Raw genomic sequence first — 118,114 nt, forward strand, 5'->3', positions numbered from 1 at the left:
AGAACATTATTCGGATGCTTGTGTTGTTTGGGTGGTCCGACATCTTGTTGTGGGGTGGAATTGGTCTTGCACAGAGGGTCGGCCTTGTGGTCTTCTAGAACATCGGTCCAAGGAGAGGCAATGGTGTCACAGCAGCTCGGCACATTGATCAAGTCTGGAGACCACAACCCATACTTCATTTGGCACGTCTCCGCAACCACGAGTTTCAGCATGATAACGCCCGTGCCCACACTGCGAGAGCAACAAGAGACTTCTTCCAGCAGAATGGCATCAGAACCATGCAGTGGCCTGCCCTCAGTCCCGATTTAAATCCCATTGAGCACCTTTGGGACAAGATTCAAAGACAGCTGAATGACGTCCGACCAAGGCCGACAACAGCAGCTGAACTGCGTCAGGCGTTCCGCAGCTAGAGTGTGGCTCAAGTGCCTATGGCCCTCAACAACCGCCTCATCCATTCCATGTATCGACGTTGCACATGGCGGACACACGACATACTGACTTGTGATGCCATTTTCAGACACTTTAATTTGATCAGTGACCTTGATAATCAGTTTTGCCAAGTTTCATCTTTTTAATATGTCTCAAAGTATGTTAACAGTGTTTGGACAAATTAGGTTTCTCATATATCTATCCATTGGGACGTTTCTTTTGCGCTTCAGTATATATTGTTCGTGTCATATAATGCGAACACACAACATGACTGTTGGTAGTCACCGTGACAACACATGTAAAAAAACGGAAATAGTGTTAGCAGTTAAAACATGTTCAATAACGTGTGTATCCATATGGCGAACACCTATGTACATGTCACATTATGCATATCTACGCCAAACTAAGGGATTACTAATTTGTTTGCGGGTTTTTAACGCTGCGCTCAGTAATATTCCAAAGACCTGGAAATAATCGAGTCTTGACCGGCCAATCCAGTGATTGATATGGGGAGCAACGACCCACTTCATCGTGACACACAATCAACCAAGTGACAAAATACTTGTCTTAATCATATCAATATAAACCAGTCTAGTAATTAAATATGAGAGTTGTCTGAATATTATTCTTATCCAAGAATCTTTAGAGTCCTTAATGAGTGCACCTGTGCTTTTAGTGATCCATGCCATGGCATAAGGTCTTACAAACTACAACAGTTTCCCTTTGATCGTAGCTGTTCACATTAAAATTTGTTATATAAGATATATTAATATTATATATATAATTGTGCACATTAGAGCCTTTATATAAATGGTTATTTTTACAATATTTCTATCGCAAATTAGTTCACATGAGCAATACATATGGAAGAGAATTTATGGATGTCAACTTCTTTATTATAAGGAACACAACGTATATGCTTACTCCTTCATTCACCTCATGAAGAAGAAAGTATATACTCCGATACGTTGTATTCCTCATAATAAAGAACTCGACATCCATAAATTCTCTACATTATGTGTATCACTTCTATATCAATTTCAAAGACTTGACGAGCGATACATTTCGTATCGATATAAGCAGTGTAGCAGCTACTTATGTTGTGTATTGTGTAATGAAACGAAAGTTCCAATGTCTGACTGTGTATATTTTTTATTATATTTTCCTAGCTTTTTTTACGTATCTGGTTCTTTTTAATAAAGTCTTGGTTACGTAGTCTCTTGCCAAGTTCAAACACCCCACGTGCATTGTGACCTACTTAGCATGTTGTGGTAGGGGTAGCCAGTAATAACCAAGTTATTATTTTGCACTGGATCAACACACTTTCTATATGTCAATACATTGTGTAATGCTCATTGTGTAGTGATACGTTTTGAGCTAATCAGTAACCATACACTGAACGTAGTCATCACATGCGCCACATAGATTTATATCCCTTACAGCTCACTGTAACATGTGTTTAGATCCCACAGACAAACCGAAACACGTTCCCTCTCCCATAATTTAACGAGCACAGAAGTGCTTGGATATTTTTTTTCAACAACAGCTGCAAAACCAGATAGTCATTTTTATATGTACAACAATGTATTTTGGTGGCAGGCAATTTCTTTTCTTTTCAACAGTCTGAAGCATATTCATGTCTTTTTCAAGATTTTCGGAAACAATATTTTTGTCAGTAATGTCCCAGGACCACCCCACGACGAGAATATCATATGGTCGGTACCTAGAGACACTTTTCAGTTGGTGATGCTTAGTTATGTCTGTAGCGATCATGACAATACACGCTTCATTTTCACAAAGGATCCTCAGATTCTCAATGTCATACCAGCAATAAGCAGCACTTGTAGTGTCTAAACAACACTGCTTCAGTTTGTATAGGAGTTTATAATTGTTAAAATAGTGATCATTGTCAATAAATCTGAATCTTTTCACAGTGTTTTATTCTTCTATTATACTCAGTCTGTTATTCTAACACTATAGATGTATGTTGAATGTGAGCCGACTAACATCAGAATCAGGTGGCCACGATGTGTGACTGACCTGTGTCGACAAATGGTTTGTCTGGTCCAGCCTAATACGTTTTCACTGCGGCGTGAAACATCTGCTCGGTTTAGCAAAACGTTGCCATGAGAATTAAGTCAAGAAGTATAAGTTCATGTCCACACATCACAACTATTGAGGTACAATGGGGCATGCTCTTTCAACGAAGATTTCAAAGAGTTGTTTGGTTAGGAATTACAACATTCAAGGTCTTTGTAAACCTTTCAAAAATGTGTATTGTAGACATGTACATTTGAATCACATTTCCAAATGTAACGCAACAGCGACAAACATGATGTCCGGTACAATGTGTTTGTGACGCGTGCCACCGGTGGGGCAGGGTTCGCGCACCTTTTCCTTAACATCTGGTATCATCACTCTTTGATGGCGATTCATAAACACAAACTCATGATACAATCCGCCTCGTTTTCATTAATTGACTTTTATGATAAGGGTGTGTCGCTCATACATCTTCTGCGTTGAGAATAGACAGGGACCCAGTTGAATTGGCACCAATTACGTCATTATCGAAGGGGGATAACTCAGGCCTGTTTAGCTCGGAAAGGCAGGCCTCATAACGGCATGACATTTTCACACTTACTGTGAGCTTCCTACTTTCACTGTGAGAAAAATGAGTGAATACTTTCAAACACTGATACCAACTTATTTTAAAATTGCGTTTTGTTTAAAATAACAAAGAAAGTGATTTTTGCGTGTACACTTCCCCTTTAACTGGAGGTTTGTACTGTATCCCGATCAATTCGAGGAAATTAAAAGGGAATGACTGAAGCACATTGCACATCATTATAATGCATTTTTTCTTAAGCTCAAACTGTCTTATCAGATAGTTCTACTGTATGTACAGTATTCCCATACTTACATGGCGTCTATGATTTGGAGTTACAATAAGACGATGCATCACGACGTTGTGACTTGAAACTTTGCAATGTATGTTACTTAATCCGATGTTTCAGTACACACTGTTTTGCGTGTTTGCGAGTTGAGAAGAATGGCAGGATATTAAGTGTAATATTGTTCCCATAACAGAGTAAATTGTATTGTATTGAACCTGTTACATATTAAGAATCGCACATAAGGGCATGTACAGCGACGTGTATATTAACATTTTGAATAATTAAGAATACAATTGGGCACTGGTGGCTTTAATACGTCATTGTTCTTGTTTGCATACATTGCCTACATACAGTATAAACACTGGCGGCCACAAGAAATTTTACCATAGATTTAAATCACTCTTGTTTAAAAACGACAAAAGAGAGATGCTTCAAGTAAAATGTATTGAAAAGATCAAAATCTGAACGAAATCAATATTTCAATGACAGCCAAAACTCTCCGGTGCACAGAATAAGTCAGTCGTCTGATGTCGTCAATTTGGATACGTCGTCATTCTTCTTGGGGGGTCTGGATCTGTTCTTGTCGTTTGGCTGGAGGATGTAGTCAGTGCTGAACACGACGATCCATGACATCCCATATGTGTTCTCTGGGGTACATTTCTGGGGAGCGTGCAGGCAACAGCAACAAGTTGACCTTGTTGGCTGCAACGATTCGGGCTGTGTGGGATCTGGCGTTGTCATGCTGATGAAGGACACCAGCTGACAGCTGTTTCAGGACGAAGACTGTCATCCATGCAACTCTGAGCTGTCAAATGTCCGTTAAGGAGGACCAGTGGTTCTTTCTCCTTCCCACAAATTCCTTCCCATGCCATAACAACCCCTCCACGGCACGACGCAATGTGCTGCCGTTCGCCTTCCATCATCTCTGAACAGACAGAACCGGATGTTTTGTTAGTTTGAGTGTTTCACATGCCTTCCGTATTATTTACATTTCCATAAATCACGTTTAGGTTCGGCTTCCCAAGAGGCACGTGTTTTCCACTTTGTTTGCCTTTTCTACCAAAACAACGTGCCGTGGACATATATCACTTTCAGCATAGAGTGTTTTGCACTGATTTAGTTTGAACATGTTTTTTTAATTTTTTGCAATCTCATTGTTAAAGTAGTAAAGTTTCTTTTGGCCGTCCGTTTGTGTCATTGATCGAATTGACACAAGAAGATGTGTCATACAAACATGCATGGTAAAATAAAAATCCTACCTACCTACCTCCATAAAATAACTGCAAGCCTGGTGTTACCACGATCACATTGTGAAATTGACAAGTCGAGTCTGTTTTTTTTGTGTGTAGGCGACAATCAACTCAATGTTTAATCAATATTTTCGCGAATACTTTTGGTTTTCAGTCCCCTTAACTCTCTCCCCGCGAGTTTTACATTACAAGCATATCTTTTGAGAAACTAGCAGGAATTAAATTTGCCTTGTGCTGACAGCCATCTACCCTCCACTGCTCGTGTCGCTTCTGAGAGATACTTCGGTATCATACACACCACCACGCACATACTTCCACGAACGTTAACGTAAACGTTGGTCTGCAGACATTGATGCGGACATAAAATGTGAGACATTTGAGTACCATTCCATATTGCATGTCGTGGACTGAAATTAGGCGACGTAATTGATCTCGGTACCTTGGTTGATTGCGACTCACCATACCCTGTAGGCGTTTTTCATTACTCGATTATTTTACAAATCATCGTCATTCAGCTGGAATATTGACTGCGATGTTGAACAAGAAACAAACAATCTTATTAGACGATTAGAAGTGACAAACTGCAGGCAGATGTTTTTAAACTTGGAATGTGCTCCCCGAAAAATTCACCGTCATCTGAATATTTATAAATACATGTGTGTCTAAAAAATATGTTCAACTTAAAAATATCTAAAGTAAATATCAACATATAACTATCTAACTCACTATCTGTCTGCCTAAATATCTAACTCACTTGCTGTATAAAACTAACTCGCGAACTATCTAATACGATATGATTCATTTTCTTGTATTATAATCGTACAGGTCTTAGTTCAGTTCGATCGATATTTGTGGTGTATGCATTGGTGCAGAATTTGAACAGAATAGTCACATCTATTGTCACAATAAACGAAGACAAATGTTTGTATAAAACGGTGAACCCCAAAAGTAACACCAGTTGGAATATTCTCATCAACGGATAGAATCACCTCAACACTGTAATGCACAGGTGTAGTGTGTTTACTGTTTCAATGGCCCGCCTGCATGTGACGCCAGAAAACCTACCGAGGGCACAGGGGGACTTTTTCATTGTGACCTCTCGTGACTCTCAACTTGTTTGTATACAGTTTCTATACAGTTACAGACACGTCTTATTTAGCCTAGCGGTGGTATGTCTCGCTGTTGTTTATTGGCTGCTGACGCTTCTGTTGTATATTTCCAGCTTGGACGTAATAACTATAAAATACTTATGTGTGAACAATACATCACGGACTGTCCGTGCCTGAACGCGTTAAACAATCACTGTAGAATAGATTATCGGCACACAGTGAAACTTGAACTATCTATTGAACGGCCTGCACTAGGGCATGGTTTGCTTTGTCGCTGACTTCACACACTGTCCAAAGGTTAAGTGTATTGTGCGCTATATATTGTCTCAAATAATCTTTACACTGTGTACAGCATACTGGAATGTGTTTCGTGAAAACATATTGTATATTTGTGTTATTAATATATCACGTGTACTGTGGAAGGTGTTCATATTTAATAGTTTATATATTCCTGTTTACAGTGATGTTGCAATTACAATAGTACGCAAAGTACTTGGTACGCAAAGCTGACACTCCGGGATTTATGAAAATAGTAGATACCCACTGTCACTATCCACTAAAGGCGATCGGATGAACAGATACGTCACGTAAATGATTGCGTGTCACCGTGCGTCGTTACCCGTGCTGTCCAAATACTTGTAACAGCACTCCCTCACTTTAATCATGGTCTTCATGTAAGACAGCTGCTGAAATGTTGGTACCTTAACTGAGTTATGGCAATACGTAATATTGCCAGTTAACGATTGTATGGAATATTCGATATACTTTAATTGCATATGAATTGCGCAAAACCAAAACGTAGGGTGTTATCGTTCAATGTATCGCACGGGATCAGGTGGTCAGGCTTACAGACTTGGTTGATGTATGTCAGTGTATAAAATTGCGTAGACCAATGCACAGGATGTCAATACTTGTATTGTCTGGTCCAGACTCGATTATTTATGCTGGGAGATGTTGTAAACAACAACAACAACAACAAAACGAGCGAATTTATTCTATTTTACCCTCTATCATTTCTCTGATTTCTTTTATTCATTTTCTAATAAATTTAGTTCTTGTTTTACCATCACTGTGCCTGTGCTTGTGGGTTTGATCACCAAAGTGAAACACGTCTGAAGCCTACATCACTCCGGGTTTTCACATCAAGCTGACACGCCTTGATATAACTGAAATACTAAAAGCACTGAAGCAGTGTTTGTCCCAACTCAATCACAGTTTGTATTTTCCTTTAGGATACATTTCACATATATATAACGGAAGCTCAAGATCAAACGTACTCATACATATAACACACAAGCCAAAGCGACACAAAAATTAATTTAAAACTTTCAGCAATGTCAATGAAGTAAATTTCATTTTCTGTTTTCACTCGCAACAATATTAGTAGCCCGAGTCGCGGCAAATGGCAGTTTGCAGTCGTCATTGGCGACATTTGTGCAAATCTTAATAAACCCAGACACGCACATGTTTAACAGAGCTGAGGGTTCAAGAAACGTATTTGTTGTAGCCAGGCTATTGAAGATGAATTGACATAGAAGCATGTCCACGGGCGTGACTATACACAAAGCAGTATATCAATTGCTCACTTGGCGTTGAATAGTCAGTTTGAGGGCCATCACGTCAGAGCTTAGCGGCGTGAATACGAAGCGGCTTTTACAATATGAGTTGAGTGTCATTGCTGCGATATCAATCGCTGGCTTATACTTAATTTAAAGAAAGTAAAAGGGTGCTTCTGTTGGAGAGGTTGATCATCAACGGTCATGTTTGCCTTCCTTTCAAATGGGTTTTAGTCAAGACTTTGATACAGTTTCTCTCCATTTTCTCTCCGTGGGTACTGAATATTGAAGGGTTATTGTTCTTCATTGTGGTGTTCATAAGAAGGATACTCCAATGGAAATCTATCATATCGTTTGATGTTATCGTGAGTTTGACATACTCTCAACGGTAGAAAACACGTCAAGGAATATTTACGGCAGCGATGATTAATAATCAGGATTGAGGTAAATATGACAGACAACGGAAGCGTGGCTGTTATGTCGGACTCATGTAATGTCCAACGTCATATTGGAATGACACTAAAGTGCCCTCATTCTCCGATGTGTGCCTGTAGTCACTCCTAGACACAGGCCACCTTGTGTATCGAAGTGTCACTTACAATGTGGAAGCCGAGACAGAACCCGTGTCCCTTTGATACATCGCGCTTGCAGAGACTCGAGCGTCAGTTTCTGTCCCCAAGACTACGTCAACGAAAGCTGAACATTTCACGTCTCTTAGAGAAAGATGGCATGTCATCGGATGAAGGAGGGTGGGATGAAGAGTCGGATGCAGATGGAGTCAGCTGGGACATGCTGCAGCCGCCCGTCTTGGGGAGAATCATTAAGGTAAACTGTGAATAATCGATGCACCAGCAAGATAATTGATTCAGGTATTACAGAGTAGAGAAACTCAACCGTTCTTCAAAATACCTTGAACATGCTGAAATATGTTAACAAAATCAAATCAAATGACAATCAAATTAGAACATGTGCTGCTGTAATGAAGGTTATATCATAAGGAGCACTACGTTTCAGATTCACCCGAGTTCACTGGGTTACGATATCATATGATCCCAATGGATTGATATAAACCGGTTATGTTTATGAATATGTATGTATACACTGTTGTTGAAATAGTACTATAGTACTACTACGATTGAAGACTGGCGTTGTGTAGGACACACTTACTAACTAATTAACGTTACATACTTTATTTAGTAATGCTCATAGATGTATGTATTAGGTGAATGTTAATTTCTTAGGAGCATGGAGCGTCGAGGTACCCTAGTGGTTAATGCGTTAGTCTGTCAATTTCTGATGTCCCTGGCTGTTTCCTTGTTGGTTAAAAGCGGCGTAAAACCATACTCGTTCTTTAAAAGGAACTAAATATTATTAATTAATTCGTGAAATTGTAAACACGTTTACATCCACATTTTGTATCAGTATTGTGTATATGATATACTCATCCATTGGTTTGACATTACTTTGCAGAATTTATTTTTACTGCTTTAGAAACAGTTTGTGGTCGATATATATGCGTGCACGCATACAGTTAAAATACTGCATGTGTGTGGCGATTGCAACTGCAATTCGTTGAGCAAGGATGCGCTCTTTAGCCATCCCAGGGTCCACTGATATTGGGTTCTATGGCAGGTTCTTATATTAATTGTCGGTTTGTCATCGGTAACCATTAAGGGATTGGTGAACGTCTGGGAGTGCGAATGTTGGATTTCGTCGCAAATTACAGTGAACAACTTGAACAAAGCGCTTATAAACTCACCCACTCACTCACAAGCTGCCCATGGTGATCAGGTGGTCTGTATTCAGGAAGGTTGGTTGGTTGGTTTGTTGTTAAACGCCGCATTCAGCAATATTCCAGTTATATGACGGCGGTCTGTAAATGATCGAGTCCGGACCAGACAATCCAGTGATTAATATCATGAGCATCGATCAACGCAATTGGGATCGATGACATGCATAAACCAAGTCAGAGAGCCTGACCACCCGATAACGTTAGTCGCCTCTTACGACACGCATAGTCACCTTTTACGGCAAGCATGGGTTGCTGAAGGCCTATTCTTTCCCGGAATCTTCACGGGTCTATTCAGGAAGGTGGATTCTCTTTCATTTCAAAGGGGGACCGGACGTCGGCCGCTCTGAAGCTTGGTTTGTAAACCAAAACCGATAACCCCCGAGCCTACTCGGCTCTGCTCGCTTTATTCCGTTTCTGCTCCAGTGACCACATCGTCGTAGGCTTATCACGTGACCGGACATTTCCCTTGTTTGTAAACAAACGCACATACTCTGAAATAAGAACAGACGAGCCTATCGGTGCGCTTTACCTATTGTTTTGGATAATAATGTGGATGTACCACTACAAATGCAACAGTGAGGTTCATGGTAATACATCTTTACACATCAAAGTGGCCGTATCGCTAGCTCTCCGTGGGGCTTCGATGACAGGGGTTATAGCGAAAACGGCACCTCAGCAAAACGTCACCGGGCGAAAACGGCACCGATTGGCGAAAACGGCACCGATTGGCGAAAACGGCACCTCGACTCGAGCGAAAACGGCACCTTATTTTTTTGTTTTACCTTGGTCAAATAAATGATATTAAACTTACATTGTAACTTGCAAGCACCAATAATTGTGAGATGTTAAAACAAGTTTACATTAGAAATTAGCCTCTACTCCAACTATAATCCAACTTAGCTTATACGCAACTCAACTTATTGAGAAAACATAACATGCTTTGAAGAAAAATATTAGAAATTAAACTCACATCGTCTCTTACAAACACAACTAATTGTGAAATAACACAAATAAGAAATTAGCCCCCTACTCCAATTTACTCACCGACTCCGATTGGGAGGCGTAGTTAACTTATTGTGAAATCACTATACGCATTGAAGTTTTAAGTACCTTTACTCAATTTAAGCTGAAACTGTATTTAAGAGGCCAAACATGATGCTGTCAGACCACAATTATTTATATGGCATTTCGATGTGTAGCATGCGAGAAGAATGTCAGAAGAAATCAACATGCTGTATCATGTGATAACTGTGACAGTGGACCCAGTGGACCCTATATATTACTACAAAATCGTTCGTATCGTTATTAAAAATAGAGGTGCCGTTTTCGCCCGACACATGGTAGCCGTTTTCGCCAAATGCGGTGCCGTTTTCGCCAGAGAAATCGGTGACGTTTTGCTGAGGTGCCGTTTTAGCCTGCACCCGATGACAGGACGTGGAGGATAAATATTGAATACGCAAGTGGAAATAGTTCTTCGGGTTTTAGGATATTTTATCAATGAGAGTTAATTGAACATTTCTTGAATTTTTAGGATATTTTATCAATGAGAGTTAATTAAACATTTCTTGAATTTCTAAAGGTGTACACACGTCCAAAATGAAACAGATGAATGGACTGTGTAAAATATGACGATTTGACCGAGGTGCCCTGGGTAAGAGAGTGACTGGTTTCATACGACCAAGGCATACTTATATTGTAATCTAGGCTTGGATAAATACTGGTCTCTTATCTAACCAAGCTGGCCATTAGTATCTTGTAACTCATTCGTAAGAACACACTCACGGGTTTTCTCTTCAATTTGCCTGCATTTAAACAAAAAAGATTGAAGCCAGTTTACTCTGCCCATCGCTTACATTGTCGGCTTTGCAGTGCGGAGCACTATTTATTTTGGTTTGAGAATTGAATGGGGCATGTGACGTCACACTCGGAAATTATTTCATGCATGATTCAAAAACACACGGACCATAGAGTTCTGTCCCTTTAACGGTTTAATTTCAAACTAGTTCCAGCGGCTTTAACAGTGACCGACTGAGTTTTACACCAGGGCATGACGGCTAATTGTTGGTGAAACTGTATAACTATCATGGCTTATGAATGGGGCAGTCGTAATACAGTGAAGAGCGTTATACCAATCCTCACTCGTTATATTGTCAATATTGATACCAGTGGTTGTGTTATATTATCTACATAACATAGCGTAACTCGGTGCACGCATGCATCGAACCTTGACATTGTCAGTTGAAATATACTGAACCGCAAAAGAAACGTCACCATGGATAGATATATGAGAAACCCTATTTGTCCAAACACTGTAAACATACTTTGAGACATATTAAGAAGATGAAACTTGGTAAAACTGATCATCAAGGTTGAAATTAAAGTGTCATTTTGTTCTTAAAGTGAAACACAACACTAGTCAGCATCTCGTGTGTCCACCATGTGCATTGATGACTGCCATGTGCAACGTCGATACATGGAATGGATGAGGCGGTTGATGAAGGCCAAAGGCACTTGAGCCTACACTCTGAGGAACGCCTGACTCAGTTCAGCTGCAGTTGTCGGCTTTGGTCGGACGTCATTCAACCGTCTCGTCCCACAGGTGCTGAATGGGATTTAAATCGGGACTGTGGGCAGGCCACTGCATGGGTCTGATGCCTTTCTGCTGGAGGATGTCTCTTGTTACTCTCTCAGTGTGGGCATGGGCGTTATCATGCTGAAACTCGTGGTTGCGGCGACCCACTGAAGACGGTCCTACGCGATGATGTGGTATCAGAATGGGTCCTCGATGTGGCCTGTGACAGCGGAGGTGTCTGCTCGTCAATCGTCGACGCACGGTGTTCGCACTAATGTGTCGCTGGTGTGTCCCCATGGTCTATCGAACAGTTTCCGCAGCAGTAACAAAGCGATCTTGAAGATGCTGTTGCACAATCTGACGATGGTGACCTTTGGTCTTCCACTACGTGGTCGGTCATCTGTAGTGTTGGTGGTCTGGTACCGTTGCTGGAGCCTGTATATGGTCCTTACGTGGACTTGAAATGCATTTGCTACTTGCCGGGCGGTGTGTCCAGCTTGCAATCGTCTAAGGGCTTGGTGTCGCTGATTTCATGTCAACCTTGGCATGTGGTAGCAATTCAATAACGAATGAATGTTTTCCGATCTGGGTGGATTTTTATAGGGCAAGAAATGGGGAAACGTATTTTCATTTCAATTTGCACGGAACTCACGTGCATCGTCAAATTTCATTTTTCCGGACAAGGTAATGTTAAATTTTAGAAACTTTGACAAAAATTACCCAGATTTATAAATGACAACTTTTCATGCAATGTTACTTTGGTTGACGTTTCTTTTGCGATTCAGTATATGTCGGGTTATCGGAAGCTCAAGAGCTGCCAATATAAATCTTTCTTTTTTTCTCCTTGGAGTAAGTTGCATCGTCTCAGTGACATCTTAATGAAGTCCGATTGAACTAGGTGTCACTATAATACGACGAACATATTTTACATAGCCGTTGGTATTTGTCTGCATTTTTTCAGTCAGAGCACGATTGGAAGCATTGAACGTGGTGACAAGATAGCGTCTTGTGCTTGTGAGTCAACCGAGAAATACATATATGTGACAATGTTGTATCATTCCTGTTGCCAAATAAACTTAACTCATAAAGAACCATAATATCATTTGAAATGAATCTTTCTGCCACGGTATTTCGCCCATGTCCGTGAAAAACAGCTTCGTTGTATCCCAGTTTGTTAACGTGTCGTCTTTCGGCGTGGTGACCGTTGGCTATATACCTGTAAATAGCTAGTAGGTACTTAACGGACAGTTAATATTTAGAGCGTAATATGTGCGTGTATATGGTATATTTAACATGGCTACATCTATTTTTATTTCTGAGGTCTATGTGTATGAAATATATTCTATGCCAATTGAAAATAGTGTATTTGCTATGAGGAAAAAGGCTTCAATTGTGTGAATGATTCGATACTTAGGGCGTACTCCGATTCGTTTATGTGACTATTCAAGTTAGTCCAAATAAGATTAACTGATAAATGTAATCGTTCATGAATGATTGGTGAATGTTTGGGTCTGTAGTGTTAATAAGAGTACACTTCAGCTACTATTCAAAGCAAACGCCCTCGGTCGCGCATCAGTGCTCACTGTACGACATAAAGCTGTGCAGAGCTGATCAGTGAGTCAGTGAGTATGGTTTTACGCCGCTTTTAGCAATATTCCAGCACTATCACGGCGGGGGACACCAGAAATGGGCTTCACACATTCTACCCATGTCGGGAATCGAACCTGGATCTTCGGCGTGACGAGCGACCGCTTTAACCACTAGGCTACCCGACCGCCCCCAGAGCTGATCACGTCAGGGGCCGATAATCGTAGTCTCGACTCTCAAATAAATTAACCCTGATCAAGATTCTTGGATTGTCAGCAAAACGGTTTCCCAACATGATGAAGGCCACGTCAGGCATTCCTCCACCTATAAATCTTGAAACTGATTGAATTGCGTCTAAAAGCGGGTTAAACAAACCACACAGTTCAGATGATGTTATTAAAAATGTAAGTCCAGAACATTTCATGCATCATATTCATCTGTCTGGAAAAGTGGATGAGTAGATGAATATTTTCTTACACGAGATCGGAAATGCTTGCGGTTATTTCCGGCAAGACTATTCTGATTTGATTGATCACGATGAAATAGACGTGTAATTTTGTTTTATTGACCCCTATCAACGGGATGATTGCACTTTGAATGACGTATCCACGTGATTAACACTCTGTGCTTTACTCCCACCAAAACAAACACATTCAAAACAAACACATACACTAAAAAGTATGGAAAAGACTTGTCTCAAAACATAACTAGTGATAAATGGTCATATGATACCAACTGCGTCAAATACACACACGTTATGTGCATTTCAACGTTGTTGCCATATTGCATGATGCTGGGTTTCTAATACAAAGCGACACGCAACTCTCCGGGCCCTGGAAACTCTTGCCTGACTTTCAGCCATATCAAGCTTTGAAACCAATCCCTATTCACCTATTAAACAACCACTATAGGTTGGGTTATTGATTGACAAAGTCAAGAGAACTCTGGTTGCGTGAGAAGGGCGTGTGACACTCTCAGCTTCAAGCAGACAAACGAAGCGACAAAGCGGAATGTGTTTATCCATAGTTACTGCAGTACTTAGTGGATGTACAAGTACCGGTATCCATAGGGCCGACATCCACCTTGTTCTCTATTCATCTGGTTTACATTAATGCTATCCATTGGAATATTACGGGGGCACAGCTGGGCCAGTTGTTTAAGGATCTTAATTCGCTATGCATAGTTGCGTTCCTTGGGCACGTCAGAAACCTATGACCGCGGCTTCGAATACTGGTACGCCCCCGATTACGTTTCTAGGTTTGTCCGTGCCGTACGTATACCGTAAGAGGCGACTAACGGGATCGGGTGTCAGGCTCGCTGACTTGGTTGATGCATGTTATCGATCCTAATTGCGTTGATCGATGTTCATGATGTTAGTCACTGGATTGTCTGTTCCAGACTCGATTATTTACAGACCGCCGTCATATAGCTGGAATATTGCTGAGTGCGGCGTAAAACAGCAAATTAAACCAAACAACGTACGTATCCCCGTGCTTGTAGGTTTCACCAAAGTGGTAAATGTCTGGGACCTGCATCACTTCGGGCCTTTCTCACATATATAACTGGAGTACTGTTAAAAGCGGCGTTAAACTCAACTCTCACACTCACTCACTATTCGAGTATTATCAATACCTTTTGCATGTATCTGCATTATATCACGAATGACAGTATTGATGACGCATTGTTGGTTGAATACATTGTGCACCTCTGTTCAGCCCCCCCCCCCCCCCCCCCACCGATTCCGGGCAAGAAATCGTTATCCACGTTTGTTGCATTAGTTGAATGTTGTGGGGTGGATGGTCACAGTGAATGACGTGGGTTTTATGTCGGGAAATTCCAAAATAAGGGAAACATCAAACGACACAAATGTTGATTCCATATATGGATACTCCTCCCTGTCGATACTGATAATTTAAGATTTGACTATTATTCTGTTCATAATAACAACAATAATAATTATAACATAAATGTATACATGACCTTACCAGTGAAACGTAGCACGCACATGCACTGCAGTCATTTGATAGTCGCTGTGGTAAATATAGAATGGTGATGGATTGTGTGTCACGTTTGTATGTATACACGTTTGATGTTTCCTCAAACGTTTGACAAAAGTCAGATTGTAAAGTTAACATATAACGTAAACAAACAGATAATCATTGACGCGCTTAATCGTCGATAATGACAAAGACAGCACGAGGACAACGATACTAATTTGTAGTTCACATGTTTTGCTAAAACCCCCATTAAACAACGATTGACGTCAAGCCTAGTGCCAAGGAAGTATTGGAACGCTGTCATCTCACGATCCTCAAGTACCATTAACATTTAACCATCATGTTGCTGGTGTTAACTACGTTATACAGCATGTTCCATTCCCACTTCACTGGTATGAATAACGTATGACACGCAGGCATGAGTACGCAATCGTAAAAAGGGTAGATAACTGCCATAGAAAGGGGGACATAATGAGGAACAGGAAACGACTGTAGCAGCCGGATACTTTCCATTTGGGTTGTAACAGTCAGATCGATGATCGATTGCCTGATCTTTCAGATTATGATGGATCAAAATATTGATCCAAAATATGAAACTAGTTGCTAAAAGGAAGAAAGATGTGTGATATTTTTATTGAAGAGTTTTTGTCCTAGGAAAATTAATAACTGGGCACTTCCATAGAACCCATTCGTCAGAATTAAGACAGCAGATTTAGCAGTTATTGTGAGTCTGTGGTTTGAAGGCGCTAGTGGTGGGTGTTTTTGTTCCTAATCAGCCATGGCTGTGATTTATATAGGCTGATACAGAGAACAATGAAGTGTTATTGGCATCGGGCAGTGTTTGCTCTGGTCTCGTGACAGTTCGCTTGGATACCCTAATACCCTGTAAAGGGCCTGGTATTAATCACCTGTATTGCTAATATAGCCTATGATGGTAAGCGAGAAACAGCGGAACTCGTAAGCAGTGTGATTATTTCTCGCTGGTGTCACGCTGGCTTGGTTTCAGTGGGAAGAGGCGTATTCAACAACTCACGAAAGGAGTAGATGGTCTGGTTGTAAGGGATATGTACTCCCATACAATGTACACCAACTACAGATCGGTACAGAAGAGCGAGCACTATGGCAGACCAAGATGTGTTGAAGACTAACAATGAATTTATCACCAACCTGAAAACTTAGCACATCATTCGGAATTACATCGGACATCTGTTGTGTGGAGATGAAACAGGCCATAAAAAAACAGCATCTGAGCAAGTGTAATAATAGCGCCCAGACAGACAGTTCCATTTTCAACCAGTTAGGATGTCCCGCAATTCGAATCTGTTCACTGTATAATTCATGGACTCATTTCCAGGGACGAGACGAGGGGATGATTAACTAATTGGTAGTCCCGCTAGACGAAGCTGATGAATTTTACAAGACAGACATTAGGGTTGAATCATTATCCCAGTCAGGACCTTGGTACAATGCTGATGGGGGCATCACTGCGTGACAGTTGGCTCCCTGTCGCAGTCGGATACATCTGATATTGAACGTCTAATTGGACAATTGTCTTGGAGACTGGATGTGCATGTTTAAAGAGTTTGTTCCGGATCACACCGCTCGTGCAGGCCATAGGATACGATGATGAGGTTTAAACACCTGGTAATTATCTCACTGACTGCCAAGGACGGGATCCATGTGAACTGCAGCACTGGAAAACATTATCGTGGCTTGATGTTATGGATACCACCGTGGTGATAACTCGGGGAAGGACACGTTGAGCGAAACGTTGGTGTCACTAAGTAACTTGGTGTATGTTGCTGTGATAGAATCATAAATATAAATCAGTTATACTAACATGGAAGTGTTTAAAGTTCGCGGTACATTTACACCTCACCCCAAACTTGTGTCTTTCCATGCGATACCGGATCCCACGAAAAAGTGTAAAATACAACTATATGATACAAGTGGACATGTTAAATTCATCCCGGATTTTAAACGAAGAACTGGACAAAGACCGGCAACCACAGAATCTGACCTGTGGCCCCCAATGGCGTCACATAGGAAGAACGATAAGAAGACAAAGTATTTGTTGAAAGTGGCGAGACGAATTCAACTTGGAATGGACAATACGAACAGTACAACGACATCGGAAGATGCAGCTGCAGTGTCTAAGGATCCAAGTCAAACCACCAGCTCTTTCCTCGAGGTGCTTCAGAACAAACCGGCCGTCATTAAACGGAGACGCACAGTTCATGGTGTGTCAATAGAACAGAAAGCAAACATATTGGAAATAGAAATACCATCTGTAGGTAACCCGTCGACTTGCAGTCATACATCATGTGCGTCAAACCCAAGCGAACAGTCCCGGGACAAAGGAATAGGTCGCTGTCGATTGATCACTGTTACCTCAAGCCAACCATGTATCCAGAACGAACCCGGAGTCTTCGAAAATACCTCGGAAATATCCGATTCCGATTATGGTGGGTCGGTGGATCGATTAGACGTACAGAAACACAAGTCGAGTGATATGTTTCCAACAGTCGATGAAAATGTGTCAACATCGTGCGACAGTCTTCGCACTACCCTCGACGCATGCCAGGAAAGAGCAGCGCGAGTCACGTGGGACAAAATGACGGCACGATTTCGAAGTTTTCGAAGACTGAGGTATGGAAAGTCGTATCATAATTTGCTTCAGCAGAATGTCCGTACAACTAAATTGGAACAGGCGGACGCGGCAACCTCCAGGAAACAGAAAACATTACGACGAGTCCGTTCATACGGTGATGTCAATGAGAAATATGAATTTCGTACATTTCGAGTGAGTATTACAAAATGTCTTGTCGGACATCTTCCGATGTCGTTGTACTGTTCGTATCATACACTTCGTGTGCATATACAGAAGCAAAGATAATCTATGAATTCATAATTTTCACTACTGATATATTTAGTTGTGTCTTCGCATACGAGTGTCGTTAAAGATCACCAGTTATCACTAAAGAGACAAACAGTCACGAGGCTTATTTCATGGGTCTATTAATATTAGCTCCTAAATGGAAGATCATTAACAATAGTTTAACATTTATATTAACTTCACACCGTAAAAGTCGTGTTTATAGTTTGTAAGCCATGTGTGTAGTATATAACATAATTGACACACTGTCTGATGTCATCTCACTTATTATCTGCCACGGCAGATGATATTGCCCTGTGTTCGTTGACCGGTATCTAATCACCACAATGTGAAGAGAGACAGGAGTGACATGCAATGGCATCAACTTGATGAGCATCTCCAATGGTCAGCGTCCCGTGAAGATCCGGGATAGAAGAGGTCTTCAGCAACCCATGCTTGCCGTAAAAGGCGACGAACATAATCGGGTGGTCAGGCTCGCTGACTTGGTTGATGCATGTCATCGTATCTCATTTGTGTGGATCGATGAACATGGCATCAATCACTGGATGGTCTGGTCCAGACTCAATCATATACAGACCGCCGTCATATAGCTGAAATATTGTTGAGTGCGGCATTAAACAACAACAACAAAACCAAAGACAATGCTCAGCACTGACAGCGATGACGTCAATTGTTTGCGTAAGTGACGGCATATGTATATATAAAGACGTATTCCCATTATACTTCAGTTACATAGTCAGAATTACAATAGTGAGTCATTGGGAGGGAATGTGAGTGCAGTGTTATGGGACACTTATTTTTCCGTATTACCCGTATCCTCATCCGTATCCGTAAAAATCACCTTTGTTTGCAGAAAATACGCAGTGGCATTTACAATTTCCGTATCAGTCTTGGTGCATTTTGGATACGTGTCCCGCATCTGGTTTGTTTTCGACCCTAGACCGATATTTGCAGATACTGATGAACCTGCTAATGGAATTACCTCTGTTGTGACGTCACATAATGTTGTGAACCCAGTGGAATTCCCTTTTAACAAGTCTGCAACATGGGCTACGTTTGAATACGTGTGGAAATAACACCGGACAAGTGTAGACCTGAATACGAATACGTGTCCCAGATACGGACACGGGAGCGAAACAAAGCGGACAGGTATTATCCGGCGTTACTGTTTAACCAGGACGTATTTTGTTTTGGGGTGTACTGCTGTGGTGCGTCTGGCAACAAACAAACACTAACGGGTTGTGAGTGGCGGGTGCTACCGGTAGGGCAAGACGTGCTTACCCTTTTCGCGAATACCTTGTAACATCACTGGTTTCCAGTGATCAATTAATATGATTTTCACCATCTAATATACACTACTCAGACTGACCACTTTGGTATCCGTATGACACTCAAGGATTGCCCTTAGTGTGATGCTCGAACAAGCGTTCTGGACATTTGTTTGTTGGCGTAAAACGTCAAACGCTTACGTGACCGAAGGGAAATCGACTGAGGCAGCGCATGACATTATATATATGTTTGGAAATGTACCAACCGCTTACTAAGTTCAGTAGACTCTATCAAATTTACATTCTAAGCCGAACATCACCAGTGCTGCCCACGGACATGTGTACATCTTTACTGAGTCAGTCTCCATTATGTTTTTTTGTAAAATGTAAATAACGGTATCAAGTTTCCTTTAACAAGCAAACAATTAATATACAAACTAATACTTAATAACACACCAGGGACGGCGACAAAATATATGTCCAGATTTTTTTAATTATTTAAAGTTCATATCAGAAACATACTGCTTCCGGTTTAACATTTGTTTGTTGTTTAACGCCGCACTCAGCAATATTCCAACTATATGACGGCAGTCTGTAAGTAATCGAGTCTGAACCAGACAATTAAGTGATTGACAACATGAGCATCGATCCACGCAATTGGGATCGATGACATTTATCAACCAAGTCAGCGAGCCTGACCCCCCCCCCCCCCCCCCCCGATTGCTGAAGACCAGATCATGTTGTCAATGACATTATGTTATAATTCTTCAGTTCACCCTAAGTGGGAATACCCTGCAAACAAATTGTTGTCACAGGTAACTGAGGGGTTGAGATGGTCAGACACGGTGACTTAGAAGACTGCGTATCACCGTATGCCGACGATGCTCATAATATCAATCACTGGACTGTCTGATCAAGGTTATTTTAATTACTGGCTGCCGTCACAAAGTTGGAATTGTGCCAAATGCGGTGTTAAACAACAATCATTTAAACAACTATGTTAATGGCCAATGAGTTTCCCCATAGATCAGTCACAAGTTACTGTAACCTGGCCTCTTGTTTACATTTGTTATTTGTACTGACTATTGGAGGTTTGAACAAAAACGGGTCAGCAGCAAACGCAAGCCTTTTAATTCCCGTTCGAGACAAAATCACATGAATCTTTCATTACTCACATCTAGAAGTTAATCAATGCGTTTGGCACAGTGCGTGTAGGGAGGCATGGTCCTTAGCGAAATATAGGTGCGGCGTTTAACGCCAGCCATAAAGTACCTTCCCATCCTAAAATCACACATTCATAGATAACATCAGCTATATGTGAAGACGTAACAGCGCAAGTGTGACATTGTGTATTGCCTACATCAATATGCTAAAGAATTATAAAACTGATTGGAGTTCCTCTGTGTTTGGTATGATGCAATAGACTTTCGGAAGTTGTCTAGATATGCAAAGGTAGAATTGTGTATATTAGATGAAAGAAATGGCTACAATAGGATTCTTTGTACGGCAAGGAATGAGACTCGTGTTTATAAGAAGGAAGAGAGAGGAGGTATACCCTTATGAACCACCTTTTAAGAAACCCGCTGAGAAGGAAATCGAACATATCAAACTTAAGGAGGAACAGGAATTGAAGGCAAAACAGGTAGGCGATGTCTTTTGGGTATTCATTTAACTAGGTAGATGTGATAATTAAAATTGTGTCAAAATTGAGTGGTTCCATTTTATCAAAGTTGAAACATCCTAGCTTCATCGTTTTTGTTTTTTTGTTCGATAAAGGGAGGTGTTGATGCTAAAAGGTCAAGGCAACAAAAATTGTAGCATAAATACTCTATGTTCAAATTCTCAGGATTAGAACATTCATTGTTTAAAATACATCATACATGAATTCACATTCAGAGCGTCTGTATTTCTGTCTGCCATATATGAAAAAAACCTCATTCTTTGAACATGATTTTTTTCATTTTACCTCATGTCTGAAGGGTTTACCTGAAAGATATTTACACCCGAGAGTCGTAATATGTCTGGCTTTTGTTTAAAGCGGCGTTAAACAACAATTAAAAACAACATCCTCAAGCATTTAAGTCGTAACTCGTATTGACAATTAAATTAGGCGTGCTATTCTCAGCCTATGATTGTCTGCGTTGATGGAGTTAGCTGCTAATTGTTGTGCAACATAATCCGCTCAGTGGTTTACACGTTTCTGCCAATGATGCTGGAGTGCCTGGATCACACAGGTGTAGAAGTCTTCCCCCTGGTGGTGTAAACGTCGTCCACAGCAGAAAGGACGTCATCACCATTTGCATAATGCTTGCCAGCCAGTTCTTTCTTTCTTTTGGGAAGAGGTGGAATTCTGAATACGAAGGATGTTCAATGCATTCCAAGCCAAGTCATGCATTGCAGCCATGGCGACAGCATAATGTGGATAGGTGTATTGACCTGGTGGATGTACACACTTTTAGTCGCCAGTTGTTCAGGTTGTGATGTCCATCACTACTAGTACTGCTCACACTGTTGTAGTCAGCCCTCATGTGACTTGTAAATTTAGATTCACTGATGTGCATGTATGTATACAACGCGGTAAGCCTCTTTGTGTTATAACATTTATGGACAGTTTACATTGCGAAGGTAAATGAAACGGATTGAATGATTTGGTTGGTTGGTTTCTTGATTAACGCCACACTTAGGAATATTCTTGCTATATGACGGCGGTCTGTAAATAATTGAGTCTGGACCAGACAAACCAAGTCAGCGAGCCTGACCACCCGATCCCATTAGTCGACTCTTACGACAAGTATAGTCACCGTTTACGGCAAGCACGGGTTGCTGAAGACCTATTCTAACCCGGATCTTCATGGGTCAGATTGAATGATGTAGGTGGTGCAAATGTTTGAGATAGTGGAGATATGTCCGTCGCTTGCAACGACCATACAGAAACCAAGTGCCGTTATTTGTGGAGGATAACGTGTCGTATACATCACCACACAATAGGTCATGGGTTTCACCAAAGTAGTAACCGTGAAATGCCTCTATCACATTGGGTGATCCTCCTACAATAAACTGGCACCCCGTGATGAAACTGAAGTGTATTAACAAAGCGGTGAACAACATACTTCACACACAGCTTTATAGATATGTAAAAATATATTTACCTTGCCCCTTATCTAGTTTAAAAATTCCGGACTGAATCGGCTCCAAAGGCTGAATGCTTGTCTAATTAACATTCGTCACCACTCGCCCCTTTCCGTAACCTGCATTCGGCTTGTCCCGGAATAACACGAGTTGGTCACGAATGGTCTAATTAAAAGTCGACTAATATAAAATGGAATCGCTTGGCTGAATATGTGACAAGGAGGATTATGTGATATCGCTCCCCGACATGCTATCAACCACTGGTTCGACAAACCCAGATTTATTATTTTCACGCCGTCATGATATTGTTGGAATATTGCTGAATATCACCTAAAACAAGAATCTGATTCATTCGCACGCATAACTATCGTAGTACTTCATAATTTGCTCCTTGTACTTTATGTCATTAAATGTGATATGCAGCATTAATTGACAGCATCAGATGGTCAAAGCCAAATATTTTATCATAAAAAGTATATCAACCCACCCCTGAAAAAAACTGAATGTTTCATGAACTTACATGTAATAAGCTGATGCTTCATTGCACAGAAACGACCCCTTCTTCCCAGGTTCCTTAAGTCTGTGTCTTTGATAGTTTAAGGTTTTGAACTCCCTGTAATTGTCAGCATTACCCAACGAACTTCCAGGTGAAAATACCTGTAATTACCTGAGCTAATCACCTCACGGTCGATTATACAGGTGTGTCACCATATGTCGGTTAAACCTTTGCGGTAACGCACTCATGTAATTTCTACATGGGACAATAAGCACTATAGTGCTGCTGCACTGCCAGGCGACGTCACAAAGAAAAAGAGCATAGGTTCTTGCGTCTGTATATCATATGCAGTAAAGTATCTTTGTCATGGAGACATCGAGGCTAGTTCGCCTTATCTGTAGTGTGAGACAAGCGAAGTGTCCATTACGTCGATGACGATTTCACAGGGACCACACGTCTTAAACGATATATCGAATTAATGGTTGTCGAGTTAACGAGGTTATTGAGAATTGACAGCCAAGGCGAACCTGTTGGTGATCAGGTTTATGAATACATGAAAGGGAGTGGAATAAACGTTTTCACGGAAACGGATGAAATATGAAGGGGTTGCCGATAATGGATATATAATATTTATTAATGGTCACAAATGATTAATTACAGTGGTGATAACTGATAACTGATCAGCAAAATGTCTAACTACATAAGCATGTCAATAGCGGGATGGACGAGACTTAAAGGCCTGACGTTCTCTGTGACAAACTTATCGAATGTTTTCATCTTAAGTTCGCGTTCTAGCGATGTAATTACCATTAAATAGTTATGTGCGTCCATTAGAATACAGGGCTTTGGATAAACGTATTGGTCAAAAGCTTTCGCTCGTCCGGGTTCGATTCCCCACATAGGTATATTGAGTGAAGATGTTTATTTGTGTCCCTCGCCGCGATATTGCTGGGGTATTGCTAACAATGGCGTAAACGTATACTCACTCATGAACAGAATGAGCTTGTGTCCCGCTAGAGGACATTCAGTATTATAACGCGGCTACTGATAGTGCCAACATTATGACGTCATGGTGACGTATTGGCCGACACGCCGACGTGTATATTTGGATTGCAATGTGGTGATCTGACTAGCCAGTCGGACACCTAAGTTTATAACAGATAGAATGGTATACACGGTCACGCATCGCTACAAACAAAAAGTTTGTCACCTATTACATCATTATTTTTTCAGTGTGAAACAGTTTATACTTCTAAACATAAAGCTTTCTTTTGTAATGTACAGTACTGCATATAGTTGGGGACCCGTGAAGATCCGGGGCAGAATAGGTCTTCAGCAATCCATGCTTGGCGTAAAAGGCAACAATGCTTGTCGTTAAAGGCGACTAACGGGATCGGGTGGTCAGGCTCGCTGACTTGGTTGATGCATGTCATCAGTCCCAATTGCGTGGATCGATGCTCATGATGTCAATCACTGGATTCCCAGGTCCAGACTCGATTACTTACAGACCGCCGTCATATAACTGTAATATTGCTGAGTGCGGCGTTCAACAACAAACAAACAAACATATAATTGGTATGTTTGAATTATTTTGTTCTTTACTCCGTCATTAAACTATAAATTAATCTAAAACTGACGTCTCCATGACACTATATATATAATGTGCATGCATTGTTACTATATTTGATACAGCGGTTGATATTCAGGGATTGTCTAAACCTATGCGCTTTAAGATGAGATATGTGTATTCTACATGTACTTTCATTGATTTCAGCCACTGTACAAATTCAGACGAGCTGTTCGGAAGGTTATTATCATGATCAAGGCTACCGTGTCCAGCAGGTAAACATGCACACACACCTTTGTGTACCACTGAATATACATTGAGGGGCAAAAGAAAGTATACCGAGTTACCGATTTTTCTGTAAATGAAAATCGAAAGAACTTTTGTTAAATTATGTCTATTTACCCATCACTCATTCCTGTAACAGTTTGTAACAAGTAATCTTTTGCGTGGTATTTTTGTGTAAAACATATATTGGCTCAATAAAGATTAGGGTAAGAAATGAATTTGCAACCACTTGACCCCTAACATATTTGACTTGTAAATTTGTGTCGTAAAATCCTGTTGTATATTGTACGATCAATTTTAATTTTCAAAAGTGTTATCTCAAATTATATTTTAAAAAATAAAACCGTCTAGAGGTATTTTTTAAGTGCTGAATAACAAAGAGGTATAGTTCGTTGGCTCCTCCGGGTTTTTTTTCAGGAAAATACACATATATCACAAAATCGAAGCTAATATTAGTATTTGAGAAACACTTTCAACTGTTTTTAAATATAGTGAGTGAGTGAGTCAGTTTAATGTTGGAGGGTGGCCTAAAATGGATAAAATCATAGTGTGCCTTACTTTTAGTGATGGTATTTCCAACGTTCCTTAACATTAATTTCATCAAGGGATCACGGAAATCGAATTAAGGATGAACAGATCTTGAACTAACACGTCGCAATCTGCCATGATGTGTCCAACCCACCTGTGACCCGACTGTGACCTGTAAATCAGCCTAGCCACAAGGGAGTAGTTGCCTCCTGTCCCTGTAGAAGCACGGTACACAAACTAGACTGCTCACGGTGTCGGACAATTCATGTGCTCATCCCAGTATCATATGCTTTGATTTGTTTGTTTGTTTGTTGTTTAACGCCACATTCAGCAGCAATATTCCAGCTATATGACGGCGGTTTGTAAATAATTAAGTCTGGACCAGACAATCAAGTGATTGATAGCATGAGCATTGCTCGCTGACTTGGTTGATGGATGTCCAGACTCGATTATTTACAGACCGCCGTCATATAGTTGGAATATTGCTGAGTGCGGAGTTAAGCAACAAACAAACAAACAAATAAAACATGAGCACTGATCCACGCATTTGGGATACGACGACATGCATCAACCAAGTCAGCGAACGTGGCCACCCGACACCGTCAGCCGTCTCTTACGTTGCATGTTGTTGCTGAAGACCTACTCTAACCCGGATCTTCACGGGCCCCTCCATGCTTTGTAAATGCATGTAGGTCTTTGTTCCTGTTCTGCTCTGTTCTGTTTTGAACAGTCGTAAGGCCAGGGTCTCTGACATGGATGATTGCGTTTCATCTTTACCAAATGGCGAGAGTCGTTGTTGATGTCTTCTGTAACTGGCCCTGGTTGTCACACATGATCTTTTTACTTACGACGGTAGAAAAACATCGCCTAGCAATATTTACTCACATACGTAGACATACGCGCCCGGTTCAGTAAACACGTGACATGGCTATTTATAGCCCATTCATACAATGTACCTTCTTACTTATTCAATAATACTCAAAACGATTTGAGTTGTTCCTGTTGTTTTTGACGTTGTTCAAGTCAGTTAATGTGTTATATTTAAAAAAATATATATCCGCAAACACGACTACAAACCGTACCGGATAGGTACGCCATGTTTACGTACCTAGGGTTTGATACCAACATTTTCATCTGCCAGTCAGACACCGCAGCGGAGTGAACGTCAGGCCATGTCTTGGACGCAGGTACACGACGACGTTGGTACGTCAAGGCGAGCTTATGAAAGATTTGGACTCACATTTGACCCCAGCGTCTTTCGGGCCAATAGGGAGGTATGTACAGATGTCGGGGAAGGGAGACAACTGTGTTGCATTGTGTGAAGAACTCGTATATTTAACACATGACATATATTTGTAGTGTGTTGTAGACACTCTTTTATTTTGAACTGACTTCTTTACATATATTTTTTTTAAGAAACTGTCGTACAAGGGGAGGGAAATACATGATTTCCATTTTTATTAACTTTTAGTCTTGTTTAACTTTAATTAGGAAAAAGTATATTGAAAGCTGTGTCGTGGAACAACGTGACGTCGAAAACGATACATTGTGACGTCACTAAACCGTACATAAACAGCGATATCTGTAGTATGCCAACAGCTGTTGTCAGTAATACATATGTGCTTCGTCTGATTTATTAATTCACTTACGTTAAACACTATGGATAAATAGAGAATGTCACTCAAATGTCTTTTCATCTCATATATCATATATTGTCGATTATAGTTAAAAACTCCGAGGCTTGCAGGGTGATAATTTTTGAATTGCAGTTTACACGATATACGGCTTTTGAATTAGACGATAAGTCGGTCACATGACCGCAAAAGTGACGTTCATTAACGTACGAACGACACATTTTGACGTTCATGCGTTTTTCTCAAGACTGTATTATACGAGACTACTTCCACATTCCCAGGGAAATTCATGGGAATTCCCTGCACTAAAACATGCAGCAGTTTCTTTAATCTTGAATTTAGAGTTTTAACATACATTTGGATAAGTCAGAGATTTTGCCTGAATGCCCGTTCAAGAAAATCCTCGCTATGACCCATCCTAGTAAACCAACTGAAGAAATGCACATCCAAACTATGGACTAGATCCATGTCTAGACTAACAAGTAGCAGTCTACAGCGATCTATAAATTTACCTTGGCATCTATTTGACACATCTCTATGATCACCTATCAAGGAACGGCCAATTGATCAATGACGACTAACACCTGTAGTCGCCGCAGATTCATGAACAACTTCGGAAAACTCTCCCATCACGTTTATCGTGTCGGCAATATTTTTCGTCCCGTTTTTCTGTAAATGTATTACGACGCGCTGTCACTGTAACCGACTTACTGAGGCAGTTCTTACGAGACCTTTTTGATCAAATGATGATATTATTGGGATCCATTTGTTGTGACCACACAAGATGTGTCCCAGTAGAGAAAGTTGAGCAGGCAAACGCTCATGTAGCCACTCCTGTTGATGAACTACTTTATTCCATGTTACTGTAGGTTGTTGTTTGGCTGTCAGAGTAAACATGAAGTCACACGTACTAAATGAAAATGTTTAATACATCCCTTGAGCCTCGAGGTATACAATAATGATATTAAAGTTGTACGAACTTACTTCATTGGAGTATAAACCTGAATGAACGTAGGAGCTGGAACAGTTCAGCCCTCACTCTATAAAGGTTCATACTCCAATGAACTCACACAAAGTGAAAGTCAAGTCTTAATTGATATCAAACAACACTTGGGTGAGATTCAGGTTCAGTTTCTGAACAGTAACAATCGTGTTTTAAATGTTAAAGTACAACTTTCTAGCAGTAGAACAAGGAATAGTGATGTAATTTGATTGTGATCTCCTGGTAACCGACGACGTCACAATGATCTGCAAAGCATTGCGATGCAGTTTTATTGTAGTCACATCTCAAAGAAGGTATTGCTTGGTCTCAACCTGGCGATGTCTCCCAAAGAAGCCAGTTCTGGATGTCAATGACTTGTAATGACACGGTACATGTTGCTGTTATTGACTGTTCTCCCAGGCTCAGCTCAGTACCGAGGCCAAGGCGATCCTGTCCATTGACCCTGCGGACAGGACGGAAGAGCAGCTGCATCTCGCTCTAGCATCTCTCAAACAGGCTGTAGACGCGTTCGGGGAGTTTCCCATCAAGATGCAGCGGTCCCTTGTGAGGGTGGGCTGGTATGAACAGTAAGTATCCAGCCCCAGACATGCCATCAGATCATACTCAAAGGAAGGCCGATTGTGAACACTGTGTGTCATCGTACCCATATTGCCATGAAGAACAGACTGGAATAGTCAAGAATCGACTGGACTGACGCCGTGGTGTAGTTGGAATGTAATGAAATTGGGGATAAACAAAATTCCCTTTGCCATTCACTGTGTTACTAGCGTTGCTGGTCGCTTAACAGTGTCGTGGTACTTCAAGATAAACCATAAAAAATCAAACTTGATCATTGTTTTTTATTCACTGCAGGTAATATTGTATAATCTTCTTTAAACTCAATGTGTGTTGATCATGGTTATATTCACGAGTAAAGTACCTTCTCGCAAACCATTCGAGTTGCTGATAACAAGTCTTTGGCGTCATTAGAAATAACTATTGATAACATATCTGTAAAAGATCAACTTTTGAGCAACGAGTGGATTCCGGGTCAGAACTAGTTCCAGCAGCCTGTGTTTCTCGCCATTGGCGAAAAAATGGATTTATTGTGTTTATGTAAAGGCCGCCGTCATAAAGCTGCGATATTGCGGAGTGCGGCGTTAAAGAACAGACAATGTCAAACAATCTACACACTGTCAGTTATTTCGTATTTGAGATAGGCTGGTCGATCTTTATTTCAGTTTCGAACGAAAGAGAGTAATTATTCGACAAGGCCATGTGGCTGAGAACTTCTACTTCATCCTCTCTGGTGTCGGTAAGTGTGAACACACTTTAAAGCAGGTCCAGTTGAATAATACGTGATGTATCCTGTACAGTGTAACCCTGTTACTCCGGATCCAGCCACGGTGAACTCATCTGGATAAACAAATTTTCGGGTTAGCAATTCACATGTTCGTGGTAAGATCGCTGAAAAGACAACCAATGAACTTCGTGACGTGATCGACCGTAATGCGGAGATTCCGGAAAAACGGGGTCCGGAATAACGGTTTCACTGTACGTTTATGTACAGACGTCTTGTTCAATATAGCTGGAAGTGTTACTGTTTGCTCAGTGGCCCGATGAACCGTAATTCGCCGTCTGGGTCCCTCAACCGTGCAATAATCCTTTAGTCGTGGGTTCGACTACAACGCTTAAATTTTGAACACCAGACTCGTGCACGAGAAGGTTTACTGAAGTGCTAAATGTATGTTACCTTTGAACTCTCTCGCTACATCATGCTTATATAACTGACCCTTTTCAGTTATAAAATAATGAGTCAGACCCTTCTTCATCAACTCAACCGTTCCGTGCTTGCACACAGATAGTTGGTTGGTTGGTTTGTTGTTTTACGCCGCACTCAGCAAAATTCCAGTTGTATGACGGCGATCTGTATATAATCGGGTCTGGAACAGACAATCGAGTGATTGATATCATGAGCATCGATCCACGCAATTGGGATCGATGACTTGCTTCAACCAAGTCAGCGAGCCTGACCACCCGACCAGGTTAGTCGCCTCTTACGATAAGCATTATATAGTCGCGCGCACAGACAGCTTCTCCGGACCAATTACATGGACGTCGACATCTTTGTTTGTTTGCTGTTTAACGCCGCACTCAACAATATTCCAGCTATAGGAGGTCTGTAAATAATCGCGTCAAGGTCAGGCAACCCAGTGATTGGCATCATGAGCATCGAGCTATGAAATTGGAATATGAGGACATACGTCAAAATCTTCGCCTGTACGGATGTGTTGTCAATCGAAAATCCTTCTTTTAACAGTAGAATATCATTTATAGCTATAGCCACGATCGCGAAATAGTTCCTTTGGACAAAATATCAGTCAGTCAGGTATTCACAGGCCGTCGACATATAGCTGGAATATGGACGAGTACGGTGTTACGAAAGTTACAATTTACCGCAGTTTTTATTACAGATTACCGCAGTCTTACATTTAACCCCAGTGTTATTACATTTTACCGCAGTTAATTACAATTTACCGCGTTAAACATTACTTCGTAACATATGGCGTCAAACAACACGCACACCTCAAATACCTCAAAGTAGGCGATTATGTTTTGTTTTTCAGCGGTGGTGACTATATTGGAGACGAACAGACAGACACAGGAACAATATGGACACACAGCCGCCATGCTGAAGAAGGGGAACAGTTTCGGGGTAGGATACATGTTCACTCCTCACAGTGAACAACGCGGGTAGTCAGGTTCAGTGCAGGTCCCAGTACCCCACGATTGTCTGAGAGCCGAGTTAGAGTAGTGGGACGTTATGATCCATCTGACTGACTGTACATCATCATACCACCATGACATGAATCGTTGCTGCTCATGCTGTCAACCACATGTTTGCCTGAAGTTCGATTATTCACATGTCGCGGCAATATAGCTGGGATGTTCCTGACAGTGGCCTAAAACAACATGTATTCACTTAAACTCATCGAATGGTGCACCTCAGAACTGACGCTAACGTGCAACAAACACTATTTATCTATATCCTAAAGCCGTCCTGATTTTGAAACCGACAGTGTTTGATGTTGATTTGCAGCTAGCTTCTGCAATATATCTAGTAGTCCCACATCGTAACGAAACGACTATCGGTGGAGGGGTTTACACACCTTTCCTGAGAACAAAGGTAACCATAGCGACGAGTCAGAAGTCTCTTATAAATAATTAAAGACGCGCTGTAATCGTCGTTCAGGACGAACGTAGCTTTTAGGGATGGTAAGTATTTTTATAAATATCGTAAATTCACAAATTTAATATTAACCATGTGCAGTGTTTCTTGATATAAACAACAAAGAAGTGTAAGCATTTTCAGAAAGCCGTACAAGCATATTATGTTTATTTATTTGGCAGAGAAAACGTCAAATAAATATATAAAACACACAGTTGTCAAGTTAGCTTTCTCCATTCCTGTATTAGTGTAAGAAATGGAAAAGACTAAAATACATACAAAACATGAAATTGATTGCGGCGCACACCCGACCCACGGAAAGAAATGGGTGGTTCATAGTCTGCCATCGTACCCCGCCGGCGTCCTCTCCCTGGCAGGTGTGAAGCTCAGGCCTTTGTGTCGGCCACATACATAGAGGGGAAGCTAACATCTCGCGAATCCTATTGTCTTGAATACTCTTTCCTGCATTTTAAAAACTGTTTTGGTGACATTTTAAAATGTTAAAGATATTGTCAGTTTGGTGGTGAATTTTAGATATTTGTCCACACGTTTGTGTGATTAACAGTACACAGAGAATTCTGTGTTGTGTCTGAGAACGAAGAGAATTCAAACCGTGGAGAATGGTGTGTGGGCAAATGCCTTTTTGCCTGAAGGTATATAATTTACATGTTAGTGACGCCAATGGGCCATCGACCACTGGCTTTGCGTGTTTAGTAATACTTTAAAGATAGTACTGGTGGAATAATGTTGAGGCTGTCATTAATGAGAGAGTATAATTTTGTGTCGTATGTAGCAATATTCCATTTTCTGATCCAGAGCGTGGGTGGGTTGGCTTTGGGTAGAGGTGACGGGGTGTGTACCTCTTTTATGAAAGATACCGTCATACATTCGGAAGCTTCAAATATGATCGGGTATCCTAAACGTAACCGTATTATAGCATAATAGCTGAAGATTTTGCCCCAACATTGCACGACTACTAAACGGAAATTGCCAAATCACAGCACGCAACCCTTCCCACAATACCACGGCGGAGGAACTCATCATGGTTCAATCAATTATTATAATGCTGACATATGTTGAGTTGAAACAAGTAAAATCAATTCCCTTCATTACAATGTCGGTGTCATGTATGACACCCCCCTGTCGTACCCCTACAGGAGTTGGCCCTGATGCATGGGGCACGGCGCAGCGCGACTGTCACGTGCAAGAACGACGTGGAGCTCCTCGCAGTGGGGAGACAAGACTTCATCGACATCTTCATGAACGTGGAGAAAAACAAAGAACCAGACCACATCACATTCCTTCGTTCCATCGACACCTTGCGTGGATGGCCTTTGGAGGTTCTCCCCTACAACGACCCGAGGACCTGCATCTACACCTACTTCAGGTGAGACACCATTAGCAAGCATCACACAGGCCGATGTCCATTACTACCTCTTGGTATTTAGTGCTTTTGGTTGCATGTTTTACCGGTGTGTCAGTTAAAATATTATCGTACTTCCATAGTAACAATGTTACCACATTCACAAAATTTAGAATACGATAATATGTAGTCATGTTCATGTGCACTGAATTTCTTAGAATGTAACTTCCAAATGTGATTGTTTTAGGAGAATAAAATAATGTTTGCGCACATTGCACGAATATAATCAATAAGACCTGGGTCAGAGGCGTGACGGCGACCGTTTATACAACTAACCACCTCACAGCCAATTGAAGACCTGGATGCTTTGGTGTTTTGTCAGGACCGTTGCTGCTACAGACCCACGACCTCAACCGGACACTGTATCTTAGAAATCATAGTCCTTAGCTATCATGTGTCAATGGCGACAGAAAAACGCTGTTATCTAAGATCTAATTATGAAGTTCCCGGACAGAAAATCGTGCCCCTCAGACTAAGAGTGAGTGAGTGAGTTGGGTTTAACGCCGCTTTTAACAGTATTCCAGTTATATCGCGGCGTGTCAGCCTAATGTGGGAGGAAAGCCCGAAGTGATGCAGGTCTCAGACGTTTACCCTCTGACTAAGAGGACTGTTAAACCAGGAACATATGATGCCACCGAACGCCATCTTTAGCCTCGTAGACCAACGTTGTGGTTATAGTACATAATGCTGTAAGTCATCACGATCAACATCACTATTCACATCACGAGTTACAGCTTATCAGAGAGTGAGTGAGTGAGTTTGGTTTGACTCCACTCTCTGAGCAGTGAGTTAGCGTTATGTGGTAGGAAAGCCGGACTGATGCAGGCTGTCATACCCGTGGGAGTGATGCTGACAAACCTGGAAACATTATCAAAGCGAATCTGGTATTCGATCCCAAGACTGAATGTTTCTGTGGCGCCTAATGATCTTGGCACGCCAAACGGATGCAATTACGCACAGCTTAAAACATCTTATTTATTATGGACAATAGTGAGAGTCCTACATCCAATGTACTTTGTGCGCTTGTGTGGTATTAGGTCATGCAAAATATTGTCCTGATACTTTCGAAGAAATAATTTAAGTACCGACCCGTTGAACACCTGCCTGACGTTTCCGCGAAACGTCGATCATTAAGAATTTATTCTCATCTTAATTCTACGAAGCACATTGGTCTTATCGTTTCAGGACTTCAGACATGACGTTCTGGAAGTCAATCTGAAATGTGTGTGACGTTATTGTAAAGTCTTTGTCAGGCTGTAAATGTATTACGCCGTGGGAGATGCGAGGCGCATGTAAATGTCCCCCATCAGTACCACCCCAATATCATGTCCCTTAACCTACACAGCATTAATTCTTCGAATCCATGAAATCTAATTACTTCGCTCTTTTCGATCAGAATCAAGTTGTGTTTATGTCATCTGAACTATTTAAAGGTCTACATACAGTTCAGGTATTTGCGGCGATGAGTTGAGTTGCTGCCATGTTAAGACACGGGAATTATATCCAATGTATGTGTACATATGTGTTAGTACTTACTTCCTCGTGTCACAAACAACTGTCATGTAGAACAACAACACCAGTGTGTGTTCATTGTCTACAAGGTACAGGTTTTAGTATCCGCGCGGTGCAAGATAAGCGTGTTTCTCAAAATCCATTGAAGCACACGTATAATAATGATTTGATGCGCAATAGAATCGCCTTTATTGACCTGACATGTAATGACGTGAAAACTTATTGTTGTTCACGTTTCGATAGCACTGTTCTTGATAAGATTTTCGGCAGGGTAAAACATCATTCGTTTTCACAACACTTAATCATTAATTGTTGTTGATACATGTAACAATGAGATTATTTCATTTGTACCGCTTCCGTTGTTGTCTGGCGTTCGGCATTAACGGGCTAAAAAAAGGACTCGTCGGTTTGGAGTCAGTATATTTTGTCTGAGTGGGGTATTCATGTTAAACTGCGGCATGGTATGTCAATGGGCTGGCACTATAAATCGGCATCAGTCCGGACTTAAACAAGCAGCAACATACACATACACACACACACGTGCATGCATGTCGCTATATAAATGCAAAAATCTTGGACGCGATGGTAAACCCCAGTTCACCTCACCTTACCTATTTCATTCATGTTTGAAAAATACTGATTATATTTACCATCTCTCGTCTAAAGTTATGTGATAGAAGAATTCTAACATTCATTTTTATAAATTAGTTGGAACACATTCGAATATCTATAAATCCCAGTCCTAAATATAAAAAAACCGACTCTCAAGCCTTTCACGCTTCATTAAAGACATTCCCACAATACCCCCAACTTCCTCCCTGTTTGTAAGCAGTGCTAAAAGCGCCACACAGTATACACATCGTCTGAGATACGTGTTCTAACGATGAGGGACGGTCGGATAGCCTAGTGGTTAAAGCGTTCGCTCGTCATGCCGAAGACCCGGGTTCTATTCCCGACATGGGTACAATGTGTGGAGCCCTTTTCTGGTGTCCCCCGCCGTGATATATAGCTAGAATATTGCTAAAAGCGGCGTAAAACTCACTCGCTCACTCTTACGATGATGCAAATATTCTGACAGGCGAGGCGTCCTCCTGTGCAAGGAGAGCAACACAACCGACTGGATCTACGTCATCCTCACCGGATCCTGCCGCGTGCTCAAGTCTCTGTACGCAACCAAACCCACCTTCGAGAAGAACGACTACACCGACAAGAATAAGATCAACACAGATCACGCCAGTAAGTTCTGTTACTTCTTGTTCTACTATACAAGTCCACCTTCAAACGAGAGAACAGAATATGTTCACTCTGACGTGTGTGTCACAAAAAAATATTTTTCGGATCAACCCAATGATGGAGTACTTCCTCCATTGATTGAGACTGATATGTATGTCAAATATGTGTCAATGCTATGCGCTTCTTAATTTTTTACAACATTGCCTTTGTACAGGATATACTCTCCTGGATGAACAAGAATAATATTCCTTGTCATGGATACTCTTGTCATTTTCGAGTACTCATATGTTGGGATATGCTCTTCATGGTATTGTGAAGCGAATTTGTGCCAAGGATTAATTCTCTTCAGGGAGTACACGTGTGTTGTTGATACCAGCAATCCTATGTTATTATGCAGGGTTTGGGAGTGTGTCTCTTCCGCTGTCAGCCCGGGAGACGCCTGAAGAATGTGTGCCCCGCAGTCTCTTGAAGTCTCGCCACCGCCGGAGGAACGAAAAGAAGACGGGAAGACGACGACAGGCAGTCACATGCCTACCTGTAATCACAGCCCGAAGTCAGGAGGAACGTATGTTTCACGTACTGGGATTCTGTCAGTGTTTAGTGAACCAGTTCACCCAGGTTCAGCTGCTTAACAAGCGTCAGTATGAACCGCTGTCTGACTGCTCCATCACTGTCGTTCTTGAGCAGTGGTATCAATTATTTGCAAATATACACAGGAATGTTGAAAGTTCCAACTTTGGAGAAAATCTATTAAAAAATTGTATTCTGATTAAAACAGAATTAATTCTTATTTACTTCTCGATGACAGAACAGTGTCTAGGTGAAAGTCAGGGGGATATGTTAAAAAATGTCGATTATTGTTTTAGGGTATTAATACTTTCAAGTAAATTTCAGGTCCCCCTGTTGCCATGTTCATTAAAAGCCCCTAACATCAGTAAGGGGGCCAGTCGTCTAAGGCGCCGCGATTCGCTGTGGGGTGTTTCGTCCTTTGGGCACGCCAGAAACCCATGATTGTGGGATCGATTATGTTTCTAGGTTTGTCAGCACCATACCCGTGCTCGTGGGTTTCACCGAAGTGGTAAACGTATGAGACCTGCATCACTTCGGGCTTTCCTCCCACATTAAGCTGACACGCAGTGATATAACTGGATTAATGTTAAAAGCGGCGAAAACCCCACTAACTCACTCACTCACTCACTAACATCAGTAGATTGATGAGGATCTTATGCATGCACAAGTAATAATCCTATTAAGGGAAAGGACAAACAAATAGCACATGTATCGGTTATGTCATCTGTCGACAAGAGAAAGGTACTGCAGCGATATGTTTTCTTTCCAGTGGCACAGTCTGCGGAGGATCACGTCCGGGAGTTAGATGAGATGCTGGACCACGACAGCCTCATAGACCTGTTTAATGAGGTAAGAATACACTGCCGCATCAATGTCTAAACAATTAATTTGAATTATTTCCAATAAAGTATCAGTCTGAACCAGTTCTCCCAAACAGAAAGGTTATATTGTATGTGAGTAAGATAATCGATATGTCATATATCATACAATCATGGAAAAGCGATACTCACACTGTGCTACTTCATTGGGGAAGGTAAAGTTTAATGTCACGTACTTTCATTGGTCGACTGCCAAAGTGGGAAGTGTTGTATGTTTCGGGTTATCTGACTGGATAATATGGATGGTCAGGATCGTGGTCATTGCAAGATGTTGGGAGCCTTTGAGAATTACCAAGCCTTCCGGTTTTATATCACCAATGCAATAGACATAATTGTATTGTTGTGCACGGAACAGAGAACACTGAATGAACACTAAGTACACCATGTATTAGCTAAATGAGACGCAAACCATTTACATCGTCCTGTTTGTGAGCCAGGGGCACAAACGTGTATCTGGTATGTGGTCGGTGTAAGATTTTAGAATCAAATCTTTGTCTTGTTTACTGATCATTGGATTGTCATGAACAACTTGCGTTACTCAGTTGGTCGATGACGTTTTGACAGTATTTGCGTGTAACAAGTTGAAGCACATGTTCTTGAAAACCACAGCCAACCTAGGCTGGATCTCAAGACTCGCCCCGATTATAACCCTGAGTCATTAGACTGTAATCTATTTCAGATCCCACCGAGGAAGAAAACCTCAACCAACAGCGATTGCCAAGAAAAAGTGTTTGTCCAGATACAGAAACTGGGCCCTAAAGAGATTTACGTACGTGTATTGCAGAAATGTGTAAAAAAATCATATCAGAGCGATATTAGATGTATTGAAATTGTAGTTCAATAACACGTAGACATATTTTGATTTTAAGATTGTTTTTGCCGGCTGATTTGATGAGATAAGTTGTTGATCGTTATCCAATACGAAGTTACAAATGAAAATAATCAGAACGTAGTGGTTGGATGAGTTGAACGATGTCCTAACATATCGTTAAACGTATACACATTGTCAGACATGGACCGGTGGTGGGAAAGCTTGTTTAAACCGATTTTGTCATTTTTACTCAACGACAGGGCCTAGAGCAGGCAGTCTTCAGCATGATGGGGACCACCACCAACACAAGCCTCGTTTCCGATGGCGCCGAGTGTGTCCTTATAAACCGAAAGTTCTTCCTACATCACCTGTCTGAGAGCACGGCGAAAAGAATGCGGAGAATGGTGGGTACCCAAGACTTCCATTGCCCCTGAACTGCTGGTCAGGATTAAAGCTTTGTTATGATTTTCTCTCCTAAATTATACAATCATCAATAGTTCATTAAACGGTAAATTAACTGTGATCAATTTGTGAACGGCATATCTTACAGGCGTAAAACCACTCTCTGTGAAGATTTATAACACACTGCCGCTTTTCGGATTCAATACAATTAATATAAGAATAACGCAAATGAAAATTTTAGTTTCGAATTCTGCCTTGCAATTTTTGCTTGATTGGCACACGTTTTTGGCTCGCTTCCCCATTTGGCACATACACGAGTTGGAAATTGAACAGATATTATCCCTGCATTACCATTCCCGGCTCTCCTCCCACATCAAGCTAAAATGCCGACATAACTGACACACACAGTTCAAAGCGACGTTGATCATGCCCACTGTTTGTGTGGTATTAATTTATAAATTTAACTTATTAAGTTAGTAATATTAGTTTAATAAAGTCGTCATGTATGTTAGTATGTTCCTCGTGCCTTTAACAGAAGCAATGAGCTTTCAAATTAACATTGTTCCATTGAAGGAGGTGAAATAACTTTTACTGTCGAGTGTGGTCTAATGCTTCTTGGTAGAATATAATGATAATACATATAGAGGCAAATATATATCACTAGCACTGAAGCAAAGTTTAACACACATTGGCAAAGGCATAAGGCAAAGAAAAACAATAACATGACCTTTAATATCAGCAGAATCTATTTTCTACTCGACACAGTAGTACAAACAGTGAAATCACGATAACCCGAAAGATTATCAGCGCAATCGGACAGATTAACAAATGAATGGATTGACGAATCATGGTTTTGTCCGTCAGACGTCATCAACTGAAGGCTTACTGGAATAGTGTTCAAAGCGGCGTTAAACCTAGCTTATTCGCCCATGCACAATAGGCAGCGTTTCCAGAATAACGTGGTTTCAGTATCTGCATACATATATATGTCTTGAAAATTATTCTGTTCAGATTCAACCGATTCCATCTGATGACAGTTTACAGCAGAAGCTACAAAACAAGGCCAACTGGGAGGCGTATAAAGCCTTGACCGTCACGGACTACTTGGTGTACAGGAAACATCTCCAGGATTTCCTGAACTTGTAACGTCACCATGTCTGCTTGTCAACGTCGTATGTGTACTCGCCATGCCAGGGTAATGCCAGAACCTTGCATTGTTCTTGCCAGAAGCACCCAAGCCTTTCCAAATCTTCATCGTTCTTCGACATCGGACACATCATCTCAATGTCGCAACGACATTGAGATGCACTGTGTGCTGCCATTGACGCAGCAGTCTGTATCCAAACAGAAGTGGATCTTTAAACTTCGAGAGGAAGTGGTGGATGCCGTCACACAAAGTAAACTCTACTACTTAAGAGATGTCAGAAAACAAACTACTGTAATGAAGTTTCCTGACATGTGAAAGAATCGCCCTTTCTTTTGAGCAGAATATATTGCAGACCCTTGTGCGTCCAATTACTACTGTATTATATGTGAGGAACATGCGTCAGTTATTCGGCTAGAAATGGACTTTATATTACGTAAAATGTTTCTTAACAAAGTCTCTGATGCTTTCACGTTTGTATGGTTTATTTTGAAAAGTAGCGTCTCACAAGCATATACATATCAGATGTTCACGAGAACAGCATCCCTCTTATCTGTGTTCCTTACAAACACACTATTCCAGACTCGCACAATCTCACACTCCAAGGCCTCTCAGTGACAAACACATATCAGATGTTCACGAGGACGGCATCCCCCATATCTGTGTTCCTTACAAACACACTATTCCAGACTCGTATAATCTCACCCTCACAAGGCCTCTCAGTGACATACACATGTCAGATGTTCACGAGAACGGCATCCCTCTAATCTGTGTTCCTTACAAACACACTATTCCAGACTCGTATAATCTCACCCTCACAAGGCCTCTCAGTGACAAACACATATCAGATGTTCACGAGGACGGCATCCCCCATATCTGTGTTCCTTGCAAACACACTATTCCAGACTCGTATAATCTCACTCTCACAAGGCCTCTTGACAAACACATATCAGATGTTCACGAGAACGGCATCCCTCTAATCTGTGTTCCTTACAAACACACTATTCCAGACTCGTATAATCTCACCCTCACAAGGCCTCTTGACAAACACGTGGCATATTCACGAGAACATCACCACTAATCTGCGTTCCTTACAAACACCTTATTCCACCTTATTATCACACTCACAAGGTTTCTTAGAGGCATACTCAAATCAGATGTTGATAATATATTAATAAAGCCTTACCTCCAGAACCGCACAACAGTACGAGCTGTGCCGATTAAGTGGGTCCTGTTTTGTGAACTTGTCCAACTTGCTGTTGTTATACAAACATGTGATATGCAACTCTGTGTTACGCTGTATGTTGTGACAGTCAGGCATGATAATTTATACGTTGTTCCTTTTCCTGCAGATGGACATATGTCGCTTCATGTACTTCACCGTAATGTTTTCATCCTGCTTGAAGTTACCGTCCAGGTTTCTGTGGTTGTGTCTGTGTGGAGGTTATCAAATTTTTTATTCATTGCAAACTGAAAGGCCATAGGCCCATAGTTCAACGTATTTACAACGTATGCGTGTTTCTTCTAACTAACAATGCCTGCTGTATGTACAATGCAATATTTTGTAATAAAGTAATATTTGAGGTTGACATGAGTATGCAAAACAAAGTGATATTTGGATAAGATGTAAACTTCTTTGGAATATACTTGTTTCTTAATTGAAGATAGAATTTACACACAAGCATTTTCTACAACATTAAGGTTACAAGATGTACCAAAATTATTAGACTTTTTAAATATACCTTTATAGATCTTTATCACAATAACCTGCTCTGAACTGCGCAAGCGATACTCGAAGATTTTTTGTTGTAACAGATATTAGATATTCTTCCAGTATAAATTGTTGTTTAAAGAGAGAATAGGTATATGTAACATTTGCTATTTCTTAGTTTTTCTTTCCACATTTGCTGAAAACAATCTTTAGCTCTTTGAAGTAATAAGGACATAAACATCTTGACAAACTGAAAAGGGTGATTTTGATGTTTGTTGCCCAATTATTTTTATTGCGTGAGTGACTGGCATTGTGGTGGAGATAGAACAGCATGTTATGGGCTTTTACTGGGAATCGCGTGGATGGAAGAGTCGTTAGTTTTAATAAATAATTTATACAGCGCTTAAGCGAAAATATATTGATATCTGCCACATTCCCTAAGTACAATATCATTTGGGGTGGAGGATCGAACCCCAATTACACGTTTACACGCATAAAGATGAACTTTTTCTATACACTCATATTTTCTATGAGCCCATATTTCTGATCCATAAAGTAAATATGGCATCATCTTTGTATCAAAAATTTGGAAGTATAAATTACAGGGCAGATTATCATATTTTAACAAACTTTGTAGGATTGACATCAACACTTTCTTAGCTTTAACAGATGTAGATTCTAGATATTTATTCCAACCTAAAGTCCGAGCAAACAATATTCCAAGGTTAGTATAAGATGCAACTACTTCTATATGTGCATCTTTGTATATCAATTTCTCTAATTTTGATAATTTCCCACCGCTTTTAAAAACAAGAACTTTAGTTTTATTTAGATTGACGGACACTGACCACTTGTCACAATAATTTTCAAAATATTGATTTGACGTTGAAGATCAATACCGAATCAGAAAAAAGGACAACATCGTCAGCAAAAAGTAAAAGGAATATTTCTTTTAGATCCGGATATAACTGGATGCCATTTTTAGATTTTGATTAAATTTCAAGAACAAGCTCATTTATGAAGAAAGAGAGCAAGAATGGGCCTAATACACAACCCTGACGCACTCCCAAAGGGCAAGCAAACATACTTGTAAGGTTACAGCCATTGGTTCGTACAGAAGCTTTAACTGATTGGTAAATGGCTTCTAATCATTTTTCCATCTTTGATGCCCACCCATGTTTACCAAAGAAGTGCCAGAGTTTTTTTCTTTGAACGGAAATCAAATGCCTTAGCGAAATCAACAAAACAAGCATATAATTTACTTCCCCTTTTTGAGATATATATTTTGTAATTCAAGCTTGTAAATTGAAAACTTTGTCCATTGTGGAATATCCAGCTCTAAATCCTGCCTGTTCTTCCAAAATGTTTCCCGTTGCATCTGAGCAAAACGTTAATCTGCCATTAAGAATCATGATATATAATTTTCCAAAACAACTGAGTACAGACATTCCCCGATAGTTATCAACATTTTCCTTATCACCCTTTTTATGCAATGGAACAATGATTGCTTTTGACCATTCCGAAGGAAAAACACCTTTATCATGTAGAGAATTGAACAATACAAGACTTAGTAAATATGGAACAAGGATATTACCTGAACATTGAAACTTTTCACTGATTACATAATCTGTTCCAGCTGCTTTATAACATTTCAACTTACGAATATTCTCTTGTATTTCCTCACTGCTGATAGGGGCATTAAATATATCATTCGTGGCAAATTTAACCCAATTAGTACCAGTGAAAGTTATAGCACATGCATAATTCAGTTACATACAACTATATATATTGGCTTCCGAAGCAGAGTGAAAATATGAGTCACAGCCAACATCACTTTTGAGAGTTGTGTCCCTTAGCTATCAGGATCCGTAGATTAAAGGTTGCGTTTTTTCTCACGCTGACCAACTATAATCTGTGTTAATCTATCACATCTCAAACATGCGTTGAATTATCGATAAGTCGGTTATTTGCTTATAGAATTTGGTTTGTTCAATTATACAAAATGTAAGTAGTGATTATCTTTTCTTCCAAAAACAAAGTGAGTGAATCCGTGGATTTAATAATATGTCGCCGTGACCTTTCGTTTGAAAATGCAGGGATGTGTCATAAAATTATCAATGACTACCAGAAATCATCTCATTTTGTGATGGATGTGATTTATGTAAAATATCATATTAATTTGGTTGTCGCTAGTTTGTGTCTCACTTGTGCTGAATGTGCGAATGGTCATGCGCACTAATCAATGTGTGTACAATAATTGGTTCGAATAAATATTTTTTGTGTGTTTCTCTTCGAGTTCAGTGATTAAATCAGTAAATAATCCCACCTTTCAAATTGATGTTTTTTATTAGTTCACGATGAATGGGCATTATTTATCAAAGAAGTTATAAATATATTAATGACATGTTGATCGTGCCACTGCCGAATCATAAATATCTGTCATCTTCCCAGAAAGATTTTCACACACCAACAATCGACAACAACTAAAAGTGCGGGAGTTTTGTTATTTAGAACCATCATAGCGGCATGTGGGTGATTTGTACTATTCACAAAGCCCACGTCCATTAGATCAACTGATAACACGTTAACCATGTCGTTATGTGTACTCTTTCCGATTCACTAAGTCCCCAACACATGTCAAACGGAATAGGACAACATGTTAAGGAGATTTATTAAGAACTCTTCGTCTTGGTATTGGGGTTTATTTTACACCCGTATCGTAAGCAGCCCTCGACCGCTGTAATAACATTATCCCGACACGCCCTTGGGCTCAGCTTCGAATATGTTAATACTGCGAGATATGAGTTTTATTGACATGGTTTAATGGTTCCATTCAACACACAAACAATGAACTATACACACTTACTCTGTCTAGCTGTCTATCACCTCCAGTTGAAACACAAGCCGATTATTGCTAAATTCGTTCATGCTTCGATTGTTGGGAAGAAATGTTAGGACGGTGTGGTTTCTTGGGTTCCTACTGATTGTATTGGGATTACTTAGGTGGCATGTGTAGCTATGGACATTATGCTTACTGCATAGGTATTATTTATTGTTATATTGGCTCCCACACTGGAACACAGCTGTTGTGCACACTCGAGAGACGGGTCAAGGAATGTATATATAGGCAGTGCGTTTTGGAAATAAACGGTGAGTTTTAAATTCAATCAGTGTTACATATCAAGAAGTAATGTAATATTGACCAAGTTGTTCTATTTGGATTTTCATTGGATCATGATTAGAAAAAAATGCGGACATTTCCAAGATGAGATACTTGTACATCGACTGTAGACAAAGCCATCAGCGAGGGAATGAGGTTTCTTTGTAGCCAATATATCAGTAAGACGATATATCAACAAACAACGCGGATGTTTACAGTCGAAAGTGATTTCTCCAGGCGTATAAGGATTAAATAATAAACTATACAAAAAGAGAGTCCAAATATTTGTGATTGTCAGAACTCCTGGATGACACACACACACACACACACACACACACACACACACACACACACACACACACAACACAACACACACACACACAACACACACACACACAAAACACACAAACACGCACACACACGCACACACACACACCTAACTTATACAGATTGCTTATTGTACGGATGATGTACTGGTTATAAGGCAATACATTCATCTGTGCCACGCTAGTGTTCATGTTCATATTTCACATGATGCATTGATGAAGTCACATCGGTAGTAACCTGTAATGTAATTATCCTGTACTTCATGTCTTACATAAACCTTACATAGCTCCCGTGGTATTCTCCTTCGAATTATTAATGGCTTGTGTATTTTATGATATTACTGATTAATTTTGCAATTACCGATGTATATTTATATATCCTATTAGATTTATAGGTCATAATGAGGACATTTTAATATTTCTTTCATGAAATTGTGTGCTCAGCCTTCATTCCAAAACATGTATATCGAGTTATCAGGTTTTTTTTCGAGAAATACAGACATGGCGATCAAAAGTCTGTGGGGGAAAGTACAGCGTCTTAAACGACGTATCAAAGAAACGGAGTCCGCGTTAACGAGAATCCAACAATACTACTACTACTACTACTAATAATAATAATAAATGTACAAATACATGATAGAACAACGTACTTGGACAAAGTATAATGTATGTTTAAGTATGACCCCTTCCTTTGATTAAAACCTTTACCTTTATCGGAGTGCAAAGTAATCAACAAACAAACCCAGCCACACGACACCGCCTCGTAAATATGCAGCATGTCCCGCTCACTCAAGACACACTGTAGCTACCTCATCCTGCTCTATTACACAGCTCATAAAGAAACAACGAAAACACACGTGCAGCAAGTAAACCCCCTTCTACACACACAGGTGATCAAACGCATGGCTGTGTTGCCCAGGTGTGCCTCGAGTGGGTACACTTAGCTGACGTTCTGCTGACAGCGGTAGCCGACAGGGCTATAAACATGCCTACTAGTATCTGCCAGCTTTACTGGTAATCGATTCAAGTTAAAGTGGCATTGATTATGTTTTCATAGAGTATCAATACAAATAGTTTTTGATGGTTTTATATTTTCAGGTAATTTGTTATCTCGAGATCAGAATGATGGATTAGCTGAGGAATATTTGACTTTTTGGTCAAGATGATGGTCAGGTGGACATGTACATATACTTAATTAAGGCATGCCTGATGCTCTGTTGCAGTGAAGGTATACATTTCTATTTTAGTCGTAGGTGTTTGTTCTTTTTTAAAATGGCCGGTTCAAACAGAGATGTGTATCAATGATAGTGTAGCAAGAGTTATGCCCCTTGGATTCTCGCCACCGACTGTACCAGTCCAAGTCGAACAGACCTTTACATAGGTTTATATAAATACTACTGATTAACGGCCGTTTCTGTTAAATTTGTCCTTTGTACTGATAAAGGGTAAGCTGTGTAAAATTATGTGTTGTGGTTTAGCTTGAACTATTGTTACTGCATATATTGTCGATGGCGACAAGCCTAACATGTTTTCTTTTAAAGTAATGATGATCATCATGATAAACATGACCATCATCATCAACAACATCGCCATCTCCAAGTTTATTTTGTTTGCTCTGCCAACAATATGTGCAGTGAACCTCGGCATATATTGTCGCATGGGTCAATAATACGCCAGCGACAATATACGCCGTAACAACTGTTTACATGTCATTGACGCCCTAATTATTTTTGCGGCACTTTTTGCAATATTCCTGCAATATCACGGCGGGGCAAACCTAAATGGGCTTCACACATTGTACCCATGTGAAGAATCGAACCCTGGCCTTCAGCGTGACGAGCAAACGCTTTAACCACTCGGCTATACCACCGCCAAATTGACAACCTGAACACAAAAAGAGACGTATGAAATGAGTACACGTAAATAATCAAAGAAACATATTGTCTTTTGTCTGTAACATAAGCTTCACCTGCCTCGCAGGTGGAGTGTGTACTTAAAGTGATGCATCGGCATGTCGTTCATGTCGTGGTTAATATTTCACAACCTGTCGTCGACGACGGGTTAATTTGTACCCTCAGTCGGCCTGCCGGGGATCAGACAATGTGTGCACTATAGATAGGGATATACATTTCATCATGTCAATAGCATACTTGAAATAAGCACATGGTGTTCATGACAATACCTAAACCCAGCTGTTTATCCATTGTAGGTTTTCAATGCGTTGGTGTTTCTCAAAATACCCAATATATAATGTAATGCTGCATTACTAAACATCTGCATACCATGCATGCGATGAGCTCATCACCGTACAGCTATGTAATATACGTGAGCTGACTGACTGAGTATGGTTTTACGCCGCTTTTAGCAATATTCCAGCAATATCACGGCGGGGGACACCAGAAATGGGCTTCACACATTGTACCCATGTAGGGAATCGAACCCGGGTCTTCGGCGTGACGAGCGAACGCTTTAACCACTAGGCTACCCGACCGCCCCAATATACGTGAGGATGTGTTTATTGTAATAAAGTAATAATGCATATACTACTCTAAGGCTTTATTAAAAAAGCATTGCTTTGGACATAATTTCAAACCAGGAACTGTTTTTATTATCTTTAACGGCAGTTTTAGTCATGTTGATTGATGAGAAGACGAACACGAAGTTGGATACAGAACAAATTAACTGTGACAGTTGCAATTGCCAATCTTGTAAGATTTACGATATAAGTTTAAGGATACGGTGACACGGTGGTTTCTTTGTTAAATTTGATCCCGTCCTTTATCGACCGGTTTAAGCTGTTTCAAAATCATTCTTGGAAGAGTCCTTTACAGCGTAGGGGATAGATCGTAGAAACGTTTATATATGTATAAAGTCACGTTGTTTCGTTCTTATTAATACAAAGTACAATTGCCGTATATGAAGACACAGTAAACTAAAAACATAAGCCTACTTTGATATTGACTTAATTAAAGATTCGTGCAACTAAAATGTTAATATCGTTACCCGACGTACCCTATTTAGTACAATGGGTTGTCCTATATGTACAAGAAGAGACAACCTACCCGAGAGAGGTATTGATTTTCACCATTACTCGGGTATAAAAGGGTAGCTTACCCGAAATCCTCTTATCTCCCTTTTGTTATCAGAGTGATAAAAGGACATGGTTTGTCGGGTGTAGTTGTGTAAGCAGACTGACACTCCATAGCCTTGTCAGTGTCGCCGTAACGCCGTGTACAGACGCTCGCACATTACAACCCTACTTCAGTGTCTGGTTTTGGCGACACCTTGGTTGTACTTATACCATGCGTTGCATGCAGTGGACATTCAACATGGAGTTTTATACGAAATCAAGTGAGTACACTGAGTAGCTTCACTGAATGAATCTAAATTCATTTGTTATTATACACAATTTAACCTTGTCAGCCCAAACATCTAAACCTTGGTCTAGTGGTAGTGCGCCTGCCCGGAGAGAGGAAGGTCTGTTGTTCGATGCCCGGCCGCGTCATACCAGAAGGGGTTGTAAGAAGGCACTAGCTCTTATAACCCTGCCTGGCGCTCGGCATTCAGGAGATGAAACAAGGACTGGTTGGCTCGGAGTCATTGTACTGTGTCTGAGTGGGGTATGGTAGCCATTAAACTGGCTTAAGTCCGGATTAGCAGCCACACACACGCATGCGGGTCGTTTTATAAGTGCAATAATCTTGAATGCAACATTAAGCTCCGTGTCTTCTCACCTTACCGGACCCTGAATCTGGAAACGTCTTCTCTCCGACGATCTTGAGAGGAACGTGTTTACAAAGGGACATTGCTATGTACTCATGATTAATAGTCATTTGCTATTTCGGACGATTAACAGGAGAGGTACTGTTCGCTTTAACGGGAATTCGTTGTAAATGAAGTATTGGTTTTGTACGAGATAAACTGCCGGGCCAAAGAAAGTATACACTTGGAAATTGGACTTGGTGCAAAACGGTCCATGAATCCCGTTGAGATAGACGACATTAAAGGGAGACTAGAAGATATTGTTCAAATGTCTGAAACAGATATAAAGAAGATGTTGGACTAACGTGGACTTTTATTTTATTATATATAATATTACATGTACACCGAGTGAACATTTACCTCATTTGTTAACAATTTTAAAGTTTCAGTGGACTGGTTCAATGCTAGTCCGTGGACAAGTGTGTGATCTCTTTAGGCTAGTCTTAAAGTCTAAATATTAGAATGTTACTACATAACAAAATAGACCACAAATAATATCGTCACGATAATATCTCAAGTTGCGATCTGTTATCTTTCAAAAAAATTTTAACAAACGGCATGGGCGATACTCGTAATATGAGGACTAACGTCTCTCCAACTATACGCATGAGAACTTTTGAATAGTTACACAACATTCTACAGAGAGTGGAGGCCCAGAGGGACAGCCTGGCATGTCGGAGAGAGATATGTCACACTGACTGCATATCAACCATACCATCGCTCGGCCATAAAAGTGACAGTCTTGGTATAGGGTAGATTATCAGCCGATCTGAAATAGGCTTGTGTACCAAATTATTCATAGCCATCCCGCGAAGCTTGACGCGCCTGGCGTGCGTACAAGTGGATGAAAGCACCTGATGTGCCGTGTACGCCGATCTTGGCGCGACTGAGAGGTGTGAGGAGGGGATTACGTTAACCCACCGTCCGTTGTTCTGTATCATAGTTAGTTATTTATGATGCAGGTGTGCGGTGTTGAAAAAACTTAAAAAGTGAGGGTCGTTTCCATTTTCGAGTTGATGTTAAATCCTTCTTATCTTTCTCGAAAGAAGGGACGCCAAGTTAGTTTACGTTTCGGTTAAGATTAAAAGGGTTTTTTTGTTTAATGTTGACATGCATTATGGGCGTGTTAGGACAGGAGCAAAGTCCATGCACTTGTCTGAAAATATAATTTAAGAATCGAATGATCATGAAGCGGTGGTCAGGCGACTTGGCGGATTGTGGTGAGCGTATCCCAGGGACAAAACGTTGATCATGCTATCAACCCCTAGTTTCCCCTGGTCCATCTCGATAAAGTTGCCGTGATATAGCTGGACAATTGCTGACTGTAGTGAAAATGGACAAGCTAAATCGTCACAGAAAAGACAGTCATGTGTAATAATGATTTATTCCAGTAAAAAATAGAAAAATAAAAATGTTAAAAGGTTTTATCAACCAAAATCTATTTTCGCTGATCATGCCTTAAAAAGCGATTTGTTTTAAATTGTTCTGCTTCTCTGCAAAAAGATATTGGGTGACGTATTTATGTAGCAGTGGTAAGAAAATATATTGTTTCCCAGAACCACCCCACCTCTCCCTCCTAAAAGTATTATATGGTGAGACCCTGATCTGTGCCATGTGTACCTGACATACTGCCTCCGTGTAATTAGATTCATTATTAACAACTAGATCAACACAATTACAACTGACTTGACATTTCGGAGTGTTTTATGAATGGTCTTATTAAAACTTGCTGAGTCTGCTTTATGTCCCGAACATAATGCCTAGTTAATCAAGAATGCGTGTCTGATCCATGCATACAACTAAACAATGGTTCTCTCACGTCCGATGCCAAGCTGCTACATTCTGTATGGCCACGCAAGCTCGGCTGTAGACGATGTCGTAAAAGGTGGATACCTGCAGTATCCAATGTGAAGTACTTAATTTAACGAGGATATTCCTGTATGTTATACTCAGAAAGTCAATCGTTACTCGTGAATCGATATTCTTGAGCAAACCACACTGTCGATGCATTGTACTTTCAATCAGGGCTTCGGGTAGCCTTCTTCCGATTGATTTTAGCATGTGTATATATTTGTGTTTGATACATGTAGGCAATCCGGCACATTATGTTTATTTTAATTATCATATTGAATATATACTGAACAACAAAAGTTCCTGTGACATTGAATAAGATTTAATGCGAAGTTATGTTTCTTACCAAATCTAAAACAACTTCGGTTTGCAACAGATAAAAGACTCCTGTAAGTGTTCAAATGGTTTAATTTGCCATACTGACTTCAGAAAATGCGTGATTTCATAAATAACATGAACATGCAAAATGTCAATTTACAAATCAATAGCGTGTGTGTCCACCTGTCAATAGCGTGCTTGGAATGGAATGGACCAGGCGTCGCACAAAGTCCTGTGGGATATGTGTCCATATCTGCTGGAGCATGTTGCGAAGTTCCTGGAGTGTCTGTGGAACACGTGGTTGACGTCGAAGGCGGCGAGCCATCTAGATCTCATCCCACATGCGCTCGATTGGTGAGAGATCAGGGGAGCGAGCCGGCCGGGGGATGACATTCACGTTGTTTTGTTGAGGAGAATCCTGAACAAGTCGAGCAATATTAAGCCGGGCGTTGTCATGTTGAAAGGTAATGCCTGGGCCATGACGACGCAAAAACGGTAGAACAACAGGGCCGATGATCTCGTCGCGGTAGCGCTGTCCATTGAGATCTCTACCACTATCAAACGGGTCCCCTGTCTTGCTGTAATCCCACCCCATACTATAACGCTGCCGCCCCCGAGCCGATCTTCTTCAATGACACAATGATTGACGTAACGTTCACCTCGATGTCGGTACACTCGAATCCGTCCATCGCTGTGCCTGAGGTGAAAACGAGACTCGTCAGTGAATAGAACCTGTCCCCACTGCATGGCTGTCCAGCGTAGACGCTGTCTGCACCACTGTAGACGTGCTTGACGGTAGTTTCCTATCAAAATGGGACGTCTGGCGGGTCTTCTGGCGACAATCCATGCACATCTGAGGCGACGACGTACGGTTTGTGAAGATATTCGTCGAAGGCCAGGGATGCTTCTTGCAGCCGCTGTTGCTGGCTGGAATCGATTTGGTAGGTGTGTTGTTCGAATCCAGTTGTCTTGTCGATTATTGGGTACGCGTGGCCTGCCACTCCAAGGATGGTCTCTGACTACATTCGTCTATTGCCAACGTTGCCATAAACACCAAATGGTGTTTCTGTTGACGTTAAATTGTCTTGCAACATCACGTTGACTCGATCCTGCTTCAAGCATACCAATGGCTCGCTGACGTTCATTTTCAGACAGTAATGTTGAATAATTGCGTAATTTTGTTGTTTTTCTGAGTGATTGTTGTCAGCACGATGCTAAACTAATCCCGTTAACGCACATGTTCTTGGGTAGTGAAATGCATGGGGCTTGGATAAAAGTCAACTTTTGCATGGAATGCATGTTTTTCTGTAGCAGTTGCGTTTTAAGGACTTGATTCCATACATGTGTTGAAAACCAAACTTTACTTGTTTGCAAAATACACTAAGACATATCGGAAACCAAACCTGAATAAAATATCTTTAATTTTTTAGCCCAGTTAGTCTTTATATTCACACAATCTAATACTAATAAGTTATCTGGTTATAGACGTATTAATGTTTTTACACCAGTATTTAACAGCCCTTATTAAGTGAATATATACATAGGATATCGTCCACATTCACTTCTAACAACATGGTTTGAGGACGATGTTTTAACATAAGAAACGTTTACAAGCAAACACTGGTATTGTTTCGATTTCTTTCTGAATATCCAGTCCTATAATTCTTAACCTTAAAGTAAAATTGGACTTATTTCGGGATGAAAAATTTATAACATAGATGTGGGAGTGGCTTGATCATATACGAGGATTTGAATACCCCACGAAGTATCTTCTTCGCTTGTACAGCAGCATTACCAACACGGTGAGGCCATGATAAGGATCTTGCACACACAAAAACCCAAATAGAATGAAACAGTTTCAAGCCATACAAACACCATTGGATCATGTTTGGATAGTATACCACCATTTATAGAAACAGCAATCTTCGTTTTTTTCCTAAGTTCAAAGATAACTGGTGACGTTCACAGAACCATTTCAAAACGTTAATACGTTTTTGTAAACCACATACAGAATCTGCGAGAAGCGCTACGTTATCTGCAAATAACAATAAAAATAGCTGTAGAATATCAGGATGCTTTTGTATCCCATGTTCACAGTTTAATTCGATCTCTAAAGCTTACTCATAAATAAACATGGAAAATAATAGTGGACTTGACAACCAATGGACAATCAAAATCTTGTGACAGATTATTGTATTCACGTACTCGGCCCTTTACACACTCATAGATGGATATGAGAGCATTAAGCATTTTCGGCGAAACGCCTCTTTGTGTCTGTACAAACCATAGCTTGGACATATCAACAAGATCAAAAGTCTTTCTGAAATAAACGAATATTGCATGAAGCTTCCGTTAATTCTTAATAAATAAAGCTGAATAATGGCTTGGAGGAATGCCATGTTGTCAAACGTGCTATACCCTTGCCTAGAACAATAATTGTTTCATAAGAATCAGTCTAGAAAGTCAACCTGTTATTGAGTTTAGATGTATACAGTTTGCTAAATGTGCTGAGAAGAGAAATTCCTCTATAGTTGTTAGGGTATTTAGAATCACCTTTCTTTACAATGGTACAATAACTGCCATATTCCATCTCGAAAAACAGAGGTGTCAAACAATCTGTTAAACAACAGTTCAATATAAGGTAATAATACATCAATTGAGTGCTTGAAGAATTCAGGTAGTAAATTATCTTCGCCAGGAAGTTTTTAAATTATTGATAGCTATGCTAATTTCCGCCTTCGTAATTGGTGAGTCCAGAATACAAGTACTCATGGGAACATTTCATCTAAGGCAAAGTCACAGTCATAATCTAACTGCCCACATGATTCATCATCATTACGCTCGCCTTGAAATAATCGGTAAAATTAGAAAAGCATTCATCCATGGATACCGATGCTATGCGTACATTTCAAGATGGAACCCTTTAAAAGTACCCCAGAATTAGTTGGCATTATTGATATTCTTAAGCAATTTAACCTGTATTACTTTGTAGTATTGCCCCTTTTTATCCTATAGCAGATTGTTATATATATTCCTTCTCCCAATATAAGACTGTTATGAAAATCTTTTCTTCTTCTGAATATTTGTAACAATCGCTGGGTTTTTTGTTTTAAATATCGACATTCTTTATTAAACTAAGGCTGATCATGTTTTACACCCATGGTCTTTACCTTTCTCTTTGTAAAATCAGAAGCTTGACGAAATAATCTGAAAGCATTTCTTTTGCTTTATGTACATCTGACAACACTACACTAACACACTCATCTAAAATATCAGTTATTTCACCAGAGAAAATGGCTCGCACAATCGTTGTCCCATTTGAACCTGAAGCTGTCCTTAGCAAAGTGTGTAATATCTCGTGCAGCCTTGTTCTTGTTAGCTGAAACACGGGACTGGAATGAACATGTCATTGGCAGGTGTGTTGACTCTGGCCTAGTTTTTATATTGAAATCTGTACAAAATGTATTTTTTTACATATACATAGACGTGACACTATGATAAACTATACTTCTTCATCATTATTCAGAAACGATATATTGATGTAAGGTTTACCTTTGTACATTCAATACATTATTATTGATTTTAGTCACACTAAGAATGGGGGTTCGAATCCCGGATTGGAGTCAACCCAAAACAGTACTAGAAGTTGTATTTCACAAAGAAAGTGTAATACCAAAGATAACATTTGTAAAATTTGACCACTTTCATAAGAGCATTGTGTAGTCATAACTTTCGGCCATGGGAGCCGTGCAAATTTACACGTGTTATTAGCTGTGTATGCTGGCGATTAGGTGCCTCACTCAGAGACCGTGGGTTCAAATCCAGGATTTGACTTATCCTAAAAAAGTACTAGAATTTGTACTTTAATTGAGAAAGTATAACCCAAATAATATATTTGCTACTACTTTAATCAATAAGTGTGTTGATATAGAACACTCTGGTTTGTATTACTGAAAAAATACTCTGACGCACAGAAAATTAGGTATAAATGTATTTTGAATTATTGTGTTTTATAATTTATTTTAAAATTTATTGAAGGAACAAATGTATTCAGGTTATGACATAAGCTTGCTGACGTTATGAACTGTGTTTTAATAACATGAAACAAATGCAACCATCTGACAGAATAAATAAATAAATCTCATCACGGAAGTTTCATATATATCTGCAACGTATTTGCCAACGTGGCCATATTGGTCATGCATTTCTAAAGTGTTAACAACCCACAACATCGCTAGCGCTGTCACCTCCTCATCGGGCAGTAACACCTTGGCTACGAAAATTGCCTCATAACAAACTCCTAGACTGTTGTACGCACATCCAAAGATACAGTGTAAATTATTCACATCCAATCCACCAACACGGGTTAAGAAGTCACCTCTCGGCCGCACTACGGCGTCTGTAGACGTCTCCCATATTAATCAATGTCCCAGATACGGATCCTAAGCTACAAGTTCTCATCACAATACTGAATCATTGACGAAGATGTTCACCTGGACTTGTAGGATTAAATCACATGTTGTTTCAAACATGAAACTGACAGGGTGGCGGATTACAACGTGTCAAGACCATATCTTGTGTTGACATTACTGCCTGCTTGATTGCGATCGATTTCTAGTGACAGCAAACATCATTGGAATTGTAATTAATCACCTCTTCAATATGCCACCCCTAGCTCATTTCAACCAATTCCCCCTTAAGGATAGATGGAATAGAAGTGTAAGTAAACATTTTTTTATCATTTTCTTCTCTTTATTCATGTGATGTTGAAAGGTATTATAATTATACATACACATTTTATTGCATGTAAACATTCTACATATCGACAATTATACAAGATCGTGTATAACTGTGCTTTTGAAAAAGCACGCATGGATATGTTTTAGTATCGACAATATTTTCAAAAAATATGACATTTAATATCATCTATACAAAGCGTCATTATGAAGAGTCACCTACGTATGTAGAGTGTCAAACATGAAAATATACCAATAAGCGTCAATAGGTCTGATATGGTGACAGTGTGATTGACAGTTGAAGAACATGTTGTGTATGCCTATATCCCACTGATAGATATTTTTTTATGGAATTGGAAAACTTGATAACGACTATTAAATACAGTAAAAGATTGTAAAAAGCTACCCAAAACACACACCTGAACATAACCATTGGTTTGGCCAATGCACGTGCAATATATGACAAGTAAAAGTCAGTTTGGGTATTAATGATTCGTTCCAGATGTATTTTTAACTGCACTCTTGAAAGTTGAAAATGTGACGTTCTATCTCTTGTTATCTGCGTTGCCTTTCAGTAATGATATTGAATAGACAAATGAACCACTTGAATTGTTCCAGATAGTGCTAATCGGAACACGCACGCACGTACGCACGCACGCACGCACGCACGCACGCACACACACATGCACAAACACTCCAAACGCACACCCCATCCCCGCCTTCCTGCCTATGATTAAGGATTAAAGAACATTACCATATTCATTAGTCATATCTCGAATAATCCCTTGGAATACATCCGTTTCAAGACAATGTCGATAGCCAAATCTTTCTCTTTTATGTGGCATAACCAGTTATGTGTTTGCATTTACGAGTGTAAATTCTACTTATAGGATAATAATCATTATAAAGACTGTATTAGTTATAGTATGGGAAATTGGGCAGCCAACTTACCATACTGACCTAGTACTTAACGACGCACCATTGATGGGATGAAGTCATTCATGCTCATGGTTATTTTGTGCAATGCGACATCCGATATCCTTCTCCATATATATATGGATACATGTTAGAGACATCCAAAAACATATTTGTATTTTCTATGTCATCTATAAATGCATTTTGGCTATTATAACGTTAACCCGGTTCAATCTTTAAAAAAGCATCTCAAGTCACATATGTTTACGTAAGTATTAGTATCAGCATTTGTCAAATACACTTTATCACATTTGCAAAGTCAACACAATTAACAAACCTCCGTGAAAATAATGAAAAAGTAAAGAGGGTTGTTTGTTGTTCAGTTACATAATTATTGTGTTAATGCTGACACTTTGAAACCGTAGCAAACTATTTTACATACCGCAGTACAAGTCACTATACGTAGATCACTCCCCAAATATGTCATTAGATTTTAAACCCCATTGGTTAAAGGGGATTATTGAAGATCAATATTGTATCGATCATGTCACTGAAACAGTGCTTTCTTGTCAACTACATGAATAACCTCTATTAAACAGTGACAGCATTCCCATGGTAGAGAGTGTCAGCATTCCCCTGTTAAAGAGTGCCAGCATTCCCATGTTAAAGAAAAGAATATGCTTGAATGTCAGTAAAACAATTTACGTTCACAATCTGTGGACTTTAAACATTCACTGAGAGCAAGAAAATAATATCAACAATAACTTAATATTCATTCACACGACAAATGAATTTTGATCAGAAAGTCTTTAAACATGTTTGGAAATTGTACTAACATATATGTTTGTGTTTTGAAGTCAAACATGGGCATCATACAATCAAATCTTCTTGTGTTTATTTAGTCAGCCAATCGCCAGGTGACATGTTCACACCATAACTGTTGCCGAGATTACCTATGTTGAAACTGTTACCATATGTAACCAATGACCATGTAGTTATGAGCCAGTCCCGGTTGACAATATCCTTTATGAAGAAACAATATCACTAGATCCCACATGCGTGTACGCTAAGTCAGTGATTGTTGGCCACGGGTACATGGGAGATTTGCTATAGATTACACTGGGCGATACGTCACGTGTCAGTGGTTTGTGTCCGAGTGGGGAAGGTACATGTGAACATTTAGTCACCAGGGGTACAGTGTTGTGAGTATTAATGTTCATGTTCCATTAACATTTAGACATTGAATGAGTCGTTATATCATTTGTATAAAATATGTAAAACAAATGAATATTTGGCTCAATTGTGACCAGAACGTACGTCGACACGTGGTGTATGCCCTCCACATCATATCCTGTTATATTACGTCGACGTGCACTAATAGTCACTCGGCGTTTTGTACTTGTATAGGTAAACATTTATGAATTGTGATTCGTTGGGAAGGTCAGGGATGCCTCTGCGTTAACTTACCAAGGCAACACGTTTTTACTCCTCAGAGATGTTTATTATATGATCAATTAAGAGTGTTTTCACAGACACAGACTGATAACTAGATATAAACGAACTAACTTAACTGTTTTAGACGTAAGACAACTTCAAATAAAGAGGGTGCGGCGGCTGTAATATTGACTGATCCCTGGGTTTAAATCACCGAATGGGTACTCATTTCTGATAACTTTGCTGTAGATTATGTCGTTTTAATCCAAATTGTAAACATTTCCAGAATATTTGAAATGCTAAATCATGATTAATTCAGATAATGCTCACAACAGTACATTCGCCTTGGGCACTCATCCGATGGTAGATGACCAGATGGTGGAAACACCAATACGCACACACACCCGAAACAAGTGTCAAGACGTGTGGTGGGCCAAGTAACTTAGTTCAAATGTGCCTCTGTTCACCCAGCAGGGAATAGCTACCCGATATATGAGGTGGATGTAAAAACCCTCTATTGCCCGTAGGCAGTTTATGTCGGGGAACCAATAAACTGCACTTGAGCAGATACTAGTACCTGGATAAGTGCGGTTAACAAATGTATAATAATAATAATAATAATAATAGTATGTTTAGAGGATAACAATAGAGTATCAATGGGTAGAAGATTACCAGAATAGTGTACATGAAAAAAATAAGGTCACTATTGGCGTGTTTCATTACACCTGATTGCTTAAAAAATGTCATTATGAGTCCAAACGTCATTAATTCACTGTTTTAATTCTCTTGTGGATGCAGGGAATGTTCCGCATTGGTTTTGCAAAGGGCGAACAATACTTCTCCCAAAGAAAGGTGATCTGACTGACCCTAAAAAAACGCCCAATTACTTGTTTGAACACACAGTACAAACTATTTACAGGGTGTCTTACAGATCTCGTGTCATCGTACTGCGCTTCGAATGACATTATCTGCATGGAGCAGATCTAGAAAGGAGCCAGAAAGGGATGTTGGGGTTGTAAGGATCAATTGCTGGTTCAGAAAATGATCCTTGAAGAGGCTGAAACTTACCACCGTAACCTCTCAATGTGTTGGATAGACTACAGAAAAGCTTATTATTCTGTACCTCACGAATGGATTTTGAAGTCACTGGAATGTATTGACCTCCCCGAGCGACTACTTGTTTTACTCAGGTCTTTAGTGAATTGCTGGTCAACTCAACTTGAGATGTATTCGCAGGGCCAGGTGGTGGCTTCGGAACCCATTTCTATTAGAAGAGGAATATTTCTGGGCGATTATTTCAGTCCTTTGCTTTTCTGTTTGGCATTAAATCCTTTAAGCTGTTTGCTTAGCAAAGAGGAAGGTTATCATCCAGGACCTCCTCGGCACAGATGCCCAACACCCCTTACTCACCTCCTTTACACGGATAACCTTGAACTTATTGCCAATGGAGGATCCACACTCAAAAACAGATTCTCCTTATCGAGTCCTTTTCTAATGATATCGGCATGTCCTTTGGACTCGACAGATGCAACATTCTTCATCTGAAACGTCGCAAGGAAGAAGAGGGAGGATCAGTCAGTTTACTTGGAGGAGGAGTTATTGACCATCTCGTGGAAGGACAGGTCTATACGTACTTAGGGATGCAGATTAGGGACAAACTGAAGAATGCCCATATCGAGGAAAAACTTAGGGGCAGAGTACAAATGTAGACTTAAGAAAATCTGCTGATCCGAGATGAACGCTCGCAATAAAGTAAAAGCCACAAATATTTATGCTGTACCCGTCCTTTCATATTCTTTTGGTGTTGTTGATTGGATGAAACAAGAAATTCAGGGTATTGACACCCTCACACGAAGAATCATGTCAAACAATAGATCCTACCACCCTCGCTCTTCCCTCAATCGTTTATATTTACCAATCCTTATGGGAGTACGTGGTTTGATTAACGTTGGGGCTCGTCATGATAGAACTGTTTTGTGCACTGTTGCACACATTTATTTGTCTGATGATCCTCTTGTGAAGCATGTCAAGACTGAAACAATGATGAAAACAAGGCATTCCACAGTTTTCGTAAACGACCCAAGGATGTGGGACATAATCTCAATGTCGGTGTTGATATTGTTGATGATTCTGTACTGCATGACGGTACGAAATAAGTGTCAACCAAGCGAAGTGCCATATCAAGTCGGCCCAGACTCAGTTCTTCAAGGAGAGGCTTTCTGAACGACCACTGCATCGAGTTTATGTGCAGTGTGTTGAGATCAACAGCAAGTGTGCAGAGTCCTTCGCTTGGATGAAGTCGTCTGGCCTGAAAAGTGAAACAGAAGGCTCTCTGTTTGCTGCTCAGGACCAGTCACTTCCCACCCGAAGCCGTCAATGTGCACAAAAATGTAAATATGAACTGTAGATTAGGTAATGAATTTAATTAGACTGTCCAACACATTGTCGGTGGATGCCCAGTTTTGGCACAAACACAGTATCTTAAACGACATGATGGTGTAGCTCGATCATTTTATTACAGTCTTCGCCATGCTTGTGGTTTTGACACAAAGGTCCACCCATGGTTCGACCCGGAATATGTAAAGGGCGTCATGCAAAACGATAAATACAAAATTCTTTGGAATAGGCCCATTTACAGCCTCAGGCGTATCCAGGCCAACAAACCTGATCTTGTCCTTTTTGATAAATCCAATAAAATAATTTATATCATTGAACTTTCTTTCCCCGTTGACTATATTGTGATTGACAAGATTCAGCAAAAACATGGCAAATTTGCAGACCTCGCTTTCGAAATGTCACGCTTGCATCCCAAGTACAAAGTTGTCCGACTCCCCATTGTTCTCGGTGCCTTAGGTTTGGCTGACATTGGGAGAGAACCCGGGTTTGCTACCAGGTATACAGCCCTTCTGGCAATCTGGGTAATGCAGAAGGCTGCAGTGTTGGGGAGTCTTCACATTCTCCGAAAGGTTGAGGGTGGGTTTGACAAGGCAGCGCTTCCTGGGAGAAGTCCCATTCGCTGTCTGGGCAGCGTGTAGAGGGGACAAGGGCCCTGAGCTGATGATGAACCTAACCAGCCTGACTGTGCCAGGATCACCCAAACCCTCTTTGCTGCAATTTTTTTATTTCAATCTGTAAATACTAATTCAGTATTCTCGGTGGGATACTACAGCCACTTAAATACGCAATATTTGTCATCTGCACCACGGATATTGAATATTGAATGTATTGATTTTGCTAAGTTCATTAAATGAAATGAAAATATAAATGAAACTATGAGCTAAATGAATAATCAATAGCTTTAAGAAGATTGCGTTTTTCCGCCAGTCGATTTTCTATTTGTTTGTTTATATGCTACCTCAGTAGTGCTCTACCGACTTGAAGGGACAAGTGATGCCTTGCATCCCCGGTAAACGTGGGTATCGATGATATGGTTACCAGAACCAACCCATCGAGGTAATGGCCCCCATATAAGGCAACGAATGAATTTAACAGGAAATCTATTTTTTCAGGAATCGTCATAGGCATGACTGAGTACCGTTATTTCAATTAAGTGCAGGTGTGTCGGTTCTGGTTGACAATCTGCAGAGGAATTAACTTTAGGGTATTTGTGCATCGTGTACATGCCTGTGATATGTGTTTAGTCAGAACTATTCCAAAGCACCGTACAGAGCACCGGCAACTCGAAGTGCCGGAGACCATTGAGAAATATGTCAGGTTATCAGTAATTCGAGACACACGATGTGTCGATGAGTTATCACACGGATAGAAATGATAATAGAAAGTTCCATCGCATTAAACGAAACATCGAGTTTACAGAGTTCAAGTTTGCAAGGATTCACTGCCTCTTCAAAACTATGAGCAATCAGGAATTAATACGATCAGATTTCTTAGAATCTATTCCTTTTTTTTTCAGATTTTCCGAGCGGCCATTATGGACAAGAAGAAAGTGTTGTTCCGGAAGGACTCCAGTATGTCTATGGTGTCCAATGCTGATGAATACATCGACCGTTTCAATCAGATGACCACACGCTTCAGGTTGAAGTCCTTGGTCACAGACGCCCTTACCTTGACCAGACAAAACAAGTCAGCCGCCATCGACATGCAGCGCCAGGACGAGGACAAAAGACGGAAGCGGAAGGCCCGGTTTAGACTCGCCTTCCGGAAGATGCCGAGACTCTGTTCACTGATGGATGAAGTTACAACGGTAATTCTCAGTCATCAGCCGTGTTGTGATATTGTATTGTACTGTTTAGTGACCATACGTAGTTAGTATGATTACCACGTCGAATTCAAATAACTCATTTTAAAATGGCTTGAAAGATAAGGAGAACATGTACCTCAAGGCATGTATCTCATCGTTTATGTGAAACGTGTTCCACTGTATCGTTACTGTAAGACAAAGCCACATGAAAGTACATAGCTGGACTAGACACATGGACCGACGTCATGATCACCCGTTAGCTCAGTCCTCAAAGCGTGTCCATTTCCCTCATGGGTACATTATTAGAAGCTAGTCCTTTGTATCCGGTAGCGTGGTGCTGCTAGACTGTAGCTGACACTGACTAAACACCATGATGAAAATTAACGGAACGAACTCAAAAGTGAGCGAGTGAGTATGGTTTTACGGCGCTTTTAGCAATATTCCAGCAATTATATCAAGGCGGGGGACGCCAGAAATGGGCTTTACACATTGTACCCATGTCGGGAATCGAACCTGGGTCTCCGGCGTCGAACGCTTTAACCACTAGGCCACCCGACCGCCCCCGACCTCAAACGTATGCTACATATTGGCTGACATGTCTCAAACAGTTCCTGGTCCGTTCATTGTACCTGCTTTATCCAGTATTGCTGACCGTCGGTTCGTTTGATTGCTTTCATTTAAACGTATACCAGTTGGATCTTTGCCTCTGACATTTCGTGTAGGTAAACCTACAATATAAATTTGTGCAAGTGCGGTTGAACGCATCTTGTTAACACTGCATGTGGTTCTGTCAAGTCGGGTTAATAAGCCTTAACTTCAGCAGTGTACAGACATTTTCGGGTATACGTGTGGTGGTGATAGTCCGAAGATCACTACAATACTACAGATCAATGACATGGGTTCCCAAACTTATTCGCGCTCATGATTATTATTGGTTTGTCTACACCATTTCTGACGACCAAACATCACTTTTGTTTTTTCTCGCATTCCTATAATTGAAATAATGTTCACAGCAGCGTTAAACATATAGCTGACTCACTCACAGACTTACCCATACATATCATATACTCACCTATATGTGTAACCTTTGCCCTCACTAGGTGACAACTGACTGTGTATTTTTCTTATCAATATTCCCAGCAGGGATTCCGGGTCAGAATTGACACCTAGACTATGCTTGCTGTACGAGACAGGGTTTTCCGATTTGCTGACATGGCTGATTGCATGACGTCGGACAAGGGCTGGGACTTACTTATTTTATCAATGCCTGGTTTGACTGGTCGTGATAACACGCAGGCCGTCGTCATATAGCTAGAACAATTATGACTGTCTGATAAAACAGCAAACAAACTTAGACCCACATACGCTCACCTTTTCGGGAATATCTGGCATGATCACTATTTGATATTGATTCATAAACGCATGATCGGAATTGGACAATCGATGAATATGCAAAGCGATTTGTCGCTTTTATCTATATACCAGTACAAACTAATTGAACGCGGTGAAGCATGATGGGAAAACCAAAACGTTCGAAATAATCACACACTTATTGAATCTAGGTTTTAAAGCACATAATTCAACTCGGCATTCATTCAGCTGTAGCCATGCACTGACGCCTCAATATGACATGTTGATGCTATCTACGGACCAGTGGCACATGTGTACAATACCTATTGGTTTAAGCCTAAAAGACAATGCGTAGTGCGTAGAGACGTGCTCCTCCGTACAAAAGGAGGTCTGCTGGCACAGTGCGTGAAGTAGTTTAATCTCACACCAGCCCTTTAAACATAATTGATCTATTGTAGGTGCTAGACGCCTAGTCACTAATAATCTCGAATATCGATTACATACAATATATGTGTAATCAACTGGCATACCCACGTGGCGGGTATCGGATCCATGGCATATGAATGTATTTGAGTACGTGAGTTCATGAGTCGCCACAAGGAGGCGATACTATAATACATTTGTTCACTTATACAAATATAACATTGTTTGTTTTAAGTTAGAAGCGAACAGTTGATTATCTGTAGTTACGATAGCGCTGCTGATATAAAGTTGCCATCAGTATGGCAAGAATTCAATGCTGAGAAAAAGCACTGTGTATACCAAATGGCAATGTACTTAAAAGAATATACTTACATATACTTATTTCAAAATGAGCGAGGTAAAAAAAAGTTTTGGTTAAATAATAAATCATATACATGTCACAACGTGTGGTATATGCAGACATTGAGTGATATGCATTAAATGTAAATAAAAGCGATCAAATAATGTCCACATTTATAAGAAATGTCTGCTCTAGCAACTGCCTGTTGTACGAATCCGACTATATCTTACTATGTAAGTGTGTGTTCATGAATAACTATCAAAATGTGATGGTATCAGGTTTCATTGAAAAGGTTGAGCGTATCCTGCACCACCAGTTGATCAAGGGCACCTGAACATGTAGCACAAGTCAGACATTCGTCAAATTTGGAATTGTCCTCTGAGTGTCTGACATAAATCCTTTCGAAACCTTTACTTAGTTTATATAACCCTGATCCAACCATCTTTAAGAAAGAGTCGTATGACGTTAGTCTTCTTAGAAAGAGCATGCTCGATTGTACCCAAAGTTTGGAGATGCGGGGATATTTATCGACACAATGGAAAAGTTTACTGTTGGAAAGTTGAGGTCATCAAAATTAATGTTGCCATTGATCCTTGTGAATAGTGTTTAACGCGAATGTTTAGACTTTATGACGTGAGGACAATATGGTAGCCAGCAGTGTATGATAATCATACTTTTCTCTGTGACCACACGTGCAAATATGTCATAAGGAAAGCCATAAATCACATAAAACACCAATAATAAACCTTTACCTTTCGTTCTCAGTATAATTAGCAGTCTCCACTAGGGCCCATAGCTGCAATAAACATCCATCACTTTAAACAAACAAGCTTGTAAAATAGCACCCCATAGAAACCAATAAGCGAGCAATCGTTACTGTTCTCGATGGTACAGCACACACGAATGAAAAAACGATAGAGGGAACAATTGTGCCATTCGTACAATGCCCACTCGCAGTAACCCGAGCTGTGGGTTTGCAATTATCGAAGTATTTTCAGACACATTTAGTTGCGTTATTGATAACACTGTGCGTGATCATGCGACGGTTAGGAGATCACGACAGGGCATTGTTTCAATACAACATGGCGGGCTTGTGAAGCAGTGATTGGAAACGGATTTTATTTATACAAACATGGACGATGAGGATCAAGAGGAACAGGAAAGTGATACGTTTTTGACGGACCATTGTGAGGATGTAAGCACATAAATATTCATCAGTAAATATTTGTTTTGTCATATCATGTATGTTATTATATCTGTCGTGCTATTGTCTGCAAAACATTATGAAGGGAACTTAATGGCACTGACACACTGGTCATCCTGTGCTGTACAAAGTAAACATCAGCTTGCCTGACCATCTGTGATGACTATCTGCAGTATGTGATGCCATGTTTAGTTCGTTACGCAGTGGGTGATTTTACTTCAGATATTGACGTGGATCTCAGATGTACGCTTCGCGATAATACCTAACACGACAGGGTGATTGCATTCATTTCATTATCTTTTGGTACGTATTGAGGAAAACCATGACCTTATGATTATGAATGCATGTTTGAACCATTGAAACATATTTTTGTCCTGAAAGAAGATTTTTCATGTCCTTTGACTGGCCGATGGAAAAATATTCCAAAGGAAAATAGAACCTGAAAATTATGTAATTCTCCATCTATTGCTGATGAATTTCACTACTTATTCAGATGTATTCTTTTTAAAAGAGAGAGGCAAACATTTCTTTCATCATATTATACTGAATGGCCAAATATTATATGATTTGTAAAACTCTTATCAACAACAAAAACACAGGATCTAAAGAATTTATCGAATTTATTGTAAGAGTGTCCATTAGTATTAAAAATGCTAGGTAATCACATGTTGTCATTAACTACCATCTTGTCTGCTTTTTGTACATATACATAATTATTTATTGTAATATGCTCTTGTACCACCTTCTGTGGTTTTTGAGAATAAACTGATTCTGATTCTGATTCTGATAGCATTTGAGCATTGAAAATAATAATTTGATTATCATTTAGTTGTGAAATTATTCCCTTGCTGATGACCCTTCTTCACATGTCATAATACTTATGCAGACCATGAAATGTGTTGTATCATTATTCCGGTTGAAAGTAGGTCCACAGCCGGCTTATCTAGGCTTATCGTAAATGGCGAATACATAGATCGTCTTGTCAGGCTAAGTGAGTTGGTTAATTGTGAATAGTTGACCCAGATGCAAAGATACGTTGTTCATGACACCAATCACTGGTTTGATTGGCTCAGAATCAATCATTTACTGAACCCCGTCAATCAGAGAAAACAGACAAGGCATGTAATCTATGCCGGAAAAATGTTTTTCACTCAATAAGGATTTTCAAAATGACAAATTAATAAAGCGTTGCCACGATAAGTACAATATTTTATCAAAATGTTTAGTACAGAGAATATAATTCGTCAAGCTCCAGAGAACAACAAGACTCGAAACTCCACCAAAACAGTTTCCATTGGGCGTGAAAGGCAAAGTAGCAGTGAACATTATATGGATGAAGAAACTTTCACTTCGTCACTTTTTATGTAGAATTTCATATTGTCACTATTAATGTTTCATCAAGAACAACACGTTATGCTCTATATGCATCACAACTCATTTGAATAACGATAAGAGGTTTGAGTTATAATGATAGAAACTTCCGTATCAAAAGTTCATAAGTGTATATATACAGACTGAGTATTTACCGTACCGTGTCAATATCAATGACGGATTGGGGCGAAGGATTGTTATTAAGTTATTAAGTTAATAAGTGTATATATACAGTATTTACCGTTCCATGTCAATATCAATGACGGATTGTCAAAATATATCATATAAGTTTAATACAACGTGTAATCTGGTGTTTATCGTCAGCCGTTTCAACGTTTCCGTCGGTGTGCCATTGCTGTGATGCGACTCATCCAAGTATGCAGAGCTTGTAAAGAGTAAGTAAGATAGTCCTTTCCACAATGTAACATGTAATCACTGCACATCTATATTTTGTGTCAAACATATATGCGTGTCTGACGTAATTCCAATGCATACCAATGACCTCTATTGGCTCTGATTTGTTCATGAGTGTGTTGATGTGTCCACATGTCGGCCTCTATATGGAGAACTAAAAGAAAAAAAAACTCTCACCGAAATATGGGTTTCATTAAAAGGCGAAATGTTTGGGTCATTGGCAGTCCTGACTAAAAGTCTCATAGAATCTTAACTCTTCGTTAACGAAATTAATGTATGAGTCTAAAGTTAAAATTAACGTCACATTGTGTCGCATAGTGTGACTGATGTAGCGATGAGAACAGGTCATGAAGATATGAAATATATTTAATGTATAAATCCTACATTGAAAGGCAAATTACAGATAGAATTTCTCGCTTTCACATTACACATTCTCAACAAAATCTAACAGTGATTAATATATAGTATTTACATCTAGTATAATTTTCTGTAAACCTTCGAATCAAATCATTAAATTACATTTGTCGTGTGAACAAATTTGCTATTATTAAACGTACTTTAAGTAATAAACTGTATAAGCCACAATTCTGTTTCAGCATTTTGGCCGAAAAAGTCAAGAAAGAATCCTGGTTCACCCTGATAGACAACCTGGTCGCCACAACAGAGATTCAGCAGAAAAAGAGGGGGCCACGCCCATTCGTCACATTTGTGCCAAACGAAAAAAGAGAACTAGAGCAACTGACCTTTGACATTGGGGAGTATAGGAGGGATCGAATGGCTGAGGTAATATATAACACAGAGAGAGAGAAAGAAAGTGAGAGAGAGAGAGGGGGAGGGAGCGAGGATATTTCATGTGTCGAGTAAAATAAGTTTCGCTCATCGAGTAATGGGGGAAAGGAGATAGTATCCATTCCTCCCACCCTCTCTCTCTCTCTCTCTCTCTCTCTCTTAGACAGACGGACAGACAGGCAGGGTGAGAAAAAGGGAGGAATTGAAACATAAAGAAGAGACAGAGACAGACAGAAAGAGAGAGAATGCTCTCATACAAAATAGGTCATGTGCCAATAACTATCGCCAGTTTCCACCTGGCGTGCAAACACAATCGATGCTAGTGTTACGAGATAAAGACTGCTTTCTCTCGTTGCTAGTTACACGTTTGTCAATTAAACATTTATATGGTTTATCCGCCACGCTTACAGAAGAAATGCTGTCCTAGAACCAATTAAGACGTTAACTCGATATTCTATGACAACTCCAAACCGCAAAAACACCCGATTTAACAAATAGGTAAGTTTATGCAGGGGTATAACACTGGTTAACGAGGCGCATTAGTGATAGAATTATTCAATGTTTCATTGGCCGTCAATGTTACACGTATCTGCTATATACTAAATTATTTATTTTTCCTTCCCCTAAATAACATTATGTAATATTCCTAAGTGAAAATGCAAAATTAGTGTGTGACAGATATGTCATGTTTATCATTTATAGCATAACAACGATGTCCTTGCACGATCGAGAAGTTCGTAGGTTTATAAAATCCAATATGGACATTTCCTACGGATATGTAATAGAACAATGATTGTATTTCAGAGTTGCATGACAGACGGCGTCCGGCTCAGTCTTCAACAGGCGCCTGGGACAAGATCACCAGACCAGATCGCCGGGGTGAGGACATATAGCAGGAGTTTCAGGGCTTATTTGTCCTACAAATAATACAAATTGATTATCATATATGTTGTTTTATCTGGTTTACATATATATGATACTCGGGTCACGGGTTGCATAGTCGTCAATGGCGCAACAAATTAATGTGCCGCGTTGTGAATGAAGGAACAACCTACAATGTGCTGATCGTGAGCTCGAATGTTTTTTATGCAAATTGTGTGAATGTCAGGTGTTACCGGTAGGGCAGAATATGCTAACCTTTTTTTAACCCACCTGATGTCATCATTGATTTTCAGTGGTCCATTCATATAATTGTAACAGCTAGTTTGCTATTTACGCCAAATGGAATCTGTTTCGGAGGATAATCTAGACTGGTTCTTGCATTAACAATTGATATTAGAATCCGAGATTAATCATTAAGGTTTGTCAGAGCCACCACTCTTCATGGGTTTCACCAAAACGGGAACACGCTGAGATATAACTGAACTACTTTGCAAAGTTCAATTCCACCGAGCCACTCACTCATGAGGTACTGAATGAATGATCGGGAATGGTGTCTTGGGCTTCTAGAGTAAAATGGTCCAGGAAATACTGAACATTTGTACTTGAAGTTTTACCGCAGTTTCGCTGGAGATGCTGGACGTCCTTGTGAATTATATGTGTTGAAGCAATTATAACCTCCCACACCCCACATCATACCACCCGTCACATCAAATGATGGCCCTTCAGTGCGATTAAAGCAAATTGTGGATTCAAAGCTAAAATGGTCATTTTAACCTCATAAAAAGGTGTTTAATTATGGGACAATTGACCAGTATCAGGTTCTCATTTATTCCTGAACCATTGCGTGCTTTCAACAGAGTACTAATCGATGGAGATACGATGTCTAGTATCAACGGACAAGCCTTCGTGTTGCCCCACGTAACCCGCTGTGTCCACCATTGAGCTGGCTGGTACAATGTACATCGCACCAACAGGTTAACCTCTTCTTTGATTCCGCCAGGTTATACGAGCAATGAAAGGGATATCGAGAGACTTCGACAACTACCCCCTGTATGTACAGAAACAACTCGCTCAAGTCGCCTTTTATGACAAGTAAGTGTGATACTGATATGCACAATTACATTGAGCCATTGTATAATTATCATATCTGTGTCATGATACATCAATGGTGGATGTAACAGTGGCATGTCCAGGTTATAGTGTTTGTATCGCTGTGTACGACACACTGAAGGCATATCGTGTCCTGTCACTATGGGGGACCATGCCAGAACATCAGGTTGTCTTCACAGAACTTTCATTGTCGTGTTGACATTTAACGTTTTCCACTTCATTTTCTGTTTCAAACATCTGGCGTTCTGTGATCTATAGAAAAACATACTCAGATGTACGGAATCATGTCCTTCGTAAAGGTTATTCCAATCTTAAATGGTGTGACGCAAATATATGTGACTGTGTCCAACATCACAAGGTAATCAACTTTCATGAAAGTAACGGTACCCAAGGAATAAGTGACTAAAGTACAAAAGTAAAAGGAAATACTGTGCATCATGCATTAATGACATCACATCCAGATAATATTAATGTCATTTTGAATAAGATTTCATACATATTTTTTTCAATGTGCGAGACTGAATGGACGAGTGGCGAAAAGCCCACGATTGACTTCCCACTTTGGTACAATATGTGATGCACATTTCTTGTACATCAGCACCGTGTTTGTCCAGGAGTTATTAAACCCACTCATCACATGGCTGTCCATTGTTGGTGCCTACCGCGACGCATGGCTGAAATATATAGCGTCCATTTGTCAATTGGTTTGTTTGTTCTGAATTCATGAGGCAGCAGTTCAACAGTTCGGTCTTTTCAAAGGAAACAATCAACCTGTACCCTAAGGTTGTTAAATAAAGTTACACGTGACCTACACACATCACAGTGAGAGCCTCGTTCCACATAGGGCACGACTGTTACAAATTCCAGTCGGGATTTATATGGAAAAGAAGCCAGTGACTCTTAAGTGAGGACAAAGATTAAATCCTCATTTGGGAAATAAGCAGCGCTTTACGCTTTGCTGTTGAAAATTATAAGGTGTCCAATTTGTCGACAAAGTCAACTTTCCAAAGTTTTTAAGTTCAAGTCAACAGATACTCTGATCGGCACTTTTTACGTCCTGTGTTGGGCTACAGCGGGTATGTCTCAAAACGTTCGGAATTTCCTTATCATCCGACGTCGAACATCTGAACTCCCAAAATCGACTGAGAACATAATGCTTAACGCCGAATCAACAATTCCACAGCTTTTAAAGGAGGTATTGTCTCTGCAACCTGGCAGGTCCAATTGCAAGCCTGTCTGCAAAACGCTTGTTTGCAGCTTTGTTTGTCGTCTAAGTTATTTTTTATTTGATTTTTAAATATATTATATAGTGAAACAGAGACAATGTTATTTGAACACAATTCAACAATTTTAGACCGCGGAGCACAGCCCCTCTTAATTACCACACGTCGATGATCTGTTAACAAAACAGTAAATAAAATGTAACAATGTATATATCTTGCTGGTGTCATCAGGACGTACATACATGTATATATATCTTCACTACATTTTTAAAACTAGTGAGTGCAAGTTAAATGATTTTGACAATTTTTCTTCTCAGCCATCTGTTTTCATTAGTTCAAGGAAATGAAGTATCAGATAATGTTTAAGGAATCCCCGTATTTAAATCAATTAAAAAAAACTTCTCGAGCGTAAATAAACAAGGGCCATTGGTTGCACATTGATTGGTCTAAGTGGAAGTGGTGTTTATAGGCCAGCAGCTTGAACAGTTTGGACCGTTTGCATACAGCTAACCTAACGGGTTATGCGATATTCCGTTCACAAGTACATTAAGGTCAACAATATCCATGCCTCTCAATTTCAAGAACACATCTTACTTATAGCGCTTTTAATTTGTCTTCAATGCCCAAATGTTAAACCTGTTGATGGAGTGATGCATAAAACAACGTTCATATCCGGAAATCACGTATGAGTGAACGATGAATAAACATCGAGACGAAAGGGGCTTTCAGCATTCATTCACGATGAGCGGGGAACCAGTAGTTCTGAATTTCGTTATATATGTATTAACTGGTGTTTCTTTCTGAAAAATGAAGAAAGTTGTACGTCATTTTGGCAATGGAATGAAGACAAAACGTGAAATATCAAACTTACAAACAAACTTCAGTGAAATAAAACCAGTTTCCGGACAACGTAATGCTATTCTTTTGTGAAGCCTATGTACCAAACGGGGGCACGGGTGGCCCAGTCGTCTAGGGCGCCGCGATTCGCTGTGCAGAGTTGCGTCCCTTGGGCATGCCAGAAACCTATGATTGTAGGTTCGAATCCCGGTTCGCCCCGATTATGTTTCTAGGTTTGTCAGCACCATACCCGTGCTCGTGGGTTTCACCGAAGTGGTAAACGTCTTAGACCTGCATCACTTCGGGCTCTCCTCCCACATTAAGTGCCGTGATATAACTTGAATAATGTTAAAAGCGGCGTAAAACCCAACACTATGGACCAAACAGTTGATTTTCAGGTAGGTTATTCCATAGTTTACTCGTTGCCATTTCTAAATAGGCAATCAAAGTAACCAGTAACGTCAACCAATTGTTCAGATGACGTAACGTTGACAATACTTCTTATCACCATTTGGCAATGTGACGTCATGACGCTCCGGCTGGAGACAGTAGTACCATGGGTGTCATTTCCTACGATTTCTTTTCCATTCCAGTTTCGCCTACAATCGAGTTATAATAAAGAAAGGATTAACAGCTGACGGATACTACTTCGTCTTGTCAGGAGTATGTGAGTAGTCCATACGTGTATGCATAGCTAGAGGTCTTCCATATTCCGGTTTTAAGTTTGACATTTAATGTCAAACATGTTTTCTTCATGCGTGATAAGCATACAGCAGAATTGTGAGGTGAAATGTATTTTAACGTATTTCTGTCTGATTTGGTCGGGGGTCGAACCCCTGACCTTTTACAGGCAAACTATTAAAAATGGAGATTCATTGCAGTCAGCAGTCCTTCTTTTAGCTGGAGTTGTCTCGCTTGTTAATGTGCAAATGAAATGTTCCTCTGCATGGACATGTACATGTATGTTACTTTGCACTACTCGAGATATGAAGTAGTACGACCAGACCTGAAATCTCAGATTTCAGGATGTAATGTCTTCGAGTTTCTTCTACGCGGATATATAGTAAATATCCTCATTTTTAAGGCATGTAAGGCTGAATATTTTACACAGTGCCTTAAAATCATGCGTAGAAATATGATATTTTAGAAGCGCTTCATACCATGAACACAGAGAAGTCTTCATGTGGTGTACATGTTTACCCGGTTATGGTTTAATCCGGGAAGCAAGCCGTCTTCTGTTATCATAAACATGTTAACAGATGTATGTTTTAAACACTTTGGTCGGAAATTGTTTCATGAGTATTTTTTTGTGTTTTAGGATGTAGGGTCGGGGGGATGAGAAAACAATCAAATGTGGCAGGAAATTGTAATGTGTAAAAGCGTTAACATGGGGACAAAGCGGCATACTGTTAGGACTACGGGTGACGCTATGATTAGTATTTAGTCAAACTATTACAGGTTATAATTCGTGATCATGTAAAACTTGTGTATGAAGATGACACTTGTGTTAGGCCTTCGACATTAAGGGGATAAAACAAGGACCGATGGTCTCGGAGTCAGTATACTGTGTCTGAGCGTTGTGTCCATGTTAAACTGGGCATGGTACTTCAATGGGCAAGCACTTAAACGACATAAGCCAGGACTGGTACAAGCACCCCCACACACGCGTTGATGCACGTCGCTATTTAAGTGGTGCAATCATCTTGAACGCCATGTTAAATCCCATTTCACCGCACCTCACAAATTATATACAATGCTTTTGCACCCTCGATCTAGGATGTTTGTTGCGGTTATCTATGCGTGTATAATCAAGTGTATGTATTTTCTCAGGTGGAAGATTGCGATTATGTTGACACCCCCAACCCCAGACTTAAGGCATTAACATGGCCTGTTGAACTGTTCCCTAAGCCCTTGGTTTTTCAACTATCGCTATGTCATGAGGATGTGTACGGAATCTCCTGTTTACTTTCAGTGATAGAAAAAGTAGAAGGCAGAAAGCAGCCAGTGGAGATCAAATCGGGACAGAAGTTCGGTGTAAGTACGAAGTGTCATTCCCAAAGGGGACTACATTAGTGTCTTATGATGTTTGAACTGGGGCATCCAACATAACGTTGTATACTGACACAATACACCGAGCATGATTTAGTTTAGTTTAATTGTTGTTTAACGCCGCACAAAGCAATATTCAGCTAAATGACGGCGGTCTGTAAATACTCGAGTCTGGACCAGACAATCCAGTGGTTGACATCATGAGGATCGATCCACGCAATTGGGATACGGTGACATGCATCAACCAAGTCAGCGAGTCTGACCACCCGATCCCGTTTGTCGCCTCTTACGACAAGCATAGGCGCCTTTTACGGCAAGTATGGGTTACTGAATACCTATTCTACCCCGGATCTTTACGGGTCTACATCGAGTGTGAATCGTGATAGAACAGATAGAAGTATTTACCTTCTATTCGTGGTACTAAATATATTCTACGTTCTATCTTATATAAAAAGAACGGGGATGTTCATGGATTTGGATTTGAGGGTCACATCGTGCCCTGATTCTGAGAACCGTTCCTTTCAATCAGTGGTTTATTTAGTTTAATCTCGATTATTTACAGGCTGCCTCGATCAACATGCACATAGTATATCTGGAATATTGCTGAGTTAAACAAAACTCATTCTTGCATTTATTCAAGTCCTACACTTCGGATTACCTAGTGGCTGTGCGCACATAACACAAAATCAATCTGTTTACTCCACAGTTCTATTCGTATTCTAATAACGCTGAAAATTAATGTACAATAGTCCACTATGTGTTTTTATAACTAATGTGCTATGGTGACAACACAGGAGGACGACTTGATATGCGGGTGTAAAAGGCGACACACGGTGCTGACGAGGACGAAGACGGAGTTATTGTACATCCACAGGATTGTGAGTAGTAGCACGTATATACGTCTGTCTGCAACGTGGTAGAGAATAACAAAACGAACATAAACATCACGTCAAACTGTTTGAATTATCATCATCTATTTAATATAACCCTTCGCAATCCTTAAAATTTGATATAATAATTTTTAAAGATAATCTTACTCCCTGTGGGGTGATAAGGATGGGGCTGCACGCTAGTACGTCGGGATTATCGTGAGGTCGGACTAAATGGAGATTTGATGGCCAGACTCGGTGAACTGACTGATTAATATCGTACACCGACGTCGTGGAGTGATCATCATGCTATTGACCACTGGTTGGCATGTCCGTGTCTCGATTGACTACACCCCGCTCTGCATATCTTGAAAATACATGAGTAACGTGAAAAACAACAATTTGAAACAAACAAATCCACAAACAAAATGCTTACTTTTCATAAGTTATATTTTGTCGGAATGAAATATTCATTTGTATTTTTCACAAGATGTCATTTAATGGGATTTATACTGGTCAACGGTCCCCTAGTATTTATATAAATACTCATTAATGTTCACAAACTGCGTAAGAATTATGTGTGAAGTGAATAACCATGCTCGTTGGGTGGAAAATCACTTTCGTCTGATCACGAACTCCGTATGGCACTTAAAAAGTAGGAACGATAATCATAGCGGATCTGGTATTCAAACAGTCATCAGATCATGGTATAGGTAAGGGAGGTAACCGAAACACTAACCGGACCCACTTAAGGGATGAACCATTATATATTTAATCTGATGAAAAAAGGATATTGTTCTCGAAAATGCTGGAAGAAAATAACCTGTCATAGCCAAAATACACAGTAGATTAAAGGGTATGTCCCTTTAACAAGTATAATGCAATAACATCGCGTCGTGTTTGAAGTAAACCCGCACTGTGATAACGCGAAACCGATCTACGTGAAAAGCACGATATAGAATGTCAAGAACTTGACAATCAATTTTGAGACAATCAACGTCGGTATTGTATCACTGGAAATACCCTAAATCGCTGCCATCACCGAGCTGATCCCTCGCCTGTGTTGACGATCACGGATGGGTTGGCACAGAATCAATATGTGTAAATCCCACATCAACAAGTGCCGCGCTTCACACAGGGTCATATGAAAGAGCTACAGTTTGGAGTGACTCGTTTGTGTGCTAATGTTGGTTTCATACAATTTTCTACTTATTTACTGCATCTGCCGGAAACGAGTTGAAATATATGGATTATACATCGGAACCTGGTTAATCCAGAAACTCGGTTTTTCGGACACTTATTTGAGCACGTACAAATGCAGACGGGCCATTAATCCGTCTCTACGGCGTTGCATCAAATTGTTGCGGCTATGTAGACCTGTAATTTACCTGAATGGAATTGAGATAGTGAGTGAGTGAGTGAGTGAGTGGGGTTTAACGCCGCTTTTAACATTAAGTTAGTTATATCACGGCGTGTCAGCTTAATGTGGGAGGAAAGCCCGAAGTGATGCAGGTCTCAGATGTCTAACCTCTTCGGGTATGGTGCTAACAAACCTAAAAACATAATCGGGGCGAACCGGGATTCGAACCCACAATCATAGGTTGTTGGTGTACCCAAGGGACACACCTCTGCAGAGCGAATCGCGGCGGCTCAGACGACTTGGCCACCCGTGCCCCCTGGATGCACTTGATGTACACATGAAACAATGCGTTCACTTTAATTGGTTACCGCATCTTAAAAGTGGCAACATTTATATTAATTATGTTCGCAATTTGAACGTTTTAATATGAACATGGATGTGGATGATGTGGTTCATACGTATAAGAGATACTATTATCCTTTGTATGGATAAGGAAATATGTAATAGAATTAGAATTCTAAAAAAATAAAATACCCATCAACGATGAAGTAACGGCTGAAACACAAATAGTGATGTAAATGCATGAGTTGAATATTTTTTTGTGCGGTGAAACAATAACCTAAGTCATCATTTTTTTCAATCAGTGCTACTTGTGACATGTATTTCTCAAATATAACACAATAGGTGATACACATTATTTACAACGAAACAGTGTCGACGCATATTCACGAAGAAATGTACACCGTGTTACGGTCTTACGAAGCCTCATTTATATGCCAGACAATCATTTGATTGACATGTTGTCGTTGTTCATTGACTTACCGCTATGATCCACACGGGACCTTTGTTGACCGGGTAATGATCCGTGCTTGTGTGATTGATAGCGCTCCGTGAATAAAGCTACATTTCATGTATATTGCATGTACATTTCACAAGGCGGGGACTCACGACAGTGCGACACCGCGGCGCGGGGAATACATTGCGCGGTTTAATTCGCTGATATTTCATAATTTGATATACGTACATAAAGGTAAATATTTTGTTCAATTTGTGAATGTAATCTTATCTGATCCAGGTTCTACGTAACAACGACGGAATTATGTCTTTATTGAATGTGTTATATTTGGAAGTGTATTTCACATGCTGTACATTTCATTCGGACTGTATGACAAGACGGATGCATGGTCAGGCGAATGTATTGTCCATTTCAGTGTTGACACATCAGTCAGGCTCGTGTTTGCAGTCGTGTGGGTTTAATTATGCATGTGTACTGGAACATGATAGCCCGCAATATATTGATTTAACCCTGAATAGCGTGGTGACATTTTGTTTCCAGGACTACAAGAAGATATTCGACATGTCAGATGACTCTAACAGCCCGAAGAACCTCGAAATATGCAAGTAAGTAACTTGTTTAAGAAGCGTGTCAACACACATACTTTGTCTTATGTTGATCTACATTGGTCACGTCATTTGACTGTATTTCATGTGTAAGAGGCATCAATATCACTTGCTGTCTGCCCCACGCGATGCGTCTGTGGCAGCTTCTCTGTACAACACACGTATACAGGGTAAAAGTGCATTGTTAAAGATTGTTCATTGATCAGTAACCTCAGTGTAGGTGTGGTGAAGTGGAATTGGGTTTAACGTCGCGGTGAAGAGTATCGTACTTTGCATTGAAAACCACTAAAGCACGTGTGTGTTGTTACTTGTCCAGGTCTAGTCTAAAGCCGGTCTTGCCCACTGCATGGGGTACCATGTCGCAGTTTATCATGAACATCGATACTGACACCGAGCCAACCAGTCCTTGTTTTAGCCTCATATTGACGAGTGCCAGACAGGGTAATAAGAACCGTCTTTTAACGTTTCTTGGGATGGCCGGGGGATCGAACACTCTCAAGGCGACTGCAGTGTACATGTATATTACAGTAACAAAACGATTATAATTTTACAAATCATTACTACCTTCTATTGACGAATATAAGATAGCTAAGCGATAAATTACAAAATACGACGTTTAAAAAAAGCGATAAAGCTTATTATTTCACGATAAACATTGTTTTATCATGACGTGATTTCGGGAGATTCGAACATGCGTTCAATATTTGATAACGTCGTAAATTGGACGACGTTATTTTTGAGAGGTAGGACGAAGCGTCTGGTTAGTTGTTCCCCATAGATGTAGCTGGGCAACGCAGATGAACGCAGTGGCCGGACGATCGTACCCACAGGTGGGAGAGATATGACAATCGATATCCGGTGAAAATCAACGTGCAACTTATGAGAATACCAAACTTAACCCCCTGTACTGACTGATGCCGATTTATAGTGCTAGCCCACTGAGATACCATGCCGCAGTATACCCGACCCAGACACAGTATACTGACTCCGAACTGATCAGTCCTTGTTCGAGCCCCTTAATGCCGATCGCCAGACAGACGTACCATCTTTTAACGCGGCCGGGGATCGAACCCGGAACCTTCGGAGCGGACGCTCTACCACTGGATCACGGAGGCCCTCGGAATGGGCCCTGAACACCGTATGCTTGTATTGAAGGAAAATCGGTCGGTCTATGTGGTTGACTGATTGCGTGTAATCGTTTCTCGTGCTGTCAACCTTTGATTTGCCTGGTCCAAACACAATTATGTATGACAAAACTTGAATATTGCTGATTGCAAATTTGATTCGTTTGAGATTAGAATCTAGGATCAGAAGATCCTTGCACGATTAGGAACTCAACTTACACAACAGTGTGCAATCAGTGGTACGGAGGACATGCTCGGAAATTATGTGGCGACGTTGTCAAAAATACAAGTTTTGGACTTCTAACGCGGGTTCATCATCGCTTCATAGTTATCTTTTCGAAAGCGATTTATTTCTTATTTCAGATAACTAAAGTATGCTTCCTTTGTTTGCAGGCAGCATATTGTGTTTCAACATTTCCCCATGGCTCGGCTGGCGGAGAACCCAGGAATGTGGAGCGCTCTCAGATACAAGTGAGTTCTATCAGTTTTCTTCCTCATGCTGGACTCCGTTGGTTTGGGGAAGTATGGAAGTTTAATGTAATTATTTGTCCACACTGCGTTTCTCCACCACCCAGTCCATGGGGCCAGTATGCGGTGGAATATATGTAATGCCGCGTTTCTATATAACACGAAACACGTTAGACGCATGTAAACCTACCCATTTTTGTTACAATTTTACGACCCCGCCCAAAACGCTATTTCATATCAGAAATATAGACTAGCTTCATTTAGGGCGTTTGCAGTTCAGTAAGGGCTGGGCCGAAGGGAAAATATGGTTCAGGGACTGTGAGTGAGTGAGTTGGGTTTAACGCCGCTTTTAACAGTATTCCAGGTATATCACGGTGTGTCAGCTTAATGCGGGAGGAAAGCCCGAAGTGATGCAGGTCTCAGACGTTTACCACTTCGGTGAAACCCACGAGCACGGGTATGGTGCTGACAAACCTAGAAACATAATTGGGCGTCCCCAAGGGACGCAGCTCTGCACAGCGAATCGCGGCGCCTTAGACGACTGGGCCAACCGTGCCCCCTTCAGGGACTGTGAGACAGATTAACCTGAACATTTGAAACACGTTTATCTCGGTTCTCACTTCACGATCCCCTTCGACAGTAGCGACATTTTCGCCAACGTTATTCAACTTAGCGTCTGCCGCGACACAATCGAACACGAGGGAGTGATGGCGTTAGTCGCCTGTGACTACCCATTTCCTATGTATTCACATCAATCTTTTGGAGCTTGACTCTAAACACAGTAGAGGCACGCAAGGGGGTGTTCTGCGACCAGGGCTATTATAGAAAACTCATCATGTTGTAAATCCTTCCACAATAGAGGTGGTATTGATCATAGGACATTAATCAAGTACTACAGCGCTGGTGTCAATACTATAGCAATACATAGAGGGTGTCTATTACCTTGATTAACATGCCATTGATCTCAAATCAAACCTTGGTGTTGACAGATACGGGAGGTTAATTGCACGCGACAGCAACGACGTCGATTGGATCTACGTCATCAAATCGGTAAGATATTTCAGTATTTTGTTCTGATTCATCACACTAAATGTGTTAAATGTTACACAGTTACAAAGTATCTCCAGTTTGAATTCCTGTTGTTGGATGTAGATTCTATATTATGCTCTCATGTACCTGTGACCGGCATTATCTGTGTTGTCACCAAACGTATTGCAAATGCAGGATCACCCAAACACTCTTTGCTACATTTTAATTCTAATCTGATAATAATAATAATAATAATAATAATAATAATAATAATAATAATAATTATAATAATAGTAATAACAAAACAGTAATAATGAAAACAAGACATTCCACAGTTTTCGTAGATGATCACGATCCAAGGATGTGGGACATAATCTCAATGTCAGTGTTGATTTTGCTGATGGTTCTGTACTGCTGGACGGTACGAAAATGAGTGTCAACCAAGAGAAATGTCATATCACATCGGCCCAGAGATGCCGGAGGATGCTATCTGAACGACCACTGCATCGAGTTTCTGTGCAGTGTGTTGAGAGGTACGGCAGCCCTGCAGAGTCCTTCGCTTGGATGAAGTCGTCTGGCCTGAAAAGTGAAACAGAAGGCTTTCTGTTTGCTGCTCAGGACCAGTCACTTCCCAGCCGAAACCGTCAATGTGCACCAAAATGTAAATATGAACTGTAGATTAGGTAATGAATTTAATTAGACTGTCCAACACATTGTCAGTGGATGCCCAGCGTTGGCACAAACACAGTATCTTAAGAGACATGATGGAGTGGCTTGATCATTTTATTAGAGTCTCTTCAAATCTTGTGGTTTTGATACAGAGGTCCATTCATGGTACGACCCGGAATATGTAGAGGGCGTCATGGAAAATGATCAATACAAAATTCTTTGGAATAAGCCTCAGACCTTACCAGGCCAACAAACCTGATCTTGTCTTTTTTATTATTGAATTTTCTGTCCCTTTTGACACTAATGTGATTGACAAGATTGAGGAAAAACATGGCAAATATGCAGACCTCGCTTTCGAAATGTCACACTTGTATCCCAAGTACCAAGTTGTCCGACTCCCCATTGTTCTCGGTGCCTTAGGTTTGGTACCTCCCAATCTGTTGACTGACATTGGGAGAGTACCCTGGTTTGCTGCCCTTCTGACAATCTGGCTGTCTGGGCAGCGTGTAGAGGGGGCAAGGGCCCTGCTGATGATGAACCTAACCAGCCTGACTGTGCCAGGATCACCCAAACCCTCTTTGCTGCATTTTTTATTTTAATCTGTAAATAATAATAATAGAAGTCGGTGTAGTAGCAGTCGTAGTAATAAGTCAAAGTAGTAGTGGTGGTGGTAGTAGTTGTTGTCGTAACAATAGTAAAGATCAATCTTGTAGTACTAGTACTAGTAGTAGTAGTAGTAGTAGTAGTTGTAGCAAAAGTCAGCGTGATAGTAGTGGTGGTTGTAGAAGTCAATATGGTAGTGATGGTAGGAGTAGTGATAGTAGAAGTAGAATTATCAGGACTTGTTGTAGTCATAGTAGTGGTGATATTAATAGTAGAAGTACACAGATGTGTAGTAGGCTGCTTATGTGCTCCTAAGCCATGGCTTATGCTGCTAAACAGAGAAGGTAATATACATGTTGTTACAAGGTAGCAGTGTGAGGAAAATGGGTAACTATACTGTCATAACATAGTTAATGTATCTGTTATTAGATGAAATGTTAATACCTTTATCGGTTCCCAAGATTTTGACTAATGATTCGAAAACACACGTTTTGTATAGCCCTCCCGATAGGGATTACAGGAAGGATATTAATCTGAACACACGTTTTGTATAGCCCTCCCGATAGGGATTACAGGAAGGATATTAATCTGATCCGGGTTTCACTGAATGTTATTGTGAAGAGATCTGGATCGGACCCTGCAGAGGGACAAGTTAGTGTAGCATTCTGTGTGGTGTAGCACGAAACGGAAAGCCATGTTAAACACATAGCATACATTTCTGCGTTATAGTTATACTACACATGTAAAATTTCATGTCCGAAAACACTTGTTCACTGTTATCATGTAATTTCGTGATCGCTGACATGACCCCGTAGTGCGGGAAAAGAGCAGATGATTTAACATCTCACAACAATGACATGATGTGTGTCAAACATGCTTGCATCATGCATGACCCTAGGTCACCTTGATATCAAGACCGATGATGAGAGATGTCTCAAAGACATGTAAATACATTAAAATGGGTTATAACATGAAATATAATTAAACTACCTCAGCATATCATCAACACTTGATTTACTAGAACCGTTGATTAAAACAATCCCCGAAGTTGAAAATTAATACATTACATCAGGTGCGCAGTCGTCAGAAGATCGGAGGCCAATGTCTTTGTCAACATACTGTTTAGAAGTAAATCAAAAACAAATGGTACCCGCTTCTCAAAACTGTCTTAGCTTTTAATTCTTCTTTGGTATTGGGATGGCCCCCTTTGGTTCCACATCTGCAGATTTCAAACGTTTATCAAGGGGAGATAATTCGTTATAAAGTCCTTCGAGATATGCTGGTTGCATGCAATGTTGTCTTTGTGAAACAACGAAGAGATACCAAGGGTGTTACTCTTTTACACACACGCCTCAGGAATAATATCACGGGCATTCTTCGACAACATATGTACAGGATTCCTCACCTATAACACTACTGTTGGTATGACCTGAGGTGTAGGGCGACCTTGGGTCATGCATGCAGCATGAATGTTTGACACACAATATGTCATTGTTGTGAGAAGTTAAATCGTCTGTTCTCACCCCCAATACAGTGTCATGTCAACGGTCACAAAATGACATGATAACAATGAACAAAATATGTTTTTGGACGTGAAATTTTACAAAACTGGTAACTTTGGTTTGTTCAATGATTATTATTCGATAAAAGTCATTTTCGTCGGCTGATTGTATGTTTAATGGAAAATAATTGTGAAAAAACGGGGGCCAAAATTATGGATGACGAACTATAGTTCCGTAGTTGGACTTTGAGATCGTAACGTAAATAGTTCCGTAGTTGGTCTGTGAGATCGTGACGTAAATAGTGAAGTAGTGTGTTGGAGGGGAGTTAAACAGCTTTAGCGCTTTTAGCAAAACGAGACTAGAGAACGTTTAAACACACAATAAGTGCGTGTTTTGAGTCCTTCATCCTGATTCCTCCGCTATGTACGTTGCAGGGAGAGGCCAGAATACTGAAGTATCTCGAGCCAGACAACATCGACCTCAAGGCCAGAAGGAGGAAGGTGGCATCGGCTCTGGCAGCACAGTCGTCATTCCATAAGAAGAAGCAGATACTCAACTTCATAGAAGATCGCGACTACAGTGAGGCTTGTTCAAACTCTTTTGATGGAGAACGAGTGATAATGTATTGACCGATGCTAGTTAGGTTATGTTACCCGGGCACGAAGAGGAACAAAGATACATCGAGCCATGTCAACTGAGGGACCGATTTACGTCGAAGTTTCTTTCTGCACACTTAAATATCTTTCAGTTGTCACATTCATCGAAAACTAACAAACGACAGTAAATAAATATATAGTTCTTCCCCGTTGATCTATTTCATTTGGAAAGTATCGTAAATATTCGGAGAATGGCTTACATAACTATATCCAGATTATTAGTTCTGTTGGTATGTTGCAATTGCAAAAATGCCTACTATGGCAATTCAGGCTGGAACATAAGAAATGCACCTTACATATTGCGGGAACATGAACATAATAGAATCGATCTCAGCCAATCAGAATCACATTCAAGGTAAGATTATTTACACTACGCTCGTAATCATTGCACACAGGAAGACAATTTATACCTACATCTCTTCCAAATGTTAAGGAGTTATGTTGCTCTGATCGTTGTTCCATTCCCACACTCGTCCTGGTCATGGTGGCTCTGTGATCGTGCTCCTTGGTTTTACATTTTGTTTGTCTGTTTGTTTGTTGAACGCTGCATACAGCAATGTTCCAGCATATGTGACGGCGGTTCCACTCCCCTCGGCGTACGATGACACACAATCAGCCAAGTCTCCGAGCCCGACTACTGGACCCTTTTAATCCCCTTGTACATATCCCCCAGGGGACAAGAATGGTAGTGAAGTGGGAGACGCCGACGACATGAATGATAATGGGCTTTAATCCTACATTTAGCTGAAATGTTTTAATTGCCAAACCAAACAAAGAAAACAATTGATCTCCTGGTGTACGATCCATGTGTGTATATGTTTGTGTCTTATCTTGAGTTCTCTTTCTTGACTGATATACGTCCCTGAAGTTCTATATCTCCCATCCAGAGAAAATGTTCCAAATTATCAAGAAAGTAAACAGGTTTAATACTTATCATTACATTCTACTGTCTGGCGATTTCTGACGACAATATATCGCCTATATCTTATAAGAGGAGGGTGACCTGGGGATTGTGTGGACTACGGTCGGTCCCAAATCCAATACATCATTACATCATAGGATATGTTTTGTTTCTCTTTCAGTTAAGTCATCCTACAGACCCTCCTCCTACCACCCTGGACGCCGGGACGGGGCGATGTCCGCACCCCCTACAGGACGACGCTCCTGTGTAGGGACCCACCGCGATTTTCTTAGTCTACCAGCCACGCCCCCTTGTAGAGACCCAATTGAAAAGACCCTAGTGAACAATTACACACAGTCTGTTCTCAATCAGCCAGAAAACAAACTACCTCAAATTGTTGTCTGTGGAGGCAACGACAGTGACGAGGGAGACAGTAAAGGTCAAGATAATTTAGAAAATGGGGTCGAGGTTATTGACCTCAGTGACAAGGTCAGACAAGGACGAGTTCCGAAGAGCAATGGAACAGCGAAAGGGCAAGACTCCAGGAGACAGTCCAGGGTTTCCCTAGGTTTGGGACGTCAGATGAGCACATGTCGCTCGCAGGGAAGTGGTCGGTGTTCTTCAAAGGGCGGCCAGATAACGATAGGAAAGACAACTCTTCCTGCCTTCGTCCAAGTGGAGACTTTGCATCCAGGACAAGTGTTTGTATGTGTGACATGTTAAAGTCTATGAAATAGATAATTAAAAAACCGACCGTTTGATATGCTACGTGTGTGTGTGTGCGTGCATGTGCGTGCGTTTGTGTGTGTGTGTGTGTGTGTGTGTGTGTGTGTGTGTGTGTGTGTGTGTGTGTGTTTGGAAATTGAATTCGATTCGAAAAAAACACTGCCTCAGATTGAAAAATATAAATAAATGTACAGGACATGGTGTTTTGTGAATCAAATAAATTGGGCTCATACTTTCAGAGAAAAAGAAGGTTGTCATGGCTCATTATCCGAAAACAATAACCCCCCCCCCCCCCCCCCAACTCTCCCGAATATGATCGCTGGTACTTCAGTATATTAATAACATTATATTAAAATACTTTTGGCTTATGACATTTTGCTATCCAAATCCAAATTCTCACCAATGTGTGACGTAATGATTGGATTTGTCCATTTTTCCAGGGTTTACGTGCATGCTTGGATGCAGAAGAGAGAGGACCTGCAGTCAGTCTAGTGAGTTCAATACATTACAGATGCTCTTATGAACACGTCACGTCAATACAATTTTCAAATCATGCATCTTAAACTGCACAATTAATACGCCAATAACTAAATATCCTATACGTAACATATACAATGAAGTAATATATAATTCCATATGTCAATGAAGTGAGTAAATAATATATTAATTATATGTTTTAAAATAGTTTTACCCTTTCGAAAGTCATTCAGTTTTATGAATTATTTCTGCTTAATGAGAAAGGCAAGCCCCAGATGATGCAGGCGTATACACATACACGTGTAGAACTTGAGCACGAACACATCTACACAGTGTATGGTGCTGATTACCACGAAGCATAATGGAGGAGAATCTTGGATTCGAACATTCGACCATCGGATACTGGCAAGTCTAAAGAGCGAGGAGCATTGCATTGCTTACCCACCTACGCCCCTACCGTCAAGTAAATCCTCCTTAACGAAGTTGAATAATGAATTTAGTTGTTTTAGTTTATTATCTGTCATTGTAGGTAAGCGGGGAGTGTGAAATTCTACAGATTAATAAGAAGTTCTTCATGAAGCACTGCGATGATGCAATCTACGGACTGATACGACTAAAGGTATTCCTATTCAATATTATTTATATTTGAATGAGCAAATGATGAGAAAATATCAGGGTCTAGATGTTAGAAACGATCTTAAGTGAGAAATCTTTTAACAACTTCAGAGACAATATATCTTATGTTTACGATAATATACATTTTCCAATAAATCGTGAACCTATTCGTGCAGACGTAAACCAAAGCATTTCGTACATAGCTATGATACCTAGGTAGCGCAGCTCAATTGTACTCGAGACTGAAATAGTGGGGTGTTTCTCAATGACGTCACGAGTATTTTCCAAGGACAAGGATTTCACGAGGACAAAAACAATAATAGTACCTAGAAAAGCAAGAAGTACTCAGGATGGGTTGATCGTTTTCATCACGTCACATGGTCTAACATGCATCTGTTTGAGTGACGTTCTGCACAATCCTACATGTATCACATATGTAGACGTTTAGTTCTCATCATAAATGATGATATTACCACCTTAACATAACAGAAAGAAATGTGATGTAGTTATATGGGTAATCCCATGCATTTATCATACAACCGACCAACTAGATATTCTGTACATGGAACATGGAACTCCTTAATTAGCTCCCTTGCGACAATAGAGCTAATTCAGGAGTTTGTCACTTTCAAATTGCAAAATTTGAATGTGACTAATTTGACTTTCGTTCACAAGGGAGCACATTTAGAAGTTGTCACGTTACATGTACCGACCATCTAAGTGTTTGGTTGTATATATAAAGGACACCACTCAAAACTAGAGTATGAACTAAGATTAGTTACCACTGAGTAGATAGCTAGGTCATTGATAAAGACTGCATACACCTTCCGTTTTCATCATTCGCAAGTTATACATAAAATTATGATGTTTCACACTTCTTTCAGCATCGACTCGCATAAAACATATTTTTAGGCTGTCGAGCCGATAGCTATGGATCACGTATATTTAGGGACAACAGTGATCTAAGTTGGTACGGACTAACTGCAAGTTGTGATTTTAGTCTACAGTGATCTTAGCACTTGGACTTTCGGATGTGCGGGGAGATGGACGATCAGCTGTGTGTCGCAAAGTTACAAAATTGATGAAATATGGCTTGGCGATGCATTCGATAGCATGAGAAAAGCTCCAGTATATCGAGATGACGAGTTCCATCTCGGAATATTCTTGGTTTTCTGATCAATATATATCATCATCATCATCAGCAGCAGCAGCAGCAGCAGCAGCAGCAGCAGCATTAAATATATTTTTTATGCATGTCAATATATGCCGCCATCTTGGCTGCAGAGGGAATGTATATGCTGAGGACACGTATGGAGGAGCTATCTTAAGATATATTACATTTTTACGATATCTGTGGTATTCGATAGTTTCGAAAATAGGCTATGACTGTGTAGGATTTCCTTTCGATAGATTTACGGTAATCTCATCTATAAGGTAGTTTCGAACAATGTAAACCCAGATCCTATAAAACGTCAACCCTCAGATTACTAAATGTTGCTATTTTGTGACTTCATGACTATTGGATGACGTCATGTGGTAATTTGCTCAACAGTGATGCAAGAAGTCATATAGCCTCAACTGACCAATCGACATTAAAAATAGTTAATATAACGTTTTTCGCATTGGAAAATATTGTTTTTAACACATTTGTTTCCTGCACTAACGAATCAACTTTAATCATTTGTTTAAAAGAAAAGAAAAAAGAGGATGGTTCATTGAACTGACTGCGTTTAATTTTATAGGCCAAACCTTTCCCGTCCGAGGAAGAGCTGGTGGACCGTCTGGATGCTAACCTCCAATGGGAAGAGTACAAACACAGAACTCTGGATGAGTTCATCAAGCAGTGCCGGCGGCTGGACAGATAATCCTAAGATGCGGTTGCAATGGAAACGGGATGAGGTGGAGCTTCCAGGAAGGAAACACTGTGACAAATGATGAAACATACTCTGTGCAGTGTGCTCTTTCCAGGATTACTCTTGTGTTGTGAGATTCTTTCTTCAAGCACAAGGCAGATGTTGGACTATTGTGTTCATATAACCACGTTCAGAGTGTTGAGATTAAATCTCAAACATATTAAGGCAAATGCAAGCTTAGAATTATGAACAATGTGTTTATGGTGTACATGTGTATGTGTGTCCCTCGTCAACCCTTTCAACAATGCAAATGTTGTAACGTCTCCATGCATTGAAACAATGTCAGTATAATTTCGTTTTGATGGCTACTGCTGAAAAGGCAGCTCTTATCTGAACGTGAATGAACAAGCGTGGAGTTCCCGAGATGTCTCATCAACATGGCTGTGATAGTAAAATGATGCTTGGACAAAAATAAAGTCGCTGCTTCTACTGCAGGAGGACTGTGTGATCCTGTATTGCATCTCAACACTTGTTTTGTAAAACAATTAGTCCTCGGTTCCGCGCATCGTAATCGTATTATGAATCGAACCCGGTTCCTTTGGATTCAAGTAGAAGACAGAAGGATGCGGGTCATGAGTCATACGATACACAGCGCTCGATATCTGTAAATAATTGCCATGCATATTTCAAATGAATCCATGTTTACAAATCTGTGTAAAGTTGCCCAGTGATTCTCCTAAAGTGGTAACGTCTAAGACCTGAATCATTTCGGACTTTCTTTAAACATTAGCTGCCTAACTGTAATACTGCTCAAAGCGACGTTAAATGAACTCACACACCTCGGTAGTAAACTCCAAAGTGATGCAGGTTTAACACGATTACCTAATTGTGGTAAAACCCATAAGCAAAGGTATGGAGATGACAAACATGGAAACATAATAAGGGCGAATCTGGGAATCGAGCAACACCGCGGAGCCAGAGACGACTGAAACCACCCCACCCGGCCACAGAGGCGCCGATAAACCATAATACTTTCAGGAATCTCTTACGTGTACGCCAGCAAGAGATATTTTACGTCTGTTTCCTGAGGTTGATTGTAATAACATTACATAACGGTTTGAAACATAAAATTATTGATAAATGATTTGACAGATAATTTCATCGGTTAATAGTTTGGAAGAAAACCTCCTCCTCGGTCTTGATTGAGAATGTAATTCCCCCGGGGAAAAGGGAAATTGGGAAGGCCCTCCTCATCTCCCGTCTTCTCCAGGCTTCGAAGCCCACTCAAATTTGTATCAATTTTTTATTGTGTGTGTGTGTGTGTGTTTGGATTCTGTATGTAGTCTTGGTATTTATTTAAAAATGCAGGTCTTTTTATTAAAAGTATTGGCCTTATTATTTAAAAGAAAAAAACATCTTATAATGACGTATTGTTTCATTAATCCAAACTTATTCACTCCCTGTGGTTAGTTTCAATGACACCCGCTTAGTCTATTGTCCTATATTAGGCCTTGACCTTGGTACATGTAATGTTGAGCACAATAGTTGTAGTATACATTAAACACAAAATGAAACACTGAAGCAAACTCCTGATCACTCTCGTAGATTTAATGAAGGAACACGATGCCCAAACATTAACAGGAAACTACATTTCAACATTTTTACGTTTGATATTTAATAACATTGACGACCACTTTATTCATATCATTCAGTGATATTGGTACATATGAATCCGCTAACTATAAGTTATGTGTATATTGTTGATTGGTAATCTGCATGTAATTTGCATGGCATTAGTGAAAACCATTGGTGCCTTGGGGCATTGGTGCCATCCATGTACACACATGTTTACTGATCCGCAAGCATTTCATATTTATTAAAACACCAGTCTCAGCACATCTATATACATCATTGTACACCCTTTATTAATCTGTTAAGGCACACACGGCATGCACTGTGGACACATCACCTGTGCATTACGTGATTACGTGCATTAAGTTATTCGATTCAATTGATTGAATTATTGAATGTCCTTAAAGTAAAACCAACGGTCAGGTCGGTAATACAATTAATGTGAATAAAAGATCCCTTTCTGCTGGTAGTGTATGGACACATTTTGAATATGTTAATAATATGCATTACGATCTCCTGTATATCAGTGTTGATGTTGCATGACTTATGTGACCAGTAGGTCAATCAGTTGGATGCCAGCATTAACAATGTTGTGTAAATATCGAGGCTATAAACTCCTTAGACCTTCTTCACGGGGGCTTTATGACAAATCTTCATGACTACAGCAGTAGCCACAGCGAAGACAAGTGCCACAACTCCAACACAGCATCCGACAATCACCCCGGTGAAGTCTCTCTCCTGGGTGATCAAAACAACATATTCAAGTTTGGGTAGAAATCTTCCCAAGTAAATAGCCGTATATTACAACGAAAGTCGGTCCTTGGTTTACACTAAACCCCAGTCAAATCATTAATTATATGTTCTTTTCACGAAGAATAGATCGAAAAAGGCATGCTCCAAATAAATCTAAACATGAGAATGTACAAATAAGAGTGGATTTCAATAGTTTCACAAGCTGAGGTCCGTTTAAAAAATAAGCTGTGAGACTACACTTACAGCATCCTGTTGCTCGGACGGAACACAGTCGTACACTGGCCGGGGTACCCCAGGGGCCAGATCTATCTGACACTCCCCGGTGTTGCCTGCAACATCGACTACAAGGACGTGGACGAGCGACGTGCAGCAGCTGCCCCTGAAGTTCAAAGAACAAAGTATTAGGTTCATGTTGCTCATGTTACACCAGGAGGTCGATTAGAAAATAAATAAATAACACGACTCTGTAACTAGATTTATTTTCTGCCAAAATATTAGTAAGATAAAAACATCATACAATGATATATACAGACAATCAAATGAAATATAAGAATCCACCATTTGATACTCTAGTGATACATGCAGAAATGGAAGAAATAGACGAAGAAGATATTTTCAATATGGCTGACGTGGCGGTCATATTCAAAATCAAGTCATTATATTTTGAGAGTACTTTAAGAGACCCCGTAGCTGTGATCCTTTTTGCCAAGCTAGAGCCTCACGGGACATATAATTTTAGAGCAAAATTGTGAACTCAAACATTTTCAATACGAGTGCGTGCCTGCTTGCGTGCGTGTGTGCGTGCGCGCGTTCGTGTCTGCTTGTCCTTGTCCGGTGCTAGGCCACTGAGATTCATGCCGGAGGTTTAACATGAACACCCCACTTAGACACTGTACAGTGACTCCGAGCTGACCAGTCCTTGTTTTATCCCCTCAATGAGGCAAGCTCACAAGAAGTAGCATATTTCCCCCTCTAACCATATTTGATGTCTTCAAAACGTTTAGAATTAACTAATCCCCTCCATCAACATGTTATCTTATATACGCTGAGATAACAAGTGGTTTAGGATAAACAAATGCATGTTATCTTTGGTGCATGCGATACAAAGCCTTATTTGTTTACACATGTAGCCAACAGTAGACATGTACGATTACCTAATACTTGTCTGGACAGATCCATTGACCCGCGTCTGGCCTTCAACGAATGTGTCGACCTCGAACGAGCCTGTCTCATCCATACTGGAGGTAATCTGGAATAAACCGGTTCCCTCGTCCCATATCTCCGCCGAGGCTGACCACGTGTATTGGTGACACGTGCAGGGTTCCAGCATGTCCTCGTCACACGTGCCGACAAGTGATGTGATGTGACACTCCGGCTTATCCTTGTCCGTATCCTTTATGAAAACACAGAGATCAATATCACTTTACTTACAACTTCACAATGACCTGTCATATTTGTCTGAGTTACAGGAAACTGTACCGAAAGGAGATATAAATATATATAGTCATGAAATATATCAAATATCATTATTGGTTAGGTCTAAGAGACGTTAATGGTGACTCTCGTAATGGGTAACCTTCAGTTGTCGAATCTTTGTTCCTGTTGATACTCTCTTCACGCCATACTGGAAGTCAGCAGCATCTCCAGTTGTAGCAGTTAGAGTGATGGTTCTGAAAATACAAATGCAAAGTAACAGTAGATTTTGTTATTGTTCTTGTTTTTGCATCCTTATGAATTTTTTTTTATATCTGTCTTAGTCGAGTCGGCGTGAAAATGTCCTGGACAGACAAGTAGTGGTTGATATTAGGAACATTCGGGAACTAAGACACAGCAGACCTTGACCATCGGATCCATTCTTTTCTTACAGGGTGGGAGTGAGACTGGTCTTTGGACTGAATACTTTTCCTGAACTGTGTAAGTTACTGGGGTGTCAATAATATAGTCATCGGGTAACTGTCGACATCGCCCAAGTACAGTCATGGCTGGTTCTTACAGCCTGATCGTCTTTAGACACCAACATATATGGTGATTATGCAAGAAATTATGTTTTGCAAGTTACACATGGTTACGGCTCTTACGTTGTAATTCCTTCAGTAGGACCTGCCGTTATGATGAACTCTCCAGTTTTACTTTCTCCTGAATTGAGGGTGAATGCCAGTGAAAAAGGTGTCTGAGCGAAATTCTGGTCATCTTTGATGGTCACATTTATAACTGATTGGCTTCCACCCTTGTTTGTCACCATGAATGGGATCTTCATTTTCTCATTCTGATAGACAAAGCCTACAGACGAAGAGAACATAAAGGTCAAATGATAGTATATGGATAAGCATCATACACTGTGGAGAGCAGAACACACGCTGACTTGTGAATAAGAGTGACTACGCGTCACGATCATGAAAAATTATCAACATATTTCATTAATTTCTTTCAACATATAACTTCAATTTATATCTTCATCTGACATTGTACAATTTGGACGTACTCTCTATATTTTCTTAACTTCTTTATTGCAAACCGTCATTAAATAGTCGTACGAAAGTATCTTGCAATGTGATATTTGTGATGATGCTACCTTCTGCTGGCAACATTTTCAGATCAATGGCTACAGGAACAATCTGACTTGGTTGAAGTCTTATCAGCTGGTGTCCAGATTTGTCACGCCCCCATACCGCTACCTTGAAGGGCTGGAAAAAAGTGGCATAGCATAATTATCATATACGACGCATTTACAGACATTTTGGGATTTACCGGCAGGTTACCAATATCCAAACAGATCGATGAATTTAAATATCCATCGCGTCAAATGTATCAGACCACCAAATCTTAAGTGTATTTGCTAGCTCAAGCGTCTGATTTTGAGGAGAAGTCTTGCGGATGTTATCCGTGTTCAGGGTAGCTACACCAGACACTGACTTTCACAGTTGATCACATAACTGTGACATGGGTACACGGTTACTAAGATATGTACGTGTTGACCTGTCCACTTCAGTCCTGAACGTTACCTTGTACTACCTATTTATCCCCAATTACAGTCCTTGTTTTTGTTGTTGAAAATGCTCATTTGTCCTATTATTATTAAAATTAACATACCATTTCACATTAAGTAACACTTTTGATTGCTTTTGTGTAGCGTTCCTTCTTATCCTCACCCATATCTTTTCTGATTAACTTAATGGTACGATACCTTTGACAATGTGTTCAAAAGAAAATTGAATAACAAATTGCACTGTTTTGATCACGTAGTGCTGTTTTGATATAAGCAAAACGACTTACGGTTGTAGGCAGAGTGATGCGCAGCTTGAACACAGCGGAATCTGCCGATCCAGGGACACGGGTTAGGCCTGGATGACGTGCAAGTTCAGATCCATCGTCAGCCAGAAACAACACTTCACTCAAACTCTGAATACTGTCCATGGAGCTGCCGGTAGCCACTATTGTCACATCGTCACCTAAATATGTTGAATGAGGATTCAATCTGATCATGCTCGCTCTGTTTGTTATACTTGCCACATTAAGTTATTCGTTTAATAAGTCTGCTATCTGTTAAAATTGGTCACCTACCTGCAATGGGTCTTCCCTGTATTTCATACTGGAATCCTGAAGATGGATCTGTCTTCACAAATTTGATTGAAATATCAAAAGAACTTTCAGCTGTGACTTCAACATCCCAGTCGTAAGAGTCAGATCGGGTTAACGTCCATTCACCCGGAGTAGGTTTCTATATGTTATTGGAAAAAGGTGCAAAAGTCTTGTAGTGCACTGGGCATGGGTTTCTGGCGTGTTCAAGGGCCGCAACTCTGCACGACTGGGCCACCCGTGCCCCCTCGAGATAAGATAAATGACATACACTTCAATATATACTAAGGGACTTGTCATTTATGATAGGGGAGGGTGGGCCAGTGAGATTAAAGGGGGTGGGGGTATGATTACAGTTACACAGTTCAGGTCAAGTATTCAGTCCTGAGACCAATCTCACTCCCAACCTATAAATGGCCAGTCCCCAATAATAGTTCCAAGTTGTTGGGATTGTTTTCGTTTGACATTTAAAAGAAGTATTCCATTGTTACTGTTGGAAGAGACCAAATTAACCAGACCACATGTACACATCACCCACCTGTAGTTTGACCAGTTTAATCCCTCCACCAAGATAATCAACCGTTACATTCGTCGTCACCGCTGCCCCTGTCAGATTGAATATATATTATGGACTGTTTTGTTTGTTAAACGCCAAGCTCATATTCCATTGAGTTGGGGTCTTCCTGTACATAATCGAATGTTGATTAGGTTTAGAGTTAGGTATACGATATTGCAGTGAAAGGACATCACTGACTTTGGTCTTGTTAATGTAATGATTTACTGAAGCTTGCATCAAAGTGACCCAAATTATACAGTTACACATATACAGTTATAATCTTAAAATAAATAAGAATCTATCGTATGCAATGATGTCCTCTAATAATCATAACTGACAAGGTATATTTTATTTCAAGAAAAGTTTCCCACCTGGCGCGGTTATTGTCTGTTGTGGCTCGGATCCTCCTCTGCTCATGATCTTTACGGTTACTTCTGTGATGGTCTCGTCTACATAGATCGTGGTAGTTGTCTGGGATGATGGCATGTAGACCTTCATTAGAGTCACCAGCAGCGGAGACACAGATTCCTAACACAGAAATATAGCGGTACGTATACAAAGATAACACCGTCAAAGTTCACACACTGCTAACACGGACATATAGTGGTACGTATACAGTGATAACACCGTCAAGGTTCACACACTGCTGACACGGAAATATTGTGGTACGTATACAGTGATAGCACCGTCAAGGTTCACACACTGCTAACACGGACATATAGTGGTACGTATACAGTGATAGCACCGTCAAGGTTCACACACTGCTAACACGGACATATAGTGGTACGTATACAGTGATAACACCGTCAAGGTTCACACACTGCTGACACGGACATATAGTGGTACGTATACAGTGATAACACCGTCAAGGTTCACACACTGCTGACACGGACATATAGTGGTAAGTATACAATGATAACACCGTCAAGGTTCACACAAGGCTGACACGGACATATAGTGGTACGTATACAGTGATAACACCGTCAAGGTTCACACACTGCTGACACGGACATATAGTGGTACGTATACAGTGATAACACCGTCAAGGTTCACACACTGCTGACACGGACATATAGTCCGGTAATTAAAGGTTTATTTTTCATGAAGGTTCAACAAAATTGACGGAAAAGGTTTTTTAACACATTTCACTGACTTGATAGGTCTACTTTAAAAAAAAAAATAGTTTACCAAAATTTGACTTGGGGAAACACCCAAAATAGGTCAAATCCAAGATGGCCGCCATCAATACAAACGAAAATCGAAAAAGTAAAAAAAAAAGAATCAATCAAAATCTAAACATGGATGATGACTCTATTTATAATCAACTTCATAGGATTAAGACAGGGGAATATATATTTAACAATTTTAAAGTGAAATCTTACACAGAAATAAATTACGGCTGCTCGAAATGTGAAAAAAATGCAATTGTTCCATATCGGACTACAAAATACTTAACACGGGCTTATAAAGAGGGAATAACCCTGCAATACTACAGTTTACAAGTCAAACTTACTATCAATTTAAATGTCTAAAGTTCAAGAAAGTCTTTATATTCACACTCATATTCTGGACATGAACAGACGATTATTCAGTAATGTCAGAAAAGTCATGACTTGGTCCATTTGAAAATGTCATCCCTTTGCATTGTCCACATACTGAGGTACATTGTAGACAATTTTTTTCTGCATGAGCATGTGTTTTCATTACACTTTCCAGTGCAATTGTATCTGATTATTTTCAACAGAAATTTAGGAGTGACAGCTTGGTGCCTTGTGATTGGTTTCAATGTAGTGCCCTTGTTGCTCTTGTGAAACGTCCAGCCCCATTCTGTCGCATCCATATTGTTGCCTAGCCAGGTCTGCACTTGGAGTCAGACTCGTTGGCTGGGCAATCTGGCAGCATCTGATGTCGGTGGAAGGTGTCGAAGGGGTAGGTAATTTGAGCTTGATACATACCTTCTCAGTGAATTTTGTCACACGTTCAGAATTCAAATCCAAGCCAGGCATACAGCCACAGAGGATTGCAAGTGCCTGATTACCAGCCTGCTCGATTTCTGCATGGTTTCCACCTGTCACCATGAAAACCTTTGAATATTCCTGAGACCATCCCTATGCCATATGGCCTCGATGCTGTGTCGGTCCCTGACAATGCATGTACAAAGAGCAAAGAATGGCTGAGATTAGGATCAAGGATCATCTGTAGGATGAAGATGTCAGTGATCTTTGTACTTGTCTGAAGAAAGATGGCCTCATGGTATCGGGTCTGAAGTGATATTGCAACAGGATGAGAAGGTCGGTGTCATTCCCTACCACTACCACAGGCTGTGTTTGAGCCAATGTACAGGCAGACATTGAAATGTCATAGTCAGCATCTCCGGTTGAGTGTTTAATCTGAAAACCCACCTTTTTCGATTTTTGACCCCAACAGAGTGATGAATTTCTGTTTGTTTCTTTCATTTGCCAAAAGGGCTTTTTCTTCATTTTCAGAATCAAGTCTGGTGTGAAATCCACATCCACTCCAATCTCACTTCCAGTTCTTCTCTGATGGGTCTCATCCTTTGTAAAAAAACACCACAATAACCATCAAACACGATAAGAGCATTGCAGAAGTGGTTCCTCAAGAAATGAGCCCGCACAGCTTGTGACACTGATTTGCCGGACAACATCTGATCTGTACTACCCTCTGAATATACTTGAGTGATGATCTCCTTTAACCCAGATCCAGCCATCAGATTCCCAACTGTGCCCACAAAACTCATCTAAGTATGGAATCCCCCCTAAGACCAGGGCTATTTGATGCAAGGGGCTCTCAGCTGGCCGTGATTCGATGATCATGTATGCAATTCACCAAAGTTGCTGGTCGATTGTAATAACCGGTGTGATTCCATGTCGTCTGGCATATTTGGAAATATACTCCAGCGTTGATCTGACACAGGATTCGTCACTTGGTGTCACGTTGATAATCGACAAGAATATCTCAGAGCTCTTCCTGGGGTATGGAATGTCAGAATGGAGCAACTGCATGCAACCGGAACACAGTGGTCAACACACACAGAAGTATCTAGTTATCTAGTTTGCTATTCTTTTCATCAAGACAGAAGTCACCAATTGGTGAATAGATAATGTTCGCCAGCACTGCCTTTGGATTTCTTTGTGAGAATGGTTTGACACTGTTGATTTTTTTAACATCATCTAAGTCCACCTTAACTCTTGGTACCCTCCGTCTCACCATCTCGCCCATGGCATGGATTGAGCCAGTCCCATCAAACCTTTTGCTGGCATGATCTATATAACCAGCCTGGTATTGCACGAATGTATCTGCAATGTCTCTGATTAGGTGAACACCATGAGTGGTCACCGAGAATTTTCTAAATTTACGAGGACCTGAAACCGAGTTGGCTTATCATATCCACTAAATTACGATGACCATATATGTGTTAAAGTGTGATACTTTGTCAAACTTGTCGAGGAGGCAGAAATGATGGGGACATTTCGAATGCATTATTGCCTGACCCAATGACGCAGCTCAGCTCTTGATGATAGCTTGAAGGAGGATGCGTAATGCATGTGGGAGGTAATCAAGATTGGTGTCAGTCAATGCCATCTGCTCATTGTCGAGATACACATCAACATGTTTCGACATGCTTTCTACCTGCGTATGAATGTATCCCCCTCCAACTTTAATCAAACTGTCCATGTCGGATTTGTCCACCTTTGCAACATTTTCATATGCCGTAAGAGATGCAATGTTAGGTTGTTGCCTGATTGTAGTTATGAATACCTTGTTCCCATAGTGATTCATGAATTCCCTTTTCAGCTGAGATGTAGTGTGTAGTTGATTATTACTCAGTGCACTCATTGACTTCATAATGTGACGCAAATTGTCCAAAGGAATCGTTTCATCATCATTCTCTTCCAAGTAATAAATGGCAATCTCAAATGCTGTCATCTAGGACATACACTTCAGTCGACCAAGTCTCCGTTTCTTTGGTGGAGCCTCCCCATGTTCAATATAAGCTGCAGGTATACTTGTCCCTCTCCGAAAATTCTTATCACAAGCATGGTGATGGATAGCTTCTTCAGCTGGTAGATCGTATATGGGCACAATACTTGACTGTACCATCTTGGCCCAATCATCTTGCCTGTTGACACAGTATGTTGCAGACATATGTTGAGTAACTGAAGAGCCATCGCACGGCTGAAGTACACTTCTATATGGATGTTTGTACAAGTACCACATAGAAAACAGTGAGTTTTAAATTTAAGGCTTAAACATATGATCAAAAAGTTTTCAGCTACTTTGATTGCCTTTGGATTTATATGCATACTTCGACACTGTCTGTGTACCAACAGGCTACAGTTGTATATGATGTCTGGTGCATCGAATTTACAGCAGCATTTTGCTGTCAACTTCACATAATCCTGGGGATGGTCCAGGTTAACTGGTTCCATACATAGCAAACAAGTCGCCATCTGTGATCTACATAGGACACCTTCAGTTGAGAATAGTCACCTGCGAATAGTAACAGTTGATAGAAATATGGTTGACATGTGTCCAGATACAAATGTTGCTTTTCCGATTATAGCAAATGATTTTTGTGCTAAATGTCTTGATTATATCTTCTGAATTAACTTTTAATAAAGTTTCTGAGAAGCTAATACCATTTGAGAAAAATAACTGCTTCCCGGAGTTAGGAATATCTCCCTTGATTTTCCTTTAAACAAATGTTGATGTTAATTTTAAGGCTCTGTTTCAAATTTTATATTTATATTTGTTCATATTTTCATCAGTTATTCCTCTCTAGAGCCAATCAACTATATATTATACAAGTTTTCATTTTAGCTATAAAAGAAAAATAGCTTATACATACCTTTATGTTCTTGAGGTCTATCTTTAAAACATTGTATGCTCGGCCGCCATTTTGAAGAAGGGAATACTTTGGGTTGTTTCAATTATATTTGTTTCTAACTTGATTATTTATGTGAAGACAATAAACTGCATGATTTAATATGTAAAACGTCAACATTATAATAAATCGGTTCATGTTCTGCAAGAATTACTGATATTAACAAATTTATGTACTTTTTCGTCATTTTGAAGCATTATTTTAAATTTCTATGTGAATTTTCCTTTCAAAATTGTTAAATATACATTCCTTTGCATTTATCCTGGCAAGCTAATATAGACAGACTCATCATAAATGGGTTTTTTGTTATTGGTTCCACGTTTATGACTATTATTACTTTTGTTGGCGGCCATCTTGGATTTGACCTATTTTCGGATGGTTCCCCATGTCCGATTTTGGTAAACTATTTTTTATTTTAATGTATAGGTGCCAAGGCACCAAAATCCAGCAAAAAACCTTTTCCGTCAATTTTGTTGAACCTGGACCTTTTAATTACTGGACTAATATAGTGGTACGTATACAGTGATAACACCGTCAAGGTTCACACACTGCTGACACGGACATATAGTGGTAAGTATACAGTGATAACACCGTCAAGGTTCACACAAGGCTGACACGGAAATATAGTGGTAAGTATACAATGATAACACCGTCAAGGTTCACTCACTGCTGACACGGACATATAGTGGTAAGTATACAGTGATAACACCGTCAAGGTTCACACACTGCTGACACGGACATATAGTGGTAAGTATACAGTGATAACACCGTCAAGGTTCACACACTGCTGACACGGACATATAGTGGTAAGTATACAGTGATAACACCGTCAAGGTTCACACACTGCTGACACGGACATATAGTGGTACGTATACAAAGATAACACCGTCAAGGTTCACACACTGCTGACACGGACATATAGTGGTACGTATAAAGTGATAACACCGTCAAGGTTCACACACTGCTGACACGGACATATAGTGGTAAGTATACAGTGATAACACCGTCAAGGTTCACACAAGGCTGACGCGGAAATATAGTGGTAAGTATACAATGATAACACCGTCAAGGTTCACACAAGGCTGACACGGACATATAGTGGTAAGTATACAATGATAACACCGTCAAGGTTCACACACTGCTGACACGGACATATAGTGGTAAGTATACAATGATAACACCGTCAAGGTTCACACACTGCTGACACGGACATATAGTGGTAAGTATACAGTGATAACACCGTCAAGGTTCACACACTGCTGACACGGACATATAGTGGTAAGTATACAATGATAACACCGTCAAGGTTCACACACTGCTGACACGGACATATAGTGGTAAGTATACAGTGATAACACCGTCAAGGTTCACACACTGCTGACACGGACATATAGTGGTAAGTATACAGTGATAACACCGTCAAGGTTCACACACTGCTGACACGGACATATAGTGGTAAGTATACAATGATAACACCGTCAAGGTTCACACACTGCTGACACGGACATATAGTGGTACGTATACAATGATAACACCGTCAAGGTTCACACACTGCTGACACGGAAATATTGTGGTAAGTATACAGTGATAACACCGTCAAGGTTCACACAAGGCTGACACGGAAATATAGTGGTACGTATACAGTGATAACACCGTCAAGGTTCACACACTGCTGACACGGAAATATAGTGGTACGTATATATTTATATGACGTATATAAATATATTAATATACAGTGATAGCGTCGTCAAGGGCCACAGACTACTAACAAAAATATAGTGGTACGTCTATAGTAATAACATCGTCAAGGGGTCACAGACTGCTAACACGGAAAAATAGTGGTACGTATATACATAATTATATAGTATACAGTGATAGCGTCGTCAAGGGCCACAGACTGCTAACCAAAATATAGCGGTATGTCAAAAGTAATAACATCGTCAAGGGGTCACATTAAGGGCGCTCGGCATTAAGGGACTAAAACAAGGACTGGTCGGCACGGAGTCAGTATACTGTGTCTGAGTGGGATATTCATGTTTAAGTGCGGCATGGTATTTCAGTGGGCTAGCACTATAAATCGGCATCGGTCCGGACCAGTACAAGCAGACACACACAAGTGCAATAATCTTGGACGCGACGTTAAACCCAATTTCACCTCACCTCACAAACTCCTAACACAGAAATAAAGTGGTACGTATAAAGTGATAGTATCTTCAATGAGACACAGAATCCTGAACCAGGTATATAGTGTTACAAACATGGGGATACTTTAAGGCACAGAAGAAAGGTGCTGCATATATAATAAATTTAACTATGATCGGTAATTTGACACTTGATGGCTGTTTTTTGTTGACAGCATCTTGACATACAGAACCGTTACCTCCATAAGTGACACAGATTTCAATTACGCACAAAAAGACATTTATAACGTATTTATAAGTATAGAGCATAAACAAATATCACGCGCCACTGGCGTTTGCAAAACATGAGCACAGGCGTATGAATGTTGTTCATGTGTTTTGAACACATGAAACCCCTCAGAAACGTACCTGTATAATTTGAGCAACTTTACCTATCCCTGCCTTCGTGGTTGTGTGAACGGAACCACCGGATGCCCCTGCTAACATGTCATATATACTGCCCCCACCAGGCACAGCGCGCTTATACAGGGGTACTTCTGTAAATACAATGCACAAAAAAACGGACTGTAAATACAGAATGCCTTTCAGAAAGTGATCCAATGTAAATATTGTCATATATTACTTAGTAAAAGTACAAATTCGAGTACTTTTTCGGCGGTTGAGTGCCATCCAGGATTCGAACCCACACTCTCCGATTGAGGCACCTGATAGTCAGCCCACAAAGTCAAAGTCATCTACCCACTCAACCACCCAGGCTAGCACAAAATTGACATACACATCTTCTGTGTATAATGTAGACTGAATTATGTATCCCGCACGTCTAGTCAGACAGATGCAAATGTTGAAGTAAACGCAGGGATTGTCTCGCTCTTCATACACTGTCTCTTACCTGCATCTCTCCTCCTACGCGTACATCGTCCAGTGAGAAAGAAGTCAAGAGTAATCTTCTTTTGAAGAGCCAGAGACGCAACTGTCGATTGCATTTCTGCGTCTTTTGGTGAGGCATCCGTTGCCACGAATATTTTTGAAGATGGTAGGCACATCTCCAAGGCTTGAAATATCAAATATGACGGTTACCATAATCACTGGTAGTTATGGATAGGCATGTAGTTGAAAATCGTTGCAGAACCATACAAAGATATTGTCGAGAACTTAACCACAGGACTATTGACATTTATATCATACACTCAAATGGTGTGAAATGTCTTCAAATTATTCAAAATAGTATTGCTTTTATCAGTAGACTTCTAGCAAACGTGCAATTATCTGTATTTTTGATGTGCTCAAACAATGAAGGCGCCAATAAGAAGCTGAAGGCACGAACGAGGTTGAATGCAGTAATCAGTTTTACAAAACAAATATTTGAAATATTTTAAATCTGTTCTACCCTTCAAAAGACCATCCATGGAATACTCTGGACAGTCTCCTCCTCCGTGTACTGTGATGCTTTTCAGGAATGAAATTGTTTTCTGTCCATCTTCGAACTGATGAGTTTCAGTTAGTTGCGCTGGTGAATGCAACAACAGTAACATTTAATTACGGATAAGCTCATATTACAACGTGATTTGTATTACCTTACTGAACGCGGTACTTTCGTTCTTAGAGAGTCTACCCTTTTCAGCTGAGACGCTGGTGAATGCAACAATTACGTATGGAAAACACACGAATTACAAAGTTATTTGTATTACTTTTCAGCACTCTGAACATGTATGTTGGTTCTTGGGAGTCCTATTCAGTTGACTTAACACGGTGGTCAACGAACAATGCATTGGGGTGAATAACTATATATAACCCTTCGATACGACCTCCACGCTTTATGTGGGGAGACAAAGGGGAAAGATACTGTTTATCTTTAATGAAAATTCAGACGAAGCTGATGGAGGGGGGAAAGGTTTAAGGTATTCTAAACATAATATTTATTAATTTATGTGCCTAAATAAGGCAACGAGCACGCGATCATACCTGATACCTTTTACTACTTCAATAATCGATTTTATGATGATATAATCATTAGATAGATACACCAGTGTAATAACCAATAAGTATTGTAGTTTGCGGCTATGCAGATGCTCATCCCTGACCTCGTAAAGGACACTCCTTATCAATCGAAATAAACTCTTCCAAGAAAACATGAAAGATCAATCATCATGTACAAACCTGGATCGTTGAACAGAACAACAATGTAATTTGCTGGTTCATCAACAGTTCCTACAGTAGATGCTGCGATGTTAATGACAGCGTTCTTTACGGCTTCTATGTCATCCGCCATAGATCCAGTGGTGTCAATTACGAAAGCCAAAGAGTTCCCAGATTTTAGCTGAAGCAGGTTTTCGTACCTATCCTTGCTGATGTGTCCGCGAATCCCATCAACTGTTATAATAGAATGTTAACATCATATTGACGCACACCGCTGCATATAGTGTATATTTTGCTCCTCAACAACATGCCTTCGTGCGTCACGACAGAGGTAAGAAAAGCGGTTGAAAATAGTTCGGCTCTTCTAAATAAACGCTCTTGACAAAAGGAAAGGTAAACATATATATAATGTGAAAAGCGACACAGGGACACATAAATGCATTCTGTGGAAACACTATACACCTAACGTTAACGCGTTGTGAATAGTTCCACACCTGGTAACCGAGTGTACATTGCTATAGTAAGCTAACATTACATGCTGGTGTCATAAAATCATGACTCTAATTTTACGACCAGGATGAATTAGATATTTACAATACAAACCATTGTAACCTCAAAACGTTGTTTGATGATTTGTTGTGTGAAAATAGCAATAGTGGTTGGGTGTATAAGCTATCTGACATCTACTGACAAGATGGTCGTAGCCGTATGTCTGAACCTACACTCAACAGAAAATTAAACCCAAACATTATGTTCAAGATGTACCTTTATCATTGAAGAAGTGGATGGTGTGATGAATGGCGGCCTGTGCTGCCTGCAAGTGGAGATGGTGGTGGGGGGACAGAGAGGGTTCGGTGGAGTCTTTGTTAATACCCCCCAGGGCTGCTGATGCGGTCGCGCTGTTGTCCCGGGGGCCACCGTGGCTACACTTTCCAGTTACATATGCCAATGGATCGCCTGATAGTATAAGACAACGTGGGAGGTAATGAATTATACTAAACACAAATACATGTATTTAAAGTTCAAGGAAAACAACAATGTCATGGTGTTGAATGAGAAACGTTAAAGATGATAGTACCTCGTCAGAATTGTTAAATGACAGGACACATGCCTCTAACTTAATTATTTACTTGCTTTACCATCATTTTATAAACCTCCTGTAACGTCATTTTCAATGTTTCTCCTTTCAGTAAGTAGAAAGCCGGGAGAGATTTTGGTTGCTTGGTTGGTTGGTTTGTTGTTTAACGCAGCACTCAGCAATATTCCCCGCTATATGACAGCGGTCTGTAAATAATCGAGTCTGCATGTCTCGTTTTACAACTTTGGTGAAACGCACGACCACGGGTATGGTGCCGACTAACCTAGAAACATAATCGGGCCGAACCGGAATTCGACCCATGATCATCGGTTACTGGAATGCCCAAGGGACACAACTCTGCACACCCGAGTCCCGAGTGATTTTGATTATAAGCAGGGAGGTTTGACTTTCGAGTATGACCTTGAAGGTTGTAAATGAGCTTTAGTCAAGCTCAGGTAAGGTATCAAATCAATACAAAATATTTGTTTAATGCGTGTATCAAAGGATATATCAGTTCATAAGGAAATGAAAAAACTTTTTCTCGGTTGTAGTTGAAAAATGGGAGAAGGAAATTCCTCGGACTCTTCTGTTTCCAGCGTGTTTACATTTTCAACCGAAACTGAGGAGAAGTGTTTTCTCCCATACTTAAAACTCATCAACTTGACGCATTTGTTCTGTCAGGCTCGGTGACTTGGTTGGTTGCATGTTATCGTATCCCGCCGCCAACGGACATTATTCGTGTATTATCCGTTGTGTGGTCCAGACTCGATTATTTACAGGCCGCCCTCACATAACTGGTTGAGTTTCGTGCGGGGGACGACACGCGGTTGCGTTTTCGCACGCTCCGCTTCTTCACGTTCTTGTACAACCGTTTCACCAAAGTGGTGCAGGTAGAAGTCCTGAATCACTTGGGGCTTTTCTTCCACACCAAGGTGACACATCTGACCATAATAACATGTGCCCATCATGTGTATAATAATGTCAACTACTTATGTCTTACGCGCTTATTTTTCAAATAGTCATCAATATGGCCGATCGTTATGCAAATGGGCGCCTTCTCTAAGACACAAGTTTTTCAATGATTATATAGGTCTGTAAATCTGAGATTTTGAAAATCAAATACATACGTGAAGGCTTTGTGATGTCCTCGCCACTCCGGTAACCACTTGTCAGGATGTTGCTCTTCACCAGTAACGTGTTCTCACATCCATCATAAGCAGTTTGTCTGAAACATTTCCACGAGCAATGAAAATAAGTTACTATATAAGGCCTAGTGTACAGGGAAGAACATAGAACGCATATTCCCAATCAGCCCTCGTCGTATATACCTTGGTACATTAACTGTAAAAAACATACGTATTATTACAGTTCTACTTGAAATTTGAGAAGAAAGTTGAAAAACAATTAGTACATTAAACGTTTTTAAACAGTTCATTGGGAGAGTTTGTGCCAATGTCCAACGTTAACGAGTTATAACGTCGTCACGTTTGTACTGGACAAACTATTATACATCATGCACGTGCTGGATCACGATATGGCTGATATATTGCCGATGTGACGTTAAATTTTAACTCACTCACTCACTTAAGTCATCTTCATGCAATCATTCCCTACAAAGTTAAAAATGCGCACAGAGGGAAATCACATTTTGAACACCATGCCTAAGACACGACGTATGTGTAATTTTGACAGAGGGAGGGCTGTAGCGTGGATTCCCTGAAGAATTCAAGGTTGGGAATAGGCTTCGAAAGGCAAACTTGCGATCAAAACGTCAAGCTGTCCTTGACACCACCGAGATGCACGTTTGATGTGGTGTCAGCAGCATCTTCAGTGGAATAGGCACCAGCGAAACAGTACCTTGTCTTCACAGAAGAGTCATGGTTCAGTTTGCAGTTCATGGTGGCCGTATCCGAATGTAACGACGTCCTGGTAAGTGTATTGTTGACGCTATCGTCAGTGAAAGCCAAAGGTTTGGAGGTGGATCAGTGATTATTTCGGGCGGATTCAGTTTCAACCACATAAGCCCACAGTACAATGTTCAGGGTAATCTGAACTCTCTGCGCTACAGAGACGAGATTTTACAGCCTCTGGTGCTTCCAGCTTTTTGTCCACATGCAGTGAGTGTGAGTGAGTGAGTTGGGTTTTAACGCCGCTTTTAACAGTATTCCAGTTACATCACGGCGTGTCAGCTTAATGTAGGAGGGAAGCCCGAAGCGATGCAAGTCTCAGACGTTTACCACTTCCGTGAAACCCACGAGCACGGGTATGGTGCTGACAAACCTAGAAACATAATCGGGGCGAACCGGGATTCGAACCCACAATCATAGGTTTCTGGCGTGCCCAAGCGAATCGCGGCGCCTTAGGCGACTTTGCCACCCGTGCCCCCTGTCCACATGCAAGACTCTAGAACGGCAATGCACGTCCACATCGAGCTACCGTTGTCAGGAACTGTCAGCAGCAGAATAAGATCGACGGAATTGACTGGGCAGCCTTTTCTCCCAATTTAGCACAAATTGAACATTTGTAGGACGTGTTGGGGCGAAACGTCAGGGATAAACAGGGATTCCCGCAACAAGAATGGTTAGCCATTCCACAGATCACCCTCAGAAACTTGGTTATGTTGATGCGTCAACGTTGTCTCGAATGCATCAATAACAGAGGCGGTCATACCAGGTAGATACCAGGTATCGAACCGGGATTCGAACCCACAATCATAGGTTTCTGGGCGAAACGTCAGGGATAAACAGGGATTCCCGCAACAAGAATGGTTAGCCATTCCACAGATCACCCTCAGAAACTTGGTTAGGTTATATGTCAGCTTAATGTGGGAAGAAAACACGAAGTGATGCAGGTCTCAGACGTGAACCACTTCGGTGAAACCCACGAGCATGGGTATGGTGCTGACAAAACTAGAAACATAATCGGGGCGAACCGGGATTCGAACCCACAATCATAGGTTTCTGGGCGAAACGTCAGGGATAAACAGGGATTCCCGCAACAAGAATGGTTAGCCATTCCACAGATCACCCTCAGAAACTTGGTTAGGTTGATGCGTCAACGTTGTCTCGAATGCATCAATAACAGAGGCGGTCATACCAGGTATTAACCAGTGAACCAGTGTTTCTGCCATTTGTGGGTGAGTGGGTTGGGTTTAACGCCGCTCTTAACAGTATTCCAGTTATATGTCAGCTTAATGTGGGAAGAAAACACGAAGTGATGCAGGTCTCAGACGTGAACCACTTCGGTGAAACCCACGAGCATGGGTATGGTGCTGACAAACCTAGAAACATAATCGGGGCAAACCGGGATTCGAACCCACAATCATAGGTTTCTGGCGTGCACAAGGGACGCAACTCCGCACAGCGAATCGCGGCGCCTTAGACGACTGGGCCACCCGTGCCTCCTCTGCCATTTGTGACTTTATCAAATGACCCCAGTCGTCTTCAGTGCAACTTATTAACTTCTTTGGGCAAGTATTTTCGTCATGCACTGGCATGTCTAAAAATGCATTAAAGATTATAACACAAATGCCAGCTGTCAATAAGATCTGCTCAAAACTATGTTGCTTGGATCCCTTGAGTAGTATATGTATATCGCCCTGATTGGCTCTATAGTATCATTTGGCCTCGACTTCCTCTCTGTTGATTGCGAGATAGGTACCTCAAGGTCAGATACTATCCCGTTCGGGTCACGAGATCTATCGAGATCTCCATGGGATCTGATAAAGTAGGTTAGTAATCTCGTGCACAATTCATGAATCAGGTTTGTCAGCGTTGCTGCATGCACTTATTAAACAGTGGCCAAAGGGTAGTCGCGCGTTTCTCGGCACTCGTGCTATAAATCAGCACTGATAAAAAGAACACATTTAGAAAACGTATTTAACACATATCTACCTAGCAACGGATGACACTCCACTGTTACAGGTCATTTGGACCTCTTTTACATTATTCAAAACAGATTAATGCCCGTTGGTGGTGTTACACAGGGTACACGTTTATTTTTAGCATATATTTTAGTGTGAAAGACGTGAAAAAATGATATTTTCATTCCAGTGAACATACATGTAACACTTGATATTTCCCTGCAGCGAACACAATACTTGATATGCCACTGCAGTGAACGGAACTTTTGTCTTATAAGAGTTACCTCGACGCAAACTGTCTCCCCTTTTATCAGTGTCGAGCCGTACACCAACTGTTGACTTCCTTTTTACGTTAGTTCAACATGGACAAGGACAAAATATCGACAGCTGGTCATTTATGGACTTAATACTGCTTCTTGCCGTTTGTTATTCTCTTGAAAATGTTTCATTATAAACTGTAAATTTCTCATTTAACTCGTCAATCGAGACTGTTCGTTTCGCAAAGCGCCATTTTTGTTATTTAACTAACCTGCCTGTATTCTTTCGCTCCCAACTATGGTCTCCTAGATTTCAAAAATATTTTTAGTTGAAGTTGATTTTGCATATAATCATAAAATTATCCAAATATATGACAATGAATTGTATTGCCCTCAAATATGTTTTGTTACTTTTGTTTATATTTTTTACGGTGTTGCAAACACGGATCTTCTTTAAGTAGCAATTACAAGGGATGGTGAAACGTCCCTGCGTGTCAGGCAGGGATAATGTACGTTTCAACGTGTACTTTACGACAACTACACACAAATGTTTATAATATAAAAATATTTGTTTCCTGGTCCGTCCTATATTCAAATGTTTCAATCGATCCCCCAAAACGATCTTTATAAACTTATTTACACATTAACACAAGGCGACATCCCTGACATTGATTGTTCCCGACGTGTGTCGGCATAGATACTTTAATCATATTACATATAGCAGGCGCCGGTTACATGAGCGATCATGGATTTGACCATTTATAAGTTTACATGTACCATGAACGCAATGCATTCACTTCTTTAAACGTCACACCATATCAATAAGAAATTCAACTGACTTACCCGCATGTTTTGCATGTGTCCATTGACGGCAATGCCTGGATATAAATTGGTTTATCTTTTATTCCTGAATTGAAAAACAAAATAGGAATTGATTTTTCTTTTGGATATAATCCGATGTGTTGAATATCTTAAAGAATGATCAACCTGCGCCTTCGCGAAATTCAATTTTACCAATTTCGTAAGATGCTGTATTTTATCATGACTTTGGATAATGTTCGGATTTGGCGGGCTGTGATCTGAAGTTTCCTTTAACATACCTTTTTATCAAAATATCAATGTCACATCTTTTTTGTTACAAAAGATAAAGCTGAATATTCCAGACAATACATTTTGAAAGAAACAAGAAGAAGAATATGAAGACATAGGGAGGTTATAACACATTTTACGGGCCTTAGAAACGGAAGTTATTGATAAACTAGTCACGGACTGTGATCCACAGATAAGCTAAATTCGGTGACATTGACAACTGGGCCACCCGCGTCCCTACTATGTTGAATAGGAAGATGGTGTTTCATAATCTTTTGAGATGTTGGTATAAAATAAATTGCGAAAGATGGATGATGTTTAAAAGATGATTGAAATAAATGATAATCCACACTGCTTAACTTCTTCTATTTTTTCGATAACTCTTAATCTGCCACGACATGATTGCTTGGCTGTTCAGGTAGATGTATAGGTATCGCATATTATTTAAAGACAGCATAGGAAGAGCAGAGTCGGCTCCTGTCACTTACCGAGCTGGAAATACGGGACCCCACCCTTCATCTCCACCCAGTTGGTGTTGCTGTAGAACATCTGCATCATGTGCAGGAACTGACCAATCAGCTCTTTTACAGCATCAAGATTAGGGTTGTCTCTCTTTAACATACCAAGGATCAATTCCCTGATGGAGATCATTTTCGAATGTGCTACAACAAAATGAAATGATGATTCAATACAAATGACGGGATTAAATACATGTTGCTTCTTACAGTACAACAGAAAAAGTTCCCCGATTGCTGGTATGTAACATCCAGTTTACAATAATCAAATGAAATAATCTTTACAAATATTGTTGTGCAACATCCGTGGCAGCCCTCTACAAATGATTCACAAAAATGCTACAATTATACACACAGTAAAACACCCTTTGAAATATAAACCTTCAATACAGAAGAAAGACTCCAAATCCCGAATCTCGGACCATATCCAAGCCCGTGCAGACCACAACATCCATTGGAAGAGCATCAACGTACTTACCAAAAATGATGAAAATACGAGATCAGGATGCTTCAAGAAGCCACCCACGTCACAAGACTCCAACAACCCTCAACAGAGATCAAGGTTATGACATCCCAATGATCTACCATGAGTTCATCACTACACTAATTTCATTTCCATATCTTTCTCGTCACGTGCTATCGCTTTCTCGTCTCGTATTTTTCGCGGCCATACTGGAAGACGAGAAAGCATGTCCCCTCTCGGCCAACATATGGAATTCGAACCCCTGAACATAGGATCCCAGTTCACCTAAGGTTCGCTACTCTGCACAGCCAGCATTGACTCCTTGAATGACTGGACGCTGCCGTAATTTCGATTGAAAAATAGAAAACCAAATGAATATGTTCTTTTCCATGTACTTCGATCTTCGAATCAACTCCTTTTGGCCTTCGTTGTCCTGCTTTCAAAGATATTTAAGATGTACCTTCGTGGATGAGTTCCCCGTGGAAGTGCCACACCGCCTTGCCATGGTGATCCTGGTCGACTCGGTTGTTGGCGCTGGAGATGTCTGCTATCACCTGCACCAGCCTCTTCTCCGAGGCTCCGACTTTAACACGAACAAAGACTAGATTACGGACATTATTTCATGATAGGCATGGTGAGGTCATATGGGGTTGAACTCACTTTAAAGACTCACTTTATAGCGACGTGCATGCTCGTGTGTGTGTGTGTGTGTGTGTGTGTGTGTGTGTGTGTGTGCGTGGCTGTGTGTGTGCTTGTGCTAGCCCGGACTATCTCCGATTTCATAGTGCTAGCCTATGCCGCAGTTTCACATGAATACCCCACTCAGACATAGTATAGTTACTCCGAGACGGCCAGCCCTTCTTTTAGCCCTTTAATGCCGAGCGCCAGACAGGGTAACAACAAGTACCATCTTTACGTCTTTTGGTATGACGCGGCCGGGGATCGACCTTCCGCTCTCCGGACAGACGCTCTACAACTAGACCTCGGAGGCGGCCTAATAGGCATGGTTACGGTAAGGGAGCGTTGATTTATTTGTTAAATGATGACACGATGTGATACCACTTGAACAGTTTAAACGTGAACACTTTATCACGTAGGTAATATTGTGTACCTATACACTACACAGCTGTGACAATTAGACAATTAATTTCAATCCCAGTTCACGTTTATGAAATCCATAATATATTGGCGATGGAGATCATATGAAACAATAAGAGTATACTAATGTTGATTCTAACGACGGTCAAATGTGACCATAATTAAATTTTCTTTGAAGAGCAATTATACAAACAATGACTTCATACCTCCATAATACATCAGAAGCAGTTTTCTGGCAGTAAGTTCCGGAGTTCTGGCGAAATGTCCCGGTCTTAACGGAGTTGAACCATTCCTCGGATTGTCGTCAAAGAACGACGCTACTGCCTTTACAATTCCTATTCGTGTGATGTCTTCGTGTGTTAAAGTGCCGTGCCCTATGTCACCATCATAGAGTCTGTTTGGTAGAAATGCGTCCACACTACCAAGGAACAGCATACATACCAGAAGCATAGACATGATCCTATTGTAACTCACACAGCGTCTGTCCCGCTCACACAATATATAGGGAGCCATGTCATTATTTACCATGTCATTATGTTTACCAAGCAAAGAAATCAACTTCCTTGTTAAAAAGCGAAATAGATTAGTACCATTTATCACACACACGGTATTATTTCGTTTACCTTGTTTAAAGTCAGCTTCAGATAATCGTTGTTTATTTGACATGTCTAGTCCAACACAATTGGGGGATTGGCAAGAGGTAGCACATGCTTGAACGTTACACCCACTGGGCAAAGACGAACGACTTATCACAAGTGTGTGTCGATGTAACCAATTGCAACCGTCAAAATAAGTGTTTTGAAATAAAATTGAACAATGACTTTTTGATCTAGCTACTACGGTAAACGAGAAGCAATTTACTAAGTACTCAGTATGTTGACGAGGGCGTAGTAGAATCGATAATGTGCGCAAGCAATCGCCCCTGTGGGGAACGAGTAGCTGAGATGAGAGGTTAAGATAACCAGAGTATTGAACGATGAGGCACTTTTGCACTCAATAACATTTGTTTGACAGAAGTATTTCAAATACTGAGGTACCTCCCTGCTGTACCTAAATACTGGGTCACAAGAAAACAAGGGTATTTCATAGCCCTTCTAAAATTGAGTGTGTGAGTTGTGTTTAGCGTCGCTTTTAACAGTATTCAAGTTATTTCACGGCGTCTCAGCTTATTGTGGGAGGGAAGCCCGAAGTGATGGAGTTCTTAGACGTTTACCACTTCGGTGAAACCCACGAGCACGGGTATGGTGCTGACAAACCTAGAAACATAATCGAAGCGAACAGGGATTCGAACCCACAATCACAGGTTTCTGGCGTGTCCAAGGGACGCAACACTTCACAGCGAATTGAGGCGCCTTAGACAACTGTGCCGCCGTGCCCCTTCTAAAATTGAAATTGTGTGTCACGCCACATCCGTCCCACGGATCTGGATGGACCACAGCTGCCCCTGAAACTATAAGCGTTAACGTAATGCTTGTACAACAGTTGATCAATGTTTAACGCCTTGCTTCGAAATATGCAACTATGTCTCGGCGGCCAGTAAATGATGGAGTCTGGTCAAGGCAAACCAAGGACTGAAAACATGAACTACGATCTTCGTCATTTGGGCACGATGACATATTACCAGCCCAGTCACAGAGCCTGACCACCGGTCTATACTTAAGTCGGCTCTTGCAGCCTGCTTGAGACATTGGGGGCATATCATGACATGGTATCCCCACAGGGAGATTTCGTATGCCAAGAATTCGAGGGCAATAAAGAAGCTTTCATGTCAACAAAACCTGAATACTATACTTGTACATACTTCCTACGAATCAATGGCGGTGGGGTAGCCTAATAGTTACAAAAGTCGATCGTCACGCCTAACATCGATATCCGGTTTCAAATTATGTAACTGTATGCAAAGCTCCTTCTTTGGTGTCCCCCAAAAAGAATATTGCACTTTCGCACGCAGATCCAACAGGACTCCAAGTGAGTACTATTACCTTTGATATAAGATGTCGGGAGTTTGAGAATCACAGAGAAGAAGGAAATATATATGACTTTTATTGTATACATTACAGTGCATACTTTTTAAACTCACTGAAAAGGGTAAAAACAATCATTTTATAGTGCTTAGCTCCGAATGACAGACGTACGTACGGTATCCAAGTTTTCACAGAAAAATATTCATATAGGTCTCACATCGCCAACACCCGACTGCTTTTGTCAACTCTCAACTGTTACAAGCAAGGACGACTCAGGACTAACTCTGGATCAGTGTACGGAATAATGTAAGTTACGCCATCATGATGAGGTCACGCGATTGTTGTTGCAGTTTGTTCTGAGCCAGGAATACACTAGCCATTCTCACCGTGCATCTTGTGAAAGGGAAACTGACGCAACTGTATGTCATTATGCAAATTATAAGAGAAAGTATATCAAATATTTCATGGCTTACGTCAACGAACGAGGCAACGGCTTGTACCAACCCTAGTCGTGTTATGGATACATGTGATTGTCTTTACATACGGATCTTGTGTCAGCCCCTTGGCCTATTTTCACCCTTGTTTGTGCTACTTCCTGATCATGGTGGGGCCACTTATCAACTGTACCAGCCAATTGTTTACGTCGGAAACAATGACACGCCTACCACACTGTGTAATGATCAGAAATACTTTTAGATAAATAGCTTTGCAGTTTATGTTTGGGTGACGTGTTCAGGTTAGATTGACTTTTCTTGGAAAACCGATAAAGTCGGACAAGGTTATACAAGTCCACTACAATCAATTGCGTAATCAATACACTCGATAGTAATTAAGTGGTTCTGTATCTGCATGTATCATGAAAGGCACATGAACAGAATAATAGCAACAAAAACAATAATAATAATAGTGATGATAATAGAATTAAAATACAGAATTCAAATGTAGAATACAAACGAAGACGAACGAAAATCTGTAGTTCAGAGCTGAACGCTCGCAATAAAGTTAAAGCCACAAATACTTATGCTGTACCCGTCATTTCATATTCTTTTGGTGTTGTTGAATGATCCAAACAAGAAATTCAAAGTATTCACATGTACACCCCCACACCAGGAAGCATGTCCGATAATAAATCCCACCACCCTCACCCACTCTTCCCTCAATCGCTCATACTTACCAATCATAATGGGAGGGCGTGGTTTCATTAATGTGGAGGCTCTTCATGATAGAATTGAATGTGCACTTTTGCACACATTTATATGTCTGATGATGATGATTTATTTGTCAAGACTCATGATGAAAACAAGGCATTCCACAGATTTCTAAGGCGAGAAAGGATATGGGACTCAATATCAGTGTTGATTTTGTTGATGGTTCTGTACTGCTGGACGGCACAGAAATGAGTGTCAACCAAGCGAAGTGACACATTAAATCGGCCCAGACTCAGTTTATCAAGGAGAGGCTATCTAAACGACCACTGCAACGAGTTTATGTGCAGTGCGTTGATAAGATCAGCATCCCCGCAGAGTCCTTCGATTGGATGAAGTCGTCTGGCCTGAAAAGAGAAACAGAACGCTTCCCACTCGAAACTCAATATGTGATTTGGCATCAAAATGTAAAATTTTAATATAAAATGCAGATCATGCAATGATTTTAATCAGACTGTCCAACACTTTGTCATGATCAGTGGATGCACAGTTTTGGCACAAACACAGTATCTAAAGCGACATGATAGAGTGGTTCGATCCTTTCATTACCGTCATCGCCATATTTGTGGTACGACCCATAATATGTCGAGGGCGCAATGGAAAATGATTTATAGAAAATACTTTGGAATAGGTCCGTATACAGCCTTAGACATATCCAGACGTTGTCTTTTTTGATACATCCAATGAAATCATTAACAACATTGACTTTTCTGTCCTTTGTGACACTAGTGTGATTAACAAGATTCAGGAAAAAACATGGCAAATATACAGACCTTTCGAAATATCACGCTTGCATCCCAAGTACCATGTCGTCCGACTCCCCGTTGTTCGCGGTGCTTTAGGTTTGGTACCTCCCAATCTGTTGACTGACATTGGGAGAGTAGCCGGGTTTGCTACCAGGAATGCAGCCTTTCTGACAATCTGGGTAATGCAGAAGGCTGTAGTGTTGGGGAGTATTCACATTCTTCGAAAAGTTTTGGGTGGGTTTGACTAGGCAGCTCTTTCTGGGAGAAGTCCCATTCACTGTCTTGGCTGCGTGTAGAGGGGACAAGGGCCCTGAGCTGATGATGAGCCTAACCAGCCTGACTGTGCCAGGATCACCCAAACCCACATTGCTGCATTTTTTATTTTAACCTGTAAATAATAATACTATGTGTCATATCTACACTTATCTACATCCATGCCCAAGTCGGTACATTACTCATGGATCAATGGTCAAGATCATGTGCACTCGAACTTCATTTTCAGGTCCCTGGGGAGTGTATATCCCAAGATTATTAATATGTGTTTAGGTAGGTGGCAGGGTCGAACCCTAGAGTCAAGCTTACAGAACACGGCCACGAATCCATCTACAACGTTGCTTAACTTCGGCTGCTTTGTGGAATGTGTGTTGTACACGGGACCACGTGTCACCACCAAACAGTGGTCATGCTATTGTCGTCATATGTTTAAGAACCACATGCCTGTATTATATTCTTAAACTCTTATTCTGAACATATAATGTGTCCAAGTGTTTAATTCAGCTTATGACGGATCCCTAACTTGTTAAAATCAAATTTAAAACAAATTAAACATGTCCCACTCATACAGCCCGGCACCATGTTAAGGAGTAGTGTCAGTTAAGGAGGATATTAAAGCTTGGGAAGGAACATTATATTTATGCCACCCTTTACTTTGTACTACGAAGGACCGCCTCCGTGGTCTAGTGGTAGAAATGGTCGGGGTTCTATCCCCGGCCGCGTCTTACCAAAACACGTTATAAGAAGTCACTTGTTGTTACCCTGTCTGGCGCTTGGCATTTAGGGGCTAATACAAGCACTGGTCGTCTCTGAGTCAGTATACTGTGTCCGAGATGGGTATTCTTGTTTAACTGCGGCCTGGTATCTCAATGGGCAAGCACTAAAAATCGGCATCGGTCACACACACACACACACACACACACACACACACACACACACACACACACACACACACACACACACACACACACACACACACACACACACACACACACACACACACACACATTCGTCGTTATATAAATGCAATAACCTTGGACGCGACGTTAAACCCCATTTCACCTCATCTCACTTTGTATTGAGAGCCCTTGATATGTATTTTGACTTTAGTTATGATCACTTATAGTACGTGGACACGCATTTGAACCCATTGAAGTCAATACACCAAATTGGCCAATTATTATAGCATGGAATCGGAGGTACACATTAAGGCATATTAACAGTGACGCGGGGACATTAAAGACAACATATTTTCAGTCAAGGTAACTTGATACTTTAACATCAATACCCACACTAATCAAATAAAGTGGAAACTGATGGGTATTCTTGTTAAACTGCGGCCTGGTATCTCAATGGGCAAGCACTAAAAATCGGCAAGCGATCGAGTAGCCTAGTAACAACACCATTCAGTGCGCATCCAATTACCCCTGGCTATGTGGGACAATATTGCTCACAAACAAAATCATATATTTATATCAAATGTGTAAAGAACTTACTTTCAGTAGTGTGTTTGAAGTGATACCACTATATGTTTATGGGTCATTTAGTTATCATCTTCGCGGTAATAACATTATTATTGAGAACTGAACAGAAAAACAAATCAATCCCCTTTGAGTGAGTGACTGTTTGTTGTTGTTTGAAACCACCCTCCTCAATATCGTATGTCATCGTGTTTTGACAAACAGACACAGTGTAGCAACGAGCCACTGCCAGTGTGCACGATGATTCTGCAGTAACTGCAGTGGGTGTGTGGGATCGGAGGTGCGAGTGTTTTCCAGGGTTCAGTTTTCCGGGGACAGTTTTCCTGATCCTGCGTGTCACGGCATACAATCCTGGTACATATTGAAACCTAATCCTTATTTTAGTCGGCTCTTTTGATACTTGTGACTCGCTCTGCCTCTGAATCCCACAAGGGTTTTTCCCTTTAATATATATTCATTGCACCGAGTGATCGATGAAGTATTATTATAATTAGATATTCTCTGTTTTTATCAAGGTAAGTAGAATATAGTATGATCAATACTTTTAAATC

General features: G+C 40.5%; 3 protein-coding genes across 7 annotated transcripts; 2 read left to right on the forward strand and 1 right to left on the reverse strand.

The window, feature by feature from the left end:
* Positions 1-7,307: 7,307 nt before the first annotated feature.
* On the forward strand, positions 7,308-43,170 carry LOC124141860 (cyclic nucleotide-binding domain-containing protein 2-like). Of its 3 annotated transcripts, none has more exons than XM_046510019.2 (13): positions 7,308-8,063; positions 24,750-24,817; positions 26,497-26,629; positions 28,392-28,558; positions 29,213-29,286; positions 30,599-30,687; positions 32,358-32,587; positions 35,214-35,371; positions 35,766-35,933; positions 36,708-36,787; positions 37,496-37,585; positions 37,888-38,031; positions 39,041-43,170. In XM_046510019.2, exons 1-13 carry the CDS (start codon positions 7,839-7,841, stop codon positions 39,173-39,175), a joined length of 1,761 nt encoding a protein of 586 aa, XP_046365975.1. In that variant the 5' UTR covers positions 7,308-7,838; the 3' UTR covers positions 39,176-43,170. The 3 variants fall into 3 exon arrangements, with proteins under 3 accessions (XP_046365975.1, XP_046365974.1, XP_048244021.1); XM_046510018.2 differs by lacking the exon at positions 7,308-8,063 and adding an exon at positions 16,133-17,989; XM_048388064.1 differs by lacking the exons at positions 7,308-8,063; positions 32,358-32,587; positions 35,214-35,371; ... (3 more) ...; positions 37,888-38,031; positions 39,041-43,170 and adding an exon at positions 16,133-17,989 and having other exon boundaries at positions 30,599-32,334.
* A 718-nt stretch (positions 43,171-43,888) lies between these two features.
* Positions 43,889-88,347, forward strand: LOC124141859. 3 transcript variants are annotated; one of them, XM_046510015.2, is made up of 17 exons: positions 43,889-44,034; positions 61,300-61,590; positions 66,600-66,670; positions 67,286-67,472; positions 68,283-68,357; positions 69,361-69,452; positions 72,124-72,197; positions 73,503-73,564; positions 74,374-74,457; positions 77,145-77,209; positions 78,727-78,804; positions 79,791-79,851; positions 83,039-83,183; positions 84,343-84,866; positions 85,328-85,378; positions 85,894-85,983; positions 87,722-88,347. In XM_046510015.2, exons 2-17 carry the CDS (start codon positions 61,318-61,320, stop codon positions 87,842-87,844), a joined length of 2,055 nt encoding a protein of 684 aa, XP_046365971.1. In that variant the 5' UTR covers positions 43,889-44,034; positions 61,300-61,317; the 3' UTR covers positions 87,845-88,347. The 3 variants fall into 3 exon arrangements, with proteins under 3 accessions (XP_046365971.1, XP_046365970.1, XP_046365972.1); XM_046510014.2 differs by lacking the exon at positions 43,889-44,034 and adding an exon at positions 47,485-47,721; XM_046510016.2 differs by lacking the exons at positions 43,889-44,034; positions 61,300-61,590 and adding an exon at positions 64,064-64,895.
* Positions 88,348-89,425: 1,078 nt separating this feature from the next.
* LOC124141858 (von Willebrand factor A domain-containing protein 7-like) lies at positions 89,426-112,386 on the reverse strand. The gene is made up of 20 exons (XM_046510013.2): positions 112,101-112,386; positions 111,257-111,379; positions 110,307-110,480; positions 109,573-109,636; positions 105,738-105,835; positions 104,298-104,489; positions 103,554-103,766; positions 102,784-102,903; positions 102,286-102,447; positions 101,805-101,932; positions 94,721-94,877; positions 94,332-94,399; positions 93,779-93,935; positions 93,491-93,666; positions 92,790-92,901; positions 92,296-92,497; positions 91,794-91,887; positions 91,372-91,610; positions 90,461-90,596; positions 89,426-90,202 (listed from the first exon to the last, which is right to left on the reverse strand). The coding sequence occupies exons 1-20, from the start codon at positions 112,348-112,350 to the stop codon at positions 90,083-90,085; spliced, it is 2,985 nt and encodes a 994-aa protein (XP_046365969.2). The 5' UTR covers positions 112,351-112,386; the 3' UTR covers positions 89,426-90,082.
* Positions 112,387-118,114: the final 5,728 nt, after the last annotated feature.

Source organism: Haliotis rufescens, unplaced genomic scaffold (genome assembly GCF_023055435.1).
Source record: "Haliotis rufescens isolate VD_foot unplaced genomic scaffold, xgHalRufe1.0.p SCAF_7, whole genome shotgun sequence".
In the NCBI taxonomy this organism is placed as follows: domain Eukaryota; kingdom Metazoa; phylum Mollusca; class Gastropoda; order Lepetellida; family Haliotidae; genus Haliotis; species Haliotis rufescens.

Coding starts and splice junctions, on each gene's coding strand:
- LOC124141860 (XM_046510018.2), top strand. CDS start 17,027: ATGGAAGTGTTTAAAGTTCGCGGTACATTTACACCTCACCCCAAACTT. Junction 30,688..32,357: donor AGAAGGGGAACAGTTTCGGG/GTAGGATACATG, acceptor GTACCCCTACAG/GAGTTGGCCCTGATGCATGG. Junction 35,934..36,707: donor AGCCCGAAGTCAGGAGGAAC/GTATGTTTCACG, acceptor TTTTCTTTCCAG/TGGCACAGTCTGCGGAGGAT.
- LOC124141859 (XM_046510015.2), top strand. CDS start 61,318: ATGGACAAGAAGAAAGTGTTGTTCCGGAAGGACTCCAGTATGTCTATG. Junction 61,591..66,599: donor TGATGGATGAAGTTACAACG/GTAATTCTCAGT, acceptor GTTTATCGTCAG/CCGTTTCAACGTTTCCGTCG. Junction 74,458..77,144: donor TATTGTACATCCACAGGATT/GTGAGTAGTAGC, acceptor TTTTGTTTCCAG/GACTACAAGAAGATATTCGA.
- LOC124141858 (XM_046510013.2), bottom strand. CDS start 112,350: ATGTCTATGCTTCTGGTATGTATGCTGTTCCTTGGTAGTGTGGACGCA. Junction 94,878..101,804: donor AAGTTGCTCAAATTATACAG/GTACGTTTCTGA, acceptor TTTCTGTGTTAG/GAATCTGTGTCTCCGCTGCT. Junction 92,902..93,490: donor GCATCACTCTGCCTACAACC/GTAAGTCGTTTT, acceptor ACTTTTTTCCAG/CCCTTCAAGGTAGCGGTATG.